Raw genomic sequence first — 144179 nt, 5'->3', positions numbered from 1 at the left:
CACAACCACCCACCCACCTGCAGCCCGTTTTTCACATCCACCCACCTACCCACCGACTTGCAGCCCGTTTTTCACAAAACCTGCAGCCCGTTTTTCACAACCACCCACCAACCTGCAGCCCGTTTTTCACAAAACCTGCAGCCCGTTTTTCACAGCAGCCCGTTTTTCACACCCACCCGCAGCCTGTTTTTCAGAAGCAGCCCGTTTTTCACAACCACACACCCACCCACCTACCTGCAGCCCGTTTTTCACCCACCCACCTGCAGCCCGTTTTTCACAGCCACCCACCCACCTGCAGCCCGTTTTTCACAAAAGCAGCCCATTTTCACACCCACCCACCTGCAGCCCGTTTTTCACAAAAGCAGCCCGTTTTTCATAACCACCCACCCACCTGCAGCCCATTTTTCACAAAGCAGCCCGTTTTTCACAGCATCTTGTTTTTCACATAGCAGCCCGTTTTTCACACCCACCCACCTGCAGCCCTTTTTTCACACCCACCCACCTGCAGCCCTTTTTTCACACCCACCCACCTGCAGCCCATTTTTCACAACCAAGCAGCCAACCACCTGCAGCCATTTTTCACACCCACCCACCCACCTGCAGCCCATTTTTCACACCCACCCACCTGCAGCCCGTTTTTCACATCCACCCACCTACCCACCGACCTGCAGCCCATTTTTCACAAAACCTGCAGTCCGTTTTTCACAACCACCCACCAACCTGCAGCCCGTTTTTCACAAAACCTGCAGCCCGTTTTTCACAGCAGCCCGTTTTTCACACCCACCCGCAGCCTGTTTTTCAGAAGCAGCCCGTTTTTCACAACCACAAACCCACCCACCCACCTGCAGCCCGTTTTTCACACCCAGCAGCCCGTTTTTCACACCCACCCACCTGCAGCCCGTTTTTCACAAAGCTGCAGCCCGTTTTTACACAGCCCGTTTTTCACAGCCACCCACCCACCTGCAGCCCGTTTTTCACAAAAGCAGCCCGTTTTTCACACCCACCCACCTGCAGCCCTTTTTTCACAAAAGCAGCCCGTTTTTCATAACCACCCACCCACCTGCAGCCCATTTTTCACAAAGCAGCCCGTTTTTCACAGCATCCCGTTTTTCACATAGCAGCCCGTTTTTCACACACACACACACACACACACACACACACACACACACACACACACACACACACACACACACACACACACACACACACACACACACACACACACACACACACACACACACACACACACACACACACACACACACCTTGGTGCTGCCTCTGTCTGGTGGCTCTGTAGCTGCAATACCGGGCAGGCTGCAGCCCCATTGGATGGGAGCAGTGACCGCTCCTCCGCTTCCCCTGCCAGGGAGACCCGGCGCCGGCTTCAGAGGTTTTATTTTTTTTTAAAATTAACTAGCAGCCCTTGTTTCCCGCTGCTGGCGGCCCTGATCGCGGCGCCCCTCTAGCCAAGCCGCGGCGCACCAGGGCGCCGGGGCGCACACTTTGGGAAACACTGTATTATACAGTGATTTTAACAGTAACTACTGCTTATAATAAAATAGGATACCTATGGAAAAAATAAATGGTTAAAAGTTATAAAAGACATCACATATTCAGATAATAATCAAATGCTTTTGTATAGGACTTCACACTAAATTTCTTGTAATATAATCTCTTTACACAGTGCCGAACACACTGACAGCGTTATTTTTTTAAAGACACTGAGAGAAAAATTTCAGAGCTTGTTTATCTTGGGCAATTTGCCAGCCCGGGCGTTTCGCCAAAAAAGACCTTGAGAGTGCAGAGCAGATAACAAAACAGTTTCTCAGTCTTCTAAATATTAATTACTGGATTGAAACTTCAGCTCAAAGTTAAAAATGGAGTTCTCTCCACAGCAATAAAAACGAAAAAATTTATGGCCTCTCAAAAATAAAAATATGGCTTCAAAAATAAAAATGGGACAATGAACTAAACTGAGGTTAGATCAATTTATGAACACACCATATATAATTTAAACAATACGTGCGAGCTTAAAATCTCTTTGCAACATATCCTAATCCTATAGAAATGCAATTGACGTGTTTTTACTGGTTTACACACAATACAGAAACCACAATACAGACACACAAAGAACATAGACACAAACTTCTCTCCTACACAGCGAATCAACTTCTCATAAATAACCTGCTTTTAAACTAATTTTTTTTTTTTTATGCTCCGGAGCTTTTGAGTTAACTTTTCGTATCTTTTGCACATTCCTTTGGAGAAAAAGGGGGGTTTTGGCGCGGTCTGTGCTGCTGTTATTCTGATTCTCTTTCTAGTTGCCATTAGAACAGAAGGAAAAATAATATTTTCTGGTTTAAAAGACCTATTCGTGTGGCCAGTACGAACAAACCTTTTAAATTGTTACCAGTTACAGGGCTACTCCCATTCTTTTCCATTCTCTTCTCTTCTCTCTCTTAAGGCTGCACTGCAATTACTACAAAATGTCCTGCCTTTTCTTTTTTTCCAATTCAAAACACTTTCTGTCCCTTCCAAACACTTTCTGTCCCTTCGAAACAATATACACAGTCTCTAATTGTATCCCAATTTCTGCATATAAACCTTTCATAAAAATAACCCTCAATACCTACTTCCTCAACACCATCATATGCCTTGATTATCTATCGGCAAATTCACTTGCTATTTCTTTCCTATTCACTTTCTTTTTAACTTGTTATTATATTAACTTCTGTCCTGGCAATGGTAAAAATAAATGCAACGGGACCCTCCTGTCCCTCAACAGAATTCTTTTGACCCATATTAATGTAAGGTATGTTTCCCTGTGGGATTCAAAAACACACGAGACGGCGCTCCCTGAGCTTATCAATCCCACAGAAAAATACCCCTCTTTTATTTAAACATCTGCGCAATTTGTTGATAATAGTACAAACAGTGCCATTCTCTGGCCAACAAAATATATTTATATTGTCTCTTTTCGTTCTCTGTATTCATTCTTATTATTTTCGTCTGCAGACACACAATCCTTTGAGAATTTTTGGTTTCCCATTATTCCCCTGTTACAGAAATCAAATTTAATTGACCTGTACAATACTTCTTCGGCTACAGAAATCAAATGTAATTGACCTGTACAATACTTCTTCGCCTACAATAATCAATGTTAATTGACAATGTACAATACTTCGGCTACAGCAATCAACTGTTAATTGACCTGTACAATTTAGCGTTACAATAATCAGCGCAAGCTGATTACGTACAACTCTTTTGGCATGTTATTGTTCTGAATAGTGTAAATATGCAAATAAGGACCTGTCACGAGACTGTTCCCCATTCACATTTTCTCACCATAACTATACCAACTTGAATCACTTCAGCGGGTCCAACCCAGTCCTGATAAACCTTATACTTTTATAACATGGATTCAGATAAGACATTCTAACCAGATATCCATGAAATAACTTGGTATGTTAATGACAAAACAGAGCAAATGTACAATCAGGGACCCGTCCTGCTCAGACAACAAAAATATTTATCACAACCCCGGACGGTCTGAAAACAATCCCTTTAAGCATACAAACACTCACCTTCATCACCAAAACACCAAAACTTTTAACCGGACTCTTACCATAGCCCCTAACAACTCTTACACTTTATAATGAATACAGGAACAGAGAATAATACATTATTGTGAAACTGCTAGGGATTCTTACTCGTCACATCAGATAAGACACCATTCAAAAATCAGCTCCACGCACCACTCAAAAACAATTTAATCAGGCTGTTTGTCTAAAAAATACAGGTAGCCTTACCTTGATTCATATGTGAGCGCTCAGGTTTGAGTGATGGAGGAGTGATTCATCCGGGTGCTCGATTCCGATGATATTGAGTCCCTATTCGGAATGCACCATCTGAGAAAAGCGTAAATAAAAAACACAGTCTGAGGTTATTTTGAAACAGAATAACACGTGAATTTATTCAAGTCAAGTGCACAACGGAGACAGCTTTTGAAAAAAAGCTCTCTAACAATAACACGGTATGCCATATATTTATACCCTAAAACCTAAAGCTCCACCCCTTTATGGGGGGGGCTTGCACGTCACTAAATATTACCTCATTTTGTAATACATAACAATACTAAAGCTGATGTCATTTTGTAATACATAATAATACTGAATAACTGTATCTAAGCTAAAAATCATTATGGGGTTAAATGTGATGTCAGTTCTGCCTCTTGGCACATTGTGTGAGAAACAGTTTATCTTAGACTACTAACGAGGCTTTCTCATAATATCTGGCCTGCTTACACTTTCAATTTGGAACCTGATTGGATGAGGAAAGATCAATAAAGTCAGCTAAGAGCGAAAATATTCCATTCTCTGCTTCACACGTTTGTTCATACAGAAATGAAACACAGAAATGAAACACAGAGACAAGACAAGATGGCGGATTGAAATATTCAAACAAAATGGCTTCATCCTAATGCTGTTATGTCAGACCCCCTAAAGTCTCAACTTCGTCAAAGGGTTTCCTGACCAAAGCAGACATTCAGATGCCAGGCTTGAGGGAGGGGGGCTAGGGAAATAAGCCCCTGATTAGAATAATATCCACCCAGTGGGCAGGTATTACAGTGCCCCTCAGGTGAGGTGGCAAGGAGGGATTGGGTGCAGATAATTGTTCTCCAATGACTTGAACCCAATGCCAGAGTATAGGAGTGGAACTCCATATAAACGAGTGTAAGCTCTATACTCAGTGTCTTCGTGTCTTTTCGTGATGTGTTCATCTGAACCTGTAGTGCTAAATGAAGTGCCAATCCTGTATCCTGATGGCTTCATTGTTCAACACTTAAGTAAGTGCTAATTCTTGTGTGTTATTTGTATATCTTGTGTGTTCACCTTCTTTAAGGAATAAACTATATTTATTATATCAAAGTCATGTTCAATTCAACCCAATTATTTTGGTGTGTATTATAACCTATCACTAGCTACCGTGACACCAATAAAGAGCTGCTGCTAATTGAAAGAGACCTTGCATGGAGACTGGAATCTCTCATCCCTGGGAAGGGATTCTGCAGTAGGGATTCCACCCCGTATCCCTGGGGCCTACTACAGATGGAGGCGCTGCACCATTAGAAGGAGAATGAAGGCATCCACCCCAGAAACCTGTCCTGTTGTCCCCCATGTCATCGCGGGAGACCCAGGCCCTCCTGTTCCCAGCAGGTATGCACCAAACTCAGACATGTAGCCAGACCTTGAGACACCCTAGGGTACCCGATATGAGATTGGATGGGGGTACATGGGCTACGATAGATAGATAGATAGATAGATAGATAGATAGATAGATAGATAGATAGATAGATAGATAGATTTCAGAGTGTTTGTCTGTGTGTCAAGTCAGTCACTGGGTGTTGTATCTGGTAGGCATCTGTGTATATGGCACATGAAATCATACTGGTGATATCACAATGAGCTGCAGACATCCTGAGCCTTTTATATATATATATAGATCAGTGCCACAACCATAAAACCAGACAATAGGAAAGGAAATCTATGTCCCGGAGAACCTTCAATCTAAGTGGTATGTCAGGACACTTACACAGACAGCAGGTGAAGGAGTACTGTAAGTGCAGTAGATGGCAATACTGGACCACGATTATTGGTACGTATGTGTGGGCGGGGGGGCAGTTGTCATGAGTCCAGGCTACTGAAATGCTTCATTCAGAAGTTTAACTTGAAGGTAGGGAGAAAGGTACTTGCCATATACTAAATGTGAGGGACTTTCTCTAGTATGGGGCAGTGAGGGAAAGACTACAGAGCAGTAGGGATGGAATGTGTACAAAGGAGACATGATCAGAACACAGAAGACAAACCAGTACATAGCGAGAAATCAAATTTATGAGATAGGGAGGAGTAGAGGGCCTTGGTAATAATGAGAACTTTCTAGGTGTAGGCATTGGTCAAAAATGCCTGTAGTAGTCAATAAAGAGATAGCTGGCTGGTTCATACACTAAATATCTGATGAAATACGTCACTCATACCGTATAAATGCTTATCAATATAAAAATACAGTGCAAGAGTTTTTGTTCTCTGAAAATAATAAGAAACTCTGCTATATTTCAGATAATTTAAAACGACATTATTTTCTCCTATCTTCGGTACGGTACAATTCAGAATGTACAGTATCTCGTTCTACTTTTTTTTTTTAAATCTAATTTTCCCATTAAACTCTATGGCTGCCTGCATTTTTTTAATTATGTCAAAGGATAAGTATCCACCCATCACAGCAAAATGAAAATGGAGGATTGGGGGTGACGTAGAAGGCAGGCATACTTGGGTAAAGCTCCATTAAGAGTCTCATAAATCGCTCCTTTCATGCTGGTATAGATGCTGTCCTATGCATGGATAAACTCATTTACAGAAATCCTTGCTTTTGGACAAATTGTATAGTATGGCTGAGAGCAACAATGTCGAAATAGGATAAGATTAAAAGAGACACTTCTCATATGGTTGATGGTGCCATGGCAGAAAATACTATAGGGTTTATGTTTAAAGGCAAAAGGAGAGCATTATAACTGTATCATATGAATCACATCTTTATACAATATATGGAGAGATACCTTTGCACAAAAAGGGACACACCTGAGATACCTGGATATATGCTAGTTTGGATATGCAAAGCATAGTCAAATGACTTGGCATATATTCCAGGTATATGAGTATGTAACTTTTTGTGCACAGATATCTCTCCCCATCTTTTATAAAGATGTGTTGGGGGAGGTGTATATATATACACACACTAATAAAAAAGACTCTTTAGGAAAAGGAGAGAAATTAGTAAAGAAAATCTTTCAAGTTGAATACAGTAATGATTAGGGTTTTTACAAGCTTTAACCCCCTCCATCAGCAGCTACTAAAAAGAAAAATGTGGAAAAAGAGGGTGGTATATGCTTTTTATTAATACTAACAAATAAACCAGGTACAAATTCTTCAACTTTGGAAAAAATAATTTTGTAAACTCTTGGTTACAATGGACAATACAAGTGTGACGGTGCTCGTCTCAAATCAGGAAGCAGACCCACTGGGCTGAGGTAGCGATGCAAATAAACCCACTAGAGCCCAGGGACAGAGTCCTGTAAGAGTATCCGAAGTCGGTAAGCAGGCAGGGGTCAGGGCTGGTGGCAGTGTTGCAAAGGAGACAGGCAGAGGTCAGGCCTGGCAGAGAACAGCGAGGTCGGGGTCACGGTCCGGGGTCAGCAACAGGGGAATCAAAACAGACAGAAGGGTAAAGTGTGACAGCAAAGACCAACGACAGCTGCAAATGTAGCAACTTTGCTAGGCGACTCCCACTAGGAACTGCAGCCTTATATAAGATGATTTCCAGGGTAAACTATGCAGAAAACCCAAACAGTGCATCTAAACCTTCAGCACATGTAAATGTCCATAAGAAATGTATAGCAGTAACTGGGTAAATAAAGCAGCAGTTCCTCTTGCCCAACAATTGTAGGAATATATATGCAGTGAGTTGAAAAAGTCACATTAACTTGATTGAAGTATAACAATCTGAGTAAGTGAGTAAACATGCACTTTGTAACATTACTCACTGTCTTCCTTGTAGGCAGAGTGGCGTGAACTGCACAGCGTGCTCCAATCCAAGCAGCAGCAGCAGCAGCAGCAGCAGCACAGAGAGAACAGGAAACGGAGGGCGGTGCACAGCCGACGAAAACTCCCCAAGGCAAGGTAAGTGCAGTAAAACTACTATTTATTGGCACATAAGGGTTAAAAAAACACTCTAAAGCGTTTTGCGCGGGAGGCGCTTTATCAAAGAGACTATATATTAATATATAGACTATATAGTCTCTTTGATAAAGCGCCTCCCGTGCAAAATGCTGTAGAGTGTTTTTTTAACCCTTATGTGCCAATAAATAGTAGTGTTACTGCACTTACCTTGCCTGGGGGAGTTTTCATCGGCTGTGCACCGCCCTCTGTTTCCTGTTCTCTTGTGCTGCAGCCTTATATAGCAGGCTGCCAGTACCCAAAATGGCCACAATGAGCAGAAAGGGCAGGTGAGTTGGAAAACCCAAACTGGCAGCAAAACCCGGCACTGATCGAGCAGAATCCTTACAAGAGGCCTCCATTTCCAAGATCTAACATAGTTTAGCCTGGCCTGTCTGATTAGGTTTCTGATGTAGAGATTGGTTTACCCCCCCCCCCCCCCCCACACACACACATACACATACACACATACAAAAAGTACTCATGTAGCCCTGAGACTTAAGTGAAGGAGTGCCATGTTCGATAGGGTGAGGCTCCCTGTCCTTCCCCCATTTAGCTGAATTCGATAGGGCTTCTGGGAGGGTAGTGACGCGACTGGGGCCCGACAAGAAGGAAGATTCTAATTTTGGGCTATGGGGTGGGAGCAGGCATTCCGCACCTCTCCCGCAAAGAAATTGCTCTTCCTCCAGCTCCATGTAGAGGCCCGGTCCATGGTAGGTTGGTGCAGAAGCTGCTCAGGGTTTCTGAGTGGAGCTATTGGTTGGAGGCGGAAGCAGAGTGAAGTGGAGTGAAATCTATGCCCTCCCAGTTACCATGTGTCGGGGAGCCAGAGCAGCATGCACTCAGGCATGCTAGGTCCCTGGAGAGGAGAACCTGTAGCGTAGTGGGGTTAAAGGCAGGTTTATTCTCAGCCAGAAGCAGAATAAGATTGGAAAACTCTGAAAATGTTCTACGGTGTTGGTTTTAAGTATACTGTACAACTGTTTGAGTTTACTTCCTGCCCTGCTCACATTTAGGCTGTATCATTAGCTGCAACAATCCAATGTTTAACTATTTATTTACCCTGGGTGAATTTGCATATCCTTTCTTTCTAGGAGTGTGTTACTGGCGGGATGCCAACTGTTCTTATTGAGAAGGTGTTTGGTTTATAGTCACTTTAGAAGATGGGACTTTGATCAACCACAGATCCAGTATTTCCATTCAGATTCAGTTGTGTAATAAATTATGCAACATCATCTTGTGTACAAGTGAAAGGGAAAGATTCAGACACCTTGGCCACAACAGTAGAGAGCAGTTTATGCAGATTGTCCTGATTTCCAGAGGCTTTGAAGTGGGTGATTTTAGGAAAACTATAAAAGAATGAAAATAATTATATTTCATCTTTAAGAATTATTACTTTTGTTTCCAAGTTCGGTTTATCCCTAGAGACCCTGAATTTGGAAACAGAGCCTGCAGTGTCGGCAGGTCATAGCTGCAGGTGGAGCAAGCCTTCGGTAAGACCGGCTGGGGGTAAGAGGAGGGTCCTGGAACTCAGGCCCACTGGCTCCCATCTTCTTAGCAAGTGGCCCCCATGGGGAAGGGAGATGGAGTGTTCCTCTTGGCAGCCCCTTGGGTGGTGAGGTGCTCCTGTTGGGTGGGTTAACCCAGTGGGTGGGGCAATTGGCCTTGTTAGGTGGAAAATTGGGGAGAATGGTCACCCAAGATTGGGCCTCACAGCAAATTATAGTGGTTACTAGATGGGATGTTGATGGGCTGGTATCGTGGGCATTGGGTGAGCTCAGTGGGAGTGGGTCCCTGCCGGGAGCCGAGACTTTCAGCTTTACTAAGGGGTGTCCTGTCAGCTCTGGAGAACCATGAAAGGGGTCCTTCTGCTGTCCATGGAGGTGCTCTCTTGCTAGTACCCATGCATGGTGCTGTTGCGGCCTCTGGCGTGGCAGCAGTGTGGGATGGGGTTCTGCTTTGACTACTTGGGGTCAATTCTTGCGTGGCTGGGGGCGAGGAGTGATTGTTTTACCAGCTGAGGTGAAGAAGATTTGGGGGTGTAGAATATTACATGCATGGTACTTTGTCATACAAGCCCCCTACTCAGGTAACTACAGGGGAACATGGGAATCAGAGATGGATAACTCCAAGGGTTTTTTCAAGGTTATGATAATCTGCAATGTTAGGTTACGGCTGCCTAAATGTGAACCCTTTCTACGAGAGGTGGGGGGGGGAAGTCAGTACCCTAGTAATTTGCCTTCACCGTATTTTGTTCATCTACACTGTGTGAGGATCCTGGGAAGCTCCTTTTTTCGGTTGAGCTGCAGCAAAGACTTGGGGCCAGTATCTTTCGTTTTTATTTTTATTTTCTTTGGTTTGATATTATTCCGTCATTTGAAGGTATCATTATCCTTCTAATTTATTTAGGCAGCGCCCCAGTCCCTCCCTTATCAGTACCCCAGTAGGGGAAGATCTAGTTGGGATCAAGGACAATTTTTTGACAAAACAGGGAAGTCCCATATGACAAGGAGACAAAGGGTAAGTAAGACATTGGGGAACAAATATATTAACTACAACAAGAGGTATTAGCAGATGATAGGACCTAGTAATCCGATCAACCAAAGAGTGGGCCTTCTGGTAAGTTAGAGGCAGGAGAAGTCCAGGAAGAGGATGAACCAGAGACTGCGTGTTAGTTAATTCCCTACAAATGCAAAGTCACAGGATATTCTAGTGATTATTTTGATCATAGCTAAGCTGGGATACCTCTCTTTCAATATAGTAGAAGTGAATGTAATACCTTTGTGGAAGGGAAGATAAAAGGATCAGGCGCTGTCATCATTCCGGCCCATAGTACTCCCCACAGACCTATAGGGGCACACAGAGGAGCTAGGTTCAGACAATGGGCTAGTTAGAACAAGAATAGTCTATGAGGAGAGTTGCCATCTTACTTTGGGTATAAACCCCACCTGGTCTGTTATTTTCTTTGCTTGTTCAAGTTTCTGTCTTGCAGGTCAGCAGTCACGGTTTCCTTTGTTCCTTAGCACTGCATCTTCTCCTGTTCCCTTTCATCTGGCTTCTAGTTTCTGAGTTTTTCAGGTACCGTCTTGTTTTTGTCTAGTATTCCCTTTGCATTTACTGTCCCATATTTCATTTGTCCCCTGCTACTATTGCTCTTGCATTTTACCACAGCAGTTTCTTGAAGTTAACTTTAGTTTGTCTAGTTATTCTTTTTGCACTTTTTGCCCCTCCTGCTTTTTGTCTGTCCCTTAGCTACCATAGTTTTTTGGTGTAGCTCTGCACATTTTACAGACTTTTTGTTTCTTTTCATTTCCATTTTGTTTTCCCAATCTTAGAATTTAATGCAACACAAAATAATACCAGTTTTGATATATTTCTGTCTCCTGTATTTGTGGGTTTCCATGTTACTGCCAAGGGTTCTATACATGCTGTTAGATTGACAAACCCAAGCTATCAGTCACTCTTAGATAGATGGATATGGGGGGGGGGTATTGTATTTTGGAAGGCATTGTATTTTGGAGGATATTTTATTTTGGGGGTGGTATTGTAATTTGTATGTGGATGGAGGGGGGATGAGGGAGAGGGGAGTAATTAAGTGATAGCGGAAGGGGGAAGATGGAGATTTGTCCCCTGCTACTATTGCTCTTGCATTTACCACTGCAGTTTCTTGCAGTTAGATTTAGTTTGTCTAATTATGCCCTTTAAAGTTTTTGCCCCTCCTGTTCTATGTCTGTCCCCTAGCTACATTACCATAGCTATTTGGTGTACTGTAGCTCTGCACATTTTGCAGACTCCCTTTTGTTTTCCCAGCCTACAACATTCTAAGGAATAATCTCCTATATAATGTGCTCACTGATCCGGACCAGGAAGTGAAACCGTTGCTAGTTCCACAACAGCAGAGGAAAATTATGTTTGACTTGGCCCACTGTTACCTTCTTGGGAGACACATTGGTGGGGAAAAAACTTTGATAAGAGTACTGTGATTGCAGTACTAGGTGATCTGGAGCAGTTGGCATGCAGTGACCAAGCTTGAGATAGAGCTTATTTGCTGTTACTTCTTCACCATGCTGTTCTCACAATAAACAAACAAGTAAGGAATCTAAGAGTACAAAATGGGATTTATTTTCATTTAAAATAAATTTTGCTGGAGGCGCATGCGCAGCGGCTAGGTGTATGGATGCCTAATTGAGAGGCTCCGTCCCGGCTGGCACTAATATAGCTAATTAATAACAATAAAAATCTGAAATAAACAGTGAAAAGCAGTGATCTAGCGATCGGAACCCCCAAGGATGCCCAAAAAAGCAGTCACACGAAAAAGAACTTCGTTAGTGACAGATTATTTTCAAAAAGGTGATCCAGCCCCCGCAAGTGGAGGGGAAGACAGAGGGCCGATGGCGGGCTCAGATTCTGAGAGTGACAGATCTGCGAGCAGACCGGCAAGTAGAGCGGGGACGGGGACCAAGACTGGGTCACGAGGACAGACATGAAGGCTTTCTGCTCTGAGATGAAAACCTTCTTCCAAAAGGAGCTTTGGAAGCTCAGAAAAGACGTAGACAGTATAGGGGAACGGACAAACACACTGGAAAATAAAATGGACGTACACTCTAACTCCTTACAAAAGAATGACAAATCTATGGCCCAAATGCACAAAATGATATCTGACCTGCAAGACCGACAAGAGGACTCTGAAAACAGGGACAGGCGTAATAACATCCGCCTTAGAGGGGTCCCTGAGTCAGTGTCAGACCCTGAAGAATTCACATCAAACTGGCTCCAGCACATACTGCCCGACAAAAGTGAAGCAGAACTGCAGTTTGACAGATGCCATAGGGCCCTGCGGTCTAGACCACAACAAGGAGACCCCCCAAGGGATATAATAATTCGGCTCCACTATTTTAAAATAAAGGAGAGTGTGTGTCAAATCGCAAGAACCGCCAAGACCCTGGAATTTGAAGGGGTACGTCTGCAAGTCTATCAAGATCTGGCCCCACAAACCCTAATAAAACGGAGAGCCCTCTCAGCCATCACCAGTACCCTCTGGGACAATGGGATCCGTTACCGTTGGCTTTTCCCTTTTGGGCTAATGGTGATAAAGAATGGAGTGGCTTTCACCTTAAAGCACCTGGAGGGGGGCGCAGAGTTTTTAAAAAAACTGGGCTTACCGACTTCATCCATGAGTCCTGAACACCGGGCCACGTGGAAGCTCCTGCACCGGAGGCTGACTGGCAGCGTGTGGAGCCTGCAGGAAGTAAGCGCAAGGATTGAAAGTTTCCCCGTAGTTATCAGTTCCCAAGCCAGGAATTAAAGGAGCCTTCCCCGGCTCACAGCACTGCTGATGGAGTTATTTAGAGATCTGTTTCCCTCTGGTGGCGGGAAGAGCATGGTGCGGCCATTTTGCTGCTATGTGGGGAAGATAGACGAGACAGCGACCTCCTGGTGACGGGAAATGAAACAGCGGCCATCTTACACAGTCTATGGAAATCTGCGATGAGCGAGACCCCTGGAGGCGGAAGGCGGCATAGCGGTAAAGAAGATCCTGGGAGACAGAATGGCGACTGGATCCCTCTGGTGTCGTGAGAGAGGAGAGGAGCAGGGAGCCGAGAGAGGTGACGTCATCTGGAGACGGAAGCAGAGCGGGGCAGGATGCCAGAGGCCGGAAGGGGACGGAGACGGATCAAACATGGACGACGAGCTGCAAGACCAACAGCAGCATACTATAAGTTGCCATCACCAGCGGGAGGGGACAGGGAGAGATGACTTAGAGGAGATAGGAAGCGACCCGGGGGAGGGATAAGCCTCTAGAGGGAGGGAGATAGATGACAAAGAGGAAGAGAGGAGGAAGAGAGTAAGGGAGGACAGGGGACCGAGGAGGGGATGATCCGGTGAGGTGGGGGAACAAGGAGAATAGAGGAGAGAGAAGGAGGAAGAGGGTAAGAGCGGAATAAAGGCTAGGGGGGGGGAGAGAAGGGGGGGAGTAAGATGAGATCAGGTTCGGATGAGGAGAGGGGGAATCTGGGGTGGAGAGAAAGAGGGTGAGAAGAAAGAAGGCCCCAAGCAGAAGCATAAAACGAGTAAGTAGGGGGTACCATAAGTTAGGTTAGGAGAACAAAGGAGGGGTTAACCTAGCCCAGAGGCCAGGAGGGCTAATAGAACAAGCCAGATGAGAGGATTAGATAGGAGGTTTACCCCCATCCTGGTGTAGTACATTATCATTAACATGTCTCTCCAATCCCTACAGCCGAGACCTACCAGAATGTCGAGAAGGGAGCGGGGGGCTGTACGGATATGAGGGGTGGCCGTCATGAGGGCTCCCACCACGACTCACAGCTGCTCCGCGACCAGTGAACAAAAGCACAGCGGGTCCAGCATAAGCGGAACCTCCAAAACAGCACAAAAGAGTCCGGTAGCATGTGGTGGGAGGGAAGGGAGGGAGGGGGGTGGGAAGGTTATGGCTGCAAGATCTCAGAAAGAGGACTGGAATGAGGGCCAGAGTCTACATACAAATTAGATTACTGGTTAACGTTAAGTGAGGTATCACTGACTTTGAGGAAACGTCCCCCCCCATGAGTTGGTCTAATGCAGCGAGGGAGGAGGGGTCACACAAAATGAACTCCGCCGCAATACAGAATCTTTCACTCCATAATTCGGGGACAGACACACAGCTGGCTGGGGACAATAACAAAAGTTTACTCAGTTACACTGTTACTAGATTCAGTCTTATACCTATATTGTTTTGAATAGGTACACTTGTTACCTAAAAGTTAAAATATGTTTTGATGATTGTAATAAAATGTGCCGGGATCGGGACCACCTGGGCCGACTGCCTGTGACTCGAACTGTGCAGGAATGGGCTTTACCATCATGCACAGACAAGTCCCTCGGGCACCCAGCCACAGACGATGGTTGGGGATAGGGAAGCCCCTTTTGGGCACTCCAGGGCGTGAGATTAGCTCGAGGGCCAAGGGACCGTTGCTGACCAGAATCAGCATCGGCCACTCAGTTGTTTTGTCCCTGCCTTTCCTTTCCTTCCTTTCCCCTCCACCCCCTCCCTATGAGGTGCGGGCTCAGAACCTAGCAGACGTATGGGAGCCACTAGGCTCGGGGGCCCGGGAGGCCTACACAAGAATTAGCACTTGCAGCGGTAAACACCACCCTGATGCACAATGTCTCTGATCATGATCTCACATAATACCAAAGGTTTAAACAGTCCAGGCAAACGCCGCATAGCGATAGCAGATTACAAACGCAAGCAGGCGGATATAGTATTTCTTCAGGAGACGCACTTCAGCAGCAAAAGTGCCCCTAAATATTGGGATAAGAGCTTTAAACGGTTCTATCTTTCCTCAGCAAGGACGGAAAAAAAAAGAGGAGTGGCGATCCTGCTGCATAACAATATCCCCTTTATAGAGGAGAAAGTTAAGAGGGACAAAGATGGTAGGTTTTTAATTATAGTGGGCACAATCCAAGCTCAGCCTATAACATTAGCTACGATTTATGCTCCGTGCGAGCAGGACCCCTCCTTCATTTGGATGTTCTTCGATACTTTGAGATCCGTTGCCAAAGGAGATATAATCGTGGCGGGAGATCTCAATGTGGCGATCAACCCGGGAATGGACAGGTCGGGACACTACAAGTCTAACAAGATAAAATATATGGAGGCTTTACAGAAGGGAATCAGAGAGAGTCATCTTGTAGACATTTGGAGGGAGATGCACCCACTAGAAAGAGACTACACTTTCTTCTCTCATCCCCATACCTCCTATAGCAGAATCGATTACTTCCTTGTCTCCGGCAGACTGGTCCCGCAGATCCCCCATTCAGGGATCCATGATATTTCATGGTCGGATCATGCACCCATAGAGCTACGCTGCACTCAAAAATTCCTAGACAGGCCAGGAGCAAATTGGAAACTGAATGAGGCTTTATTGAAAGTTTCACGGACAGATCAGATAATTAGCGAGGAAATAGATCAATTCTTCCACACTAACACAGGTAGTGTGCAGTCTCATTTAGTTCTGTGGGAAGCACACAAAGCAACCCTGAGAGGGACCCTTATTAAACTAGCAGCTAAACGAAAAAAAGAGAGAAATGCGAAAATCACATCCCTACAAATAAAGTTAAGAGACCTGCTTCTTAAGAATAAGTGTGATCAAGGTCCGGCCATACTTAAAGAAATACAAGATACTAGAATCGAGCTCAACTTAGTACTGACCTCCCAGGCAGACACCACATTGAGTTGGTCCAAGAGGCTATTCTATGATAAGTCAAACAAACCAGATACCTTACTGGCTAACAAATAGAGGAAACGACAGCCAAATTTTAGTATTCGGGAGCTTCGGCTAAAATCGGGGGCCAAAACAGCTAACCCAAAACTTATAGTGGAGGAATTCAGGAGCTTTTATGAGGATCTTTATAATGGAGAAAAAGTGGCACATAATGGTAAGACCAAAAGAGTCATGAGGGACTTCCTGAAGGGCTCACACCTACCAAGACTGACTGGTTCGGAGAGGGAAGATTTAGGGGCAGATTTCACTATAGAGGAACTTACCCAGGTTATTCAGAACCTCAAACCCTCGAAAGCACCAGGACCCGACGGGTTCTCTAATCTTTATTATAAAAAGTAAATTGAGATTCTGGGGCCCCATCTCCTTAGAATGTTCAATGCAGTGCTCGAGGGAGCGGAGTTCCCGGAACAGATGCTCCAAGCGTCTATCTCAGTAATATATAAGCCTGCGAAAGACCCATTAGATTGTTCGAGCTACAGGCCCATTTCGCTTATTAACACTGATATCAAAATCTACGCTAAATTGCTGGCCAATAGATTAAGTCATATCCTGCCCAGACTCATACATCCAGATCAAGTCGGGTTCATAAAGGGTCACCAAGCTTCAGATAACACCCGACGGATCATTGATCTGATAGATATAGCCAATACACGTAAGATCCCAGTTATGATGTTGAGTCTGGATGCCGAAAAAGCTTTCGACAGGATTGACTGGCCATACCTGAGGGCCACGCTTGGAGAGTTTGGGCTGGGGGCTCGGGTGATCAATGCCATCCTGTCACTATACCAAGGGCCGACAGCAAAAGTAGTCCACCAGGGATTCCCGGCGGAACTTTTCAAAATTAGAAGCGGCACGAGACAGGGGTGCCCATTATCCCCCCAACTTTTCGCAATGTGCATAGAACCCCTAGCAGCTCAAATAAGAAATAATCCCGACATTCGAGGAGTTGAAGTAGGATCTCAGACGCACAAGATAGCGCTTTTCGCGGATGACGTCTTGTTAACAATCTCTCAGCCGCTTACATCCCTGCCGAACCTATTCAACTTGTTAGGGAAATTCCACGACATATCAGGCTTTAAGATCAACCAATCTAAGTCTGAAGCCCTGAAACTAAGCCTCCCGAATGAGATTAAAAAATTGATACAGATCAATTTCAATTTTAATTGGCCAAAACAAGGGGTGAAGTACCTGGGGGTAGTCATCCCCAAAGAGTACAAAAATTTATATCAAGCAAATTTCCCCAGACTGATCCGAGATCTAAAGGAAGAGCTCAGAAAATGGGCATCCTTTAAGATCTCCTGCATCGGACGGATTCATAGCGTCAAGATAAATCTCCTCCCACGCATTCTGTATCTGTTCCAGACGCTACCGGTGCCACTGAGACTGACGGACATACTCTCACTTCAGTCTGCTATCTCTAAATTCATATGGGAGGGGAAAAAGCCAAGAGTAAAGGGCATGATTCTTAAAAAACCAACATTGGAGGGGGGCCTGGCGGTACCTTGTTTGTTATCTTATTACAAAGCGGCACAATTAAGCCAAATTTCCCAATGGCACACAGACCCGGATTCGAAACGATGGGTAGCATTGGAAAGTGAAGCTTGCTCTCTAATAGAGTTGAAAAGCATGATCTGGTTACCCAAAACAGCCTTGAAGCTGATGAAACAGCCGCTGGCATCTGTGACTAACTCACTAGCTATTTGGGAGTCCAATAAATTTAGGTGCACTCTGACAAAGAAGGGCTCTCTGATGACCCCGCTATGGGGCAACCCAGACTTTGCTCCGGGCCTGTACAGAAAGGAATTTACAATTTGGAAGCAATTAGGTATATATAGGCTTCGAGATTTAGAGGGGAGGAAAGATATTAAGCCCTTTGCGCAAATTCGAGAGGAATCAGACATCCCCCCCTCAGAGATATTTAGATTCCTCCAATTCCGAGCATTCTACATAAATGTTTCCCCTCGCCCCCCACTAACCAGATTTGAAAAGCTCTGTCTAGTTGAGACGGATACCAGGGGACTCACATCGCTGTTGTACAAGGAGGTGATCGGTTCAGGGGCTAAGACTGATTGCAAACTGAGGTACATGGACCAGTGGGAGAAAGATTTAGGTGAAGAACTAAAGGTAGAGGACTGGGCTAAAATAATTATGGTTTCAGCTAAGAGCTCTTCTTGCACGACATTAAGGGAAAACGCATATAAAGTCCTAATGCGCTGGTATCACACTCCCATGAAATTATCTAAATTTGTTCCAGGGTACTCTCCCCTGTGCCCTAGACAGTGCGGAGTAACGGCTGATCTGTTACACATGCTGTGGTCCTGCCCGAGGATCAGACCGCTTTGGTGAAAAATTAGATATTGGCTAGAGAGGATCTTTGTCCTTAAAATTCCCCTGGATCCATTGCGGTTCCTATTAAATAGGCCGACTCTGGGGTGGACTAAAGAAAGTAATAAACTGGTTGCCTATTTCGCAACTGCAACTCGGTGCGAGATTGCAGCACTGTGGAAACTCCCCGACATTCCTTCAATTGCCAAGATTCGGAACAGAATTTGGTTTGTGTGCCAGATGGAGAAATTGACAAGTTTGGTCAATGACTCTGGCAAAATTTATCTAAAAACCTGGACGCCTTGGTTGGCCCAGACGGACATCCCGGGAGTGGAAAGAGATACCATCTTGCTGTGATAGTAGTAGGTGCGTTTTCCCTTGATAAAGGCGTTAAACTGGGGGCAAGAGAGACTAACGAGTACAGGAATACTCTTGACGAGACTAGTGAGGGATACCCTAGACCCCTGACCAGGCAAGAACGCCCAGAGAGGATCAGGAACCTGGATCTCTCAAGTTAGCTGATTCCCAGATACTTTTAGACCATCGGGTAACGAGCTCCGCACCTCACCCCAACTCCCCCCCCCCGCCCTTCCCTCCCCGCATTTCCCTACGTTTCCCTATTCCACAATGCATGATTTGGATATATGTTAAAATACAACAAAAAGACTTTGTAATAAGCATAAAGTTATATCAGTTGTATATGTATTCTGTAATTGAAAAACTCAATAAAACTAAAGTTATAAAATAAATTTTGCTATGTTTTTTTTTACCTTTTTGGAACAAAATTGACTTGTGTTGGCCCCAACCCCTTAGGGGTGAACAAAAAAAATGCTCTAAAAGCAAAATTAGAAAAAAATCTAATACTGCAGTAGCAAAACTTTAGATTGCGAAAGTTGACACAAGTGAAGCTGAAGCAGAAGACACGTCCGGGAGCGTCAAACACCAATGTGAACGTACAGATGAAAGCAGGGGAGTTGCTGATCATGGGCGATTCCCGCTCCCATAATGGGGAGGCCCAAGCCAGTGCCTCATCTTTGAGAAGAGAAATGATGTAGGCCACCCGGGCTTGGTGCGTGGTGAACATGGACAGTTGTAATTCAAATTGGATAGAGCATTGATTAAGGAATCCCCTGCATTCCATAGGGTCCCCCCCTCCCCCCATACCATAGAGAAGTCAGGATCCGTGATTCCCTGAGTGCAGGAGATAACGGAAGCAGTATTGGAACCACATCTGCAGCCTTCAAGTCCAGATGATGGGTGCCGGAGAGGGTAACTAAGTCCTGTACCGCTTCACACATCTGTGTCAGTTGTTGATTGTGTAGGGTGAGGCGTTGCTCAAGATCCCCTAAGTATTGACCTTTGCAGGGTAACGGTTCGTCCTACCTCAGCAGGGTCTATGTTTGGGCCGAGCAAAATGTAACGATGCTCGTCTCAATCAGGAAACGGACCTGTAGGACTGAGGTAGGAATATGAAAGAACAGACCTGAGCTGAGAGACAGAGTCCTGATAGAGTAGTGAGTCGTAAGCTGGAGGTCTGGGCTGGCAGCAGAGTTACATAGTTGGTGAATGCAGAGGTCGAGGCGGTCAAAAGAAAGGTGTGGTCGAGGTACGTAGCCAGGTCTGGTAACGATGAAGACAAAAGGTAAGTGTGTTGCATGTACTCAGCATGAACAGAAACATTGCTCGGCAACTTCCTGCTTCCAGGGCTGTCCTTTTAAAGGAAGCTGCCAGGAACAAAAATGGAGGATCCTGCCACAGAGGGCGAGCTAGAGCAAAATCCCGGTCCGGACTCAAAAAACCCGGGACGGATCTTGCAAAACCACATACTTTGATATAACAAAGTTAACTAAATCGCTCCAATTTTTTTCATTTTGATATTACTTATTTAAGAAACCATTTATATTATGTGGGAATGGTCAGGTGGCATTCATATCACTATAATTACATGTGCTGCTTCCATAAATGATTACTGTATTTAGTTTTGCTATACACACACATTAAAACACAGCCACTGATTATAATGATGCATGTTCCTCAAACAATTAAGTGACACTAATAAACACATATATGAATAATGCTTACACTAAGAACTGTTTTCTTTTGGTAATGATATACTGTACATTTTTCAATATAATTATTAATGTTTTAGCATCACAGAATAGCATCGATGCCTTGACAGTTATTGAAAATAAAACTGGAAAATGATTTGTTAAATGGTAAATGTAAAATGGTAAATATATACAGCTTCTCCCAGAGGAAACTTAAAGAACAATTAACATTTGTTTTGTGCTATTAACTTTTCTACTGCAACTTTATATGTTGATTTTATTTGATATGTTTATTTTTTTCTGCATGTCTCTTTTGGTATTTCTTATTATACTGTCAACAAATGAATACAAATGAATACAAAAACCATCTGTCTTATTTTACAAGGTTACATAATGTACAGTGTACAGTATCACTAAACCAATATTAAAAATAATCAGAAATAACATCTGTCCACTATGTATTTATGGTTAATTTATTCAAAGAATAAAGACGCTCCAGAATACATAGCACTAGCCAACGTCAGCAATAAACACATCAGCAAAAAACGGTGCCCTTGCAAATATTTTTCCTAAGAGGATAGTTTTCAATGTGGGAATATTTATTTTACATAAATTATTAAATTCATTATGTTGAAGATTTGTATTGCTTCTCCTTTTCCTCTATGAGTTAGGGAACTACATAATTGTTGAGTTGTTTATCTTAACAAACACACAAAACCCGAGCAAACTCTTTTTGGGAACCCCTGAGCCCCCACAATATATATATGTACATAAGTGTCAAAAAGGAGAGCTATTGAGCGTGGCATATTTATACAACAAACGACAGAGAAGCCCAATGCTACATCCAATATGACAAAAATACAATGCTTTGGCCAATGGGTTAAACTAAATGACCCTTTTTCAAGAGAATATATAAATATTTTACTGTGTATTTTTGTCATATTGGATGTAGCATTGGGCTTCTCTGTCGTGAGTTGTTTATCTTGCATGTATAAGAAGTAACTCAACAGGAACGGAGCAGGAAATTATGGCTAATGTTTCAATGATAACAAAGGGATAGCAATCATAGTAAATACCTTATCCAGTGGTTCCCAAATCCCGGACCTCAAGTGCCTCGAACAGTCCAGGTTTTAAGGACCTGTTCTAACTGCAGGCTAAAGGCCTATATTTCAATTGATGTGTTCAATGGGATGTAGTATCTGTGTATGACAGATTGGGTTGAACAGTATTAGGAGATACCCATTATAAGAATACAAAGTGATTACATTAATATTTTTCAATATCATGTTCAAATACTACACAAAATTCTGAAGCCCCTTGCTTGCTTCTAAATCCGGTGCTCAACAGACTCAAAAGAACCTCACAAGTCTCTTAGTGAGTTGAAGAATCAGTCCCACTTTGTAAATAACGTTGTTTGGCTCTCACATGAGAGTCACATTACTCCCGGCTTTGTAGAATGTGCAGATGGAAGTCTGGTCGTGTCCAATTCAATCTGATAAGTCCACTAATCAGTGTACTCCGCGTGTCTCTGCAAGATGCTCTCGTCGACTGGCCTGTCACAGCACAATGGTGTCGATTCCTGGCAGAATAAGGTATGATTCCCACGCTGTACTGTACCCTCTTGGACTCCGTGGACGCCACGACTGAGCTCCACATGTGATCGGCAAGGTAAACCTCCCGGTTGTATCCTGTAGTCAACCTGGCTTCACCGTACTGGATAATAATGAATGGAACTCCTGATATTCTTCTGTGTAGCGTGCCCCCAGTTGTAGTCAGCATATTGGATAATAATTTTTTGATTAAGCATATCCCACACCTTTTTTCTTGTGAGACGCTGTGCACCGGTTTCCTTTCCCCATGGGGATGTTACATCCAATATGTTCAAATACTACCCCACGGGATTTATATGTCATATACTATAAAATTATGGAATAATGCACACATTGCTCGTGTAGCACAAGCAGATCTGTTATTCCCTGCTTGCAGTATTGCAACTCAGTCTCAAAATGAACATTGCCACAAGCATTGTGTTCATGATAAGAAACAACTCTCACAGTAGCTGGATAAACTACGACGATAGGTACAGTATTGCTAGAAAGAGGGCAAAGTTAGATATATATTTACTTGTTTGAAATTTCCCACTGGTGGAAGCCAGTGAGAAAAAGGGCCAATAACCTTCCCTTCCTCTTGTCACTCCTTCCTCTGTAATTTCATTGAGAAGTGAGGGGGAAAGAGAGCAAGTTGTGGATGAAGGTTCTCCCAAATCACATGTTGCCAGCAGCTGCTGCTTGCATTGTGCCTGTAGGAGGGCAAGAGAAGATATATTCCCTATCAGTGAAGCCAGCATAGTAACCCCTAGGGCACACACGAGACACACAAGAAAAGTTACTGGGCCATGTGCCCTTTCTGGCCCCAGTTTTGTGCCACTAGTATAAAATGACAGACACCTACTATAAACATTGGAAGCAAACTTTATGTAGCACTGTAACCCTCCCCCACCCCCCTCTGGGAGATCTTACTGCTCCTACCGTTGTTGTGGTGCTTGCATACCTGCGAGGGTCCAGGAGATGCTGTGTGGTCCGCGATGGCATGGGGAACAGGACATGCTTTCATTGGCTTCTCATAGTTTGCTCTTGGTGTCAGCGCTGCCAGCTCCAGTGGCTCTAGGGTAGCCAGGGACAGTCTCCCACTGGTGCACATTACAGACATACTCCTACCTGATAGAGTGAGAACTCAGGCAGGAGTATATATAGAAAAGGGATACTTTATTCCAGTCACTGGCAGATGGTACTGGCAAATTTCCCACTGGTGGAAGCCAGTGAGAAAAAGGGCCAATAACCTTCCCTTCCTCTTGTCACTCCTTCCTCTGTAATTTCATTGAGAAGTGAGGGGGAAAGAGAGCAAGTTGTGGATGAAGGTTCTCCCAAATCACATGTTGCCAGCAGCTGCTGCTTGCATTGTGCCTGTAGGAGGGCAAGAGAAGATATATTCCCTATAAGTGAAGCCAGCATAGTAACCCCTAGGGCACACACGAGACACACAAGAAAAGTTACTGGGCCATGTGCCCTTTCTGGCCCCAGTTTTGTGCCACTAGTATAAAATGACAGACACCTACTATAAACATTGGAAGCAAACTTTATGTAGCACTGTAACCCTCCCCCACCCCCCTCTGGGAGATCTTACTGCTCCTACCGTTGTTGTGGTGCTTGCATACCTGCGAGGGTCCAGGAGATGCTGTGTGGTCCGCGATGGCATGGGGAACAGGACATGCTTTCATTGGCTTCTCATAGTTTGCTCTTGGTGTCAGCGCTGCCAGCTCCAGTGGCTCTAGGGTAGCCAGGGACAGTCTCCCACTGGTGCACATTACAGACATACTCCTACCTGATAGAGTGAGAACTCAGGCAGGAGTATATATAGAAAAGGGATACTTTATTCCAGTCACTGGCAGATGGTACTCATACACAGTGATGCAGATGCTGATCAGAGGTTTCCAGGCCTCTGGATGGTGCAGACCTCAGGTAGTATTGAGGCCTTTGTGGCAGTAGATGTTCCCCAGCCCCCTAGGGGCTGGATGGACACGGTCATCCCTGATGGGAGAGACTCACAGCCCTTCTTCTAGTCTCCAACGCCAGACTGGACTGCCCAACTAATTTTAGCACTTCCCTTTGATATCAAGAAGGGGAGGACATAGTGTCTGCACCACCATTGGCTATATACACTATGGCGGTGAAGGGGTTAACCAGGCCAATAATAAAGGGCTTATCCCCGGCTGGTTACCCCTAAACCTTGTTGGGGGTGAAGGGGTTAATGGTTGGTCACCACAATGCCATGTTTCCCCTATACATCAACTGTAATGTTCTGTTTTGCAGCTCAGAAACTAGCTGCAGTCCTATGAATGTATGTTGAATGTGCAAACTGTATTTGCGACACAAAGGGGAGCTCCTAGCGCTGTGCCAAGCGTTAACTGGATAAGTGTGTCTGTGGTGAGTGGCTACCTTGAAGCTCTGTATCACTTCCTAAACTGCAAAACCCTCCGGGGAAGTCTTAATCACAAACTCAAGTGGATAAGTGGGTTGCGGTCTAGTTGAAGTGGCGGAATGCAACAATGTATCCTGCGGTCTCGTTAACCAATTAAGGTCAAGTGGTGGAGTGCTTCTGCGGTTACCGATCCCGGCAAGCAGTGATACATTGTATGCCATGACTCAAACCGCAAACCACATCACAAAACCTGTTCAATTAAGTAGCTAACTTTTGTTAGGAAAGAGCTAGCACTCAAATTTTTGGAATACAGATAGTTGAGAATGTAACATTCACATACCTGTTTTTATATCACCCACACGTATAGAAACCATATATAAAAATAAAATGTGTTTCAACTATGTTTTAAAATGTAGAGACAGGAACCCTTGCCTGTCAGCCCGGCAATGAATCTATTAGCATGTCAATATGTTATGGGTGGATGAGCTGAGGAATTTTTCATCTCCGTATTTCAAAGGGCACCCTGTGGTGTTGGTGCCCCAGTGTCTAGAGAAGTCCGAAGTTGAAAAGCCTCAGAGACCATAGGTGTTAGGGCGGCCGGATTATTGCAAAGTACCAAATATCGGTGCAAAGTATGGGCTAGCAACACTTGGTAGCCAAACCCCAGACTTACTGTCGCCAGGTAAGGGGTTGGGCCCAGTATGCTAAGCAGCTTAGGTGCCAAATTAGCGTATGCTCTTAGCAAACCGGGAAGGAACTTTTGCCTTTTTGAAGCTACTGGCAAATCTGGGAAAGGTGGGAAAAGTTGTTCCCACGGTAGGATTGGCTGGGTATGTTAGAGATAGGACCTTTAACCCTATAAAAATGCCTGCAGTCCAGGCCTAGTTAGATTTATCTGAGATTCACCAAGATCCGTTCAAGTTACAGCGTCAGCGGTTCCGGAGTGTGAGGGGTTAACTACATCGTAACCAAGGATCGCGCCCCAGAATTCGTTTGAGCTAAGGATTCCCGAACGAATCCTGTAAGGACTTAATGAAAAGATTTCCTCCGGTGGAGATACAGGGGTGGAAACTTGCGCCCTTAGCCAAGGATTGTCGCATGGCTCAGATCGCGCACCCACTTGCAGGGGTGCCCAGAGACTTTGTTTTCAAGTCATTCATTCTGTGGACATTTTATTTCATTTCCCCATCCCAGTAAGTGTTTATTACATGTAATTGTGAATAATTGTATGTTTGTCTTAAAAGGAAATAAATTACAATGGACCTAATGGACTACACCTGTGTGAATTTTGAGTGACTTTTTTATGATTTATGAACACCATTTTTTACAATGAGTAATAACACTATTAGCTATTAATAGCACTAGTTTAAATATCACTATTATTATAATTAAGTATTCACTTAATCCCTATTGATTTAAGCACGTTAATATTCACATAATGAATTAATAAGTGCTACTGTATTAAGGTTGCGATATCAATTGTTAATATATTATGAATGATATAGTATCAATATATTTACCCATGACACTTAAATTCAATTTATAATATCCACACAAAAAATTGATTTGAACCGAATCATCATTTCTGTACAAACATTAGATATTTGATCATTACTGTCTAGTTTGATTATAAAACACAGAATTGCCACTCTGGTAACATAACAGTATAATAAAAAAATCACCATACATCGTTAAAATGTAGGTGAATTGTAAGTATTCCAAGAGCATCCCATTTTTTTAAAGGGAAATTGTTATTAAGTACTGGGGTAAGTCACAAGTAATGGTCCCGTCTTTTTTGTCTCTTGCTGTAATGTAAAATAAATGCACAATGCAGCGCCCTATTGTAGTAGTGTAGGACCCTATGGTTTTAGGATGCATAATAATGCCATTGTTCTATTAGCTCAGTGCTTAAACAAAAAAGGGAGTGTGGTGAAAGGATCTACAAGGAGGTGTCCACCAAGTATATAATGAAGGAACATTTCTTTAAAAAAAAAAAAAGAGAAAGCAAATTAGAGCAGAGATGGAGAAATAAAATAAAAGCTCGGAGAAGGAGGTTGGGAGGATAAAAGTACAGCAGACCAAAAAAAAAAAAAAAAAAAAACGATCCTAGAGATAGAGACAGAAGAGTAATACAGCGAGTGTGAAATATAGACAGAAGAGAAATATAGGGATGTGGATAATCTAGACAAAACGAGCTTCTCTCCTCCATCCCCAGCCAGTGCTTGTTTCTGTGTGCTGCTTTCTACGGAGCCAGTGCCAGTCTCCTCCTCCTGGATGATGATGGTGACTCGGGTGATGTTGATGAGCAGAGGAAGGAGGTGACTTCGTTCTGATGATGATGGTGTTGGAAGCAGGTTGGCTGCTCAGCTCTGAGCATTGCACACATAGCAGCAGCAGCAGCAGCAGCAGCAGGTCTGTGGCTGGTCTTTGCTTGCAGCGGTAGCAGTGTCTGCAGAACAGGCGAGGCTGAGGGCGACTTGGAGCAGCAGCTCCCTTCCTCAATGTCTCCCCTGCAAGGCTGCTGCTCCTCCCTGGTCCAGCTGCGCCCTCCTCTCATCCCCTGGCCGTCCCTGCTCGGCCTCCTACTGCTCGAGCTCATTGTGCTGCTGCTGCTGCTGCTGCTGGAGGAGGAGGAGCTGCCCCGGAGCCCCGAGACCTGCACCTCTGCCTCCTCCGGCACTATCAAAGCTGAGGGCAAGGGCCGGCTGGGGCAAGAGAATGAAGGCGGAGGGGGGAGACCACTCCATGATCAACCTGTCCGTGCAGCAAGTGCTGAGTCTGTGGGCTCACGGGACGGTGCTGAGGAGCCTCACCGGTGAGTGTGGATGGGAGGGGGCGCTCAGGTACAAGCAAAAAAAAAAAAAACCCTTTCACAGTGACTGCAACCCCGCAGCATCTTTAACATGTATAGAGGGATAAGGGGCTCTGGTATGGTGAAGTGGTGTTAACCTGTGCTAACGGGCAAAGCTGTTAAAGGAAAGTGCTAGGAATTGTTGGAGATCCTGAGCAGAGGTATTGAGGGTGTGGGAATTAAGGGGCACTCACTTCACCCATTATTTTCACCACCTGCATTTATTTTCCCATCCCTACACAAACTGTATTAGCATATAAAAAAAAAGTTAGAACCCTAACAGGTTTGTCAATTCCATACCTCATTGGTTATGAATTATGAAGAAGAGTGTAAAGAAGGCATACATTGATCTGTTCATTTAACCCAAACGGGGGCCACTATTTCAGCATGTTGTATTGAATAGCCTTAAAGCATATTTTTGTTCTTGTTTGTTCTTGAACACCTATATAGAAACCTTGCTATCTTGGTCAGTTAACTCATAACTATGAGACACTATAACTAATAATTATGGGTCTAAGAACAAAGGTGAGTAAGATCTGTGGTTGCAGAGATAGTTGTATTGCAATACAATACTTGTGTCTTCTGTGATTCAGAATGAGTAGGGAACAACTTTAGCTTTATGGTAGCCCAGGTAATTGTTCTTACCCACTAGCATCACTTTTGCCATTTGGCTAATGGCAGGGCCGGCAACATATTTCCCGGGTCCCAGGACTAGAGTTACATCCGATTGCTTAACTCCTTAAGCAAGTATTTAGTTAGTAGTATACATACAAGAATCTCCTTTTAAAAATTGATTTGAGGTTCTATTTGGGGCATAACTTGTGCATGATCTTTGGTACATGTGATGGGGCTTCAAAAGAGAATTGTGGGTTGTCTTGAATACAAAAAGCTGAGAGTTCTCCAAAGCTTTTCACCGTCAAGTTTCATTATCTCCAGTGGGAGAGATTTATAACGTCAATTCTTTTTGCTTGTCTCAATGCCTAAAACGCTATAGGTAAAATAAATAAATGTACCATTAGCCCGTACAAATCTGAAATGATATTATTTTAGTATGGTGTACACTCATCAAATCATTTGCTGCCTATATAACGCTTTAAGATATAAGGATGGTCGAGAAGACATACAGCAGGCACAAATGTGTTTGGCATGTGCATCCCAGTGAGCTAAAATGACATATAGTGAAATTTTACTGTTTCCAGGGCTACTGTACTATGACGCATGCCCTCCTTTTAAAACTCAATGCAATGTGGGCCTTGTATCAAACTCCTGAGCATCACTTCTTGATAGAAGACTTTGATCATCCTTTCTGGCATTAATCCTGTCAAATATAAATGAATCACATTTCTTATATCCGGACACTGGTATGCTAGTTAGTTAAAAGTTGTAAAAATGGCACTCTTAAAAGCAGAAGCTAAAATATCCTGTTATAATAATAGTGGTACAGAAAGGACCTAATTCTTCATTCTGCACCGTATAACGACTCCCCAAATTGGTTACCATTTTAGATCTGCCTATTTGGCAGGGATAACTTGGTTCATATTCTCTGATACATTAATTTTAAGTGAATGATGTTTTAAAACTGGTTTTAGGTGCCCTATTTAATAGGCTGCTTCCTAGGGGTGGAGAAGAGTTCAGTGTTATTAAAATGAATGGAACTAAAATCTACTCCCATACTACAGAGAAGACACAATGAGGGAAGTTGCAGAATTTTCTGCAGGTCTGGTGCAAAAAAAAATAAAAAAAATTATATATATGTAGCCCTGCTTCCTATCACTAGCAAGCGGCTACTATGTGCTGTTTTACCTGCTGGCTCACAGAGCCTAAGTCTCTGCCACGGAGAGCCTGGGGTGCGCGCAATATTTATAACGGGTGCAGCGCCTCCACCTGCGACAGATCCCGCCAAAGGGGGAGTGAGTCTTCACAGGACGTATATGCAAGAATTACACTTACACAGCCAAGTTCTAAAACCAATCTCTTTTACTGGCAGGTCAAACTCACGGTACATTACATGCCATAACATTCCGGTATACGGGTACACATTATATAACACGCCACGGCGGACGTCACCATCTCCTAGCGCCACGGCGGATGCAACACAACTTGCGCCTCGGCGGACGCCAACAATTATCCCCACACCCGCCACCGGGTGATCCCACCCGTGTCCAATCCTACTGCTTAGTCCTCCCGCTCACAGCAGGCCCTATGTGTGTGTATGGGTGAATGCGCAGCCACTATGTCGCGGGTGAATGAAAGATACAGTTGGTGCACTTGATGAAATACCTGCCGAGCACTCCGGTGCTCGGAACGGCCACAATCTTCAAAAAGGGGTCTCTGTGCATCGACACCGCTCGATCTCTCTTTCTCCCTAGGGTCAGGGGCGCTCCCACCCAGACCCTGGCAACTCCAAAGGGGTCTGAGCCCAGACCTCCCTCTCGACAGAATAGTCCAGTTCAAAACCAACAGTACTAAGGGGACAGGAACCTTACTAAGGCAATCCCCAGCTCAGCTTGTCTCTAAGGTGACTCAGGGCTAGCTGGGCCTGGGGCACCTGGCCTGCGCCGGGGTGGTCAACCTCCCCTCACAGTCTCTCCGTCTCCTCTCCTCTCCAATCAGCTCTGACTCCACGTGAGTGCAAACACTGCCTTAATCTCTGGCAACTCCTCCGCCCATAGGCTAGACTCTCTCACCTGACCCTCCCCGCAGGGCTGCTGGGTCAAGGGACTGCTCTTTCTCCCGCCAAATGCACTCTCCTCCTTCGCTGGCTTTTGCAACTACTCTTTGCAAGTGCAACCTCCCATCTTTGGGGTGAATCAGGGGTTACAGCTACATCCTCCCCCCTGTGGATTCCAACGACCCCGCTTGGACAATGAGAACAACACAACCATTTATATAATGAAAAACACTAATACATTGGTTTCTCTATCAACTTGTACATTTCAATGAACATGATAATCACTGATTGGACCCGGCTGCGAGCCCACTGCTGAGACTCATAATGGGGTGCCCCGAACTGATCATAAGCCAACCTCGTGGGAGGTTGGCCAGCTCTTTGGCTTCTGCGAATTGGCTCTTCCGCTACCTCTTTGGGAGAGTAGCAATTCTCATCCGGTATTTCCAACTCGGCCCTTGAGGGGCTAGGTATGTCTGTAAAGTCTCTTTGTGGCACAAAGCACGGGCTCTGGGGATCTAGTGGCGGACTCACTGGAGTCAGTGTCTCTGTCATGGGGCCAAGGGGCTCTTTGCCCGTAGCTCCTCCGGGAGATGCCCCAGCGGCCGGAAGGCCCCTTTGAGACTTTCCTTCCTGTGAATCTTCCAGACTTTCCTGTCCTGATGACAGTTCCCCACTCAGGGGAGATGTAGGCCACTCTATGTCTCCTTCTTCTATTTGGGGAATAGGGAGCAGATGATTTCGATGCCACGTCTTTATCCGACCCTCCGAGTCTTTTATCCGGTAGACTGGAAGGCCAGGCATTTGAGAAACTACTTCGTACACCCCTTCCCGCCAACTTATGTTTTCCCGGTACTCCCAGGTTGCGGAGCAGTACGGCATCGCCCGTTTTAATGTCTCTATGTTTTACTTTGTGATCATAGCGCCTTTTGTTCTCGGCATTCAATTTTTCGGTGGATCTCTCGGCTTGCCCATAGGCCTTCTGTAGATTCTCTTGCAATCGTTGTACATAGCGGAAATGGGTGGAATTTTGCACCCCATCGGTGGAGACCCTTAACTGTATATCCACTGGCAGACGAGCTTCACGGCCAAACATAAGAAAGTAGGGCGAGAACCCGGTAGATTCGTGTCGGGTGCAATTATAAGCATGGACTAGAGTTTCCACATGGCGACTCCACTTAGTCTTCTCTACACCTGTTAGCGTGCCCAGCATGTCCAGCAGAGTGCGATTGAAATGTTCGGTTAAATCATCCCCTTCTGGGTGGTAAGGAGTAGTGTGGGACTTTTTAATGTGCAACAGGTTCAGCAATTCTTTTATTAGTTTACTTTCAAAGTCCCGTCCCTGGTCGGAATGCAGACGTTGAGGTAGCCCATAATGCATGAAATATTTCTCCCAGAGCACCTTAGCCACCGTAATAGCTTTTTGATCTTTGGTCGGAAAGGCCTGGGCGTAGCTGGTATAATGATCAGTGATGACCAGCACGTTCCCTATACCATGGGTGTCGGGTTCGATGCACAAGAAGTCCATGCAGACTAAATCCATAGGTCCCGTACTCTTTAGATGGCCCATGGGGGCAGCTCGGGTAGGTAGAGTCTTGCGTTGAATACACCGCAAACACCTGCAACATTGATGCTCCACGGATTCTCTCATTTTTGGCCAAAATAATCTATCTCTCACTAGTCCGAAAGTCTTGTCTACCCCCAGATGTCCGTGTTCATCATGGAGAGCTTTCAACACTAAGTATTGTAGTCGTTTTGGTAACACCAGTTGACGGCGACCCGGATGGTCATGATACTTCACCACTCGGTATAACAGCCGATCTTGGATTTCAAATTTGTCCGCCTCCCGCATTAGTATACCTCCGACATCCCCCGGAGTCTGTCAAAGCAGGCCCCGTCGCTTTTGTCGAATGGCATCACGGATAGTCCCTGCGACCGGATCCTGTTCTTGGTAACGCACCATGTCCTCCCAAGCAATGATCTGATCGGGGGTAACATGCATCCCACTCGGGTCACGATAGGCTTCAGGTATAGCGGTAGAGGTGCACCCTAGGGAGTCAGCCACCCGTAATTCCGAAAAGGCTACTTGCTCATCTATGATGGCTGCCGTGCCGCAGAGTGCTCTTATTCCGGACCCGGGGATCTCTTCCCACTGCTCTTCGTCGGTGGTAGGGATCAGCCCCGGTCGCCTTGACAGGGCGTCAGCTCCAATGTTCAATGGCCCAGGTTTGTATTTCAAGGTGAAGCTGTAATTGAAGAGAGCGGCCAACCATCGATGTCCGGTCGCATCAAGTTTGGCTTAGGTCATGATGTAGGTGAGAGGATTATTGTCGGTGCGTACTTCGAATGACACCCCGTACAGATAGTCCCGAAGTTTATCCACTATGGCCCACTTAAGGACCAATAACTTGAGCTTGTGCACCGGATAGTTCTGCTCACTGACTGTGAGACTGCGGCTGATATATGCGACGGGTCGCAACCCCTCAGGATATTTTTGATGCAACACGGCTCCTAGACCGCTCCGGCTGGCGTCCACGTGTAGGATGTAGGGTTGGTCGGGATTGGCGTAGGCCAAGACCGGCGCAGCCGTCAGGCTCTGCTTCAGGTCGTGGAAGGCTTGGTCGCACTCGGGGGTCCATTTATCCCCAAAGGGCTGTTTGGCAGAGTGGTTCTTTTGGCCGTTTCAGACGGGTATATGCGGAGAAGGCTGTTGAGGGTTTTGGCCCTACGTGAATACCCTTCCACAAATCGCCGATAGTAGCCGCAGAAACCCAGGAATGAGCGCAGCTCCCCCACATTCTCTGGGCGAGGCCAGTTAATGACAGCTTCTATCTTAGCGGGATCAGTGGCGATTGTGGCGCCGGACACTATGTGCCCTACATACGTTACTGAGGTCCGGCAGAACCGACATTTGTCCAGAGAGAGTTTGAGGCCTTCTTTGGACAACCTATCCAGTACCTTCAAGGGACGATTCTCATGCTCTTACAGGGTTTTCCCGAAAACTATGATGTCATCTAGGTACACCAGGCATTCTCGGGGGTTGAGGTCTCCCAACGTCTTCTCCATTAATCGCTGGAAGGTGGCGGGTGCTCCGCATATGCCTTGGGGCATGCAGGTGAACTGATAAAACCCCAGGGGGCAGACGAAGGCTGTCTTTTCTTGATCCGCTGGGCTCATAGGGACTTGATAGTACCCAGACCGTAGATCCAGTACGCTGAACCACTGGCTCCCGTGTAGGGTATCGAGGATCTCTTCTATACGAGGGAGGTTATACTGATCCGGCACCGTCTGATTGTTCAACGTCCGATAATCTACACTGAGCCTCACAGTTCCATTTTTCTTTCTCACCACCACTATAGGGGAGGCGTAGGGGCTTCGGGATTCATTGACAATCCCGGCGGTTTCCATGTCCTGGATAGCGGTCTTCACATCTTCCCCATACCTGGGAGCGAGTCGGCGAGAACGCTCTCTGAAGGGCTTCTCATCCATCATGCGAATGGTGTGCTGGGCGTTGCGGCTACACCCCACATCCATCTCCCCGGTAGAGAACACGGATCGTCTCTTTTCTAGTGGTACCCGTAACCGGTCCTTCCAGGTTCCAGGCAATTCGGCCGAGCCAAAATCGAAGTCCAGGGCCGTACCTGCTTCTTCCACTCGGGTCGTATTTACTTGCACGGCTTCTTCCACTGAACTAACAGGATAGATTCTTCCTATCTGCTGCCCCACATCGATGACCAGGGAGAAGGGTGATAGATTCTGCACCATCACATCAATCCATCTAGGAATGGCACCCTGCCAATGGCGGAATTCGGGTACGATACCCTCGCCGCACATCCTCTCCGGGGGTACTCTCGAGTGAGTATTGCTGGTCTTTGGTTAGGCACTCCGCATAAGCACACCAAGCGGGAATTCTTTGCGTTTCTCAAGGAAAAAGCTTCGTTCACCCCTTCCGTCCACAAAACAATAGTCCGTAGTCATCTGAAGGAGGGGAAGGCTGGGCTGGGTCGGATTGAACCAATTGCAGCTGTAGACTGGACATGGGGAGCTTTTTAGTTTCGTGTAGATAGGCCCGGATGACCACTTGTACAATATCAGCGTTGGTACCGAGGAAAATAGGGTACTTGGGGGTGTCGCGGGGTTCTGGACACACCAAGGCGTCCTCCTTCATGGGGTGAGATTTTCCCGTGTTGAGCTGTTGTATTTCCAGATCCACTGTCACTAACCCGTCGATGGGGTAGTCGTCGTTGCTTAGCCCGCGTACCTTGATGTGGTCCGCCGGTCGCAGCGGACGCTTCTGAAGATGACGATCATAGAACCCTCTGTATATGATGGTGACTTGGGATCCGGTGTCTAGTAGTGCAGAAGAGTAGATTCCATCCACTTAAACCCAGATCAACGCTACCGGTCCCACTCGACTACCATCTTCTACCGGTTCGGCTCCTCCGGATGGGGTCACGTCTGTGTCTGCATCCGTCGCATACACCCCGCAGACCATAGCCTGGGAGGGGAACTTCTGGGGTGAGGGGCTCTGTGGTCGAGAAGTGCCCAGGCGGCAATCGTAGGATAGATGCCCCCGCTTCATGCACTTGTAGCAGGACATATCTCTGGGGGTAGCCCGGCGATCAGGCGGAGGGGACGACCGTCGCGATAGGCGGTTTCTCGGAGCCAGGCTGATCCGGTGGTTCCTCTTTCTTCTCCGTACTTCCTCTGGACTTAGTGCTACGCTAACTTTCGGCCTCTGAGGGGAGTGAAGCATTAGATGCGTTTCGTGTTCCTTCACCTGTTGCAGTAGTTGGATGAACGAAGGGGGGGGGGGCCCAGGTGAGGTGATCACAAATCATGCTGGCTATTGGGTGAGAAGGACTGGATCCGCGGAGGTACTGCTTCCGGAGATACTCATTCATCTGGGAGGGTAGCACATATTTATAATGCAGCAGCGGTCCGAGAGATATTTACACACAGTGTATATAGGCGGGTAGCTCTTCCTCCTCCTTCTGGTTTACTGCATAGTACTTGGCCCACAAGGTCATCCTCTTTCGCGCTATAGGCTTCGGCCTAAGAACTCTATCATCAAGCGAGAGGTTAGATCGGGGTACTGTTCGTGGTGTATTCCGATCAGAGTAGCCGCCGGGGGCCGCAGGCACTCCATGAGTCTCTGTCTTTTTACTACATTGGTGCACGACCACTCTTCCATCACGCCCTGCGTGTGCTCTTTCCACGTTTCTACCCCATCTTCCCCGGTAGGTACAGGGAGGGTCCCCGAGAAGGCTTTTAGCTTCCGGTAGTTCTGGGCGTGGGTGGCTAAGGTAAGCGCTTCGACTAGCGGCGGCAAACTGGGGGGGCTAGATAACTGGTCTATCTTGTCATTTAGTTTTTTAGCATATCACTACTCACTCCAGCCTCCATGGATGCGCTGGATGCCGGGTCACTGGACATGGAGCGGCAGCTACCGACCTCACTCTCGGCATAGTGAATCAAAGGGAGGGTGGGGTCGTCCTCATCCAATGGACGTACGAGGGGATCTCGGAGGGGGTAAACGAAAGGACTACCGCCGGGCGGGGCATCAGGCAAGACCAGGGACTGCGGAACGGCAGGTTCGAGCGCTAACAGGTTACGCCGACAGTCCACAAGTAAGGTATTCCACTTGGAGTCGTGATCTACCATTACATCTACCAGGCGAGCTTTGGCAAAACCCGGGAGTTGTCGCAAGGCTGTCTGTAAAGTCTCTAAGGATAAGGCCATGGGTACTCGGGCCAGTGCTACTGCGCGACGAGTAGGCGTGCGTACTTGACGGGCCCAGTCTCGTATCTCGTGATGGGTGGGCAAAGCCATGGTGCTCACAATTTAGGTTCGAGGGGTACCCCAGGTCTGAAATCTCAGCAGCGCCTCCAAATGTAGATAGAAACAAATGTAGCCCTGCTTCCTATCACTAGCAAGCGGCAACTATGTGCTGTTTTACCTACTGGCTCACAGGGCCTAAGTCTCTGCCACGGAGAGCCTGGGGTGCGCGCAATATTTATAACGGGTGCAGCGCCTCCACCTGCGACAGATCCCGCCAAAGGGGGAGTGAGTCTTCACAGGACGTATATGCAAGAATTACACTTACACAGCCAAGTTCTAAAATCAATCTCTTTTACTGCCTCGGCGGACGCCAACAATTATCCCCAGACCCACCACCGGGTGATCCCACCCGTGTCCAATCCTACTGCTTAGTCCTCCCGCTCACAGCAGGCCCTATGTGTGTGTATGGGTGACTGCGCAGCCACTATGTCGCGGGTGAATGAAAGATACAGTTGGTGCACTTGATGAAATACCTGCCGAGCACTCCGGTGCTCGGAACGGCCACAATCTTCAAAAAGGGGTCTCTGTGCATCGACACCGCTCGATCTCTCTTTCTCCCTAGGGTCAGGGGCGCTCCCACCCGGACCCTGGCAACTCCAAAGGGGTCTGAGCCCAGACCTCCCTCTCGACAGAATAGTCCAGTTCAAAACCAACAGTACTAAGGGGACAGGAACCTTACTAAGGCGATCCCTAGCTCAGCTTGTCTCTAAGGTGACTCAGGGCTAGCTGGGCCTGGGGCACCTGGCCTGCGCCGGGGTGGTCAACCTCCCCTCACAGTCTCTCCGTCTCCTCTCCTCTCCAATCAGCTCTGACTCCACGTTCGCGCAAACACTGCCTATATCTCTGGCAACTCCTCCGCCCATAGGCTAGACTCTCTCACCTGACCCTCCCCGCAGGGCTGCTGGATCAAGGGACTGCTCTTTCTCCCGCCAAATGCACTCTCCTCCTTCGCGGGCTTTTGCAACTACTCTTTGCAAGCGCAACCTCCCATCTTTCGGGTGAATCAGGGATCACGGCTACATATATACTGTATATGTAAAAATGGTTTTTGAAGCAAAAAGTGGCACTGTGTGCTCATTTGCATGTCATTTCCCAGAATCCCTTGCTGCAGTGGAAGTGCTGTGTGCTGGGTGATACAGTTGTATTTACATTTGTGTATATATATATATATATATATATATATATATATAACAATCCAAGATGCTATTTATATTATCATGTATGTGGCGCTGTTCTGATTTAGAAAGCTGGTGCTTGACTTATACTTTTTGGATGCTACATTGCCTGTGACTCATGTTTTGCACTGTGCAAGGATGTATTGATGCATATTATACATGCATACATTGTTTACACATATTATACACAAATGTTTGCATACCATTTTACAACAGATTATCGCAGACCTCAATAATAAAATGTGAGATCTTAGAATATGGACACCACATACAGTTGTAACAAAAACTGTTTTCTGTGACATGTATAATATCCTGCTCATGTGAAATGTATTCTATATACAAAGGATGTAAAACATTTGGCATTCCGAGGCATTTGAACTGTCTTAATGCCTGATTTTGGTCTCTGCCAGTGTCAGCTTATCACTTGGAAGTGGTTATACTATATGAAGCCATTGTAGGAGTTACTGGATGAGTTACAGTACTTGACACACATAATGAGATCATGATTTATGGTTATTGGTAGTTTATTCCATAGATGTTGTAGGACAAAATGTCTAATATAGCAATAACTCTTCTGCTGCCGGTGGGACCTGCAATACATTGGCAAGCAGCAGAGGAATTCAACTATTTGCTCGTTCATAAACATTTACTAGAGGTGGGCAAATGTGTCAAAATTCGATTCGGAAATTATTCACAGAGGTTTAGACAAAAATCGATTCACGGACGAATATTCAAATTCGAAGATGTAAACAAATTCAAGCAAATGTATGCAATTCGCTGGCGTTCACCCTGAAATATGGGGGAAGAGAGAGACCTATTTTCATAGAGTCCAAAGTGATAGATTAGATAGATAGGATAGATAGACCCCCTTAAACAACACATGGAGCTCTCTCTCGTCGGGATGTGGAACTTCTGGATGAATCGAATGTTACTGTAGATCGGATGTGCAAATAGTGGCTGCCTTTGGTATTGCATACATTGGAATGAGGGTAGCCAAATATCCCTTTTGAATGTTTTTTTTAAACTATGCCACACATCTTTAATAATTCTCTAAGCAATCTTCTGGCTATAGAAATCACCTTACGGCCTATTTACTTTAATGGGTTGTACAGTATTACCCTGCACCCAATGTCATGTAGGGTCTTTTCAACTACACCCGTGATGCTCAACTCCAGTGCTCAAGAACCCCTAACAGATCAAGTTTTAAGGATATCCCAGCTTCAGCACAGTTGGTGCAGTATTCGACTGAGTCACTGATTGAGCCTCCTGTGCTGAAGCTGGTATATCCTTAAACCCTGACCTGTTGGGGTGTCTTGAGGACCGGAGTTGAGAACCTCTGCAGTAGGCTGTAGTTCTCCAAAGGGGCCAGATCAGAAAACATTTCCAAGTAGAAGGGCCACAAGCTTATTGCAATGTAATTTTCGATGCATTTGAAGACTTCAGAATGTTTATATATTTTAACATTTTTCAAGCAATTATAAAATATGTATCATATACATCTACATCAGCTTAATTAACAAATAAGTTTAAGTGTGAAAAACTGCACTTACCTGCCTAAGTCATTAGTATGACATTAGCAGGAGAATAGCGTCCAATGCCCACATCAATACCCTTCCCGGGCCCTGTGTTATGGAATAGCACAACGCCATCATTTTTTTTAGGAAATAATGAATATATATGTACAGTATATACTTAGGGCGCTAGTAAAATCTACCAAATATAAATCTATAAATGTGAAAAGCTTATTTGAGATATATGTGGCTGGTGGGGGAATTGGATTCCAAATGATGAACGATCTATGTTAGAGGTCTAGGTGTGAACTATTACACTGGTGTAAATATTATACCCAGGATATTTCGATTAACAGCACGAAGATATACAGAAAATTAGTTTTTCTATTGTGAAGTTATGCACTAGCACTTTTTTCTACTCTGTTTCTAAGAAGTGGCATTTCAATAATGGATTGTACTAGTCATTACACACTGCTGCTTATGTATTTCATACCTGTCAATTTTTATCCGGAAAATGTATTCATATTTTGTATTTTTTTGTACTAGCAATAGACTTTGTGATATTTTTGTGTGCATATTTAATGCTTCTAAATTGCTGATGCTTTCATCCCCAACTTCTTGGGGATGCCTCTTAATAGTTCTGATTTCCGGAGATGACCGCCGGATTTCAGCACTGTTTATTATACCACCTGGTTTCTGTAGACGATCAGTAGCCTTTTTTATGTTATTTTGAAAAAAGAAAAATTTAAATCAAATGTGTAAATTAAAAATTAGACGTGAAAGTTAAATTTTTTATTGTGAACGGTCGAATCTGGAGTTTAGCGTACGCACTTAACAGCTGGGTTTTCTTAGCAGCTACTTGCCACACTTATTAGAGTGAGGACAAAAACAGGAAAAAAACTAAATAAACTAAAATAAATCATCATGAAGTAAGGGCATTACACAGGAGCTATACTACACAGAGAGATTATATAAGGATATCTGCACTCGTGCTGTCCCATATACTGTAAGTGTCATTAAACAGCTAATTCCCATGCAGCCATCAGCAGGAATATTCCATTACTTCCTATATTGTGAGACAAAAAGCAGAAAGCGCACTGAGAATCAGTTTGAAAATAGTTATTTGTATTGGTTAAAATAGTCCTCTAATGGACAACAGCATTATAAACATTCAGACAAAAAGTAATAACGAAACTTACAATATGTGTAAAAAGGTATTGGCGTCATAGACCAGGAGATACGGATCCGCAGCCGACAGGTGAATATTGCAGTGTGTCCGGACCATGAACACCATCAGCTGGATGAGATCTTTAATCCTCTCTCCATCGGTCTGTAGCTCAGACAATAGAAACACGTATAGGAACCTCAAGTGACATCTACACGATTTGCACTTATGTGCTTTGTCAGGGGGAGCCAGCCTACACAGAGAGCATTACTACATCACAAATCAATTGTCGGAGGGTTGTGCCCCAGCCCCAACATTTTATACCGCGGATTTAAGCGCGGATGCCTGGGGCGATTGGCCACGTTCATGCTGCGTGGGGAACAGCAGAGAACTCAAAATCGGCACCGTGATGTGTTCGAATAACGGCCGCTGCATCAGTAAAATAAATTGTAGTTTATTTGCACCAGAACACACACAGCTTGAAGTACAAAATAACATGAATAAACACTTATTGGGATGAGGCAAAACGAAATAAAATGTCCACGGAACGAACTCCACGAAAATAAAGTCTCTAGGCTCCAATTCCCAGGAGCAGGGTTGGTGCGCAAATAGAGCTATGCGACAGTCCTTGGCTACGCGCGCTGCATGCGACCCCTGTTTCTCCGCCGAAGGGAAACTTTTTGTTCTGTCCTTGCAGGATTCGTTCTTGAATCCTTAGTTCTAACGAACTCTTGAAGCAGGGTACAATCCTTAGTTACAATGGAATATGTTATACCGCACGATGTGTCTCTTTAGGAATTTTCAGGGAATCTACCTCCTGACTTGCTGCACCGACTTTTAAAGACACACAAAGCCTATTCTTACACTGTGCAGCCAATCACTGTTTGGGAATTAACAATCCCACCTATTGGCATGCTCTGCCAGTGCTTCAGGGAGCCGGGCAGAGGCTTCAAGGTATGCTACGGTCATGCGCTAACTTTGCACCTGAGCCGCTTAGCATACTTAACCAAGCCCCCTGCCCTGGCGACCTGAAGTCTACCCCTCCCCTGACATATGGACATTTCCCGGCATGTAACACTTTTAAATGTCGGTACCTTTTTAAGTCCGGACTTTCCTATACACTCTGGAGTCATCTCAGCGTGGTGTCTTAGAAGTCCGCACTTAAGATATGCATGAGATACTCAACGGAATGGCCTGTCATATACTGGACTTGCCTATTTCCAATGTATCCGCTGCCCCGCCTGCCTGAATGTAAATGCCCTTGCTCTTTATAATTTTAATACACAAAAAGAGGGGACTGTCATTTACTACTTTTCACAAAAGTTAATAACATATAAAACATATAAAACAAAGCTACTGTTGGGACCCCAGCAATATCCACACCAATCTTCATCTTTCCCGCATGTCCCTAACTCAAGTTAGCTATCTAATTATGTGTGGTCTGTGGTTTAAACTTTCTTCCTGTCTGCGGTTTGGCAGTGACTCATTTGGAAAGGGGAGTTTATGGATCTACTGACTTGGATACCTTTGGATGAGGAGAATTTAGAAAGAATTGATAGAAAGGCAGAGGTTAAGTCAGATCCGGGTGAATAAAAAAAGCAGTTAGCAAAGACATTCAGAAACTGGTTGCAAGGCTTTGCTATTTTGGCACGCGTTATCAGGACAAAGGCATAGACAAAGGTCCCAGATCATACATAATTGATAAATGTATTATTTCTTTATTTATTTATAAAATATTTTACCAGGAAGTAATACATTGAGAGTTACCTCTCATTTTCAAGTATGTCCTGGGCACAGAGGAAAACAAATAATACATGGTTACAAGTACAGTTACATAAATGAACAGGGAATACATTATATACAAGACATTGCATGCACAGTTAAAGAAAATATATATTATGAGCGTATGAAACAGTTACAGACCAGGTTAAAATGTGAGACAGCCTTAGATTTGAAAGAACTTAAACTGGTGGTGGATGTGAGAGTCTCTGGTAGGTTGTTCCAGTTTTGGGGTGCACGGAAGGAGAAGGAGGAACGTCCGGATACTTTGTTGAGCCTTGGGACCATGAATAGTCTTTTGGAGTCTGATCTCAGGTAATGAGTGCTGCAAGTGGTAGGGGTGAGGAGCTTGTTCAGGTAGCTGGGTAGCTTGCCCATGAAGAATTTAAAGGCAAGACAGGAAAGGTGAACTTTGCACCTAGACTCTAGTGTTGACCAATCCAGTTCTTTGAGCATTTCGCAGTGATGTGTGTTGTAGTTGCATTGGAGAACAAAATGACAAATTGAATTGTAGAGGGTGTCAAGTTTGCTAAGGTGGGTTTGAGGAGCAGAGCCATATACTATGTCTCCATGGTCAATAATTGGCATTAGCATCTGCTGTGCGATACGCTTTCTGACCAGGAGACTTAGGGAGGCTTTGTTCCTGTAAAGTGCCCCTAGTTTGGCATACACTGGCGTCACATTTAATTCTTACCTTTCCCGCACGGCTGGATGCGTGCAGGCCGCGTGGTGACGGTGGCATGTCGGCGCGTCACTGTGACGTCACTGTGACGTCCCGGCTTCCCTGGCTTCCCCGACACCCCTGAAGTTGAAGTGAGGTAAGCGGGGGTGCGGGGAAGCAGAGGGGCAAAGGCAGGAGCAGCTAGGGGGTCGGGAAGGGGAACAAAAATGCGCGCGAAGTGGAGGGGGTGCACGGAGGGGATGCGGCTGGCGCGCTGTTTAGTCACGGCGCCAGCCGGAGTAAATCCCTGGCCAATTAGTGGCAAATGTAAGAATAAAGGCTGCTGCAGCAGTAGGTCTTGGCTGTCAGGGTATCAATGTGCATCCCGAATGTTAAGTGGGAGTCAAACCATAAGCCCAGGTATTTAAAACTAGTGACAGGTGTTAGGGTGGTGTTAGCGTTGGTTCTAATCAGGAGCTCAGTCACTGGAAGCTTTACAAATTTAGTCTTGGTCCCAAATACCATTGTTACAGTCTTGTCAGTGTTTAAAAACAGTTTGTTTTGGGAAATCCAGTTTTCGAGTCTCAAAAATTCAGACTGAAGTATGTGTTGAAGGTCAGAGAGGCTATGGCTGTGTGCATATAGGATTGTGTCATCTGCATACATGTGTATTGAGGCTTCCTTACAAGCTGTGGGAAGATCATTAATGAACACTGAGAAGAGCAGGGGCCCCAGAACAGAGCCTTGCGGGACACCACAGGTGATATCCAGGGGGTTGGAGTTAGAGCCTGAGATGGACACATGTTGGGATCTTCCTGATAGGTAGGACTGAAACCAGTTTAAAGCATGTTTCCCTATTCCAGAGCTCTGGAGTTTGTTAAGCAGGATAGCATGATCAACTGTGTCAAAAGCCTTTGCAAAATCTAGGAATACTGCACCAGTGAGTTGTCCCCGTTTCATTCCACACTGGATTTCATTGCAAGCTTTTAGCAGGGTAGTTACGGTGGAGTGTTTGGGACGAAACCCAGATTGGAATTGGCTAGGGAAATTTGTCTTGGTATAGAAATCGCTTAATTGGGAGTGGACACATTTTTCCATGACTTTGGATAGAATTGGGAGAAGTGAGATTGGCCTGTAGTTTGAGACAGTGTTTTTGTCCCTACTTTTGAAGATTGGGACAACTCTGGCAGTTTTCCAGGTCTTAGGGATATGGCCTGCAGACAGAATAGAGTTGACTATGGACGCAATTGGTTTGGCAATGGCTGGGGCACCAAGTCGGGTTCACATTGGCTGCTTAGTTTTAGTTTGAGGAGCGCTTGTATAATCTCCTCTTCAGATACTGGGCCAAATTGAAAATTGTGGGCAGTGTTGGGAGGGGGTGGGACTGTAGGGGTACTCGCAGGATGAGATTCAGGTTTGTGGTTTGGGCTGCGTTTCGCTAATAAGTTAGTGGCACACCCCACAAAGTAATCATTGAATGCATTTGCAATGTCAGTGGGGTTTGTCAGAGTAATATCCCCCTTAGTGATATTACTTGGTTGTTGATGGTTAGGAGGCTGGAATATATTGTTGATAAACTTCCAGAAGTTCGCTGGGTTTGATGTATTCTGGTGGAGATTGTCAGAGTAATATTGTGCTTTTGCATGCCTTGTTTGCCTTGTGCACATGTTCCGCATGCATCTGTAGTGATTGAGATCCTTGGTAGTGCCAGTTACTTTGTAGCTTTTCCACAAGGCATCCCTGAACTGGTAGAGTGCTATAAGGTCAGGTGTAACCCATGGAAGGTGGGCCCCCCGTACCCTTATTTTGCGTAGTGGAGCATGGGTATCGCAGAGTTTTAAGAACTCGGATTGGAAATAGTCGAGCGCAGAATCAGGGTCGGGAATTCAAGTGATTCTGTGCCATGGGCAGTTGGTAAGGTCATCCAGAAACTGTTGTGGGTTAAAGTTTTTAAATGTTCTAGTGAGGAGAACTTTAGGGCTTGAATGGGGCGGTTTAATTTTTCTTACACAGTACCCTACTGCATGGTCACTGAAAATATCAGGAAGGATGCCAGAGGATTGGATTCTGCTGGGGTTTGAGGAGAGAATCCAGTCTAGCAAGGAATGGTTATGCGATTTCATGTTTATCCGTGTGGGTTGGGAAATGAGTTGCAATAGGTTAAGTGACTTGAGTTGTATCTGGATTTTGTGGGTTTTAGGGTCAAGCCAATTGAAGTTGAAATCCCCAAGAACTAGCAGCTCACTCTTCTCATTTAGAGAGGAAATGGAGCCAAGAAATTGGGTGATATCAGTCAGGGATTGTAGAGGGGCCTTAGGGGGGCGGTAGATGCCAGCAAGCAAGATGGGCTTAGAAAAGGGGAGGCAGATTTTGCCAACTAGAATTTCAAAAGAGGGTGGGCTTGGTGGGCAATTTAACAGTGTAAATTGTAATGTGTCTGCAATATAAATAGGCCTGATTGCGCAAATACCAGCTGACTGCTGGATCAACATGTCTGACATAAAATATACAACATAATTAACATGAAATATAACATGCATTAAGTATAAAAGGGTCAGAATAAATGGATGCACAGACATAAACACGACATTATGATAAATGACATAACAATAAATGAATAAACAATAAACAATAAATAATAAGTGCAATAAATAAATAACAATAAATAAATGAATAAACAAATATAACAATATAAATATAAACAAATATAACAATATAAATATAAACAATAAATTAATTAATAAACAATAAACAATAAATGGATAAGTGCATTTAAAAACCATAATAAGCAACAATAATAAAATAAATAAAATGAAATAAATAAAATAAATAAAAATGAAATAAATAAAATGAAATAAATCATAATGTCTAATTAATGGATGTTATATTTCATGTTAATTATGTTGTATATTTTATGTCAGTCATGTTGATCCAGCAGTCAGCTGGTATTTGCGCAATCAGGCCTATTTATCAATTACATGTATGATCTGGGACCTAATAGGGTATAAATAACCTTCAAGCTAGCCTTGATGCATATCCCCGACGAAGAGACCAGCTATTTTGAGTCTAGAAATGCGTTGGATTATGGCACAGCAGGGACACCGTAGCGGATGCATAGTGTGTGACGTCATCGGGAGCAGCGGAGTAGTTGCGATTCGAAGGAGCCGGCGCCTCGCGGCTGACAAGGTGATGGAGAACACCATCCACAGACGGAGCCAAGTTCAATCTGCGTGTGAGATTGTCCACATTGAGGCTTGAGACCTAGCCACTTGATGTGAGTAGGTTTCCAATTTTAATCCACGGCGGAGGAGAGTGTGACATCAGTCATTTGTTATTGTTGTGAACACAGTGTGTGTGTTCACATGTGCATTTTACTCTTTTTTAATATTATTAAATCCTTTGCCTTGCATACCATGCCAATCAATTGTATGCTGGGATAATGCACTATAGTAGTGTATATGTTTTTCTTGTCTCCCTTTCCTGAGGTATGTCATTCCTAAGATTCAAGATTATTCCATCTTAGCCCCATCGTGCTTATATTCCTCAGCGCCAGAGAGGTCTGTTATGTTTTACTGATACCACTGAACCTAAAGAACTTACAACATTCGCAAGTTTCATCATGCTAGCATACCTGTCAACTCCTTGTATGCTGCTAACCTCTGATCCACGAGCAGAAGTATCTAACTTGCTCATTAACATTTGTATTACACCCACCAATTCACCATTATTATCACTGTTACTACAGTACTCTGTTGATTCTGTACCCCACCTGACACCCTCCAGACCGTTGTTACATAATACTCACCAACATTCATCTCAACCCTCGTTCGGTCAGGTTTTCTTGCTGTCATAAGTGGATGTCTATATCCTGTCTGCTCTTCTTCTCTCCTGTCAGCCTGCTCACTTGCTCCTCTGGACCGATGCTGTCTTTCTATCCCTGCTTATTATTTATTTATTTATAAAATATTTTACCAGGAAGTAATACATTGAGAGTTACCTCTCGTTTTCAAGTATGTCCTGGGCACAGAGTTAAGACAAATAATACATGTTTACAAATACAGTTACATAATGAACAGGGTATACATTATATACAAGACATTGCATGCACAGTTAAAGATAATTTGTATTATGGGCGTATGATGCTGATGACATCGCCAATCCGCCGCTCCGTTCCTGCTCACTCGGCATGTGTTGTCATCCTTCTCTGCTTCCCACGTTGTCTCCGATCCCTGAAGCTGCCGTCGTCCTGCTGCCTCCTCCATCTCTCGGGCTCACCTCCGCCGCGTGGGCTGGCCCGTTCAAGACCTGCTAACCTGATCTGTTACCTCTGCGTCACGCTGTCGCCATCCTGGATACAGTTGGTGGTGACTTACCTCAATGCCGGTCTGCAATAGAGGCCGAGGTACGTCTCTGCAGTGCTGGTTCTGCTTCAGGGCTGTAACTCCGTTGCGCTGGTGGACGCGATCTCCAAGGCCGCTTTGCACCTGCTGATGGTTCTTCTTCAGCTGATGCCATGGTTGGTACTGGCTCCGACCTAACTGCTTCACCTACCCTCCCCTCTAACACTTCCCTTACCCAATCTCCTGCATCCTCGGATACGTTTTTCTTTTTGTAGCTAAAATGGCTTCTAATCCCATATTATTAACTCCACTGGGCCCATGTTGTTTCCCATCATCCTGCCTAGAACCCGTGGCTGAAATTCCCTCTCCACTCATGATAGGGGCTATGATGGTATATATATGGAGAAGGAGCGGCTCAGTGAGTAAAGATACTGACTGTAGATAATGATACAGAGTTTGAATCAGGGGATTCAAATCCCATTGTTGGCTTCTTGTGACCTTGGCCAAGTCACTTTATCTCCCTTTGTCTCAAACACCAAAATCATAGATTGTAAGCTCATCTGGGCAGGGGCAGTGTCTGTAAAAATTCCTATGTGCTGCCTACTGCGCTCTATACTGTAATTGTGAAGCGCTTTGAGTTCCATTGAGAGAAAAGCACTATATGAAATAAAGTTATAATTATGTATAAAATATGGTAATTCTTATCCTATTTTTTTTAAACTAGTGTCCCGAAATCATAAATACTATAACATAAAGTGGGAGGCCTAGCTGGAAAACAAACTTACTTCTCCTGGTGTTAACCTAAAATGGTTGACACTGCTCTGTCAGTTAAACCAACTGTCATTTTAGCTCTACTCACTTATCCCAACTGTCAATGGCAACAGCTTTAATAGGTTATGGCTCATCAGCACTCAGGATCCGCATTCGCTATTGGTACATAGGGCTCTGCTTTTTAGCATGAAACAACTGCAGTTTTGTAGCTGCAAGAAGCAATGAAAAACCCCTTTCCTTATACTGTACATATCAGCTTTTTAAATCATCCATGCTCCAAAGAGTAAAGTATTTAGCTTTATCATTCGGTGTTTACTAATGTGCTCCATAGGCTGGTATCCTGTCTAAAACCTTTCTAAGGGATCACAAACCTACTGCCTATTCCTGATACTGTTTCAGTTTTTGTAGTATAGGTGGGAATTCATCAATCGTGAAGATGAGTCACTTTTGTGGAATTATACATATTGTGTTCTGAATTCTTGTTCTAACGCTGTAAACATACTGACAGCTAATTATTGCATCTACACTACATTTTCTGCCTAAAATGTCCCCACTGGAGCTGTTTACCATCATTTACACTGTCCTCTCATCTACTCCCCCCACACCCTCTTCCTCCCCCCTCCATTTCCCCTACTGCCTGTCATTTCCCTCTGCCACTTAACCCATTGAAAGAGAAAATATGCTCTTCAATTAAATGTTTTTTTTTCCCCCCATAACTGCTTACCTTCCAGAGATGTGGTACTGGGTTTTCCTATGGGCCCTCTTCTCCTCTCTCTTTGTCCATGGAGCAGCAGGAGTTCTGATGTTTGTCATGCTACAGAGGCACAAGCAGGGAAGACTGATATCTGTGGTCTTGGTCAGCATTGGATTTCTGGCTTCTGTAACTGGGGCAATGATAACTAGTAAGTGTTATTTGCACATATAATTTGTTATAAGCATGATAATGCCTTGAATATATTTTTAAACATGTTCCCCACAAAAAAAAATGTTCTTGTGCATAACAATACTCTTGCTTGCTTAATGTGCATTTGCGACACTTGGTTTTGATTTGTACGGTCAAGTCTACAATAGCTGAGGCAGTTAGTGATAAAAAGTCAGAGGTATATAGAGAAATTTAAACATTTCTAAAAAAAAAACTGATTCATAGCAGACAGTATGGGAACTAATAACTAATAACATCATAATGATCGCTAAAGGAAGTTGGTGAAATAATAGGATTCTTCATTACATTTGATCACACTTGAATAAGTTACCAAACCAGCATCTCTGTATAATTCTATACAGATGTGTCCAGTCCTACTGTTCTTGCTGCCATGGACAAACGTGATTAAATCCGCAGCCTGTCTGAGGCGCCCGAAAACAGTAAACTTTGTGGACTGGTCGCGGCCTGGGAGGATTAAAGCGGGACCGCAACTGCATTAATTCGCCCAGGCCTGACAGTTTGGAAGAGCTGCGCAGAGAGAGCAGAGAAGCAGTCTCTCTTGAGTCTCCCCGAGCAGCTCCCAGAGGCAGTCATCAGTCAGTTCCGGTCTGTCCAACCGCTTGATGACGTAGATGCCCGAATGTGGGTTTGTACGTCACGAGGGGGAACACTAGACGGACCATATTCGTTCATATTAAAATCAGTTAAATGTTCTGTCCAACCCCCTTAAAAACGTAAATACCCGAATATGGTCCTATAGTATTCCCCTTCGTGGCGAGAAACCCATATTCTGGCATATACTGTAGATTTTCAAGGGGCAGGACAGACCGGATTGATACAAAAAAAACACATTTACAGTAAAATATTATTATTAATTACTTATCCCCCCTTCATTCACAACAAATACCACAAAGATAGTGATCATGTGATCGCTTATAGACCCTATTGATTGCACTCACATGTATGGGTAGAAAAATAGGACTATATGAGTCCTGGGACCTCAGTATCTCTATATATATAAGGTCAATGCATAAGTAATCATAGACATCTCAGCCTGAGGGGTAAATATTGTTTAAAATGCCAAACGGCATATATGTGTATATACTGGAACCTTATCGGAAGATAACATTTGAACAGTCTGCGCCTTGTCCTGTATTTCTGTTCTATTCCGATAAGGTTCCAGTATATACACATACAAATACATCTCGGTGAAAGCTGCTGTTTCGGGATAAAAGATACCTTTATGTACATGTGTACTTTGGCAAATTTGTAAGTACAAATTTCTCTGGATTCTACTATGAACTCACTGAATATCCAGCTTTCGAAAGGCATATTTGCACTATTTTGCTGCGGATGTACTGTAACCACACAAATATAGATTAAAATGAATATTTGTTACTTCCTTCTACATCAGGTATGTACCCTTGCTATTCAGCTTAATCGCAACAGTGTAACACATCCTGAGATTCCAATGTCACTTAAAACGCCCCTGAAGAAGCATGCGTAAGCCATGCGATACGTAAGTCGGGCTGCTGTGACATCACAATGGTGGCGTCCGTGACGGAGATGGCTTGATTTTCCATCCAGCGATGAAAGAGGGTTGTATAGCGATGGACTTGTGTTCTAACCAGAAATATGTAATTGTTACTTCATTCACAACTATGTATCCAAATATGTGGTTTTAAGCGACATTGGAATCACAGGATGTTTTACACTGTTTTGATTAAGCTGCCACAGAGTTAATCCTCACGAGCAGTTTACTGTTTTCGGGGCAATGAGCGCACGCGGCTGCACTGCAGTCTGGCGGCCACGCATGAATGCGGCACCAAGAACAGTACGTTTGGACACATCTGTTTGTTAGTCTAACTCTTTAATCATGTTACAAAATAGAAATATAACCTATTTCTGTTATGAGTTTTATTCTTCAACTTAATGAAGGCTGAAAATCAAGCAAATGATTAGCCACTTAGCTTGTGGAGGGGCATTCAACATTGTACTGTATTACAGCAATGCCTCTTAATTGGATGAGATGTATGTTGGAATAAGTAGTCTCTGTAGTCTCTACTCTTTTCAACCTACAGAACCTTTAGTTTACGTTAAAAAGTTGTAAGCAATGGAATGGCAGGTTGAAAAGTCCTATCTCTGCTCTACAGCCAACAGGGGGCATTCTGGGCTTCTTCCCTTGATAGTCATGCCAGTAACAGGAAGGATTGGTACAGTCAATGGCCTGAGTCTTTTATCTAAGAACCTAGATAAATCCGGGGCTCACGTTCCCACATCCGAGAAGCTCAAAAACAACACTTTTCACTCCACTGAGCTCACTGTCGTCAAGTAAGTAATAGTGGTGCTTTAAGTTATCTTTCAGTTAAGAATGTAGAGTATGTTGTTTATGCTTTGGTGAACCATATGTTCTTAGCAGCTTTCCATTTATCTGTTATGTGATTAAATAGAAGACTTCTGTTTCTATCATTCTAAAATCGTTGTTTTCCCACAGCAACATATTCACTAAAATAGTGTAATAAACATATTCAGGAAATTCCCTGTATAATGTACATGATAGGAAAGTCTGGTTTCACAGTTTTGTTTTCTCAGTTTACAGGCAGTTTTCAACTAGTTATCATCTTAATCTTCAGTTGGGTGACTCACATACTACAGTATGTACAAATGCTAGCTAGAAAACATCTCAGCACCTGTGATGGGAGGGGGTAACCAGGCTCTATTATAAAGGTCAAGCACGTTTGGTTACCCCTGCTCCGTGTATCAGGGTCCCAGAGAGTTAGCTCTTGGACGCAGTAACATTGTATGATCACATTGTATTTTGTATAATAAAACTATTTTTTGTATTTTTCCTTTTCCGGGCATGTCATCAAGCAGGGATTGCTAATATATGAGTTTCAAGGGAGGGTTTGTGGAGGAACCGTTGACAGAATGTACCTAGGAGGTCGGGGTCCAGAGTTACCGGGTCCCCAATAAATGTACCCGGGAATCATGCCTGATTCTCTGATAGATGTAGGCACATTGTCCCAGCAACTCTCCCCCTTTAAAACGTAAGCGCGACTCACAACTAGGGTACCCTCCTTCAGCACAGCCCAGAAAGGAGAATATTCACAGGGATAAATAGGTATTCCTGTAACTGAAGGAATCCCTAGGTTAAGGGGGGTACCCAAGCTAGTGCCAAAGTGACCCACAACCAGTACAGGGTTTGTGGGTGTCCAACCGTTTATAAGGAACTCTGAGAGTCCAAACTGAGTCCAAGGGAAAGAGTGTGGGGAATAAGGCAGACAGAAATAAAACAACAAAATGTTTTCCTTTTCTGTTCCCTGTACCCAGAGACTCGGAGTGTATTAAAATATAGTTTTAATATGTTTAAGCATTTGGAACCGATGTCCAAACAGGCAGCCTGTGCAAACCCATAGGCGCCGGTATGTCTGCTGGACATCGGAATTCAAAGCAGCCAGAGGATGCCCAGAGGTATGAACAGCATTTGGTCAGTGGGGAAAGGCGAGTACTAGGTCTGGAAATCAATTGCAGTCCTCCGGAATGCCACTTGTTCTGCCAGACCTAGGGGCGCCTGCCTAGCAAGTGGCATTGGGATAGCTGGGGGGAGATGTGGCAGGCTTGTGCATGTCCCTTAGCTATTTCAAATTTCCCACTGACACGGCTTTTCTACCCAGCTTGGCTCTGGTTGGCTGCTTAAGAAAGTTCCCACGCGCTGATTGGCTGTCCACTTCTATTTTATGAATGAAGCAGAGAATACTATAAGAAGCCATGAGCCAATCAGATTGTGTGTTCCCCTTGAGTCAGAGCCGAAAGAGCGCGGGCGGGCTTTTCAAAGATGATTTGTTTGTAACAGCAAAGCAACCGGCTTCGATTTCAAGCCTGAAAAGCCTGCCTTCCAGAGACTAAATCCAGCATTTTGGGACCAAGTTCTCAGAAATGAACGTAGCGTTCGCGGCTGGGATTTTATGCCGATTTGAGTTCGAAGAGATTTGGGCTGACTCATGGTCAGGAGGACCAAGTTCTCAGAAACGATCATAGCGGACACGGCTGGGATTTTATGCCGATTTGAGTTGCAGGAGATTTGGTCTGACTTATGGTCAGGAGGACCAAGTTCTCAGAAGAGAACGTAGCGGTGGTGTATGGAATTTTATGCCGATTTGTTTTCCAGGAGATTTTGGGCTAAGTCCCGGTCAGGGTAAAACCCTACCATAGAGTTCCCTGCACCTAGGCAAGTCTTGTTTTCAACCCCAGTCCCAAAGCAAGTGTGTCTTTTCATCTGTATTTTGTGCCTCATTGTGTGTAAGCAAATTTATGCTGTATAAATTACAATGTATTTCTCTACCTTGTTTTGCTCAATGAATGATACCGATAAAAAGGTGTAATTAACCCGGTCTCCCGTGACAGCCCCCACTGCAATTACAAAAATAAGATGAGCTAAGCAACATGCATGGGAATTTTTATTTTATTTTGCAATTTTTGCAATTCAAACATAAAAATATTGGCTTTCCAACAATAAGCTGTACCACACCTCATTACTCAATGGTGAGTTGGCTCCTATTCTTTGTTCATGGTTATGAGTACTTCAGTATTAGGTGACACCTTTTTTATTTGGACTAACAATAGATATTATATGACAAGCTTTCATGGTTATGTAAATGTCCTAGACTCGTCATAGAAATTAGAGCCATTGACACCTCACAATGTAAGCATAATTGATCTTATTATTGCTTTTATAGTTTACACTTCATGATAATGTTTGAGACATTTAGATTCTTTATCAAATAACTTATAATTCTTTATAAAGGTATGTACTGTACATTGATGCTGAATTCACTGTTTTGTTGCAGATCAGATTTTGTCACTGTAAGAGTTTTTTTTATTTTTAACAAATATTGTGTCACATCATTTTTAAGGAGAAAAAAAAGTAATCAAAGCAAATCTTCAGCACTGTCTTTTATAAATAATTGTCTAATTTTCACCACATTTACAGATGTGTTCAAATATTTCAGAAATCCCTAATTGCTGGAGATTCAATCCACTAATTTACTGTTTATTCCATGTAAAGTATATTTTGATTAGCACTACATGAACACATAATATGATACTCTGATAAATATCGTTTTATGTTCCTGTAAATCTTAAAGTATATTATTGTATAAGTAAGTCTAATTCTTCTATAAACAAACTATGTATGAAAATAATACATTTGTATTTGCTGTTACATTGATACATCAAACTCCGTTAAAGTGGAGTTAATATTGCACCCGGTAAAATAAGATTACGGATGTTATTACTACAATTTTAAGATTGGATTCATCAACATTGTGGTAATAATTTACCTGTGCAATATTTGGTCCAAAGTTGTGAAGCAGGAATTAACACGGCCATTCATAATGCGTTCATTACAGCTTTGCGATCACAGTAATACAATTTCTATCATAGGCTTTTGTAATAACTAATTATGACAGAAGCTTATGATCGAAATAACATTAACCCATTTCATGCCTGTGCTTACCAAGGTATACCACAGGCACCAAACAAAGGGGTTACTACTTTAACACTAAAACACTGCCTAACCCAGTTGGCCTCTGTGTTAGCTAGTAAAGCATTGCCATGTAATACTTTACTAATTGCTAAGGTAACCAAGGGGTTAACCCCTCCTACCACTCCCCTGTGAGACCTAACAACTCTCCCTGGGGCAATTACCCCATCACCTACCCGCTTATTCCAACCTCCCCCTCCCCCCCAAAAAAAATCTCCGCCACAACACCTTTCAAGACTAAGCTCTGTAAAGTGGCCTTAAGAGCGGAAAGTGCTTTGCGAACGTGATATTCCGCTCAGCGCGATTCACAGAGCAGCGCTAACAGGCACTTTCCGTTCTTAAACTAACTTTTTTCCTGAAATTGTTTTGTTTTTTTTGTAACTTAAATTTTATTAGTTTATAATATTATACAGTACAATACATTACAAAATACATTATGTCATGGTGGTTCTCATTGTATCCGGAAGTATAACGCTACTAATATCAGTGGAATAGAACTTCAACCTGTGGTCAGACTGGTGGGCCTAAAGGGGTATCAAGACACGGCTCGCATTCCGGAGTCCATATTACGGTATCAGACCCCCCTTCTAATCAGGGGGGATCAGGTGCACAAGCTCAGTCACCGAATCATTAACCGCCCGGCTGACTAACCGGCTGACACACGACTCACAGAGACGACGTATACATAGACAGGTAGACAACTACATGGGTAGACAAACAAACGTGAAGACCGACAAACGATCAACCATACGGACGGACAAACCGGTAGACAAACATTGATCCAAGAGGAAGACGGGGGGGGGGAGAGGGGGATGGAAGTAGGGGGGTAGGGATGGGTGTTAGTGATCGTGAGTGTGTCTCAGGGTTTTTACGCTGCCTCTCTAGGTATGTGACCTGGCTGAAATATGGTCATCCGATGCCGAGCATGGGTGTAGCACACCTCTCCCAAGGAGAACGGACCTGGAAACTATCATAGCCAGATTTATACCCTTTCTATCCCCGGGATGTCTGTCTGTGCCAACCAAGGCGTCCAGACTTTTAGATAATTGTCGCCAGTGTCGTTAACCAGACTCGTTAACTTTTCCATCTGGCAGATAAACCAAATACGATTCCGAATTTTTGGGATGGTTGGTATGTCTGAGCTTTTCCATAGTGCTGCGATCTCACACCGCGTTGCGAGTGCAAAGTGAGCAATAAGTTTACTGTGAGCTTTAGAGAGACCCGCTAGTGGTCTGTTCAAGAGAAACAGCCACGGATCTGGGGGAATAGTGAGATCAATCAGTCTCTGTATCCAAAGTCTAATTGTCTCCCAGAATGAGGAGATCCGCGGGCAAGTCCACAGCATATGTAGCAGGTCTGCTGATCCTCCACACTGGCGTGGGCACAGCGGGGAGAATCCCGGCACGAACCTTAATAATTTTAGTGGGGTAAGGTACCATCGCATCAGGACCTTATATGCGTTCTCCTTGAGGGGGGTACATATGGAGCACTTTGCTGTGGCTAGAAAAATAGCACTCCAGTCCTCGTCGTTCCAGACATTCTCCGATGTCTGTTTCCCATCGCGATCTAAATGAGGGTATCTCATGGGCTTGTTCGATAGAACTGATCACTTCGCTGTATAGCTGCGAGGTAAGTCTCTTTGTGTCGGTCTCTGCCAGACAGAGCTTTTCGAAGGATGTCAATTGTGGTACAGGGCAAATTTATTGTAGAACGCCCTGATCTTGAGGTATCTAAAGAATTCAGAGTGGGGGATCTCTTTTTCTAATCTGACGTGATCAAACGTCTTAACTTTTCTGTCATGGCCTTCCAGATCTTTAATCCGATTATAACCTTTCTTTTTCCAAATTGATATATTACCGACCGATAGGCCCGGCACGAACTCGGAATTGTTCCACAGGGGTCCTGAAATTTTTCTAAGTCCCACCAAACCCGAATGCTCAGCTAAATAAACAGATTTCTGCCCTTCTGCGGGATTCTCTAAGCTACGCTAAGAGACCGTTCTTTAAAAACCCGCCGAACAAAACACGCCAGGCCAAAGCAGGCGGAAAAGAATCAGGACTTAGAAAATTTTCTTTGTTTACATTTTTGCAGACACACCATCCATACAATAGGCCGGCGGGTGTCCCCGGCTGACCCCACGGGGGTCCCCCAGGGAGGCCGGGGGTCCCACAGGTGTCCCCGCCTGACCCCGCAGGGGCCCGGGGGTCCCCGGCTCACCAATCGGGGGTCCCCGCGGGAGTCTGGGGGTCCCTGCGGGTGTCCTGGGGTCCCCACGGGCCTGTGGTACCAATGTTTTGCCTCCAAAAAAATAAACAATATTTCTAACTAAATACACCCCCCTCCCCCCGCCCCCTAACACATACAATACAGTAATGGGCAAAATTACTATTATCTACATATGAATAATAATGCATTTGCCCATTTCAAAAACATATAAATTACAATAAATACAGTAAATACATATTACACTTACCTTTTCTATGCACCCACGATGAAGGCCGTCTTCATCCTCATCTTCATCCTGCCCATATCCCTCCGTTGCTGCAAAACACACAAAACAATCAAAATAGCCAATGTAATGTCCCCTAACCCCTTAATCACCTTAGCAGTCATTAACCGCCATAGTCATTAAGAGGTTAACCCTCCCTCACCCACCACTCGAGAGGCCTATACACCCTCCCCCACTACCCACCCCGTAAGGCCTAACCACCCACTAACCACAAGGAGGCCTACCCAGCCTGGCTTGGGGACATTACTCACTTCCCCCACCCCCGTTAAACACAATAAATAGCACTATATTTAATAAACACTACATAACCCACCCCCTGTGCCCCCCATAAATACCTTATTTATCATTTTACATACAGGGTTAATACCCCAGGCCCACGGGAGTCCCCGGTGGCCCTGACGGGTGTCCATAGACCTCACAGTAGCCCAGCACAAGGTTTCAAACAGGATCTGGAGGCCTACGGGTGGTCACCGCCAGGCGCCGTGGTCCACCAGGTGGTCACCGTGGGCCACAATGGGGTCTCCATGGGTAAGCCCGCGGGTGTCTGGGGGGCCCCGGGTAAGACCCACATGTGCCTGAGGGGCCTCGGGTGGTTCCCACGTGGGTCTGGTGGCCCACAGTTGGTCCCTACGGGTCCGTGGTGCCCCCACAGATGGGGCCACCGGTTCTTTCCTGCAGGTGTCCCCCATGGACATGCAGCCTGGTACCCATGAGCATCCGAGGAGACCTCAGGTGGTCTCCAGAGGTCCCCGCAGACCTGAGGAACCAACCCTGTATGTAAGAAAAATAAACCTGTCCTATCCATTTAAATACATAAATACCCCCCCCCCCCCACACACACACACACACATACACACACACACACACACACACACACACATACAGTACAGTAATGTGCAAAATAACTATTATCCAGATATGGATAATAGATTATTTACCCATTATGAAACACATAAAACATGCATAAATAAAAACATGAAATCTTAATCTGAAAATCTAAACCAGCAGCACTTTTAAAAATAAATGATTTCTCCTCTCCCAACAAACCAGCAGCTAGACAAATGTATATCAAATGTCACACAATTGCATTTAATGCCCCTGAATTGATCTATGTCCCTATGGATATACATACATTCAGGGACACTGAATGGGTGTATTGTATATGATTTTTTTTATGGAAATGCATTGTTTTTTATGCTCTTTTATTGCCCCTTTATGTTATGTCTATATATATGTGTAGCCCTGTGTAGTTTTGAGGTTACATGTCTTTCTCCTCCTGTGCAATAATCCCTGTTAAGGGCAGGTTTGCCAGGAGTAATCATGGGGTTTGCCCTCACCCTCCTGTGTTGTGTAATATCTAGTGAAGGAAGTGACATCAGGCTCTCTGTCCACTAACAGTGACATAGGGGTGGTGCCTACTGAATCTATTTAATATGCAGCACATCCTGTATTTAGTTAGTGTGCCTCACCACCTGAGTGAGGTGAGTCTGTCCAGCAACCTGTCAGGGCTCTGGCAGTGTTTGTGGCCCTCCCTCAAGGTAGTGGTGTGGAAGACTATTCCTCTTACTCCATCAGGGAGTAAGGGAAGAGCTAGACCTGCTTTCAGTGACCTTGCCTGGGAGTGTACGGTCAGGGACTTCCTTTGGGTTGGCAACCTGCGATGAGCGGCTAGAAGACCGGCCACTATGATGGGCGGCTGTCCATGTATGGTGTTAATAAAGGATGCCAAAGAAAGAGATAGCTTCTTTCCTGATTGTGGAGTCATTTGGGAAGAAGGTGCACATAGATACAGGCCTCGTTATGGGGTGCCGGTATCCCCTGCAGAATGTAAATGTCCCGGTCACGTGACGCGGAAGCTTGAAAGTGCAGGGGATACCGGCACCCCATAACAGGGCCAGTATCTCCTGAAGTAGGGGGTTCCCGGACCTGAAACCAATGCGGTTCAGCTCCGGAGACCCCCTGCTCATGTACACTATTATTAAAATGATTTTATTAAGTGTATGATCGCTTGTAACAGCCTTGCATGGAGATGCCAAATCTCCATGCAAATGTTACATGCGGCTTTTTTTTCTATCAGCTATCGTACATGAAGTTTCAGTGCGCTAGCCAGGGGGAAAAAAAACACGCACGGTATGGCTGTTTTGAGCCCGTCCGATAGAAAATGGGCTGAAGGGCTTTGTGAATTGCGCCTCCGGCTTCACTTTTTATCGGACGGGTTCATTTTTTTCAGCCGGACGGATAATCACGGAGCTTAGTGCATAGGCCCCTAAGACTGAATAGCCCTATTAGCCAAATGTTGCTAATATATACAAATACAGCACCACATTAAAAATACTTTAAAAATAAATGTTAACTCTAAAATCATTGATTGTTACTGTGGTTACATAGGCCCTCTCAATGAGGACTGGATAGCCATATTGGCATTCAATGGTCAGCTGTATTAATAAAAAAAATTATTAACAATATTAAAATACACAACTTACATTTCTTGGCTACCTTTGTGGCTAGTAAAGCATTGCATAACAATATTATATGGGATCGACAAAGACTTAAAATTTTAGAAAGGCGGATTTCAATAAAATAAGGAATAATCTACAAGGAATAAATTGAACCTGACATTTTTGCAGGAAAAAATGTGGAAGATAAATGGGCAGTCTTTAAAACCTTTGTTAGATAACCTTTGTTATATTAGTGTATACACTTGGGTAAGAAATATAAAAGAGACATGTCTAAACCATTGTGGCTAAATAAACAGGTGGGGGAAGAAATGGAAAGGAAAAGACAGGCATTTACATTCTTAAAGGAGGCATCATAGAAATACTGTATAAGGAATGTAACAAAAGTTGCAAAAGGGCAATCAATTAGCAAAAATTGAAAATTATAAAAGGATTGCAATAGAAAGTAAGATCAACCCTAAAAAGTTCCTTAAGTACCTTAACAACACAAAGATTAGAAAAGAGAATTTGGGACCCTTTCGGTGTGAGATGGGCAGCCAAATTAATGGAGATAAGGAAAAAGCAGAGGTATTAAATACATTCTTTGCTGTCCTGTTGTTCTGTCGTGTGTGTACAATAATGAGGTACACAGTTGTATTAACTATCTCTATTTTATTTCGTTCAGTGTATAGACAGACGATCTCTGCTCCAGCACATACTATTCTTTCCTTTCTCTGTCCTTTTTCCTTCCTATAGTCCCCTCCTTCTCCCTCCCTCCTTGCTGGAGGAGGGGTCATGAGTGATGCCCCTTGCCTGTCGTGTCAGGTTGCGCAGGGGATACCCTTTGCCTTGTAGGTCACTTCATCTCCCCGGGACCTTAGAGAGGTCCTTTTTTGTTCAGTCCGAATGATCTAGTGTTTTCCTTGTGGTCCGCTGAGAATGTCGCAGCGGTGGGTCACTATCTAGTGTGAAAGGACTTTTCCTCATGGAGGGATCGTCCTCCTCTTCATTAACAGATCATTGTATTTCTTCCTGATATTTATGCTGAGGTGCTATTTGTGCTGATGTGTTGTTTCTTTTAAAGTGTGAGGAATTTCTCGTCGTTGTCTTTCCTTCCCCTTGTGTTGTGATGATGGTTCCCTTTTTGTAAATGACTTGATATGGTTTGTGGTCAAATAGGGCTGTTATCTTGTGTGTCTGTGGTTGTTTGATCAATAAGTTATCACCCTCCCAGAGGTCCGAATGAGTCACTCTCCTTCTGACGTTCACATATTTATTCACCCTTTCTTTATATGTAGTGTCTCTTTGTTCAGTTCTCTGAGGATCTGGTGCTGTTTCTCTTTGAAGTTGTGGGAGTCTTGTTCTGATCACTCTGCCAAATAATGAGTTGTCATGGGCATTTGTAAGGCGCTGCGGTGTGGTGTGTTTCTGTAGTCTCTGAGGAAGTTACACAGTGCTTGTGGTAGTGACTGGTTCCCTAGTTGAGCTGTTTAAACTGTCTTTCTGAGGGTGTCCATGAATCTCTCCACCATTCCATTGCCCTTTGGCCACAACAGAGTTATTTTTCTGTGTCTATACCCCATATAGCCAGCAAATTTGGCAAACTCTGTCCCATTGAATGGGGGGCCGTCACCTGATTTCACTGTATGTGGTATTCGGTATGCCGTAAATATTTTGTTCAGGGCTCGTGTGACTGCCGTCGCCGCTGTCGAGTATATGATATCTATTTATGGGTATCTTGAGTATTCATCCATCACCACCATAATGTATTTGCTGGAGGTAAGTGGACCAAAGGAGTCAACCACTACTTCTTGCCAGATATTCTCTGGTAGCAGTGACATGAGTAGTGGTTCAGGTCGTGGGATAGTGTTTGTGCTCTGACACATGTGGCATCACCAGAGTGTGTCCTCGATCATTTTTTTCAGCGACGGGAACTAGACTTTTTTGTCTGATGTTTTTCATGGTGGCCGTCATGCCTCTGTGACTTTCTTCTGCGGTGTCAGTGATTGTCCATTGTAGTGCCTGCGAGATGACTATTGTGGTTCCTCTGATGACAATTCCGTCGATGGAGATGGATAACTCGGTGTATTTGCTTGGATGCCAGTTTTTGTGTGTTTATCCATCTCTTTGTTGTGTCTCCACCTCTGTCTTAGTTGGATCACCTTTTGTATCATTTTATCATATAGATGCAGCTGTTAAAGTATCTGAGCTAGAGGTACTAGTTATGGGGTCTGGTGTTTATGAGGAAATTGATGTATTCATCAGCTATGGATTGAGGTGAACTTGAACTGGTTAGTTGGTGTTGTGATATGGAGTCTGCCGTATTATGTTCCTTTGCTGGTCTGTGAATAAACTTGAAGTCATAGTCTTGCAGCGTTAACACCAATCGCTCTATTCTTGGCGGCATTTTTGCTCTTGGATTTTTATATATGGTGAGTACAGTAGTGCCTGGTGATCTCTGATCATTCTGAATAGCTTCCCATACAATAACAAAGCCATACAATAACAGATGATGTGTTTACATGCCCATACTACTGCCAGGCTCTCCTTTTCCAGTTGTAAGTATGCCCTCTCTGTGTCCGTGAGACTGTGACTGGCATACTGTATGATATGATTTTTCATGATGTGTCCCTTCCAGGTCGATGTTGTGCTAAAATTGCACCCAATCCTACAAGACTGTCATCTAATACTAGCTCCGTGCACAGTGCTGGATGAAAGTAGGCCATGACCTCAGCTCTTGTTATACTAAGTTTTATGTTGTTAAGTGCCTTTTGGAATGCCTGAGACCAGATGTATGTCTTACCTTGTCTGGTGAGTTCTCACAGCAAGGTGCTTACAGTGGCATAGTCCTCTATGTACAGTATTTGGCATAATACTGTAGCTCGCAATGCCAAGGAACGATCACAGTGTATTGATGTCCTTAGGTGGTGGAGGGGAGGAGATTCCTGTGAATTTGGTTGGGTCAGGGTGTATGCCCCCAGCCAAGAAGATGTGTCCATAGAATTGTAGTTGTGTTTTGTGGAATTCACACTTTTGTGGATTTAAAGTTAAGTTTGCATTTTTTAGTGCTTCAAATACCTGTTCGTCTCTTATTTTCCCAAAAACGATTATATCGTTACTGTAATTGAAACAGTGTGGGATGTGGCAAATCACCTTCCGAATAACCTCTTTGAATATTTCTGTGGCTGAGCAGATGCCAAAGCTTAGTCTCTTCAATCAGCACTTATGTTGTTTCAGTGCTTGTGCTTTACCAATGCCCATATTCTATTGCAGATTAGTATATTTTTGTCATCAGTAAGCCCATGTTGGCTATACTAGCTACCAATTGCATTACCAGATGCACTCTTTAATTAGATAATTGTATACTGCTGCTTGAAGGGCATTATAAAGCCCCCTGTAGGTGTCCATCTTTATGCCTGACGATGCACCAGTGTGTGTGAAACGCGTAAGAAAAAAAACAAGCGGAAGATTGGCTGTGGACATTGGGCTCCTGGTTATTTGCCAATTCATGTGCGTGCTGCACACTTGGCCATCCATTTTGCCTTTCTCCTCCCCCATGGGGATTGTGGTGTGTTGCAGAGCTGCAGGAACGTGGTGTTTGTTTACCTCCAGTGTACACCATACGGGTATAGCGGTGATGCGGGAACCCGGAAGTGGAGGAGGACATTGCTGTTACTAGTTGATCTCCGTGCGCGGGACCTACACCCGCAAGCCGTACATCCTATACACTCACCTGCACCACCTACGTTGGCTATCCGGAGCCCTACTGTCAGTTACTTACTGGACTGTGGATTTTATTCATGTAAGTCACTATTTACATTGTTTCTGTATTGTTTAATAAATACCTTTTACCTTGGTGTGTGTTGCAGGGTACATGCAACCACACACGCGGGTTCTCTTGATAAGGCTTATTGATGAGCCTTAAAACATACAGCACACAAAAACAAAATAGCTTCTCATCAGCAGACAAAAAAAAATAGCTTCTTCTTCAGCAGACAAAACAAAATAGCTTCTTTTTAGTAGACAAAACAAAATAGCTTCTCTTTAGCAGACAAAACAAAATAGCTTCTCTTCAGCTTAGAAAACAAGGCAGCTTCTCTTTTGCATGCAGGACATAGACAGTTCATTACATATGTACTTTGCAACACAGACCTTATAGCAGTTATCTCTTCAGGATTTTCAGTCCTGTCTCTGACCAGCTTGCTTACATGTGTGTGTAGCCTGGGGTTTTAAACACCTTGATTATGCAGCTGGGGTCAGACTAATTAAGCAGCCCTTCACCACTGAAAGTTAACCTCGTCACTGCTGCACTGCCAACTTAGACATATGTTTGCCAGGTATATGGCTGGTGACGTTCATTCACCCTGTCACAGTGTGCTTCAGTGTTCTTTTTTTCTTCATGCTTGGTCCACTGATATAGTCACTCTGGGGTGGACACTAGTGGAGGAGGGTGTACCCCCACTGAACAGGAGCTGCAAGAGGGAGAAGAAGATCTATTCCCAAGATTAATTGAGGAAGCATGAGCGCAGATTGAAAACCATTTGTCTTGTTTCTGAATAGACCTAGGTGGGTGGTGAAAGTGGTTATGAATCTGGACTCTGGTTGTAGTTCCAGCTGGTGGTATCCTTTGTTGAGATCTAGCTTGAAAAAATAGTGGCTCCATTCAGCAGATGTATTATGTCATGTATGGTTGGTGAGGGGTGTCTTTCTCTTTAAGTAGCCATGTTCGGCAAATGCATGTTGACACAGATGCAAATTTGACCTACTTGCTGTCTCTTGGGCACTGGTACAATTGGTGATACCCATGGAGTTGGTCCTGTTATGCTTCTATGATGTCTTAACAATATAGGCTGAGATTTTCTTTTGCTACCTGTAGTTGTAGGTGAAATGGTCATCTCGTGTGACGCTGAGCTACTGGGATGACCGTGTCATCAATGTGTAGAGTTATTTGTGTATCCCACAACTTTCCCAATCATTGGAATAGACTTGGAAATTTGTCCTGGATTATGTTTGGCTGTTGTGTTTTATCTAATATGTGACCGCTATAAGTCCCAAACTTTGTGCTGTGCGTAAAATGAGGAGACATCCACTGGAGGCATGGTCATCTATGACGTATATGTCAACGGTTGTTTGTTTGCTCTTGTGTTTTATGGCCATTGTAAATTTAATAATAACTTTATTTCATATAGCGCTTTTCTCCCAATGACACCCAAACTGCTTCACAATTACAATATAGTGCACAGTACACAGCACGTACTAATTTTACAGACACAGTGCCTGCCCAGATGAGCTTAAATCTATGTTTTTGATGCCTGAGGCACAGGGAGATACAGTGACTTGCCCAATGTCACAAACAGCTGACATAGGGAATTGAACAAGGTTTCCTTGATTCAAACTCCTTGTCATTTTTAAGCCACCGCAATACAACCCGTAATTCCACAGACCTCCAGCTCGTATGTCTTCTCACTGCATGGATGTCAGCATCATGACGTCACTGTATCCCAACGCACGTTTCTTGTGAGCTTGTCACGCTTCATTAGGGGAAGGAGCTGGAGGGCCGTGGAATTACTAGTTGTATGGCGGTGGCTTTTTAGCCTTTTTTACCTTATAGTATTTGCCTATTACGTGTCTCCACTATACCTAGAGACCTTTACACCCGTTTTAAATACAGCATATACGTTGTAAAAGGTAGACATGGTTCATCACGCTATGGCAGGCAGACATAAAAGCAGAGACATTTACTGACCTATCACTAGCTTAAGTTACTGCTGGGGCACGTTCATAGTACTGCAGAGTTGAGAATAGCTGCTTTGCTTGGCGACGTTATTTTCTTGACGGCATCGCATAGATACTCAGTTGCAGCATTGTTCTCTGCCTCTAAACCACATATTACAAACATTGTATCTTATGTGGTATACAAATTAGAGAAGTACTTATAAATAACGCTACTCATAACTGTGTTAGTATCACGACGAGATAGTATCAATATAGAGCAACAAAGTGTCTAAGTTAATGATTACACTGGCTATATGGATATACAGTGTTTGGTCTGTTGATAAACCTCAATAGTGATTGTATATGCCATACTTACCACTTTTTGCAACGTATTTGAGATATAGATATTGCTATAGCTGCTGAAAATGGTAAGATCTAGGAAACTTGCTATAGATATTCATCTATTAGCTGTTATCCTTCACACACACCATAGTATTGTATCTATACTGTACATACAGCAATACTTCACTCACTATTATTTACTGGCTGGTTGATCATATTTAGATACCCTTCCAGGATGGAGAGACATCTCAGTACTATACATAGAGTGTGTTATTGATTATTGGAAGGTTTTACTCCTCCACACATCCAGTATATATTAAGTTGTCTTACTCTCACTGAGGGGATTTTATTCACATTGTAAATATACTGTTCAATTATTTGTTCATATTACATAGCTGTTAATAACATTTTATTATTTTTCTTACTATTAGTGGGGTCTCCCGGTGACAACCATAGCTCGTATAGTCTTTGAGCTATTATTTGAGCTATTATTGTTTTATATATTACTTCAGAGGCAGAGTGCAATTTGAGAGGGATTCTTTCTTGTGACCCCTAGAGGGATTCACAAAATATTTTGTTTAAAAAATATATGCACCTGGATTGAAAACAGGTTGAATGATAGACAATAGACAGTCGTCATAAATGGAACATTTTCAGATTGAGCTAAAGTTGTTAGTGGTGTCATTTCTCTCCAGAAGGACTTGGATAGACTGGAAACTTGGGCAGGTAAATGGCAGTTTTGGTTTAATAGGTTTAATACAGATAAATGGAAGGTTATGCATTTGAGAAACAAGAATATACAGGCTGCTAACAAATGAAAGGTGGTAGATACTGTAGGTCAATCCTTGATGGAGAATGATTTAGGAGTGCTTGTAAACAGCAGACTTAGCAGTAGTGCCCAATGTCAAGCAGTAGCTGCAAAGGCAAATACGATCTTATCTTGCATTAAACGGGGAATGGATGGAAGGGAAGTAAGCATAATCATGCCCCTCTAGAAAGCATTAGTATGAGCACACCTTGAATATGGAGTACAGTTTTTGGCGCCACTCCATAAAACTCCATAAAAAAAGACATAGCACTGGAAAAAGTGCAGAGAAGAGCCACCAAATTAATAAAGGGGATGGAAAATCTGACTTATGAGAAGAGGCTAGCTAAGTTAGATTTATTTACATTAGAAAAGAGGTGTCTAAGAGGGGATATGATGACTATATACAAATGTATTCAGGGTCAATACAAGGTGCTTTCAAAAGAACTATTCATCCCAAGGGCATTACTGTACAAACGACACAGGGACATCCCTTAAGATTGTAGGTAAGGAGATTTCACCAACAACAAATAAAAGGGTTCTTTACAGTAAGGGCAGAAACAATAAATATCTTCAAGAAAGGTTGGACATCTTTTTAGAAAGGAAATGTATACAAGGATATACCAAATAAGGAAACATGAGAAGGATATTGATTCAGGGAGTTATCTGAGTGCCAGTATTTTTCCCCTTATGAGATATCATCGGATGATGTGTCACTGGGATTTTTTGTTTGCCTTCCTCTGGATCAAAATACTGTAAATACAAAAATAGGATAACTATCCGTCTTTTTTCAACCTCATCTACTATGTACAGTAACTATGTAACCTATGGTTGGCCCAGTCTTAAGATACACCATATAGTTATTGATTTGGCATATAGCATACAGTATAATGTAGGCTCAGCATGTTAGATGAAGAAAACTTCAGATTTCTAAGCTGTTTCAAATTTGAGACTCTTAATTGCACATATCCATAATTTTTAACTGTATCTTTTTTTACGCCAACTACGTGTCAAGTTATTCATGCAGGAAGTGATATTACGAGGAAAAGTGGTGTTAATCGTGGACATAAATGAGCCTGTAGCTGACCACTTTCTTACATCTGATCCCATACTCCCAACCTTAATGTTTTTCTAATGCTTTTTTGTATTGAATTATTTATTTTGCTGAATTAACAGAATCTTCTCATGTATAAAGCTGGCTCCTAACCATGAAATACAATATGTTTTATAGTCTTTCAATCCAGTCTGGTAATAGATCAAGTATCAGTGCTTTCCATCTTTTGTCCCACCTAAAAGTACTCTTATTTTTGTATGTCCTATTCATTCTTATGCAACCTAAATTACAGATGCATGAAATACGGTATGAAACAAAACATATCTTCACAAATTGCTATTACTTTCCATTATTCATCTCGGCCTCGTAGTTCATTGTGAAATTGTTTACAATTTTGTAGAGTTTGGAGAAATACATATGTTACATTATATTTTTGAGAACTGTCAAAATAGCCAACTTTAACTGTTAATCAACTACTTTGCAACTCAGTGCTGACTGATTTCAGCCTTGCTACGTTACAACATATTTTTCTCAGTTATGAGTCATGAGCCTGAATTAAAGCAGCAATACAGGTTTAATTTCTTTCTTATTCCAGGATTGAAGCAGGGGGTCTGTGGAGCTGATCAGTGTTCATTTTGGCTCAAGGGACTCTCTGCTTCTAGAGATATTTACCTCTGTAGTGGTGCCGGCCAATAGGAAGCCGCAACGGATGAAGTCACGGCTTCCTATTGGTCACATGACGCGGGACATTTAAACTCTGCCATTATATTAGCAATTTCTTTTCTTCTAGGGGGGGAGGAGCGCTGGTGTGTTCAGTGATATATGAAAATATAAGATAAAAGCAAATATAGTGCAGATGGTTGATACTGATGATATATCAATCTGCTAGCTCTAAGTGGTTGCACTCACAAAACGTCTTGAAGTAATAGATATGTCAGAGATTCTTCTCTCTCTGACTGGAGCCCTTGTGATGGATGGATGCAATGAATCTCAGGATATCCCTCAGTAAGTGTGGTAGGTCGACATGGAAAGAAAAAATGCCACAATAGTGCATACTATTTTACCAATTGTTTTGCAGATGAAAAATAACAAGAGTAGTTACACTCACATTTTCAATAAAACAAACAGGCGTTGGAGAGAACCGCCGATAATGGAGAAGGACCCCATCGGTGCAGGCTTCTGCGCGTCTAACTCGTGTCTCACCCTCTGGTTTCCGCATGTGTCACTTCCGGGCAACGTCACAGGTGAGGGCGGAAGAGCGTCCTGCCTTGGAAATCAGCTCCGATTGCCAGTCCTTCAGCACTCCGGTTCTCCAGCAACGCTAACTGAACGCGTTTCGCTGATGCTTCATCAGAGTTATTTACCTCTGTAGCGGTGCCAGCCAATAGGAAGCCGCAACGGATGAATTCACGGCTTCCTATTGGTCACATGATGCAGGACATTTAAACTCTGCCATTATGTTAGGCTCCATAGATACCGGCACCGCCATGGATGTAAGTATTTCTGGAAGCAGGGGGTCTCCGGAGCTGTAATTAATAGTTCAGCTCCAGAGACCCCCAGCTTCAATCCTGTAATTAAAAAAAAAAAATACAAAAAATGAAACCGGTACTGATGCTTTAACCCTGAATGCTGTATATTCCACTTTTTAATTCTGAAACAAACTTTAAAATGTTACACAAAGTGTGATGTAACTTCCACTTTTATTGCAATAAATGTGCCACTGAAAAGTTAGTGCAGATTTAACATGTGATGAAATGGATAATATATTTCCTAAAGCTTGCTTTAACTCTTTCCAGGTGCAGCTGTGGCAGGAATTTACAGGGTGGCAGGAAAGAACATGGCCCCTCTGGAAGCGTTGGTGTTTGGAGTCGGACAGACATTACTGACAGTGATTATCTCCTTTTCACGGGTCCTTGCCACACTATGACATTTTTCCAAGAACGACTGAATGTTTCCACTCAGAGAAAAAATGTCCTGATGGCTATTACAGTGGTGGCCGGACCAGAATTCATGTAGGAGAGATACATGCACACTTCAAATAACTCCTGTAATGCTGTTGGGCCTGCTTCCCACTGCATAGTACGGCAATGTTTTGAAGGCCCCTGTAGCACTCAACAGGTTAAAAGGGGATCTAATCCCTTGGAGACAAAATGGCTTCTGATTGCCAATCTGTTGCACTAATGAACTGCATAGCACCTTACGTGCCTCAGTCAAGGGCAAGGTGGGATCAATTGTAATCATGCTGCAGGAATGAGCGCCTTGCAGAACTGTCATTGTGGCCCTGCAGTGACATAGTCTGCATGGCTACAGGGCAAGCGGTGTTCAACACTCCTGTTGGAGACCCAGCCGCAGCAGATTGTAATGACCAATGCATTAACAAGTGAAAATGTACTTACTTGGAGGTATAAATGGTATTGTCTGATTAACCCTTTAAAAACTCACAAGAGTTCAAAGAGGAGAGGATTGAAAGCCACTGGTCTGGAACCTGACAAACAACAGGGACAGTATTAACGTGCCAAATATTTCTGTTTATTCCTCTTATGGTTATATTTTCTAATGTATTTAGGTCAGCCCTAAGTGTTTTGGGCTGGATTGTTGTAGTCGATTGGTTAAACTTCAGTTTGTTGGCTGCGCAGTACATGGTTCTGCTAAGGATGATGAATAATACACAGTGAGTCAATAAAGCATAACATTTATAAATCCTGTGGGTAACGATTTGACTTTTAAGTTAAGTTATTATGAGGGGGAAAGCCCTTTTGAACTTGCCTAGTATTATTACATGTACAGTAGTGGTCCAGGTATCAAGCATCATAGGCAAGCAACTTCCCATTCATTTCATACTAGCAACGTTCATTCCATGACCTAAATGAAAGAAGATGTTTAATGTTACATGGCACAATATTATGAAAACATGTATGACAGTTTGCATCTCCGATTACTAGAGATGAGCCTGTTTTGTTACATTTCTATACAATTAAAAAACAATACCGGTACCTATAGTTTCGTTTGCACAGTTCAATTGTGTTTAGTTTTGTAGAATAAAATTTGCAGAAGAATGTCTGGTTCTGCTTGTCTCTGATTGGCCAGGTGATAACTCCACAATGAGGCTATTGTTCTAGCATAAAGTATGTTATTGCTTTCAGTGGGATATTTTGTTTTAAAACAGTTATTTACACCAGAATAGTGCCACGTTTGCCTTGATACATGTATCACAATTCTGCTTGGCTAAATATGGTGCAGATTTCACCCTCCGGTTTTGCATCTAGAAGTCTCTGGTGCATGATCCCAATAGTATAGACCCTATTGCAACACCAGTGTGGCTGGTATTGTACAGCACCAGTTTGACAATATTTCACACCAGAAACTAGCCATCATTTTCCATATGGCTTAATGTGAAAAGAAAGGCTGGTTGAAATGTGACATCTTTCTCTCCTGTTGCGTTAGAGAATGTTAAGAGAATTACAATTGTGAAGCCATCCGCAATAATATCCGTTCACCCTGTTACAGACTCACACCGAGAAAGGAAGCCCTTTTACCGGTGAGCAATGGGCATATGATCATAATGATCTATGACTTTACAAATTGTAGTGGGGCATATTCTACTAGCATTTTCTTTTTTAAATCCTTTATATGCATGTTGACATATTGATGAAACAGCATTGTCGTTCTCTGTGCTATTTCCGTCCCCTAGATAACTTGATGACTCTGCTTATAAGTACTCATTATCCGGCTCCTCTCCTATTTCTACATTTTGTGAAAGGTGAAATCTGTGCTTTTCGCAAGCACAGATGCTTTGGGGGTTATTTATCAAGTTATCTTGTTCTACCTCTCCCCTCCATTGCAGCCTAAAGATGCAATTCCTATAAAAATGGTTTGGAAATCACATCTCTTCAAAATATTTATTACACCGTTTGGAATAACAATGAATATCATACAATACCCAAGTTAGCAATAGACACCAAAACAACTGATTCCTAAAAGTGAAAATAGAAAAAAGAAGATTTTTAATACAATAATTCACTTCCCCCCAAAATGTTCCCGAGATTTCTACCTTTTTATGTTTCAGTGTTTCTGGTCCTTTTAGGTTATCTAATACGGCTGCTCTCCAAGCCTCACTTCTATTGTCCAATTGAAAACTACATTGTCAGCAGAGCATAACATTGCAGCTTCCTATTGGGCAATCCCGGCAGTCCTCTTTGATTTGATTTTCCTTTTATCAGCACATAAAAAGGTAAATATCTCGAGAATTGGGTGTCCCCACAGGCGGGGAAAATTGAATGAGCAGAAGCTAATGTTATTTTACCAGATCATCTGATACAGCACGTGTGTAATAATAAATCTCCTTGGTTTTTTTTGTTACCAGGATGGGAACCAGGAGTCCCTGCAACTAGAGCACACAATGTTCAGGCCTGGAGACCCCATGGCTCCTGAGATACTTAACAAGGAAGCTGCAACTTGATCCTGGTAAAAAAAAGGGGGGGGATGCAAAGGGGAACTGCTGCTTTAATATTCTGAATATAAAACATTTTGAATAGAATCATTAAGGAGACCAATATCCTTGGCGTAGTATATGGCAGGAAATTGATGCTACAGCCTGGTGTCACAGTGCTGCTCGCAGTAATGGTAGTCAGGATCAGACTAACTGTTCCACATGGTTTCCAATCTTTCATGAAAGTGCATAAGATTGATGGTCTACTATATTATAATAATTTATGTATAGGGCATCACTATATTCCGCAGCACATGAATGAGACGCAATAATGGTGCTATTATTACTAGGATTCTCACCGCTGCTTGTGTTTTATCTCCTGCTTTCAAGATCAGGCTGAAGCAATCCAGATTTACACAGCTGATAAGAAAGGTAAATACCTCCCATACATAAGGAGCTTACAATCTATTGTAACCCTGCTTCTCCCCTTCCCCCAGACTCTACGGTGGTGTCTAGGGTGCATGAGGGCAGATTACATGCGGTGTGTTACATACCTGTGAGGAACCGGAGGGCCTGAGCTTCCCGCGATGTTATTGGAGAGCCAGGACCGGGCTTCTGGGGTGGTAGCCTCCATGATCTCTTAGTGGTGCAGCGCCTCCATCTTCTATACTCCCAGGAATATGGACAGGACCTGTATAGAAGAACCCCTTGGGTCCCAGGGTAATAGCTTCCAATTCACACACAGTCTTTGGTAACAAAGGATAGTCTCTTTTATTGGCAGATCAGCAACTCCTCACGGTAGTGGCTTCCAGTAGCCGCAACAACCACAGCCAAGCGGTACTTATTACTCTGCTCTCCTCCCACACAGATAATTCCTCCTCTCCTTCCCTCCAAGTCTTTTCGCCGACAGGATGGTCTGGGCTAGGGCTTCAATACCCCGTGGCCCACCCCCGAGGTTATCCTCGCAGTGGGTCTTGGATTCTCCCCATCACCCCTGGCAGTGGGGTGAGGGCATTGGTCCACCAAGTCTATGATTCTATCAGCTCTACTAAAGGAAGCTGAATCTCTTGCTCACGCCTGCAGCAGAGTCCAGGCCTGCATCTACCACTCAGGACAGGGCTATGAAGGGGGAAAACCCATGATGATTACTGGTGCCTGATCTTAACAGGACTTACCACAGTAGAAGGAAGATAGGTATAGCCTGTGCTGTTTACAGGGGGCTACACTCTCCCTATGGTGGAATCCAATGGTCCCCACTTGGACCAATTTTTAGCAGACCCATCCTGCGGCGAACCACCTGGGAAACAGCACACATAACATTGTCATAATACATGGCATAATGAGGTAGTTCAATACAAGTATACCCGGGTACTCCCAACATGGAGAACCCTACAGATAGTGCTTTGGATCAGGCTTTCTTACCCGCCTTCCATTATGATCCGTGACGGTCACAGCGAACGATTGGACCGGCCCATGCTCAGGCCTGTATGTAACACCGTGCATGTAGATACACCTACCGATGCTCCCTATGCGTACTAGCTCACTAATCTTATCCTCATTGTGATACCCTCCCTGACCAAACTTGGTCCGAAGGTATTCCTGGACTGCCTCCCTGAGCCATCTGTCTCGGTTCTCTTCAATTTCTCTCATGATGGGCTCAGGCACATAGGGATACTCATACCCGTGTGACTGCCGGTATCTTGCGACTATGGACCGGTCAGCTCGACTTAGTTTGGTGAGTTTGCAGTGCCCTGCCCTGCTCGGCAGTACCCAAAATACAGGCTCCTCGGCAGCTACCTCATCGTACAATATACTGGCTCTTCGAGGTACAATCAGTTTCTGTTCTATCTCCCTAAACCGGTGATCTAACTCATCCTCCACCTCCTGCAGAGTGAAAGAACCATCCGCCCACCAATGATCTACTACATCGTTCTTAATTAATAAGAACCGTGTACGGTCCATCCCCTCGTGGTATCCGGTGAACAAAGGCTCCCACCATTTGTCGCGGTGTTCGTACTCTGCGGAATGACTAGTGCATTCTACATCAGACGTACCCGCATCAGTAGACCGCGAGCAATCTCTCCTTCCCTTGGCATTATAATACGTAGTGGGGTTCATTTTGTGCACCACCTTGCTGATAGACCCAGCCTCTACTGGAGTGTGAGACCCACGGGCCCTCCCTCTAGCTGTAGGAGAAAACGGCACAGGGTTAGGTACAGGTATAACACTGGAATACGGTATCTCCCCATCAGACCCTTCATCACTCAACTCCCAGTCCCGCAAGTCCTTGGAGTATTTGGGGTATTTACATAACTTATCCCTGGTAGGTCCCAGTGGCACCACTCATGACTGGGCAGGGGCAGTGGCCAGGGCAGTGGAGCTATGGGCCGGGGCTGGGGGAACGTCCAAGGCATTGTCCAGCAAGCGTGTGACACCACGCCACAGGAACCTGTGCTTAGAGGCACTCCCCGCCATACTTCTGGCTTCTCGGGAGGGGCCTCAACTCTGTAGGGCAGCCAGGGCAATGGCTGAGTCTATGCTTTGAGAGGAGAACACTCCTCCAGGCCTTCGCTTTCCGGAGGAACCAGAACCGACGTCGTCAGGATCGCCTGCAGAATCTCCACCCACTCCGTGGTCACGCACCGGAAGTGCGTCGAGGACCTGCAGGGGCGGTGGCGGAGCATCCGGTACACGGTCGAGCAAGTAGGCCTCAAGCCTCTCTCGTTCGCCGGGATTGCGGTCTGCGCCTGGTGGGAGTAAGGGGGTGGTGGAGTCTCCTTACCGCTCCGCTGTTTTTTGATGACATCGGGCTCCTCTAGGATCGTCTCGGTCTCCGAATCCGCCGCACTGGGAGTCACCACTGCGGTGGGACTCTTACGGGCCTCCGGCCGCACCAGCGCTCGTCGTCGGATGGTTTCCGACTTGTCTGCTCTCTCTTGATGCCTTTGGGGTGGTTCGCCGGTAGGCGCATCGCCACCGATGTCACGCCAATCTCTTCCTCCAAAGAAATCATGATCGGTTCCTCCGCTGGGGAGTCACCTGGTTCTTCGGCGATACAACCAGTGGGTATAGGTACAAAGTGTTCTCGCTCTGGTACCTCCACTGCGGTCGCGCTCTTCTCTGTTGCCAGCTCGCTCAGTTCAATAGCGAACTGAGCCTTTGTTCCTCCCGATTTGGTATAACGGGAACCCAGGGCAGTCTTTTCTTTACCTTCCGCCACCTCCGTCAATGTTCCCAGAGAGGCACCCCGCGGGGTTCCAAACAAAGGCCACGGCTTGTTCGGCCAAAGGTAAAAACGCGCCACATTGAGGGCATCGGGTCCTGGTGTTTGGTACCGCGCCCGGTATCCCGCAGTGGATGCACAAACACCGAATGTATTCATGCTCAGCTACCTCCACTACCAGTAGGCCTCCTGGTAATTGGTAGATGGAAGTACTCATCTCGGACATGGTTCGCTCAGGGTGGGAACAGCTCAGTGTTCCAGCTCCTTGCTCCTCGAATGCCAGACAAAAGTGAAGCTCTTCGCTCAGGCTTCCGGTCCCTCCCTTCGCTGGTGAGGACTCTCCTGATTGGCTCTCCTTGTGCCCCCTCCCTCTGGGGGAATCCAGAGGTGGGATCTTTTCTTCTTCAATGTGACGTGGCCTGGTTCTCTGACCATTCACGGCACAGGTAGGTGGGCTTTCGGCTTTCGCGCCGCTCCGCTCCCCTTGCAAAGAATCCGGGTTTGGCGCCAAATTATTACACATGTCCCGCCACATTCTCCTAATAGTCTCTGTGCACAACGCACATGCTTGCTCCAAGCTTGGCGGGAACCGCCATTTTAGATCACAGTTCTTGCTCCGCGGAGCACATATAGAGATGGACGCCATCTTGGATGAGTCCTCAAAACGCCCATGTGCCCTATCCTCAGTGTCTAACGGGTATCTCGTACCTAAACACTGACTGACTGCCAACTGTACCCAGGCTCATCGGAACTCCTCTCTTCCATGCACTGTACTCAATGTCTACTATGCAAGTGTTCTGTGGTGCGGGTGTGTGGGTGATAGCTATGGTACATCTTTTCTAGGTACGGGCGTCTCCTGCTTTTGGCCACTCATAGCGCGGGCCCTGGGCCATGGTCCCTGAACTGGTTAACAGGCTGACCCCCCCAGTTGCCTCACCCTACCTGCCTCAAGGGACTCGGTCAGCTCTAACTATTCACCCTTCCTACGCCACCTCCTATGGTCGCCCATCCTTCTCCAACACTTGCACGGAGAGTGCATCTCACTCTGCCCGTTCCACATTGCTATAAGCCGGTCCTGTTCTGACATATCTCTCAGCAGCGCCTCCAAATGTAACCCTGCTTCCCCCCTTCCCCCAGACTCTACGGTGGTGTCTAGGGTGCATGAGGGCAGATTACATGCGGTGTGGTGCATACCTGTGAGGAACAGGAGGGCCTGAGCTTCCCGCGATGTTATTGGGGAGCCAGGACCGGGCTTCTGGGGTGGTAGCCTCCATGATCTCTTAGTGGTGCAGCGCCTCCATCTTCTATACTCCCAGGAATATGGGACAGGACCTGTATAGAAGAACCCCTTGGGTCCCAGGGTAATAGCTTCCAATTCACACACAGTCTTTGGTAACAAAGGATAGTCTCTTTTATTGGCAGATCAGCAACTCCTCACGGTAGTGGCTTCCAGTAGCCACAACAACCACAGCCAAGCGGTACTTATTACTCCGCTCTCCTCCCACACAGATAATTCCTCCTCACCTTCCCTCCAAGTCTTTCCGCCGACAGGATGGTCTGGGCTAGGGCTTCAATACCTCGTGACCCACCCCCGAGGTTATTCTCGCGGTGGGTCTTGGATTCTCCCCATCACCCCTGGCAGTGGGGTGAGGGCATTGGTCCACCAAGTCTATGATTCTATCAGCTCTACTAAAGGAAGCTGAATCTCTCCACTTCTCTCTCTCTGCTCCTGCACTATGCACAGGGGAGACCGTGGTCTCCTCCCACTCCTCGGACCGATCCGCAGGATTCTTTGACTCACGGCATACTAACTGAACTGCATGCTCTCGGCATAACTAACCGGCAACTCCAGACTCTCGGTATAACTAACCGGCAGTTCCAGACTCTCGGTATAACTAACTCTACTCACAGGAGTTGGCTGCTAAATATAGAGCTAGCCCCGCCTCTCGTGATGTCAGCAGAACTTCCCCTCTTGCTCACACCTGCAGCAGAGTCCAGGCCTGCATCTACCACTCAGGACAGGGCTTTGAAGGGGGAAAACCCATGATGATTTCTGGTCCCTGATCTTAACAGGACTTACCACAGTAGAAGGAAGATAGGTATAGCCTGTGCTGTTTACAGGGGGCTACACTATGGAAGCATATTATACCCCATATTTGATTTTAAGATACACTTGTAGGCAATACACATGGAGAGGTTTCATAATTGTTTATTAAATAAGATAACTTTGGCCTTTCTCTTACCCACCACAGTATATGTAGGGCAGCATTTGTGAAGTCACACACAGTATAAATAAAAGCAGAATGCCGTAGGAGGGACAAGTGATGGATACAGCAGCAAGAGAGAGCAATGCTACGATATTTATAGCAGGGAGCCAGGTTTCAGCACTTGGCTTAGTAGGGAGATCAGAAAGCCTGGATTGAAATAGCTGCTCCCCCTCATAACAAATACAAGCTTTAGCCTTCAAATGTATTGTTGGTATAGTCTTATTGAAGCTTTTCAAGTTATTTATACATTTACTTATTTATTTAACAATAGCCCTATAGGGGGTAGATACTCAGAAGTCCGTTAAATGCCTAACAATATGTTAACTTCAGTTAAAGCAGCAGTTCAAGCAATATCCTCCTACATGTGTTTTTTTTTATTTAATAAATCCATTCTGTACTATGAGAAAATACTTGTAGCATTTAAAAAAAAAAGAATGTTTTAAAGACATTTTTAATGTTTCTAATGTTTGAAGCATTTCCAAAGTGACAGCCCCTTCCTCTTCTGATAGGCTCTGGCTCTTGAGCCCCGTCCTCTCCCTAGCAGTGCACCAATTGTATCTTGCATCTGCCCAGTCAATCATATTCTAGGAACTACATTGCCCAAAATGCTGTGCAAGAACTGATTAAATAACCCTGAGCAAGCGATCTATTACTGTCGATTACAGGAAAACGGATTGATCTGCAGCTTAGCTAATCACTTGTCTGTATGCAGATTGTATTGATGCACATATTGAATGGGGAAAAAATATATATTTTTTTTAAACGGTAGCTTGAACTGCAGCTTTAACACAGGGATTTCACGTTACGTTAGTTAGATCATAGCTACACTTTGCGTTACTCACATCCAGACCCTAGAATAGGTCTTTTGCAGGATCTGGATAAGACCACACTTAGGTTTGATTATTATTATTAATTTACCTAACATATTGTTATCTACAGGGATTTTTCCTCTCCTGTCTTCTCTATTTTTACTTGAATTAAACACCTATTCAAGTTCTGCATGGTAGTCATGCCATCTGTGGGTAAGACAAGCGTAACGCCATGTTATTTGAAGCTAACGTAGGGCAGTGCTAACTTCACATGGCGTTAAGTGTATACTAATGAGATCACGAACGACTGTTGTTTTTGCGTATATTTAGCTTTGGGGATATCCATTAAACCCAGGGAAACTAATGGTAACATTACGTTAGTAGCCCAGAATTAACGAAGCTTTGAGTATCTACCCCTAGGAGTGATTTAATTTCCCCCTAAAGTTTTACTTCCAGGATTACTACATAACAATAGTACAATGTTGTCTTTACATAAGCTTTTGAGACTGCGGATGTATCTTCCTCAGATACTTTTTCTGGGACCAATACAGCTGCTAGCACTTTCCATGTCAATAATTGGGGCTCCATGAGTATGTATCGTGCAGGTACCGACTGAAGCAGCTTGGTTTGCAGTATACAGTAACTTACATTGTAAAGTAAAAGTTGAATGGGGGGGGTGGGAGGGGTGAGTTCCACTGAGTGAAATCACTTATTTTCCAGCTCGGTTCCCAAGATACTTACTGCTAAAGGTACCAGTGTCTCTCCCCTTCAAGGGGAACAAAATTGCCATTCAAATTTCTCGAGACCTGACATACTGTTAACTTCACTGGTAAGTATCTTAGAGCTGAAAGTAATGGAGATTCGCCTCTGGGTACACTGGGGGGAAAGTCAAAATTGCAGGATTCCTGCTTTAGGCAGCATTATACTGTGTGCGATGGCGCGCACACACCAAATACAAATGGCAGGATCCCTTAGAGGCCGCCCCTATTGCGCATGTGCACATGCGCGCGACAGAGCGTGATGGTGCGATTGCGTTTTGAAAAGACAAAAAAATGTGTCTTTTCAAGTGATGGCCGCGTCACGTGAACGGTTCAGCCAATCACGGCAAGCCAGCTTCGGGAAATCATAGCCACGCCTCCGCCAAACCTCCCCATCACCTGAAACAGTGCCATGTGCGCGCACGCGCTCAAGCACACACTGTAATTCCAGCCTTTAAGTTAGTGGCTTTATTAGTCACCACCATAGAAAGACAAGCATGTCTAGTAGCAGTTTATTTGTTTGCCTTATTGTTATCAGTAGATATTAACAAATATACTCTCTAAATTGGAAAAATTGTATCACCAGCCAAAAAGAGCATGATTTGTAGAATAATTTGAAGCAAAATCAGAGCTCATCACTTTTTGGAATATTTGTACAGTAATTAAGAACCAAAAAAGATTTTGCACTATTTTCATTTTGTCAAAGTACTGTAATATTGATCTTTTTTCCATTTGATTTTGTTTTACTATGTATGCTATCTAATGATTTATATTATGTTAGAAGTCAAATGCTGTCCTGCAGCGTTCTGCTATAAAATGTAACATCTTAAGCACTTATGGAACGAAGGGGCAGATTCATCAAGCTCCGATGCAGGGTCTAGCACCTGATCCGGCGTTGACCGCCATTTATTTGAACAGCGGTTAACACCGGATCAGAGATTGACAAATCCTGCCATAAGGGACATGTTTATTAAACACTGCTAAGCACCTTATGGCCAAATTACTTGTATGAGGTATAAGGGCTGGGAGCCATCAAAGCACAATGCCGGATTTAGCACCCGATCTGGCGGTAACTGTAATTGACTTAAATGTTGCCGTTAGATTGGGTGCGATACCCCTTTGAAGACTCCAGGTAAGGGGCCTTACATAAGATCCAGAAATGCACAGCTGATCAGATCACCAAAGGCATGCTAGTGGTAATAATTTAGAGGGGTTACCACTGGCTGCGTCATGGAGATGCCAAAAGTCAAATACAAACAATTCTCTCACAGTGATCATCCAGAGTTTATTCTGTGCAACGTGTGCGCTCTGGATCATCCTTGCCTTACATCTCAGCGCCACTTAGTGGATTTGGCAGGTCCAGGTCTGGATCCACTAAAGGTTTGCGTTAAAATCTAGCTGCATTAAAATCTGTCATTATTAAAGAATGGAGGAATGGGATTGTAGCAATATTATTTGGAATTACCACCTTATTCGTTACAAATTATTCCTCAATGAGTTGCTATGTGCAGCTCATTTGCATTCATGAAAAATACATTGACTGTAATAAAGAATATATAAAATAGCGATTCAATTTTTTTTCTATTTTCTTCCTTTGGTTTATGTATTTTGTATTTGTTGCAAAACCCTATGGCAGAAAATTATTTAACCCTGTTGATGCCTGAGCCTACCTATGCATCAAAAAGGAATGTCTCCAAGCACCAAAGGGGTTGACATACAACATAAACACCCTACTAATAAAACACAAATATATATATATAAAAAAATTTAAATAAGCAAGTTATCCAGTACAATACTAATTTACTAATTATTAAGATTTTAGGACATACTGTAGTATATGTAATATACAGTACTAATGATATATTGACCCTTGGTAGCCCAAGTGACCAGCTAGTCATGGTCAACCCATGACTAGCTGGCCACTTGGGCTTCCAAAGACATATGCACATACAGTATGGATGTTGCGCATTTTGTGTTTTATTAGTAGGGTGTTTATATATATAAAAAAAAATTAAATAAGCAAGTTATCCAGTACAATACTAATTCACTAATTATTAAGATTTTAGGACATACTGTAGTATATGTAATATACAGTACTAATGATATATTGACCCTTGGTAGCCCAAGTGACCAGCTAGTCATGGTATATATATATATATATATATATATATATATATACATATTTACATTGTAAGGTCTTTGGAGCAGGAACTCCTCTTCCACAATGTTACGTTTATGTCCGATGCACTTACAGTGTTCCCATGATGTGTTATTTGTAGTTATTTGTTATTTATATGATTGTCAAGTGTATTACTACTGTGAAGCGCTATGTACATTAATGGCGCTATATATAGACATATATACAGTATGTCTTTGTGTATATGTGAAGCATTGGGGAAAGATGGGAAAGAGTCACTAGGTCTGATATGCGAGCATTAAGGAGATAGTCGGAGCAGAAGACAAAGTAATTCATATATTCTTTAAAATTATTACGTGTACATAAAATGTTGTGCTTAAAATAGGTTATTCCTTTTTCTCAACTTTCCAGTGATGCCAGATGCATGTTTAGCTCCTCTTTCTTGTTTTCAGTGATGTACTGTAACTGAAAAAAATCAAATTCATGGCTCAATCAACAATTCATGGTTTTAATCAACAATTCTGTGGATGTTACTTGTCTTTAATGGTACACGTGCAAGTCAATCAGCAAAATCCTAGACGGAAGTCCAAGTGTTCTGACATCAGCTGGATGAGAGAGTTTCTCTTTCTCGGTTTTGCTCTAATGTGGGCTATGTATCAATTCAATTGTGGAGAAATAAAACTATTCTTATACAGTACATTTCACCATTTTTTTTAAAGCACAGTGGCATCACATGTAATTAACAGTTTATTACATCTTGCTCAGATTGTAAGAAGCTAGTAGATTACACCACCTTAAATTTGGTGTTTTTTTTAATGCAGATTGGAGGGAGAGAAAGATGCACAGTTTGACACATCTCATTGTAATCTGTGTATCATGTAGCTCCTCCTTGACTCCTCTTTTTGACTCTCCCCGAATCGCAAGCTGAGGCAAATGTGGCAAAAATTGTAGCAAAGGTTTTAATACATTAGATTTTTCGACCCATTTTCAGTTTGCCTTTTGGTTCAACAGTGAGGTTCCTCACTAGACCCGGGTGTACACCCCCCAGACCACCCAATTGATGCACCTCACCGTGCTCTGAGCTAATAGTTTCCTTATGTGCAACATTACACTCTATCCCCAGAGGTATTGCACTATGTATGTGTTTATTCTCTTTTATTATATGATCATCTCTGCGATGTAAGGAATACATCTCCCACGGGTAAGCAGACCGAGATCTGAAAGAATACCAGCAGAAGTTTGGTTTGATCATTTCTTTATTGTTTTAATGGCATCTGAACAATTCTATAGTGTCATATAAAGTCATTTTGTCGAGACTATCACGATTTCTGATTCCTCATGAAAATCAGTTGACTTTGTTGGCAGCTCATGGACATGCATTGCGATTTTTATTAGTCTATTGTCATTGTTATTGTGGTTTTCATTGTGGACCTTTAGCACACAGCACAGAGTTCACTGCACTATATCTATATTGTGTTACTAGCGCTTGGCACTCGTTTTAAGTTCACAGTTGTTGCTCAAAAATTGTCTTGATATTTCACCTCATAAATGTTTCTGGTAACAGTATATAAATCATACAACAAAACTATGTGTATTATTAATAATGGTTTTAATAGAAAGCAAGGATTTCTTACCAGCTTGTTTGAACTGTAAGGATAATTTGAATGGCTCTTTTTAAACCTGTATACATAACTGTTATAATGCATATGAATTGCACACATTTTTTTTTAAGTGTGTTTCTTGTGTTATTTTCTCATCTGCCAGTCTGCAAAGGCATTGTGACATACTTTACAAATCTGTTTATTTTGCTACATGTTTCTTTTTTTGATCGCGAGTAATAATGGGCAGAAAGCTTGGAAGTCAGGGGTGGTCTGAATGAGCATAGAAATGTGGGCGTAATGGTCTTGTACATGTTGAGTGTGGTACGTATGTGGTGCACGGACTGTTTAGGGTGGGTTGTTGAATCTGTATGAGGACATGAATATTGAATATGTTGGTTTCTTCTTTATCTATTGCGTAAACTATGAATGTGTTTTGTTTTTATTACACAATATCTTTAATTGTGGTAATAACCTGGAAAGAATAATTGTTGGGATGAATCTATGTAACGTAAATATGTTTGTGTTTTTATTAAAGATTGTATTTCCTTTTTTTAATATCAAACCTAATGGAACTGTTTTAAGAAGCTTTAAGTAACAAACCTTTGGATAATATTGGCATTTTCCAACAGTGATTCAGGATGCAATGTTTTCTTGAAAAATAGCAAAACTTTCACCTCTGATTTCATATAGGGTTGCGAATGCATTAGTATTAAAATGTGAAAGTAGTATTCATTAATTTTCTTCATTGAGATGTTATCTGTGATTTATATTGCATGCAATGTACAAAACTAATTAGTATACAAAAATAAATGGATCAACAGCTAATTTCAAGTACTATCTAACAAGTTGTAAATATTGTATATTATTAATTTTTAATTTTATAAAAGCAACTTTTTTATTTCCCTTTTGATGTAGAAACCCCAATCTGTACATACGACAACAATAAAACTACCTTTTGCAGTGAAGCTTCTGCATCTCAAGTTTCCTTATCCTATCAGATGATACCTGTCAGTTGCCTTTTATCATAAATATCCTTTTTTTCAGTGTCGGGGTTCAAAGAGCAGTAGGCAGGGGGATAGTTTATGTTTGGATTAATTAAAATTGACATTGTCAGACTATAGCTTCCACTGCAGTGATTTAGCTCAAATGATATTTCTAATGCAATTGTAAACACGTTTTTTTTTTTTTAATGAATGAAGAAAAGGTGTATCTTGTTTTATATACTTGAGATCCGAAATTTTGTACTGCTCCAGGAACATTGATGACAACCAACTCATACTGCATATGCATAATACACCATGTACCTGGGTGTACCTGGGTTTTTTGGCGATTGCCACTGGTTTGTCTTAGAATAACCGTGGTCACTACAGTATGAACAATTAAATACAGGCATTCCCCGCTTTAAAGACACTCACTTTAAGTACACTCGCGAGTAAGGACATATCGCCCAATAGGCAAACGGCAGCTCACGCATGCGCCTGTCAGCAAGTCCTGAACAGCAATACCGGCTCCCTACCTGTACCGAAGCTGTGCACAAGCGGGGAGACTATAGGACCTGTTACAAATGTGTTATTTACATCAGTTATGCACGTATTTGACGATTGTAGTACAGTACATGCATCGATAAGTGGGAAAAAGGCAGTACTTCACTTTAAGTACATTTTTCCTTTACATACATGCTCCGGTTCCATTGCGTACGTTAATGCGGGTGGTATGCCTGTATGTGTTCTTGTGTTTCTAAATAGATTTTAAACTCCTCTAATTATTTGTCAACAGTGTTTTGAAATTTGTATATGATTCACTTTCTTTCTACAATTTGCCTTATTTCAGTTTTAATAGGCTTCACTTTGTTTCAAAGTTCTGCATATGTCAGTATTTATTCTGTTTTTTTTTATATTCTTTGACTTTGTTTTTTAGCAGAAAGTGGTTGTACTGATGGTAGCTTATTCTTTGATCAATATTATATTACTAATAGACTGGCAAACATTGTCCAGGTCAGTTTAGTGGAGTTAAAGGCAATGGACAAATGTGAAGAGCAGACATTTTGCCTGTCGTCCTTTTTTTACAAACATTTGTTACAAAGAGATATTATTATCTATAACATTTTAGATGCATATCAATTTCACGCAAAACACAGAAATGGGTGGACAGGGAGAAAAGACAAAAAAAAACAAGAATAGTGTAATATGTCTAAAATAGATCAATATAATTATTAGCAAGTTGGTATAGCACTCACAAACATCAGCTTCAAATAAGCATATAAGTCGCATCAGTCGGTCCGTGAGTTTCTCTCTCAGGTTTTAGATTTGCGCCCTCCCTTCACCAAGGATCCATTCTGCGTGTCAGCTCAGCAGACCCAGGTTCTGACTCACCGAGGGAATTTCAGATGCTCAAGCATATGCGTGTCACGTCACAGACCTCCTCCATGAGTTTCCCTGCTCTCCCCTCGGCACTGACCTCCTATGCGTTTCACCAATACAGATGCAGCGGCCGTTATTCGAACATTTCACAGCTGTTTTCGTGTACACTGCTGCATTCATGCCTGTGTTTATCGCGGTTGATTTGTTTGAATTTCATGGATTCTGTTTCTTTGGGTGCAATTCTTCACGTATCTGTGGCAGAAATGAATGAATTGTAAGTACAGTACTGTGCTACTGTGTCAATTTCAGGTGTTTAAAAACCAGAACACTAAAATGCCATTTTATGCACTCGCGTTTTAAGGCGGTACGGTTGGAAGAAACCACGTGCCATGACATGGGTATTCCGAGGTATACCACGTGTGAAATGTTTGAATAACGGCTGCTGCACCTGTAGCATTGGCTTCCTCAGAGACAGCCCTTCCATCTCTCCTAACACTTTAAATGGTTATTGGCGAAATGCGTAGGAGTGTGGTGCCAACGAGGAGAGAGCAGGAGAACACGTATAGGAAGTATGTGACATTCCAAAGTTTGAGTATCTGAAAAGCTGTCTGTGAGGTGAAACCCGGAAGGGACTGCTGAGATGATACGCAGCATGGATCCATGCCACGGTGCAGGGAGAATGCAAATCTACAAGCTGAGAGATACTCACGGACTGACTGACGGAGAGTCCCTGTTCCCCCACAAGAGAACCACGACCTATATGTTTATTTGAAGCTGATGTTTGTGAGTGCTATACCAACTTGCTGCTAATTATATTGATCTATTTTAGACATATTACACTATAGTTTTTCTCCTCTTCCCCCCGTTTATGTGGTTTGTTTTTGTATGTCTGTTATGTGGTTTGTTTTTGTATGTCTGTTTGTTGGGTAATCACACAGGTTTGCGCACATCTATATTTTGGATCTTAAATTCAAAGCCTGCAGACCAAATCAGCCCTCAAAGGGCCCTTTGACTGTCTGCTTCTGCTAATTGCATTGCAGTTGCTCAGAGTACAAACCCTACGTGCAATTTTACACACTGAAATGGGGGGGAGGGAGGGAGCAAGGATAGTTGATGAAAATATAGAGCCTCCCATTATCCATTGACAACCCTGCCTTCACGTGGCGTCCCTCATTTCTAACAACATTACACTCTATCCCCAGAGGTATTGCACTATGTATGTGTTTATTCTCTTTTTTTATATGATCATCTCTGCGATATAAGGAATAAATCTCCCACGGGTAAGCAGACCGAGATCTGAAAGAATACCAGCAAAAGTTTGGTTTGATCATTTCTTTATTGTTTTAATGGCATCTGAACAATTCTATAGTGTCATATAAAGTCATTTTGTCGAGACTATCACGATTTCTGATTCCTCATGAAAATCAATTGACTTTGTTTGCAGCTCATGGACATGCATTGCGATTTTTTTAAATCTATTGTCATTGTTATTGTGGTTTTCATTGTGCACCTTTAGCACACAGCACAGAGTTCACTGCACTATATCTATATTGTGTTACTAGCGCTTGGCACTCGTTTTAAGTTCACAGTTGTTGCTCAAACATTGTCTTGATATTTCACCTCATAAATGTTTCTGGTATAAGTATATAAATCATACAACAAAACCATGTGTATTATTAGTAATGGCTCTGTCGACCCTTGGGCCTAGCGTCCCCTTGGATATATTCAGCTAAACAACTTCCATGGATCTTTTTAAAGTTAAGTTTTCCGTGAAAGTCGCCTATACCCATCAAGGGGTGAAGAGGCCGAAGAGGCGGAAAGGAAGAAAAACACTGAAATGTACTTGTAAGCTAAGGTAATATAAATATTTTAGGTACAGATGTATAATAATTGTTAAATGTATCTAAAAATTACACTACATTACTCTTATTGCCCCCTGGCTAGTTCAAGATCACTGTACTATAATGTCCCATCTCATCTTTCGTTCAGCTCTTCCAAGCATTTATTCCCTCTATATTCTCTTCTCTCATTTTGTCAGCCCTGTCAGGTCTCTCTCTGTTTTAAATGTTTACCTATATGTATTGTGATGCCCACACCATGTTGCAGTTTCTTTTATCCCAATTTAAGCCCGGAAACGCTGTATTTTCTACACAAGGGTTTATTTACATAATATGTCATGTGCTGTTGTTCATCTGAGGTTGTATTTACCTAATTTTTAGACCTGCTAAGGAACAGATGATTGTTATTATGTCCTGATATGTAAAACCATAGAGTTCAAAGAGGGTGTACTTTCTTTTTCACACAACTGTTTGTATGTATATCTTTATTTATATAGGGCAATTAATGTACATAGCACTTCACAGCAGTAATACATGTGACAATCATATAAATAACAAATAATACAAATAATACATGATGGATAAAAGTGCTTACAGTAAGACATAAAAGTGACACATAGAAAAAGGAGTCAATGCCCCGAAGAGCTTACAATCTAATTGGGAGATTAGTAGGAAGAACGTACAGAGACAGTAGGAAGGTGTTCTGATAAGTGTGTCTGCAACCTGGGACTCTGAACTCCGTGTCTCCTCCGGTGCGTGTGACGTCACTGCTCAGTGGATGGTGCAGCTACGGATCCCTCACTAGACCAAAACACCACTCAACGTGTTTCGCCCAGCTCTTGCAAGCTGTCAATGGCTTCGTCAGGATTGACGAAGCCATTGACAGCTTGCAAGAGCTGGGCGAAACGCGTTGAGTGGTGTTTTGGTCTAGTGAGGGATCCGTAGCTGCACCATCCACTGCACCATCGACTGAGCAGTGACGTCACACGCACCGGAGGAGACACGGAGTTCAGAGTCCCAGGTTGCAGACGGAGGAAATCCAGAGCCAGAGAGGAGGCGGTGAGAACGGCGGAGTACCCCCTAGATTCACTCTTAATGTGAAAAATGCGATTTTAAATTTGGCACATTGTAAGTGCACATTTTATATGCCTATATATCTTTTATAAAGTCTATTACAAGACAGATCGCGCTATGTAGTTCTGTTTCTTCCTCTACATGTAATTCTGCCACTCTGATGAGACGAGCCTGGAAGCAGTTAAACAGTTTACAGCATCCACCTGGGGTGGCAGCCCAATCTGCCAACTGCATATATACCACTAACATCTTGTGAGTAGATAAACCAGTAGAGCCAAGATATTGACACCTAGTTGGATTTTAGTCTCAACGTCTGCACTTAAATTTGCACTGTTTTTTGTTTCTTTATTTCCCCATATTTTGCTCCTCCTGGATTGTCTGAATTATATCATTCTACTTGGAACCCGGAAAACAGGTTCTACCAGAGGGTTTGAGCAGGGACTTATTTTTTGAGCACATATTATATTGTAAATTGCACTATTAACTTGTACACAACCACTTTTTTATTTTAAGTTGTTATCGCCTTATATTCACTATTATTCACAAAGCTCTGAGTATTATAGCAATATTCGGGGGCGGGCCTAAGCAACCTTTGAGCATGTTAATACAAAGGGTGGATATGGGTTGGAACACCGCCTGATGTGTGTGTGAGCCAATCGGTATCCAGCTTTGAGTTGTAATGATTCAAAGTTAGAGACACTCACTGAGGATATTCAAATTGAGGCATGTTTCCTAAATTTAGTGTGTCAGTTAGAGAGATCAGGAGTCTGAGAGAAGATCTTGAGGAGAGAGGACAAAGAGAACCCTTCTCCCCCTCTTGCCCGACCTGGGTAAGGAAAGGGGGGGAAGTTAAGCTGCCATGAGCTGAAGGGCAGAGAGCAAATCAGGCCGATGATGTTCTGCTGTATGCTGTGTATGCTGCTCTGAATAAAGATCCACAGAAAAGAAGCTTCTGTGTTTGTCCCTGTTCCTGGTGTCTGGAGAATGGAGTGTCAGTGGGGGTCTCTCCTCTGGAGACCCCAGGGGATCCCTACTGGCTGGAGGCGCTGTGCACCCTGAGAGAACAATGTAACCTGTACCACACCACACCTCCTGTCCCTGTCCTGGTTCTCCCCATAACACCGCGGAGCACTCAGCCCTCCTGTTTACCAGCAGGTCACAGTACCAAGACCACTCAGAGTAACCAGGAGTGTACCCCACAATCTCATGTCGGGTGGGGTTCCATAGAAGGGTTACATTTATAAAGGAAGGCAGGGGTGGTAACTGCTTCCTCTGTCAATACATTACTGCTCTTTATTTACCCCTCCTTGCTGCCATTCAATTTCAATGGCATTGATCTGTCTATGTTTGAGTCAGGCATGATATTACTCCTTTTTTGTCCGAAGTTCCAGCAAGCCACTGCAGGGTGATACATTGCTGGATTCTCAAACAGCACAATGTGTTGATAACAGAAAAGGAATAAATATTATATTTATGTAACCATGTCATCTCTGGTCCCCCGAGTTCCCTGTATTCCCCTCCTCTCAACCCGATGGTGTTGCGGAGGGATGTGGGGGCGTCAGGCAGGCGCCGGTCGGTGCATGGAGAGAGGCGGCTGGCGAGCCGGTCGGCGGAGCTCCACCGAGGGCGCCACCATTTTGTAAATGCGCAGAGAGAGGTTCGCGCATGCGCAGTGCAGATATGGGTGGCGGTGGCCATCTTGGCACACCATGCGCATGCGCAGAGCATCACACAGCGGTGGCCATTACAGCAAGTACTCCGCAGGGGAACTACATTTCCCAGCTGCCCCAGGGGTTACACACCACATGCAGCCAGGGAAACCGATAGGGTTGCAGGGATAAAGGCGCATCCAGGAGATACATTTGGCGCGCAGAGGAGACCACGCCAGTCAGAGCTTGGACAAGGAAGGGGTAGGTTGTGTGTGCAGTTGTCTGTGACACCTGCACTAGGCCAGATAACCCCTGTTAGGCCCCAGCTAGGCCCCGACTCCCTTCAGCTTTTGGTTGCTGCAGGGACAGGCCCATAGATAGGGACACTGCCTCTATGAGGGGTTACGGCCCTGCAAGGCCTGGGTGTTCTGTAGTGTTGTTCTTTGTGTCTTGCAAACCTGTTATATTATACTGGTGTGTTTTTATTATATTGTCCTGCATGAGGTTATCCCACTCAGTTAGGATCCCGCGATGGGTACACCCTGAGCTCCCAGTAGCTGAGGCTACGAACTCCTGGGAGCCCCAGGTAAAGCAGCACATACACACAAGCCTCTATATCTCCCAGGGGGCGGGGGTGAAGTGCGCTACAGTTATATTATATTATTATTGTTCTTCTAATATTTGCACGGGTGTATGCAAACCTTTTACAAAACATTTTGGTGCTATAGAAGTGTGTCATCGGCTGTTAAGTCTCACAAATGAGAACTTTGAGTATTTCCTAGTGATGATCATGTGTCTGGTAAGAACTACAAACAAAAGTCCTTAAATGACCTTATAGCCAACATGCAGACTCCTTAGTAACATTAGCATAGGTTAACATCACAGTAGTTCAGGATAACGCCACATTATCTTCAAATAGCACTAAAATAGGGCTGAGAGAAAGAGAGAGCCCTTTTCAGGTTCTTGCTGGGAGTAGCAGCAGTTAGGTGTGAGTTGACTTTAAAAAAAACACAGCATTATTAGCCAGCGTTAACCTTAACTGAGTTTAGTGAATGTGAGATAAATATCATCTAGACTGTAATGAGTTTATATGCCTGTCACTTAGAATAACGTCTATTACAATTAACGCCAAGCTTCTTACGGAGCAAATGCTGGTTAAAGTCACATTATTTGCTTTAATGTATACTGAGTTATGTTTAAAAGACGTTAACTTAAATTAACATCACGCACACCAGGCTAACAGAACCTACTGAATTTAGTCCTTTGTATTTCTTACCACAGTTTTATTTTGCTTTGCTGATAAGTGCAGTATCACACTACTATATACTACAGTTAAAAATAAAAAACATATCAATGAACAACCATAAGACTTAAGCTGAACTGCAATGTTCACATCACCGTGAGATGTAGTGTGGGGGTTGTTGTGGCAAAGATATCTTTTTTTATTTAAATGCTTTTGAGTGTCTCTACGTGTAATTCTAATGCCTATGTAACAGGATGGAAATCCCCTAACTCCCTCATGACTTATTGCAGGGACTTTTTGACATATTGCAGAACATGATACATTGTCCACTAGATGGCAAAGCATCCCTTGAAATTGATGTTTATGTGTAAAATCAGGCATACAATTTTAGATGTCAAACACACTCCCAAAGGAGCGCTACCCAATTGGAAAAATAAATGTAGTGACATATAATACAGAATGCTTCTTCTTCAGAAGAAACACAGCTAATTAAACTGTAGGTGAGATAAACTCACATTTTATAGAAGGGTGTTATGCTTTATGATAGGTGTCTCTTCTCAATGGAACAGCTACAAGAATATAGTAGGTGATCTTATAATATTTTTTTAATATATGTAAAAAACAGATTTTTCCAATATCCACGCATAAAATTCAGATAAGCCCAAAGCACATTTTGCCACCACCACCACGTGCTCTCTCGTTTGTGACGTCACATCCGGTTGGGAGCCTCACATTTCTTCCGGTTTCGTTGTCGTTTGGACTGTATTTAATAGAGAAGCCCAAATGTCTGGCTTGGACAGCAGGTATTCACCCAATGCATTTCACCAGGGTTATGGCTTCCTAAGCTACAGACATTAAAAACAAATGGCTTAAATGCCGAAAAATCTCACATCATTTTTGATTGATGTATCAACATGACTTGCACTGTTTATTAGCAAATATATTTATATGTTTCATATACATTGTAATATATTTCTAATAAAGTATTTATTCTGAAAAAAAGAGGGGAGGGGGTGGGGGGGAAGAAGCGCCAGCTCCATAGCATAATACTGTATGTAAATGGTTAATTTATTAAGAATAAGAGTAGTCGCCAGGAATTGCACTCACGTCAATTGTTAAAAAAAACATTAATTGGAGACAATCTGAATACTGTTTAGAGCAGCTTGAGGATGAATCAGCTTATCAGATACATGTACTGTATGGGATGCTGTGGTGATGGGTGCCATTAGGACCACGCTGCTGATGTGGGGTAATATATATAACACCAACCCACAGCCACGTGAGCGCGTCTGGAGTGTAGAGTAGTCAAGGTAGCCAGGTCAGGGGAGTAGAGATGAGAATAGTCATGATACAGTACTTGCCGGGGTCAGTAGTGGAGGGTACGGATAATTGTGGGTGCTTTAGCCGAGGTCAGGATTGGAGAGGTGTGGATCGTCTAGAGTAAGGCAAGGTCAGGGATGGAGAGATGCAGATGGTCAAACGAAGTCGCTTAAGGAGAGGAGAAGAGCGGAGTCCGAAGGCAAGCAGGGTCAGGTAACAAGGCAAGGCAGACAAGGCTGGAACAGAACAGACTGTGGACTCTGCTGAGTATTTACAGGAAGCTGCGACAAATCACATCAGGAGGTGTGTCACTGAGCAGGTTCTGATAGGAAGCTCCGCTGCAGGAGGCAGGTGTGCGGAGTCTTCCTGATGATATTATTAATGTGATACAGGTGCGTTCTGCACCACGCTAATGTCGTCATCACATTAGAGTTAGCATTTAGGTCTGCGCGGGCTGCGCGCACGCTCCTATGATGATAACAGGCTCCAGGGTGAGGTTTGGGAGCGATGCTGGTATCTGGATGTATGGAGGGTAAGTTTTGCATGTGCCAACCGCACGGCACCTCATGGATCCTTACAGTTACAGTCCCCCCCCCCCCTTCAGGAGTGACCTCCGGGTGACTCGCAGCAGGTTTAGGGGGTACTTCTCAAGGGGGTGTCACATTGTGCTTAGCCTCTTTCTGCACTAGAAGATTCAAGATGGGTCCCAAATATTATCCTCCACCCACAGCAGCTATTAGGCCTGCTGCTGATAGGCTGGTCCAACAGTTAAAGGCATCAGTAGCTGTGCAGACCGCCCAATTGGATCAGGAGTGTATGCTTTTGGGGTTGCTGCAAGAGATGGAGGAGCATTGTGCCGACTCTCTGCAGGACTTGTCCAAACCCACAGAGGATACAGATTTGCCAGGACCAGGTGAAGGACCTTCCAGGGCACTAGCAGTGCCATTGAGGAGACATGTGCCCAACTTGTATCAGTCCAGTTGGGTGTGGCGCAAGGCCAGGAACTCTGTTAGGCCTGCCAAAACCTCTTAAGTGTTTGAGTGTGCAGGGATCCTGCAGGCCCTGTAGCTTGCTGAGGGAAAAGACTGCTGGGAAGCACCTGGTGCAGGGGCACAATGAGGTCGGAGAAATTCTGGCTGATCACATGAGCTGGCCAGTCTTGGGAGAGGGGAGATCACCGGAGTTCAAGTCTGGGAGTTTGTGGGATGGTGGAAAATCTGAATTAAAGCAAGCAGGGTAGTGGTAGGCAAACTGCCAGGAAATCTTGGTCAGCTAATGCAGAAAAGAAGTTGGGTGTTTGACAGCAGGCATTGACAACCTGGCTTTTCTCTGGTCAGTCAAGTGATTATAGGGGTCCTCTTTTGAAGTCTGTAGGTGGGATGAAGTTAGTGGTTGAGTTGGGCAGGGCTGGAGTCAGTTACTTTTGTAGTGTATGCTTGTCAGTGGTTGAGACTTTTGGGAATTGGTTGAAAGCGTTTGAAGTTCTGGCTAGTGTGGTAGGGAAAAAGCCACAGCAGAATTGCTCGGCTTTTTTACATTTCAGACTACAACTGGGTCAACGTACATGGTGTATGGGAGGGACAGCATGGCAAAGGTACATTAAGGGGTTGAGACTGAAGATGGTGGTGGGACTTCAAAGATATGTACTTATGACTACAGTATCTCTTTTTACCACTTGGTGTCCCTCCCCTGTCACTCCCCTTTCAAAGCCTGGTTCACAGAACAGATGACAAAATCGACTGGGTTTAAACATGGGGTGTGCTGTCTTGTCAATGAGTCGAAATGCAGGTAAGGGAGGCCTACCAATTCCGACATGTGTCTTTCTTGAGTGGGAAGGAGACTAATGTATGTAACACCTCCTCATCCAGCTGCTTAGGAGTGTACATCGGAATAGATTGTATATAGTTGGCACTCAGTATTTCATACCTGTAAGGGTGCTGGATCTGTGCAGGGCTGGGCTGAATGCAATTACATGAACAATGGGCGCCAATACCTTTGATATAAAACACATTATCTTTATTCACATACTTCGGATTACACAGTTAACGTTGGACACAAATGAGAATAAAATGATGTTACGTTAGACTTCTTCCTTGGTAGCTCTCACTACTACTCTAAGGAAGCATATTATTCTTAAGCGTCATCCTCTTAGCAGCTGTCACTACCACACAGGGGAGGTGCAGTATAAAGCTACTGGTTGGTTGTTTCTCTGCCTTGTGTTTAGAGTATCTTTGTCGTACCGGGATCTGTGGTAGGTAGCTGTGGGCTCATCCTCCCACCCCCATGTATTTTAAGTCCATTTGACTAACCATATTAGTGCTCTGGGATCTTTGCGCTAAAGACCCTCTGTGGAGTAACATGCTTTTTGCTCTCACTTGGCTGAGACCCAAAGTTGGCCTCTGCTAAGGGAGCTCCCTTAGATACAGGGGCCCATTCCCTAACTAAAAACAATAAAGTTGACAGGACATCCTTACTACATATAGCTATACAATTAAACACGATTTAGACTAACAATGAGGCTCCTCCACTTTCTGTTACCTCCTGGAACCTGATTCTAGAAATGTATGCACCTCTATGTATACCCTCCTGTGATGTCACTAGACACCTTGCAGAACGTGGGCGAGGCTATAATTTGCAAAGTCATCCTATACCAGGTGACCTGTAATGGGAGTTACTATACCGGTTAACCCTGTAGGGGTCTAAACCCTTTAAGTGCCACAAGTAGTCCCACTGAAAAAAAGGGAAGGGGACTACAAAGACGTAGGTCATCAATATTTTTTAAGAAGGGTAATCAGTGGAACGTAGCTCTCCTGTAAAAGAGATTGTTAGGAAAGGCGAGGACACTGGTGAGGGATGCCAAAATGGAGGGGTGGCTAAGCACTACCTTGATCAGGCAGAGCTGTTGCAAAGTGGGTTCTTGTATGGCGGCTACTGGATTATGTACAAAGTGGAGAGGGGTCAGCAGCATTTCAAAATTTGAGATCAGTGGAAAATGTCCATGTTGTTCGGGCAAAGTTGGGTAAGCAGGTGACATGATAGGTCCTTTTTTCTTTCCCTTCTCTCTTTTACCTAATATGAGGGTGTCACCTTCGGTAGTAGTACCCTAAAACCGGCCGGATTAATTGTGCCTGAAGGGTGCATCTGTTAATGAACCAAATTAAAAAATGACCAGCGCAAAGAAGTTCTTGTTTTATTAAAGTGAATAAAGTTGTGATGTGCAAACACTGTTCATTTTAGCATTACTCTGTTATCTTTGTATGTAACAATGCTAGTATAATGCTATCATTAATTTCAGTTTCATGTTTATATTTTTAATGGTCTATTCAGTCAGAATAAAAATCTATTTCTAATTTTTGGGGCCTCTTAAACTTGTCATAGCTTCGGGCCTCAGATTGACAAAGTCCGCGTTGGGTCTCTGTGTAGAATTTAGCACCATTTACACATAGTTACATAGTAGATGAGGTTGAAAAAAGAAGTATGTCCATCAAGTTCAACCTATCCTAAATTTAGACAACAGTACTTTATCCTATATCTATACATACTTATTAATCCAGAGGAAGGCAACAAAAAAAAAACCAGTGTCATATCATCCAATGATATCTCATAAGGGGAAAAACAAATTCCTTCCCGACTCCAATATTTGGCAATCAGACGATTCCCTGGGTCAATAGTCTTCCCATGTTTACTTATTTGGTATATCCCTGTATACCGTTCTTTTCTAAAAAGAAGTCCAGCCTTTTAATGAACAAATCTATTGTATCTGCCATCACAGTCTCCATGGGTAATGAATTCCACATTTTAACTGCCCTTGCTGTAAAGAAACCTTTCCTTTGTTGCTGGTGAAATCTCCTTTCCTCCAACCTAAAGGGATGCCCCTGAGTCCTTTGTACTGCCCTTGGGATGAATAGTTCTTTTGAAAGCTTCTTGTACTGCCCCGAATATATTTGTTTATAGTTATCATATCCCCTCTTAGATGCCTCTTTTCTTTTTTTTTTATAACTTTCATTTTATTAGGTGAGGCAATACAGACATGTTAACACAAACCATTGGCTTACAATGCGTCACCTTGTTTCCATACTTCTCCTCCAATCAACATACAGAACATAATATGACATACCGGACGAACAGAGGAACCAGGGATAGGGGAGGGGGGGGAGGAAGGGAGTGGGGGTGTGATGAGCGACATTGGCGGTTTGTGAGCTATGCTAATTTAGGCTTTCCTATTTAGGGCCGGGATCGCAGCTCTTTACGTAGCTATATGCCTACTTGCCTTTGTTAGTGCGTGATAACCTGTAGTGAATTCTCCCTTTTGACGTCGCTTACCCCCGTACCTAATGTCTAGGATCCATTTCGCCACCGGAGAACGCCTTTGCTAAAAATCATTGCAAAATGTTGGTAAGATCAACCCCCGGGATGTCTGTCTGTGTCAGCCAAGGTGACCAAACTTTTAGAAAATTTGTGCCGGTGTCGTTGACCAGACTTGTCAACTGTTCCATCCGGCAGACGAACCAAATTCGATTTCTGATTTTGGGTATAATTGGAATTTGTGGTTGCTTCCACAGTGCTGCGATCTCGCATCTGGTGGCCGTGGCAAAATGCGCCACTAGTCTGTGTGTTGCGTTCGAGAACCCCTTAACCCGCCGGCCTAACAGGAACAGCCACGGGTCCAAGGGGACCTCAATCTCCAGTAGACGCTGTAAGATGCCTCTTTTCTAATGTAAATAAATCTAATTTAGCTAGCCTCTCCTCATAAGTTAGATTGTCCATCCCCTTGATTAATTTGGTGGCTCTTCTCTGCACTCTCTCAAGTGCCATAATGTATTTTCTAAGGAGTGGTGCCCAAAATTGTACTCCATATTCAAGGTGAGGTCTTACTAATTCTTTGTAAAGGGACATAATTATGTTTACTTCCCTTCCATTCATTGCCCATTTAATGCAAGTTAAGATCTTGTTTGCCTTGCAGCTACTGCATGACTTTGGGCACTATTGCTAAGCCTGCCGTCTACAAGAACTCCTAAATCCTTCTCCATCAAGGATTCTCCCAATTTATCCCCATTTAATTTGTAAGTCGCCTGTTTATTTTTGCTTCCCAAATGCATAACCTTACATTTATCTGTATTAAACACCATCTGCCATTTACCTTCTCAAGATTCCAGTCTCTCCAAGTCCTTCTGGAGAGAAATTGCATCCTGCTCTGATTCTACTACCTTACACAATTTAGTATCATCAGCAAAGATGGAGACTTTGCTGATGGTGCCAACCTCAAGGTCATTAATAAACAAGTTAAAAAGCAGGGGTCCTAGTACAGATTCCTGAGGTACTCCATACACAACCATAGCCCAACCTGAAAAAGTTCTATTTATGACAACTCTCTTTTGTCTGTCCTTCAACAAGAGAGAGAGAGAGAGAGAGAGAGAGAGAGAGAGAGAGAGAGAGAGAGAGAGAGAGAGAGAGAGAGAGAGAGAGAGAGAGAGAGAGAGAGAGAGAGAGAGAGAGAGAGAGAGAGAGAGATCTTTTGAATAAAATGGTCTTTTAGTTTAACTCTTTGGCCAAAGTGTTGTAAGCCCACTAATATAAATTCTTAATAACCTGTACATTACCAGGAAGAATGATCTGTCAAAATTAGTTGCATAGTTCTAAGTCTGATTGAAGCTCTTATTAACCTGTACCATACCAGGAAAAGCACTCTGTATTAGATTTGTCGCAATCAAACTGCATGCAAGTTCCCATGAGTGTGGAAGGTGAAATGGAGTGAGCTTTAACCATTTAAAAGTGGGAGGGGTGAGATTCAAACCTGGGAAGGAGGAGCCACCCTCCAAATTAGCTGGGAACAGCTGAACAGAATTGCAAAACATACAGAACCCCTGTAAGCTCATATTGAACCCCCATCCTTCAACCAGTTTCAATCCAGGTGCATATATTTTTACTAAATCCAATTTGCTTTATTTTGTACACCAACCTCTTGTGTGGAACCGTATCAAATGCCTTTGTAAAATCTAAGTAGACAACATCAACTGCATTACCCTGGGTTAAATTCCTAGTTACCTCCTCAAAGAAACAAATAAGGTTAGTTTGGCATGATCTATCCTTCATAAATCCATGTTGACTATTACAAATAATTTTGTTTTCCATTAGGTATTCCTGAATATTATCCTGTATTAAACCTTCAAGTAGTTTCCCCATTATTGAAGTCAGGCTTACAGGTCTGTTATTCCCCAGTTGTGATCTGGCTCCCTTTATAAATATAGGCACCACATCTGCTTTACGCCTGTTTTGTGGTACTGAGTCTGTGGAAATGGAGTCCTTGAATATTACATGTAATGGTTTATTATGGCTATTACGGAACTTAACTCCTTTGTTCAAGCTGCCTATGAACTTCTTCCTCAGTTAACCAATTGTTCATTAATATGGAGGTTGTGGCTTCCTCCTGCGGCACTACAATTGAAATAGATTCTTCCCTGGTAAACAAGAGGCAAATATTTTTTTTAATACCTCTGCTTGTTCCTTATCTCCACTAATCTACCTGCCCATCTCACATTGAAAGGGACCTATATTTTCTTTTCTCATTTATTTGTTATTAAGGTACGTAAATAACTTTTTACTGATGCAGCAGCCGTTATTCGAACACTTCACAAATTGGAAGTCGATATTATCCCCTTATTCTTCCCAGTTTTGGCGCGTTTTTTTTTTTTTAAATGACCGCGGCGCATTAGATGCCCAAAGCAGGGACCCCTGCTGTGTGAATGCTACTGGCGTCTGCCTTGTTGTAATAGACGTGCAGTAAGAGAGTCTGAATCAGTCACTGTAACTGTGCGCCTCTCACAGGCAATCGTGGGGGTTTTATTAAAATTTTAAAATTACAGTTTTGTAGCAGGGGGTCTCCGGAGCTGAACCGTGTTGTTTTCAGGTCCAGGGACCCCCTACTTCCCGAGTTACAGGCCCCGTTATGGGGTGCCGGTACACCCGCCATGTTAAAATCCTGTGGGATCGAATCTAAACAATGATACCGGCACCCCATAACAGGGCCTTTATCTCGGGAAAGGGGGGTCCCCAAGGCTGAAATCAACTTTGTTTAGCTCGGAAGACCCCCTGCTCCCCCACACTAGTATCAAACACCCCCCTCAAACTAAAAAATCATTACCTTAGCGGGTAGCTGCAGCTGCTACGGTAATGAAGCTGCTTACATTTTATGTATATTTACAGTGTACGTGAGCAGGGGGTCTCCTGAGCTGAACAAAGTTGATTTCAGGTCTGGGGACCCCCTACTTTCCGAGTCACAGGCCCAGTTATGGGGTGCCGGTATCCCAGCCATGTTAAAATTGTGGGTCACGTGACCGCGGGACTAGAGGGATACGGTCACTCCATAACGGGGACTGTATCTCAGGAAGTAGGGGTCCCCGAGGCTGAAATAAACTTTGTTCATCTCAGGAGACCCCCTGCTCACGCACACAATAAATACAAATTTAAAATGTAAGCAGCTTCATTACCTTAGTTGCCATGCAATATGTATTACCCACTAATACACAACCCACCCCCCCATAAAACCCTGATTTATTATTTCACACACAGGATTAATACCCCAGGCCAACCGTAGTCCCTGGTTGTCCTGAGGTCACCGTGGGCCACAATGGGGTCCACGGGTCAACCCCACAGGTGTCTGAGGCCCTCGGGTGGTTCCCACAGGCGGCTGGAGCCGAGCAGGTGGTCCCTGTGGGTCCGCGGGGCCCCCACAGCTGTGGGGCCCCCAGTTCTTCCCCGCAGTTGTCCCTCTGTGGGTCCACAGTACCTGTGGACGTCCGAGGGTTCTCGGGTGGTCTCCATACCAGTAGGTCCAAGCAGACCTAAGGTACCAACCCTGTGTGTAAAAAAACTAAAACATGGCCTACACAGTACAGTACATTTAAATAAATCAACCCCCCAACCCCCACACACACCACCAAACACACATACAGTATATTTTTGGGCCAAATAACTATTATCCAGATATGGATAAAGATTATTTGGCCCATTATTAAACACATTAACTAGCATAATAAAATAAATACAGTTCTACTTACAGTACTTCTGCAATATGAATCCCCTCCACCAGCAAAGACCATCTGTCCTCCGTTGCCAAAAATACATAGCAAATACATTCTGACACATAACATCTCCAAATAAAAACAGCATAATGCAAATAAAAATAAATCTCATCTCCCAAGAACACAGCACCTACAGTAGGCAAATCCATATCTAACAAATGGCTATCCAAAAATTTAATTTTATAATGTGTACAGTACATGATGCAAATAATCTGTGCACCATGTACTGTACACTACAGTATGCCAAGCAATGCTCTAAATAAAATAAAATACTATCAATCAATCCATTCACAAATCAATTACAATACAATCCAAATCAATTACACAATTCACTATTCAAATCCTAAAAACTAAACAAGTAAACAGAAATAAATTACCATCAATCAACTAATCCAATCACAAATCAATTACAATACAATCCAAATCAATTGCACAATTGACTATTCAATCCTAGAAACAAAACAAGTAAACAGAAATAAATTACCATCAATCAACAAAATCAAACCAACAAAAGCTACTATTAAAAAGCAAACCCCCCCCCCCCTGGAATAAACTATTGCAAACACATTTGCACACAAACCTGCAAAATACAGTTAAAAATGCACAAAAAAAAGCAAGCAAACATGAGCAATACAAGCTTTTATTAGCTCTGTATTATGTATATCCATAGGGACATACATAAATACAGGGGCAATAAATAGATATAAAAAAAAAATCAATCACATTAAAAAAAATCAAAACCTGTACAAGTTAAATAAAATACATTTCTCTTGTTTACTTACCATTAGATGACCCACTCACCGACTCGGAACAGCATGCTCTCGAACCAATCCACGCACAGGAAACAGGAACCCATAAAAAAACTATAAAATAAAAAAACATGTATTTGTCTTCTTTCTTCTACAGTACTTGTACTCCATTGCATCAGTCTTGGGTTTCTTTTTTACCTTCTCTGGGTCTTCTGGGCCTTTTATTTTCCATTTCCTCCCCTACCTGTTTATTTAGCCACATCAATTTTGACTTATTTCTTTTATACTTATTACCCAAGGGTATACACTGATGATTGTGCTTTTCTAACAATGTTTTAAATACTGCCCATTTATTTTCTACATTTTCCCAGCAAAAACATCATCCCAACTTGTAGATTAGTCCTCAGTTTATTAAAATCTGCCTTTCTAAAGTTGAAGGTCTTTGTTGAACTCAAGTAATCTGTTTTTTTTGATAATTTATTTCAAATAAGACCATGTTATGATCACTGTTACCCAAATGTTCCAGAACTTGAATATTTGCTATTATTTCTACATTGTTTGATATTACCAAATCCAGTATTGCCCCTCTCCTGGTTAGTTCCTCAATAATTTAGGTCATATAATTGTCTTTAAAACGCCCCCAAAAACCTGTTTCCTTTTGTTGTAATGCTAATCTCATTGCCCCAGTCTATGTCTGGATTATTAAAATCACCTATTATGCAAACATGACCTAGTTTTGATGCCTTCTCCATTTGCAAAAGTATTTTAGCTTCCTCAATCTCACAATTGTTTGGTGGTTTATAGCATATCCCTACAAACATTTTCTTTATACTTTTACCTCCACTGCTAATTTCTATCCACAAGGTCTCTACATTTTCATCATTCCCTTCATAAACATCTTCCCTTAAATAGGTTTTAGATCCGGTTTAACATATATGCATACTCCACCACATCTTCTTTTTGCTCGATCCTTCTGAAAAAGGGAATAACCCTCTTAATTAACTGCCTAGTCATAAGTTTAATTCCACCATATTTCAGTAATGCCTATGATATCATACTGCTCCCTTGCAGCTATTAATTCAAGCTCCCTGTAACAGGGGACTTCTCCCTGTTCAGTAATGTGCCTTTAATCTAGCAGTGTGATAGTTAATTACTAAATACCACCTGCCTGATTAGATTGTTTACAAAAACCTGTCTGTTCAGACAGGAAGTGAATCTCCTTAGCTCTGACTGAGAGCTGACCTTTGGAGAGACAGAGCAGAGGTTCTTGAGTCCCAGGAGAGACTGACCAAAAGAAACCCAGATCTCTGGAGCTGACCAGTCTTGAGCTCTGCCCAGCAGAGCTGATTTTAAGACACAGGGAAAACTACTACACCTGAAGCTGAACCAGGAAGTGAGAAGATTTTCCCTCCAAGAAACAGATAAGACTTTTATTCTTAAGAGACTGCTTATATCTGCTTATTTCATGCTATATGTTTTGGGCTGCGAGAAATGCTTGACTAAGGGAGATGTGAATTATTGCATAGTGTTTCACTAGAAATACTCCCAAGTGAATAGAAGCTTTGTTCCCCCCCCTGTGTTTGGATGGATTTCCTGATAAAAGGAAAAGGCACAATAAAGCCTTATTATAATTTCACATTATAAACGTCTCCAAATTGTGTACCTCTGTGAACGTCCGTCTACATATGGTGTCAGAAGTGGGATAAGAGGTGTCTTTGTAGTTAAAAAGGTCCGGAGATTTTTATGTGAATTTTTTTTTAATGCTTTTTGCCTACAAACAGTCTGAGAAAAAAAAAACCTCATGCAGCAGAGATCGGAATTAAAGGGATACACACCACTGAAACCACACTGCACTGAAACTTACAAAAACCCAGAAGAGACTGCTGAAGTAGCTAAACCTTAATTTGCCTATCCCAAAGTGTAATATGGTCATGGAAATAGGGGTTTTGCCTTTCAGCCATAGTCAGGGTTCAAGAAGTGAGTCAGCCCTTGAAAAGGGATAGGTGTTTGTTGTTTTCAAAAGTTTCGCTGAAGCAGTGAATACAGATGGTGACCCACGATGGTGAGACACGAGCTGAAGCAGTGAATACAGATGGTGACCCACTGATTTTGCAAATAAAGGTTGCCACACCGCATAGGACTACCAGCTGTGAATGGAGTATATGCAGAAAAGTGTGAAAATTGATACAAGACTGTGCTGAAGCAGGGGAATTTTTAGCAAACAAATGCTGAGTGTAAAATTGCTTATAGGGGAAAAAGTGATTTCTGAACTGTGTAAAAGGTTTTTCAAAACCAATTGTTGAATGTTGAGTCACCCTGCCGGGAATGAAAGAAATAGTCCACTGCAAAGAAGGTTTTTTTTCTGCAAGTAAAAAAGTCTGCCTATATATATCTTGGGAGCAAAAACAGACACCCAAAGTGTGAAGTGTGAATGCCATAATACCCAAAGATGAGACTGAAAATTACTGAACTCAGGCAGAAAACCAAATTCTGTTGCTGAAGCGGGGAGATTGCACCCTGCAAGAAAATGGTGTAAAGCAAATAGATTTTTTTTTACCTAGCAACTGCACAACTTGTATACCTGATGAGAGAAAATGCATGCACAGTACTGCTGATATTGTAAAATTTACCCAAGAAAGAAAGGTCTACAGAGATGCCTGTGGGAGCTACGACCTCTACGGGCAGGATATGCCCATCTGTGGGACTACCACAATTGGGGGTTCAGGCAAGTACAGTGGCAACAGCTGCAATGGCGCCTCCTGAGGTCAGGAAGAAGGTTACACCTGATAGTCTAAAAATGGAGGACAAGATGCAGCATTCCTGTAATGAACCCTACCCCACGGAAGAGTGGCCCTTCCAGTCCAATAAAGAGGAAGACATCTCTTACGGGGAACCTGAACCGAGTCACACCCACAAAACACCCCAAGAATGGTGGGGGTGCCTGAACTCGAACGAACAGAAAAGACCGCTCCCTTTGATGACGAATATGATCAACAGGAGACAGAGCGGGAGCAGCAGATCACCCAATATTTCTGTCAGCTAAAGCAACTGCAAGAAAAGCCTGGCGTATATAATGAAGCTGCTAAAATTTTAAATGAAGGTGGAGACCCCAATATCCCTGAAGGGACGGTGTCATCCAAATCAAAAAGGCGGAAAAAGAAAAAGAAAAGCAGTTCTTCACTTACCGTGGAAGGAACAGACACGTCCGCAGATCCTGTGGAGGAAAAGGGGGACCGAGTTGCCCTGCAGCCTAGAGAAAATGGAGAATTCATCCCAAGGTTAACCGAATATCCAGAGGGCCCAAGGCAGAAGTCGTGTACCCCCAAAGAAGTGTCTGTCCGGTGCAAACAGTGAGGAACCCTCAACCAGTCATCCCAGGGAAGCGGAGCCGGAATCAGTGAGTGACGATCCCTTGACCAGCCCTGAAGACACCCTGAAAATTGCCAGGCATGACTGTGATCTGCTCTGTGAAGAATTAGGAAGAGAGAGAAAAAATAATGCTGAGCTACAGAAAAATAACGTGAGGCTACAAAAAGATGTGCTCACAATTTACTCTTTAGCCAGGACAGAATTGGACGATCTCAAAACTGAGCTAGATACTGCAAAGGCTACTATTTCCGCCATGGATGAAAAGCAGAGCCAATCTGATAAAATGGTGGCTACGCTAAAGCGGAAGTATGAGGAGGCACTGAAGCAGATGACAGTCTTCCAGCAAGAGGTTCACACTCTTCGTATAGAGCTGAATGCCTCACAACCGGAGGTCAACAGTGTCCGGACATACGTAGACGTATCTCAGAAAGAGGTTCAGACACTCCGCAGAGCACTTGATGCCTCACATCATGAGACTAAAAGGTGCCGCACAGACCTGGAAGTTTCCAGAAAGGAACTACACAGTCTCACTGAGGAGCTGGACATTGCTAAAGAAACTATTGGTAATCTTGAAACAGATCTCAAAGTCTCTCAGAAGGAGCTTCAGACCCTCAACCCAAAGAAGGAAGTCTCACGCTAGGAGATTGTCATTTTCAAAGCAGATTTGCGTAAATGGAAGGAGGACTGCAAAGAGGCCCTGAAGAATACAGAGACTGAAAAAGGAGAAAATTCAAGATTAAAAGGAGAAAACTTAAAACTGAAAGAAGAAAATTTTCAGTTAACAGAAGAAGTCAAGGAAAAATTTGACGCAGAGCACCGACTGCAGAACCAACTGCAAGGTCTGCGTACACTCCTCCAGTATGCTGAGGAGAAGCAGCAAACGCTACAGGAAGAAAAACTGCAGGCTGCTAAAGAGGTACAAGCGCTGCAGGAACGTCTGAATACCCAGTACGTCCCCACAGAGCAGTATGAGGAGCTAAAGGCCACGCTGCATGTCTTCAGAGCATCGTTGGAAGCGGAGCTTCAATACCAGGTGACTCTGTATGAGAGGGAGCGTGAGAAGGCTCAGAAACTGAAGCAGAGAGACTGTTCCATTCCCTTGAGTCAGTACACCAAGGAGAAAACAGACGCAGCAGCAACCTTGACGACAAAAATTACAGAGCTCCAGAATATGAAGGAGACTCTGATACAGATTCCTCCAATACGGAAAAGGGTATTGGCTCTGCCCAAGCACCAGTATCTCACAGTAACTAATGCCCATAAGGACAAGGGTACAGTGAGAGTTGGGGACTCCACGCAACTTCAAAACAAAAGTACGAAGTTTGAGCCACCAAAGAAAGCACTAGCCAAACCTACAGCTGCCCAACAGGCAACAAACAGAGGTAGGAGTGCAGAATCAAAGACAGAAGAATCCTTAGCTGAAGAAGCTGAACTGGTGACTCCGTGGTGTGGAGAAGCTGCAGAAAGACCACTTCAAGAGCAGAAAACTCTAAGGGCTAGTCCTAACCGCTCTACAACTGTTGCCATACACTTTGTCTACAAAAAGAGGAGTGCCCGATGCAACAGAAATCTCAAGACCGCGCACGCGATAAAAAGACTTTATGTGGAAAAAGTCCTCCTCGAGCGACTGAGGAGTGCTGATCTCAAGCATCTTCGGGAGGAGACAAAAATAAACTGGAGAAAGGGCTCCAATCCCAGCAGGACAGAGGGTTCTCTTCCTCCATCCACTCTCATTCAAGTCACAGAGATATCTAGAACAAGAGTGGAAGGATGGGCTTTGGCCGTGGTAAGCCCGAGCTTCCCACAAACAGGTGAGGTATGTAACAGGGGACTTATCCCTGTTCAGTAATGTGCCTTTAATCTAGCAGTGTTGTAGTTAATTACTAAATACCACCTGCCTGATTAGATTGTTTACAAAAACCTGTCTGTTCAGACAGGAAGTGACTCTCCTTAGCTCTGACTGAGAGCTGACCTTTGGAGAGACAGAGCAGAGGTTCTTGAGTCCCAGGAAAGACTGACCAAAAGAAACCCAGATCTCTGGAGCTGACCAGTCTTGAGCTCTGCCCAGCAGAGCTGATTTCAAGACACAGGGAAACTACTACACCTGAAGCTGAACCAGGAAGTGAGAAGATTTTCCCTCCAAGAAACAGATAAGACTTTTATTCTTAAGAGTCTGCTTATATCTGCTTATTTCATGCTATATGTTTTGGGCTGTGAGAAATGCTTGACTAAGGGAGATGTGAATTATTGCATAGTGTTTCACAAGAAATACTCCCAAGTGAATAGAAGCTTTGTCCCCCCCCCCCTGTGTTTGGATGGATTTCCTGATGAAAAGGAAAAGGCACAATAAAGCCTTATTATAATTTCACATTATAAACGTCTTCAAATTGTGTACCTCTGTGAACGTCCGTCTACACTCCCCCATTTTATCTGTCAGGCTTCTTGCATTAGCAAGCATGCATTTAAGTTTTTTTTCATTCTGTACTACAGTATAATCTTATCTGCTCCTTCCTTTCTGTGCCAACTTGATTTAGTCTAGAAGTTTTCTAGTATTATCTGTATTTACTATGGGTGTCTCACTGCTTGTCAAACTCACACTTGCCCCCCTTCTACTTCCATAACCCCATGTTTCCTCATCTATTCTATTTAGTTCGTTATCTGTTTCATTCCCCTCCCCTCCATCATAGTTTAAAATCTCCTCCAACTTTTTTAACCTTCTTCCACCTAGCACAGAACATCCCTCTTCATTGAGGTGCAATCCATCCCCAGAATGAAGATGGCACCACTCAGAAAAGGAGTCCCAGTGCGCTAAAAACACCAAACCCTCCCTCCTACACCACTTCCCTAGCCATGCTTTAACCTCCCTAATCTCCGACTTTCTCTCTGCGGTAGCGCATGGCACTGGTAGTATTTCAGAAAATACTACCTTGAGGACCTTGCCTTAAGCTTTTGACCTAGATCCCTGAATTTTTTAGGATCCTCCATCTTTCTCTAACTTTGTCATTGGTGCCAACAGTTACCAAGACCACCGGGTCAATCCCAGCCCCTCCCAACAATCTGTCTATCCGATCCACAATGGGCCAAACACGAGCACCCGTGACGCAACAAACTGTTCATGCGGTCATGGCAACAGATTGCCCTATCTACCTTCCTAATAATAATGAAGTCCCCTACCACCACAATCTTTCTTGGTATCTGAGCATCCCGAGTCCTCTCTGTGCTGGGGGACCTATTCCCCTGGCTGCTAGAATGATGTCACTTCCAGGTGAGTTAATGCGAAGTTGCCTGCCTCTCCTCTTTGATCATCTGTCCTATGCGTTTCACTACATAATTAGTAGGTGACTTTGCACAGACGTACTGCACCGACACACTTTATTCGAGCAAATACCCAGTATGTACCTGGCAGATACCTGGAATGCGCCGCTCCTCACCTCTGACAAGCCCCGTTGCATTTGCCTTCCCAGCCTGGGTTCATGCCTGGCTGATGGGCGGCTGATCTGTTAAATAAAAATGATTAGGATTTAATAGGCTGCAATGCTTCGCGTGTCTACCAGATGGCATAAATTCATGAATTGTAATGCAGTATATATATATGTACTGTGCAGTATTGCAGCCAACGGGAATAAAATGCTTCAATCCTTGCCGGAAAATAACTCAATGCACTCGGGCAGAAAACAGTCACAAACCTCAATACACCCGGGTATACCCGAATTCGTGGGACTAGCCGAGCTCGAATAAAGTGTGTCGCCAGTGTATTGTACCCGGAAGTTCAGGACATCATCCAGGTAGTCAAGGGGGGCACAACCCGAGACAGAGGATGTCAGAGGCACTTTTTCACCGACTAGAAGCAAGACACTCGAGAACAGCTGATGCCTCTGACTCATATGTGATTCTATGCACACTGTCCTGTATGTTTCTGAGTGTTCCTGATCACCTCGTTTAAATATCATAGTAAAAAAAAAGGTTATACTGTGTTTGTTTTCTCTCTATTTCTATTCCGAGGCATATTAAAGACCTGTCCTGGGCATTACAATACCATTTTATTATGTAAGGCTTACATTTGCAATCTCAAATATGGGTGCACTGGCAATCAGTTATATTCTAAATATACGTTGGATTAGATATGGTGCAGTATATCTTGTATTCTTTTGTATCCTGAAAGAAGCTACGCACCTGAGTCTTCTGTATCCGTTAATACAATATTGACAGGGCGCTGCTTTACTTATTCATTGTTTGACAGGGCAATAGATAAGATTAGTGAATGTAGCTCAGACTCTTTGTTAGCCAAGACCGATATAGAGTCAGTTTTTCATTTGCTACCATGCACCTATGTTGTTTTCAATTGTTGTTATGATGGTTTGTTATTCAGGGGGTGAGTTTTTTGTTGATGTATATATTCCCATGGGTTATTCAATGTCCTGTTTTTATATTGAAATTTTTAGTAGAGTACTTTCCTAGAATGGATGGTGAGAAAAGTGGTAGTTGTGCATTTTGTGTACATTTATTATGTAGGTGATTTTCTGTTTGTAGGTCCTGAAGAGACAGCAGTTTGTGGTGCCATATTGGAAGGTTTATTTCGCAGAGGAAAAGTGAGTTTCCTTCAGAGGTTTTACATGTCTTAGACATTGAGATTGACACGATCCAGAGGATTTTTGTTTGCCATAGGGGAAACTGATGGGGTTGAAAAGGAAGATAAATGAGTCTATACAGCAGAGGAAGCTGACACTTGATTTGCTTGATTACTTTGCATTGTCTTTACCTGTCAGGAAATGCCCATGGCCCATGTACTTTGCTGGTGACTGGCAGGACCATTGTTGGGGACAAAAAGCCTCATCATTTTCTCTGGTAGTCCAAAGACATGAGGGATGACCTGGTGGTTTTGGATTCCCTTCTGGAAAACTATTACTGTCAGTAGTTGTGGCAGATAGGGGAAGTCTTCAATCAGGACATTATGTTTTTTTTATGGAAGCGGCAAGGGCTCTGGGCTTTGGGGCAATATTTGTGAATAGGTGGGTGGAGGGTGCATCCCTCAGATATCTCACTTGATATTTTGAATTTGGTCTTAGTGAGGACTGAAAAAAAAATGTGAGATGTTAACATGGCTTTGGCCATGACAGAGCAGACACCTACGTCCAGGAATTTAGATTTTTTGATTTTAATGATGATAATTTGAGGAGGCATTCGGGGTGTGTCCTCCTAAATGGTTACGATTTAGAATTGATGGAGCTCCCTGTGCCAGGTGCAGGGGTTAACAAAAATGGTTATGGTCACTGATCAATCTATAGGGTCTGTAATCTGACGAGATCCAGGGTGATATTCTTGTTATTGTTTTGGTTAATAAATGCCATTTCTACCCATAACTCGGGGTTGGTGTATTTTATTGGATTTTGGTTTATGTGCAAAGAAAGGGGTGGTGTCAAGTGTCCAAGGTCATGTCTCTTTTGGATGTAGCTGATTCTTAAACACCTCTTAACTTGTTTCATTATTCATATTTACCTGCCTAAAGTGTCCCTCTGCATTTCCTTGTAAGTCATCAATTACTCTAACTGTAGACAAAGCTACAAAAGAATCACATCCTACGGCATGGAGCCCATATTATGCTCTTCGTATCCGAAGAGTTAGTAAACACAACAATGTTTTAGAGAGGAAACAAATATTGTCTACACATACTGTATTAGCCCAGTGCATTGGTTAACTGGAGAATAAAATTAACGAGAATGCTTTAACTCAACATAACTATGACTTGTACATAAACAAAGATACTACTATCCAATAATGATCTAAGTGTGAACTTTGCTTTGCAAAACATATGTATAACTAGTCATTTTACAAACATGCATTTCACATACTCTGGGCGGCTATTGTGGAGCTTTATCTAGATTTCACATTTTGTGATATTTTTAAAGCAACGTTTCAGCTTCATAAAATTGGACCATTTGCAATATGTTGCTGTCCCCTTTGGCAGTAAAGGGTTTAAAAAAAAATAAAAGAATGAATGAAAAAAAGGACTGTGCCATCAGAATCAACACGAAAAACACAATGCTGTTTATTTATGTAGCTCTTTTTCTGACGCCTCACAAAGGGACTACTGGTCACTGTATACAACCTGCGGCTCCAGGAGATCTGAGCCTCCGCTAGCTGGGAGCCTGGGGTAACACTTATACACTTACTTAGCGCAGCGCCTCCACTTACCCAGGATCCCCGTGATGTAAGATTCCCCTGGGCAAGAAACATACAACACCTTATGATTGTAACTGGTTTTACTATAATAATGCACGATAGCAATAACACAACATATACACATATACTCTAATGGTATAACCTTAGTGGTTCACCCACCATCCCCTTACCGCGTGCCCCACACACCGTGTCCATGTATAGTACTATTGGTATAGGCTCAGTTCTTTAGCCACTCGCTCAGTGTCCCTAAAGAGTTACGCCTAAGACGGGATCAGCGCCTGTTGACCGGTGTTGGTGCACTTGATGTATAATACCTTCCGGTCACGGCGGTGACCGGCAACAACTTCACAAAGGGTCAGATGCCTCAACACGTAGCCGCCAGATATCACGGTGTCCAGCTGCCTGGTCCCAGATGACTGCAACCGCCTCAACTCTGTGCTTTGTCCCTAACTGGTACTCAGTAAGGGTGATGCTCGCTACCACTAAAGGCCATCCCTGCAGCACAGCAACCTATGGTGACCAGGGAATACTCCTAGGGCCTGCGGGGTAGAACTGTCCTATGCAGGCGGGTCCCTGACCCCCTGCAACCACACTCCCTCTCCCTTCACCTCCCGGATCCCCTCTCACTAACTTCTCCCTAATACCTGCAGCAACCCACTGCACTAACTGTACCTGCAGCTACACTGCACTCACACACTGTGCCTTCTTGTCAGTGCTCACAGCACTGACAGCCGTGACACTGACAAGCTTGCACACTCACCCACACCTAAGGGCAGGGTCCCTAACCTAGGGCCGTCTCCCTCAGTACCTACCCACTACCCTGGTGGGGATTGGGGCCTGCCTGGGGCCTGGGGCTAACCTTACCTGGTGTAGGAGCCACTTGCTCCCTACACCCTTCCTGCTCCCAGCTCCAACTGACGTTACCCAAAGCCCGCGAAATGTATCTAGCCCAGCTCTAGGGAATCCTGGCCTCTCATTAGCCACTTGCAGACACCTGCGGTCTCCCTCCCTATGCCTTATGGGACTTGTAGTCCCGTGGAGGCTTCTGTACCATTGGGGCCGTGTGCGCGCTTGCCCTGCGCATGCACGAGTCCGTACTGGCTCCTGTGAGCCTTCTGCACATGCACGATCACTGCGCATGCGCGAGCACTTGTAATGGCGGCCCCCGCTAGCCGGGTGCGCCACGGGGACTCGGAGCGCTCCCTGCTCCGGCCCCCACCTTCGTGCCGTGCCGGCGGGTCCGTCGCTGCCTCCAGCGACACCCGCGATCGCTCATCACTTGCGGAGGGGGGGTCTCTGGGGGCGAAATAAGACCGGGGCTACATTCTCCCCCTCACAGAATCCCAACGACCTCACTTGGGTAGCAAACATGCAACAGAGTGTTATATAATGAAAAATGCATTGCATAAATCATACCGCACACAACTTGCATTTTCCCATTGGTACCCAACATCATCACGTGGATACCCGAGGCCAGATGAGTCTCATAGTGGAGTGCCCCTTTCTGATTGCGTGAGGGTATCCCCCTCTGATTCCTATGAGGCTTTTGGAGCCCAAAAACAGGTGTTACAGTCTCTACTGTCAAAACATCGCCTCCCCCTCGTAGAAAAAATAGTAAGGGTTTTTTGGTATTGACCCTTGCCTGATCATCTGCTCTCGTCTCGGGGGAGACAGGGAGGTTCAGTCTCTTGCCTCGGTCCACCACATGGCGAATGAAGCGCTCCATCGTGCGCATGGAAGAGGCAACAACTACCAGAGTGGTCACAGCACAGTCTTTGTCCGCTCCAGCAATCCCTTTAACGGTGACATCCTCTGTGGACAGCACAATGTCTACATGCAGGCCCGTGTCTTGAGAAGGAAAAACTAGGAGATTCCTTGCGCAGCAGTAAGCGTCGCTCCTGGCCACTGTACCGGATACCTTAATGAGGTCAATTCTGCCCCCTGGTCAGCAGAAATATTCTAGGGGAGACACCTCCACCAGGACGCGATGACGAGGTGAGCCCATCGCCCGGGTGACCCTACCTTTGGAGCCACCCGGCTCCACGATCACCAGGGAGCTCACACCCGACACCCCTGGGGCAGTGAACTCACCCCTGTCATCATTGGCAGGTACTGATCCCAAGCCTGGGACCGCTGGTACCATCGTAGAAGACCGGACTGGCCACAGTAGGGCACACGGACCCACAGCAGGCTTTGTATCCGCCGAGATTGTTGGCTCAGTGACTTGGCACGAGTGGTCCGCCGGCAGGCGCATCACCATGAGTGTTTGGTTGCTGGAATCACCAAAAGAGGATGGGGGTATAGACACCTTACCCTGTGATTCCGGAATCTGCGGTTCTGGGCTCTGTGGTTCCTGCTCGGGCACCGGGTCTGGAACCAACATCTGGGGTTCAAACATCTGTGACTCTGCCTTCGGCGGCTCTGGCTCGGGACCTGAGTCTAGAATGTCCATTTGGGCGCACGGGCCCTCCGCAACCTCCATAGTTGAGGTAGGTGGACTAGCAACGGCATGACCACTGGGGTAGAAACATCAGGTGCCTCTTTCTCCACAGGTTCCGCCATCAGAGGTTCCTGCTCTAGCACTAGGATGTCCCCTTTGAGAGGGTCTGGAACATTGGTTTGGACACACCGGTCCCCTGAGGCCACTGGAATTAGGACAGACTGATTCCCAGCCTAACTCACTTTAGTAGAGAGGTCAGGCTCCTCCTCGTCTTCCTCTGGCGGTTCTGTAGGCTGCGGCAGTCTGGGTTTCAGGAACTGCGCCTCACAGTCAGAACACATGGGCCCTCGGGTCAATTCACCGACGGGGCAATCACATCCGCTAAGGCAGCAGTGCAGGCATCCTTCCCCATCTACCACTGTTGTCGTGAGTGCTAGGGGTAACGTAGATGACGCATCAATCCAGTCACCATTCACATCCCAATCTGCTATTATACATGGGCACACTACCAGTGGCAAGCCTGCCTTTGGAGCCCGAATGACTCTATACAGCTGGGGGTGAAAGTCAGAGCAGGTGGTACCCCCCTTCTGTGTGTGGAGGCCAATCACCTCTGTCTCCTGTGGAACTGACTCTGGAAGCACGTTTAGAGTACACGTGCCCTCCAAAACTTCCGAGAGGTAGGTAGCTTGATTACCTGCATTGACTGATCCAGCCTTGAAGTCGACCGCTTCTTCCTTGGTGGGTTCCAGAGTCTCCAGCAACACTGGCTCCGGAAACTGTACTCCGCAGCAGGTACACCCGGGTACCCAAATCATTTCACCGTCTGGGAAGTCACAAGTAACACAAGTGTTTTGCATACACCTTATCCCTTCTATGAACACCTCCTTGTAGTCTAGTAGCAGCAGGTTGGGGTCATAGATCATACAAGCAGGCAGGTTCAATACATTTTGTAAACACGGACACAAAAGAATGGGTAGCTTCAGTCTCTGATAGCCAGGCTCCAAACACTTGAGGGTGTGATTCACTGCATCTTATGGTTCTATTGGTTCTATTTTGAAGAACAGAATCTGCCGACTACAGTTCCTCATACACTCTCCACTTGTCATGCAGGGGATGGGCACATTCTATGAAGGAATGGTCCTGGCTCGGCTCTGCCCCACTCAAGTTGTGGGGGCGGGGCTCTGATTTTCCCGCCAGTCCTGGACAGATTTTTGCAACATTTTCCCACGCGGGCGAGCAGTCAGCACATGAGCTCTCCCGCCTTGAGAGCACCCACATGGTGAAACAAAAATAGAGTACAATTCAGAAACAAAATCTTACAGGGCACCCCAGGTCTGAAATCTCAGCAGCGCCTCCATATGTAGCCCTTTCTCTAACGCCTCCCAAAGGGACTACTGGTCACTGGAACCTGCGGCTCCAGGAGATCTGAGCCTCTGCTAGCTGGGAGCCTGGGGTAACACTTATACACTTACTTAGCGCAGTGCCTCTACTTACCCAGGATCCCCGTGATGTAAGATTCCCCATGGCAAGAAACATACAACACCTTATGATTGTAACTGGTTTTACTATAATAATGCACGGTAGCAATAACACAACTTATACACTTATACTCTAATGGTATAACCTTAGTGGCTCACCCACTCATCAGGAGTAACGTCTCTGTCCCCTCACCGCGTGCCCCACACACCATGTCCATGTATAGTACTATTGGTATAGGCTCAGTTTTTTAGCCACTCGCTCAGTGTCCCTAAAGAGTTATGCCTAAGGCGGGATCAGCGCCTGTTGACCGGTGTTGGTGCACTTGATGTTATAATACCTTCCGGTTACGGCGGTGACCAGCAACAACTTCACAAAGGGTCAGACGCCTCCAACACGTAGCCGCCAGATATCACGATGTCCAGCCGTCTGGTCCCAGATGACTGCAACCGCCGCAACTCTGTGCTTTGTCCCTAACTGGTACTCAGTAAGGGTGATGCCCGCTACCACTCTAGGCCATCCCTGCAGCACCTATGGTGACTTCAGGGAATACTCCTAGGGCCTTCGGGGTAGAACTGTCCTATGCCGGCGGGTCCCTGACCCCCTGCACCCACACTCCCTCTCCCTTCACCTCCCGGATCCCCTCTCACTAACTTCTCCCTAATACCTGCAGCAACCCACTGCACTAACTGTACCTGCAGCAACCCACTGCACTAACTGTACCTGCAGATACACTGCACTCACACACCTTGCCTTCTTGTCAGCGCTCACAGCACTGACAGCCGTGATACTGACAAGCTTACACACTCAACCACACCTAAGGGCAGGGTCCCTAACCTAGAGCCGTCCCTCAGTACCTACCCACTATCCCTGGTGGGGATTGGGGCCTGCCTGGGGCCTGGGGCTAACCTTACCTGGTGCAGGAGCCACTTGCTCCCTACACCCTTCCTACTCCCAGCTCCAACTGACGTTGCCCAAAGCCCGCGAAATGTATCTATCCCAGCTCTAGGGAACCCTGGCCTCTCATTGGCCACTTACAGACACCTGGGGTCTCCCTCCCTATGCCTCATGGGACTTGTAGTCCCGTGGAGGCTTCTGTACCATTGGGGCCGTGTGCGCGCTTGCCCTGCGCATGCGCGAGTCCGTACTGGCTCCTGTGAGCCTTCTGCGCATGCGCGATCACTGCGCATGCGCGAGCACTTGTAATGGCGGCCCCCGCTAGCCGGGTGCGCCGCGGGGACTCGGAACGCTCCCTGCTCCGGCCCCCACCTTGTGCCGTGCCGGCGGGTCCGTCGCTGCCTCCAGCTGATCGCTCAGCACTTGCGGAGGGGGGTCTCTGGGGACGAAATAAGACCGGGGCTACATTTATATTTCTCCTTAAAACTGCAAGAATATAAATAATAGCTTAATGCAGTGAAAATCCAGAATATCACATTGGAACAAAATGTAAACAAATTCCTTTAGGATAATTATATTAATGAAAATGTTATAAAATTCATACATCTACAATCCAAAATCCCACCTGGTCAATGTAAATAAATAAATGTGTATATATTATGTGACTGTACTGACACAGTTACCACATGTTTACAAATGTTTTGGAATGTACCTTGAATGGTATCAGGCAGAAACAATGAGAGCAAAACATTTAGAAAATCTGAATGGTACATTTAAAGGACAAGACATTTTAAAAATTACCCTCTGAAGTTGTTGAAACTTTTCTGGCATAGAGTAAAGATCTTTATCAAATGCCAGAAGCTTGATGAACAAGTTATTTAATTCAGATAAGGACACAAGCAGCTAAAGTTTTGACAGGAATCTATATTCAATCTCGGGAAGCATGATTAATATAGCCCCAATATTATCTAAATCTGACATAACTGCAAGAGCTTCACTGATAAACTTCATTTAAAAATTCAGCAGCTGCTGGTGATGATTGTCTCACACCTGTCACTTGTCTATTCTAGTTGCCCCACTGTAAATGGCATGTCACAAGTAATAGGCATTGAAGTAAACTGTGGGTAACCTTAAATCAGATGTAAGAAACCAATAATTGATGGAGATTAATGGTAAATAATTATGTATGCACAGCTATCGGGGCCATGCAGAGCATAGTAAGTTTTCCAAGTTCTAATATTTTCTAATGCAATGTCTATGTACTGTATAGGTTTACTTTGCTGCACTGGCTTAACTACCAGAAGAGTTAGCAGGAACATTTTAAGGAGCGCTCGCACACCCTTCCTGCTCCATGCAAGAATTCCAGCAGAGAGTGTATGTTCAGCTATTATACAACCTAAATCAATAACAAATTTCACTTACCTTACACTTATACAAAGTTTATTATTGGGGGTTATGTGTCAGTCGCAATTATTTATTAAGGTTTACTGGTTCCTAAACTAATCAACCAAGTTTATCAAAGAAAAAATATCTATTGGTTTCCACGGAATAAAATTTTCTTCATAAAGTGGTGTTTTTATTGCCTCAGTAGAGACTTTAATAAATGACCCCCAAAATAGTGGAGCAAAATGTGTATGTGTGTGTATATATATATGTATACGTAAAACTAGCAGCGCTATACAAGAACATGCTATTATTATTTTTTTTTTTCCTTCGCTTAATCTTTAATTCAGACTGAAATTTTACTGTAGGATCAGATTCTAATTTTCTATAAGTATTTATATCCCCCAGTATTCTTTCGGCTTCTTTCAAATAATAGCTATTTTCCATTATTGCAGCCCCTCCCCTTTATCTGCTTGTTTTATAACAATAGTTTTGTCTAATGACAGTTCTTCCAAAGCATTAGACTCATCCTTAGATTGATTTTGACATTTTCTATTACCTTTGTTTGTCAGTGCCTCTAAGTCTTTATTTACAGTGTAAGCTGAAACAGTACCTCAAGGTGATTGCCTTTAGCGTAACTAACAATTTGTTTACCTTTTGGTTTAAGTTTAGAATGTTTGTAGTCTACACTTTCCTCAATGTTAGTTGTGGGTTTCACTGCAGGGTTAGTCCAGTTTCTTGTTTCTATATCTTTATTAAGAAAGAATATTTTAATGGCTAGTGTTCTTAAAAATGTGTTCGCATCTATGTAAAGATTGAATTTATTTGGTCCTATAGATGGAGCAAATGTGAGACCTTTAGAGATTACTTTATTCTGTGATTCTGTTAAAATCTTACTCCTTAAATTTAATTTATTCTTACATTTTATTGACAATAAATCCTTTTTGTATTTTCTCTTTCGTCCCCCTCGCTTTCCAATGAAAACATTCTTTTTCTGCCTGGGGCTGTTTCCTTCTCCACTAATGGTAGGAATCTGTTCCTGGTCTCCCAAGAAGTGAAGACCCTGGCTGATCTAAAAAAAAAACGTAATTTTCTTTGGTAGGCCTGGATGACATACCTAAAGTAGTTTTTCTATCTCTTATGTTCATCAATCTTATCTTTTTGATGTCCCTTGTGTTCATAATGTTTTCCTCCTTTCTCCCAATGAGGTCTGGGGTGATTATCCCTTGTTTTTATTTAACAGGTGATCTAAATCCTACGTGCTTTTTTTGTGTATCAGGACCCCAATAGGGTGGACCTGTATAAGGTTCTCTTTTGTCATAAGAGTTACCTTTGTCAGATTTCTCTGAAGTGTCTGAATGAAAACTTCTGTTAAAATTTGTCCTATAGTCATTTTTGTTTGTTTTTATTCCAACTCCTTTGCATAATCATTTTGATGTCTTCTAAATTGATTGCATTGATTTGCATAATCATTTTGATGTCTTCTAAATTTCTTAGATTTTATAGTAATGATATTTTTCTAGTAGATCCAAATTCTTTTGCAAACTTGCATCTCTAGTACTGAAATCAGATATTTTGTCTAGTAGTCCCAACTCTGTTTTAACATCCCCTATTTCTTTATCTAAGTTTTTCAGATGTTTTTAATGTTGGATAATAATTAAACCCATTAAATCAATTGCACATTTATCTAAAATCTGATTCCAATTTGAAATAAAAGCCTCATCCTCGAGATCAAAGGATGTTTTTTTTTTTTGTATATCCGCAAACCCCGGGGGACTCTCTTTACATTCAATATATTTCTCTAGAAACACAAGATCCCACCATTTTCTGGTATCTTTTAACATTAGGTGTTCTCGTTTAATAAAAATGATTTTCTCCTTTCAGTATTGCCAATTTAGTTTGAACTATTTTATATGTTATTATACTTTTATTAACTAATTTTATTAAATATTAATATGTTTTTTGGACTTTGGTATATGTCTTATACTGAGGGTTTGATACATTGTATATATTGCTACACTGTTGAAGCTACAATTGTATCCAATAACCAATCAGACACTAGTTATTGTGGGGGAATCCTCAAAGCAATCACCTATAATTAATGACGTCACTCCTGATGAAACCGGGTTCCGGTGAAACGCGTTGAGTAACTACTACCACCGCTGTGCAGGACGCTGACGGCCGTGCTTGCTAAGCTGCTGCTAGTCCAGTGATCACCTGGGAACTCCAACCAGGAAGTGCAGGAGCCAGCCACAGAGAAGAGGCAGGAGTCGCGAGTGAGCAGTGGAGAGGAGTGGTGTGCACACCATACACCCCAGCTGCTGCTAACCTGTATCATTTACCAAATGCCTGTTTAAAACTAGCATCATATAAGTGCAATATTTTACCTTTCCTAGATACAATTATTTTTTATCAGTCTATGCTATGTTGCTTCCATTTCTCTAATAAGGTACCATACTGTACACCAGAAGGTTAAATATACAACATTGCCACAGTTTATGGATGTCACGTGACCCGCTGCGTCATTTGACGCCATGTTACCGTGGCGACCGTGACATCACATGACCCCGCGGCGTCATTTGATGGCGCGTTGCCATGGTAACAGATCCTGGAGCCGGCTGAACCTCGGTAAGTAGAGGTTGCAGAGACCTCACGCAGTCCCCTGGCATTTAATTTAAATGCCTGTGGGGAGAGCGCGGGACCTCTGCAACTGCCCGTGCCCCCCCCAAAAAAATGACGCACCACCTGTTTGCGCACCGCTGCATTATACCAACATCATGTATTTATATTTGATTTATATATGTTCAACTGATACACAGGCACATTCTAGCGAAGGTACAAGAACCACATTAGCAGCAGCTCACACTCAACCAGTGAAGAGGTGTCAGATTGTAACTCTACACTGCCAAATCCTTCCTTTCACCAGCTGACAGGTCATGACCAGGTTAAATCAATTGACCTAATCTTGACAATTAGAAAATAACAGGTGAAAACTACAATTCCCTTCCCATTATAAACCTAAAAGAAAGGCTTATTTTAACTCTTTAGTCCCCATCAAATAACACTGCCCCAAAGTCCATTTTCTCTTGCACATGGGCTGTAATTACAAGTCAGGGCGTATTTAAGATAAAATGTAGGAGCCATCTAAAAAGAACTAATGATAACCCATCTCCTGCCTTTAAGCATGGGATTACTTAAATGGTAGACTAATCCTATTGGATTATTGTGGAACATTCTCAGGAATGGAGAAGCAATGATTTATTGCTCATAACTGACCTCACATGCTGTATAAAATGAAAAACAAAACTGTGTAAATCTATGGTGTTTAACTTTGTTCCTGAAAACATCATTGTTATGGAAGCAAATAAACAAAACATTGCACCAAAATGTACAGTTACATGATAAACAGAGAGAAATCTAGAGCAATATGTGACCCTTCATGCCAAGAAATGCCAGCCAGGTCATACTTGAAGGATTACAACTAAAATACCAAGTATGTAATACTGTACATGGTGGGTGCGGCACATAACGTGGGATGTTTGTTAGTGACACTGACTGGTACATTCAGCTCATGCTCGGGGAAGTTTTTGGCTAATCGGGAAAAGGAACAGAAAATGAGACAGCACTGCACTGGAATTGTGTGAATAATAGTGCTGGCTTATTGAAGGATCCTTCAGTATACCCGTACTATTATTCACATAAGTCTGATGGAGTGTCGTCTAATTTTCTGTTCCTGCATGTGATCCTTATTTAATGAAAGTGCACCCGTGGCAGTACTTGAAGAAATTGTGAGTGTGCCTATGCCCTATTTGTTTAATCAGGGAAAGGGTCAGTTTGCTGGAAGGCACCTGGCTGGATGGAACACAGTTGTGGCCTGCTGGCTTTGTAGTATGGTTGGCACTTTTGCAGGGTGGTGGGGGGAAGTAAACCTGCTTAACTGCATGAATGCCCTATTGATGTATAACATCTGTGGTAAAAGAAACCACCCTGGAGGCCCCTCTCTTTCTGTTCATGTCACACAGGTGATGTAGCGATCACATGATGGGGAGTTGCTGGAGGGGGTGTGGCACCACTTATCTTTCTCCACTCAAGGGGTTAAATTGTGTTCTAATCCTGTTTAATAAAGCTGGTGCAGCCCAGGGTATGATTTACTGTACATTTGGGGAAGGTTTTGATTCCACTTTCATTGGGTTGGGAACCTGAGGGTGTATTGAAGGTTCAGAGATCAAGCTGCATCAGATTTAATAAAGAAAATGGTCCCAGCGGATACAATGGGAGTTTTTGCAGATACATTTGGTGTACTTTTTCGCATCTGTCATACCCCAGCTCTAAAACCAGGAGACTTTGATAAGCAGTTATGCATACCTGGGTTTAATACAAATAAAAATGTATTTATTCATCTAAAAGTTCATTTAGATCCTGAAGGGAACACAACTCCCTAAAGGAAAAATCTACATTAAGTAACATGAGGAACATCACCGAGCTTTCCGGATCTGGGGACAAAAGGAGATTAGTACAATCACTAACTTTAGGATGGTCTCCTTTAGCATTAAAGGATTTTCTAAAAGTACATTTTCTAATAATTTTTTGCAAGTTAACAACTGTATCAAAAAGTGGAAAATCTTTGGCAAGAGCGAACTACAAAAAATATTTTTCTGCTTGTAGGGGAGCCTCCTGTTTAGACCTTTTTCTACTTTTTCTGGTCCTTGACCGTTTTTTGATGGAGGATTATATTGTATGTGGAATATTGTTGATGCTGGGTTTGACGGAATCTATCTTCCTGTTCCCTTTGTCATGTATTCAATGGCCGACGTCAGTGCACAATGCAATATGCATTTTATTCATATATAAATTCAATTTTATTTACATTACATTAGCCTTTCTCTGTGCCTTTTCTTGTCTTGCTTTCTGTGGAAAACCCCTCAGATTAGGAACTTCCCCCAACTTGACCGTGGCGGTGAAAGTAGCTGCGAAGTCTTATTGAAATATCACTGACACCAGAATAAGAACTACGCACTGGGAACTTCTTTTCCAAATAGCCACAGGTACACCACTACGGGAATAGTTCTCTTATCCAGGAAATAGAGATACAGTACTGTATGAGTGTGCATGCATGAAGGGGCAATGGTTGAAGTCACATGAGAAATATACTGTAACTGTGAAAATGTCTGTGTTCAGTATTTTAGACACCTCTATCTTCAAAAGTGTTAAAATAGACACCTTTACTTAACATTAAATAAAAAGGTTCAGTGTTTAAATAATAAGTAATTATATTTGGTACCATTATAGGTATAACATGGTGAATCGGCCTGAACTGAAGCAGTTTGATTAATGTACAGTACAATGATCCATTTAGACAATAGCCTCGCTTTTTGTAGATTAAATTCTATACATTCTACCCCTTCAGTATTTTGAACAACTTGCAGTACCTATTAACAGCCTGATGAACTGCACCTGTAGTCTAGCAAAATGTAGCACTTAAGCATTCTTACAATATCATTAATTAGCAGCAGACTGTTGATGTGTTTATATTTAAGGTCATTATTCTCTTAAAGTGCAGTCTTAACAAACTAACATTGTTCATGTTCCTTATACGTTTTCCTTACAAATAAATTTCCCACAAATATATTTTTATTTTCATATTTAAAGAAGGATGTGGTTGAAAAAAAAAAAAAAAAAAAAAGAGTGAGGGGAAAAGAAGGAGATGGAATTTGGGTAAAGTAGACAAAAAGACTTTGCCCGGGTCTGGTTGGTGCTAGGATCCTATGCTCCCACCGCTATGCATAAATAATCAGTACAATAGTAAAGCAAAAATGAATCACCACTCATGGGCCCAGAAACATTGCATTTTGTGAGTATGTGTGCCAAACTGTGTTGTCCTCTGGGACTCTTCAGTTATTGTATACATTTTACTTCATACCCTGTGAGGGCCACACATTAAAGTCTCAGAAACCCAAGTGATCTAGAACGGCGCTAAGCAACAACAGTGTGAAAATATTACATATAAAGTGAATAAATTAGATGGGTGTAAGGTGAAATTGAAAAATTCTCAACCTTCAATGGGAATTGTACGGGTTCCCTTATAGCAACAGTGAACATCCAGGGTAGGAAGGGAGCGATAAATCAAGAACACCCCAAAATAGAATAAACAAATGATGGTGCAATAAAATCACAATATGTATGATGAAGCAAAGAAACTTGGCTTATATGGATTGCCTACTTACGAAAAGTAGGTGAAAAATCAGCATTAGCGAGGAACAAGGTGTGTAGGAACTCGGGGGGGCTCTCACTCAAGAAGATGCTCATGAGAAAACACAGCAGAAAGAGACCATAGTGCAGACCAGCAAAAGGTTTTATCACAATAAAAGGCTAAAGAAATGTACTCACAATGTGTACAGGTAAAATAGGCACATAATATAGTGTTAGAGCAGTATATCTCACGCCAGGAAAAGTGGTGACCAGGCCGTCTCCCTTCGATACTCCCGCATTCAGACAGCATTGAACGGCGTCTGACGTCACATCCGTTACGGGCTTGACAGCTTCCGGTTAGACGGGAGAGGAAACAGATACACGGCACAGCGGTCTCCTCACTTCTGGAATCTCTCAGGTGTCTCAGGTGTGCTCCTTTGCTTCATCATACATATTGTGAATTTATTGCACCATCATTTGTTTATTCTATTTTGGGGTGTTCCTGATTTATCACTCCCTTCCTACCCTGGAGGGCCACACATTAAAACAGCAAATTCTATACTGCTATGCAAAATTTGCTTTGTCTACATAGTGTTTTATTTATTACTAGCTTTTGTACCCGGGGAATGTAATATTGAATACATGTGTCCCCCCCCTTCCCCACCAGTCTCCACCCACTAGCTGGCACATCTCCTCCCTCCCCCCCCCCCGCTGGCACGTCTCCCCCCTACCTCCCCCCCCCGCGCTGGCACGTCTCCCCCCTACCTCCCCCCCCCGCTCGAACATCTCCCCCCCCCGCTGGCACAGCTCCCCCGCACATCTGACATGACCAGTGATTCCCAACCTTTTTTGTTTGGAGGAACCCTTTAAGTATTTCGTAAAATTTCGGGGAACCCCTATCTGGATGACATGTTCGACAGGGGTAAATCACAAAATAGACGTGTAAAGCAGTAGGGGTAATAAATAATTTACTGATACTTTTGAATAAACAATGTGTTTATTTTGTAATGATTTTGGTTTAAACATCACCCCGCCTGCAGCTCCAATAACCCCCCCTGCATTTCCCATAACCCCCCCTGCATCTCCCATCACCTCCCCCCCCCTGTATCTCACATCACCCCCACAGACAGATCGATCTAAATCCCTCTCCTCTCCCTCCTTCTCTTTCCTCTCCCTCTCTCCTCTCCCTCCTTCTCTTTCCTCTCCCTTTCTCCTCTCCCTCCTTCTCTTTCCTCTCCCTCTTTCCTCTCCCTCCTTCTCTTTCCTCTCCCTCTTTCCTCTCCCTCCTTCTCTTTCCTCTCCCTCTTTCTCTCCTTTGACAGAGACACACACACAGCTCCCCAGGCAAGGAAACGCCCCCTCCCTTAGTAGCCATGCCCCCCACCCCCTTCTCTCGCTCTAACATTACTGCTGTCCAGCAGAGTGAAACTTAGAATGTCCATAATTTGGGATGTGAGTGACATTGGAAGGACAAAATAGTTGCGTTGACCTACAAATCCGCTGCAGAATGTACAGTGAAAGTTTTGTGGTGCTACGTGGTGCCGTTTGTGAGATTTCGATGCTTCTGACATACAAATAAACGTAAAACAGGAATCCAACTTAGAATTATAGTATAGATTCCTGATTTTTGGCTATTTCATCAAATAAATTAGGTGGGCATGTTAGTGGGTTTGTAATGGAGGGCAAGATGTCGCCAGCATACAACACAATCTTGTTCTCCTGTGAGCTTCTGACTAATCCTGAGATGTTTGTACTGTTTCCAATTTTATTCGCCAAAGGTTCAAACGTTAGCGCAAACAAAAGTGCAGACAATGGACATCCTTGCCTGGTACCATTATTTACATTCTATAATATATATATATATATATATATATATATATATATATATATGCTGTCACAGCCTACTTTTCAGCTGCTCACCTTTAGTCCCCTTCCCCTGGCTTCCTTTAAAAGCAATGTAGAACCCAGTGACTTGGAACGGCGCTAAAACAACAATTATAATGTGAAAAAAATATATTAAAAAAAATTATAAGGTGTAGCTAAAATATTCTCAACCTTCACAGGGAATATGTACTGATTCCCTTACAAGTGATTAGGTTCCAGGGTAGGAAGGGAGCGATGGCATCAGGAACGCCCAAAACGAAAAAAATAGGATAATAATAGTGCAGCAAGTTAACCAAAAAATATATTCAGCAATGAGAAACTTGGCTCTAATAGATTGCCTACTTACAACAAGTAAGGTAAAAAAACAGCAAGTGGTAAGAGATTGTTCGTGGGGACTCCAACTCGCAGTGACAGGTAGATGTAACAGCAGCAAACACTGGTAATGGACTAGGTGATGTGTTCGTGGAGATTTCAACTCGCAGTCAAATACGTGCAGTCAAATTCATGCAAAAACAGGGAGAAACCATAGTGTTGACCAGAAAAAACACCAAACTTTATGATTAAAAGCACATACACTGGCGACACACTTTATTCGAGCTCGGCTAGTCCCACGTATTCGGGTATACCCGGGTGTATTGAGGTTTGTGACTGTTTTCTGCCCGAGTGCATTGAGGTATTTTCCAGGCAGGGATTGAAGCATTTTATTCCCGCTGGCTGCAATACTGCACAGTATATATATATATATATACTGCATTACAATTCATGAATTTATGCCATCTGGTAGACACGCGAAGCATTGCAGCCTATTAAATCCTAATCATTATCATTTAACAGATCAGCCGCCCGTCAGCCAGGCATGAACCCAGGCTGGGAAGGCAAACGCAATGGGGCTTGTCAGAGGTGAGGAGCGGCGCATTCCAGGTATCTGCCAGGTACATACTGGGTATTTGCTCGAATAAAGTGTGTCGGTGCAGTAAGACATGTACTCACAATGTAGCATGAGATCAGGATTACGTAATGTTTTACTTGAGTCAGTAGGTCAGCACTCGAGATGTTACAACTGCAGTCCCTTCAGTATCCCTCCACGAGGGTGCCCCCTCGTCCGGTCGCTGGTGGAGAGCATCTGACGTCACGTCCGGGCCTTGGACTGACGACTTCCGGCTGGAGCGGATGGAGGAAGGGACGGTAGGGTCGCAGTGTCGACGCTGTGCCTTCAGGGATGGAGCAGCAATCCAGACTATGATTCAGCTGTGCTGCTACTCGGCTCTACGCGTTTCGCTGTATGAAACAGCTTCCTCAGGAGCAGTAATCACGTCCCCAATTGGTTCATAGTATATATGGTGCACACAATTAAATAATTAATTAAAAACAATGAACTAATTAATTACACACAGGTTCTCCCCATAAAGTAGTACATAATCTCTGTGGTCAAAACACGGCAAATTAAAATGTATAAATAGTACTTAAGACAAATTAAATAACACTTAAAAAGTATGAATGTAATGATATATTAAAAGTATGAATGTAATGATATATTAAAAAGACATAACGTTTAATCAATACATAAAATTACTCATTTCATGAGAGAGGGAGAGAGAGGAAAAAGGAAACATCGATTAGTAAAAAATCTAATAGTAATATCAAAAACATATAATACAATATAGCATAGACTGGCATATAATTCTAAACACTTATAAATATAAATATATAATAATGTGTGTATGTAAATATGTATAATAGATTTATAGGGAAAGGGGGTAGCATACTAGTGCATTAAAGGATGGAGTAATAAGTATTCGAGGAAAGGGGACGTGATTACTGCTCCTGAGGAAGCTGTTTCATACAGCGAAACGCGTAGAGCCGAGTAGCAGCACAGCTGAATCACAGTCTGAAGGCTCCATCCCTGAAGGCACAGCGTCGACACTGCGACCCTACCGTCCCTTCCTCCATCCGCTCCAGCCGGAAGTCGTCAGTCCAAGGCCCGGACATCACGTCAGACGCTCTCCACAGCGACCGGATGAGGGGGCACCCCCGTGGAGGGATACTGAAGGGACTGCAGTGTAACATCTCGAGTGCTGACCTACTGCCTCAAGTAAAACATTACGTGATCCTGATCTCATGCTATATTGTGAGTACATGTCTTATGTGCTTTTAATCATAAAGTTTGGTGTTTTTTCTGGTCAACACTATGGTTTCTCCCTGTTTTTGCATGAATTTGACTGCACGTATTTGACTGCGAGTTGAAATCTCCACGAACACATCACCTAGTCCATTACCAGTGTTTGCTGCTGTTACTTCTACCTGTCACTGCGAGTTCGAGTCCCCACGAACCATCTCTTACCACTTGCTGTTTTTTACCTTACTTGTTGTAAGTAGGCAATCTATTAGAGCCAAGTTTCTCATTGCTGAATATATTTTTTGGTTAACTTGCTGCACTATTATTATCCTATTTTTTTTCGTTTTGGGTGTTCCTGATGCCATCGCTCCCTTCCTACCCTGGATCCTTCCTTTAAAAGCAGACCACTTCCTTGTTGCCATTGCCAGTTCATTATTTCTTCTGCACAAAATGCAGCACACCATAGAGACTAGTAGCTGAATTTGATTTAGGTCTGAGCAGTAGAGCTCAAAAGCAGGCTGACAGTGGTGTTATCCAACAGCTGGTTTAGCTCATACTGCTAGAACTGCTACTTAGAATAGCAAAGATGTGAGTTCTGATCCTGTTCTCTTCCTCAAGAAGGGCCTTATATCAACTCAATATAGTTATTATGGAAATGATTTTAGGAAGTGTGGGGTGTGAGTCATTTAAATATACATTGCATATATTCCATGTATCCAAGGTGTGCTTCTTTTTGAGCACAGGTGTCTCTATCTATGATATTTGGGGGCAGGTTTGAGGGGATATATATAAAACCTGAGACTAATAAAATAGGTTCTGTCTCTCTTAAATCTTTTCAGAAATTCTTCAATATCTCCTTTAGTGGAGCATAGGGACCTGTTGTCTGGGTCAGTTTTAGAGTTTGACTGACGGGAGACTCGGTCACCATCTTCATAATCCCTCTGCTCCCTCAGATTGCCAGAAGTAGTGCTACCTCCTGCACTACCTCCTGCGATGGGAAGAAGTGCGGTACCTCCTGCGATGTAGTCTTTTTTTGCTTTGGCTTCATCTTAAAGGATGTCGGGGCTCTGCTGCAGATTTTTTTTCCCACTTTAGGGATTTTTCAGCATCTGGTGCAGATGTTCCTGCCCAGAATCACTGGAGCATCCTGATCAGATGTCCATCTTGTGCTCACGCCATCGTGAATTTTCTAATAAATTAATTGAAAGTAATCCCAGTGTTTTACTAACCAATTTAACAAACAAATCACTGACTTCTAACCATAGCATTTTTTTTAATTAAAATATATTTATAAATATGGTATCTTGTTTTTGTAATGTGCCATTAAGGCTTGTAATACATTTTGAATACCCAGCATGCCTCACCAGCATAAAAGGATGTCAATGTACTTTTTTCTGTAACAATGTCCATACAAATCTTTAGGGTCCACCTGAAGAGCTTTGGCAAAAAAATCTTCCTGTCAATCTAATCAATGTATTTATTCATTTCTTAAAATGTTTTACCAGGAAGTATTACATTCAGAGTTGCCTCTCTTTTTCAAGGCATAGAGGTATGATGACAAATACATAGTTACATTAAGTGAACAGGTTTATACATTATATACTGTACAAGACATTGCATGCACAGTTAAAAATAATATGTTATAGGCGTATGTAGCAGTTACAGACCAGATTAAAATTTGAGACAGCTTTAGTTTTGAAAGAACTTAGACTGGTGGCGGATGTGAGAGTCTCTGGTAGATTGTTCCAGTTGTGGGGTGCACGTTAAGAGAAGAAGGAGCGGCCGTATACTTTGTTGAACCATGGGACCATGAACAGCTTTTTGGAGTCAGATCTCAGATGATAAGTGCTGTGTGCGTTAGGGGTGAGGAGGTTGTTCAGATAGGCGGGTATCTTGCCCAGAAAGTATTTGAAGGTATTTGAAGGTAAGACAGGAAAGATGAACTTTGCGACTAGACTCAAGTGTTGAACAATCTAGTTCTTTGAGCATTTCACAGTGATGTGTGTTGTAGTTGCATTGGAGGACATAGCAGCATATTGAATTGTAGAAGGTGTCAACTTTGCTAAGGTGAGTTTGGGGTGGTGTATCATATACTATGCCCCCATAGTCTTTAATTGGCATTAGCATCTGCTGTGCGATACGCTTTCTGACCAGCAGACGTAGGATTTGTTCTTATAAAGTACACCTATTGTAGTTTGGCAAAGGTTTTGGATGTCAGGCAACCCAAATGTTAAATGGGAGTCAAACCATATGCCCAAATATTTAAAACTAGTAACAAGGGCTAGGATGGCATTCGATTTGGTTCTGATCTGAAACAAGGACCCTTGTTACAGACTTTTTAGTGTTTGAAAACAGTTTGTTTTGGGAAATCCAATTTTTAAGTCTCAAAAGGTCAGATTGAAGTACATATCCAAGGTTGGAGAGTCTAGGGCTGTCTGCATATAAGTTTGTGTCATCCGCATACATGTGTTTTGAAGCTCCCTTACAAGCTGTGGAAGATCATTGATGAACTATGAGAAGATTGAGGGCCCCAGAACAGAGCGCAGGTGATATTCAAGGGGTTGGAGTCAGAGCCCGAGATACACATGCTGGGATCTACCTGATAGGTAGGAATGAAACCAGTTTAAAACATGTTTCCCTATCCCAGAACACTGAAGTTTGTCTAGCAAGATAGTATGATCAACAGCCTTTGAGACTGTTGATCATACTTGTAAATCTTGTAATATTGCACCAGTGAGTTGTCCCAGTTCCATTCCACACTAGATCTCATTGCAAACTTTTGGAGGTTTGTTACCATGGAGTGTTTAGGGTGAAAGCCAGATTGGAATTGGCTAGGGAAATTTGTCTTGGTATAGTTATCGCTTAATTGGGAGTGAACACATTTTTCCATGACTTTGGAAAGTATTGGGAGAAGAGAGATTGGCCTGTTGTTTGAGACAGTGTTTTTGTCCCCACTTTTGAAGATTTGGACAAGTCTGGCAGTTTTCCAGGTCTTAGGGATTTGGCCTGCAGACAAAATAGAGTTGATTAGGGAAGCAAGCGGTATGGCAATGGCTGGGGCACCAAGTCATAGGAACTTAGATTGCAGTAGGTACTGTAGTTGAAGTCTAATGCATGGGGTAGTAAATCTTCAGCTTTTAGAATTGCTTTTCCCCTGTCTATAAGGCTTCCAAAATAAAGCCTATCTTTAGCTGATTAGTCCAGCAGGGAGCTGGTTAACTTCAGTAGGAGTTCATTGACCAGCCTCCACCTGGCTCATCAAGCAGGATTAGAAGCCTGCTGCACAGACTGCATGTGATCTTTAGCACAGGGAGAGTCTGTGCTGCCACAGAGATTCTAGGGGAAGAGAGACTCTCTGTTCCAAGGAAAACCGATCCCTTGAAGCTGCCAGAAGGACCCTCCACAGACTCCACCACAGACTCCACCACGCTCAGAACCCAAACCCACGACACCATATACCGTTTATGTCTTGCCTTTTGTTATATACATGAGGTCACAACCCCCTGTAGCACTTCTTTTGACACAAATATATACAGTATGGTGTTCTGGGTTTGGGCTCTGAGCTTACAGTGACTGTGTGTTTTTGTAAATGTCAATTGGTAACAATTGTTTGGCGGTTTAGGACCTCTCCTCCATGGTTTTAAGCCTGCCCCGCCCACTTTTAAATAGCAGGTCTTGTCATGCACCTGTGAGTAACCAGTCTATTAAGACTTCTTCTTCCATCAGAGAGGTAAAGACAACATTTGCATATAGTGTTAGGACATGCAAAAGACAGAATACCTTGGCGGGGTCTGCAAACTTATAATGCTTTGGCCAAATAATTGAACTAAATGACCCTCATTTATGAAAAGAAAAACAGATATATATTTAACTATATAATTGGACATATTGAATGTAGCACTGGGGCTTCTTGTCTTTTGTCCTCTTCTGATAACTTCTGAAAGAGGACCAGAGTTTAGGGAATTTGGTGATCAATTAATCATTTAGTGATTTTGACCTAATACATAGAAGTCTATGGGGCAGATTAATCGAGCTCAGATGTGGGGTATTGCAAGTCCCATGGCAGGGTCTGTAATACCTTCACTTGAGAAAGACCACGCAGTAGGTTGAAACGTTGTGTTTAATGATTGAATAAATAATTTTTTGGGCAAATCCCATAGTGCCCTGGAACATCTATTTTTCATTAGTTCTTGGGATTTTCCCCCTGGACCAGGAGCACCGTTAACTGCACATATATTTTTGTTCTTTAAGGTGTGCAGCATTACATTTTTTAGGCCTTGCCCCCGCTGCCTACTACACGCACGAGAGCCCTCCCCGCAATGGTGCCGGGCCTGCTGCGAGGGGGGGCCGCAGCGCTCGCGCGAGAGCTACTCCTGCTTTCAATAGAATTGAGAGCAGGACTCGCGTCGAGCGGCTAGGCACGCCACCCGGCGGTTCAGCCAATGAGGGCGAACCTGCAGGGTGACATCATGGCCGCGCCCCCATCGCTCCTCCGCCACACCCCCCCCCCCGGTCTCTCCTCCTGCAGTGAGCTGCAGACCGGGGAATCGGCTGAACGCGCCGCCAAAAGCGCGGGCGCGCGTTACAGCGGAGAGACCGGGGCCTCAGCCTTATGCAGGGTCTGTGATACGCCTCATCGCAGCTTCCTGACTTCAGGCCTATATATCAAGATAAAAGTGGAGCAATTATTGGCGAACAGCTGCACCAGGTGTATCAAACAAAACTTCCTATAGCTTTTAATGGGATTTTTTCATAACATCTGGTGTAGTTTTTTTTGCCCCAGAATTGCAACACTTTTACTTTAATACACAAACCCCATATCACTTGTTATGTGCATGCTGCACAACTAAAACAAATCCAACACTTTTGAGCATTAAAAAAACCTGCTAGCGCTCAATTATGAATTGTACAAGAGGTTAGTTAAGTGTAATCTGGTTAATGATCAAAATCAACAGGTTAAAATGTCAGGGTATAGTGATAATGGAACAAAGCAAGAACATGGGGAAACTGTTCTAACAGCTTCCTCAGCCTCTGTTATTTCTATTTATCTTGATAAAATGTTTGTGAAACTAAGCCTTGATCAATCATTTAGTTTATTGTAATGAGTATTTAAACTAATAAAAAAACCCCTGTTAAATGAAGATATGATATGTTCATTCCCATGAGGTATTATCCTTTTATTACACTAGATGGCAATATCTGGCCTAGAAAATATACAAATGCAAATAAAATGTTATTATTTTGTTATAAAAGAGGCTTTTGTAACTGAAAATTGATTTAGTCCATTATCAGAATAACCCTTTTTTTTCATTAAGTTTAGAAATGGATAAAAGAAACAATATTTTCAATCTATAATATAATAAGGTGTGTTGCACTACATAACTGCAGAGATAACTACATACTGTACAGTATGATTACATATTCATTTAGCATGCAATCAAGGATACATAATTTTTTTACATACAGTAATAGAAATCAACTGGAGATTTTCATAGTGAAGTATACAACTTCACTATCGTGTTTAGTTCTTGAAGTCCTACCTCCAAAATGACATAGATAGAATAGAGCAGGAATGACCAACCCGAGTGGACCATGACCATGGGTCATGAAGTTACATGACCCCGTGGCGTCTTTTGATGTCGGAGTCGAGCATGGGGGTGGGGGGAGGGTGAACAGTGGAGGAGAGCAGGCATGGGGAATAGTTTGTGAACCCCTGCCCTAAATAAAGGATTATCATATTCCGATATGGTAAGAGTTGTTTATGTTTGAAACATTCTAACGATGTTAATGTAACACTTGTCTGGGAAGTCTCATCTATTTATCATTTAATACTTTGTTGCTTTCTATTGCTATTCTCATATGCCAGTGAATAACTATTAACTTGATTCTTTTGTAGGCAGTATCTCATTATAGCCATTTTATTATTTATCTTTTCTTTTGCTATCTGTTGCTTGTATTTGCTTACTTTATTACTCCATCACTTTGGTTTTATCTACCTTTTGGCCACCTACTGTAGCAACTGTCCTTCCTGGAAACGGCTCGCATCCGGCCTCCTTTATATGTTCGTACAGGATAAGACTAGAGACCTACCGTACGAGAAAGGTCCCTCTGGTAACTGAAACGTCGAGAATCTAGTCAACTACATTACGTCGATGTAATGAAGTCTTTATTTTCCTTATGTGCTGTCTTGTGTTAACATTCTCTGAAAGAGATATGTTTGCTTGTTTAATTTTTTTTATAGATATAAGTGAAACGTGTTGCCCAAAGGTTAGAAGCTAGCTCTTCTATGATGTTAGCATATTCAGCCACAAATTGCTGTTTTTTTTTCATTAGCTGGAAGTTGACCATTTCTAGTTCTATGCTTTGCATCTTTACAATTTTGTACCAGAATCTTTCCCTTATAGATTCCACTTGGATTTTTTTTTCTATGATAGAAGGCTTTTTTGGACAAGTCACCTTATCTCCAGTGCTTTGGGCACACAGTATAGATTGTAATAGGGTAACTGAGACTGTAAATTGCTGTTTATACAATCAGTGCTTTACAAGTATTATTTCAATAGGCATAAGCTACGGTGATAGATTAGAAGTTCATTTATTTTGCATTATAGCTAGTGTTAGCTACAACATATATAACTGTACGTTGTATTCAGCCAAATAATCTTACTGCTGCTAATGACATTTGGCATCATTTACTGCAAGAAGCCATAATTCCATCAGTACAGCAAAATAGCTTCCCAGGTCCTGACCCTGCTAGGTAGTTACTGTGTATATTGGAGTGTGTACTGCATGCCTTACACACTTTGGCAGCATTTTCTTGTTATCTACATGCGCACAAAATATAATTTATACCATTATGTTTGAACTAAAGATTAAAATCAGATGGAATGTGTAAAATAACAGAAGACAGAAATTGGATCTTAATCAGCAGCAAGTTGTTAAGAGTGCAGTCCAGCAGCACGTCAATCAGGATATGGTTTGTTAGGCAAATAAACAAATGCTTGGAGGACACATCCTTTGGGTTTGTTTGCTGAGTGATGTTGTATGACTATGAAAGGAAAAAAAACAACACTGGGTCTGTGATTTCAGTGGAGAAATGTTTCAGGTCAGCTCCAGCAGTGAGCAATTAGTTGTTCCAAACTAATTACCACCCAAAAGCATGGCCTTGTCTCTGACTTCCTGAAAACTGGAGTGGATAAGAAACCTCATCCAATAAACATAGAAACAGTAAGAAGCACATACCCAAGAAACAACATTTGCTACAGCCAAAAAACCGAGAATATATGTGTTAATAATAATAATGGCATGTTCTTGTATAGCGCTGCTAGTTTTACATAGTGCTTTACATAGACATTTTGCAGACACAGGTCCCTGCCCCCTGGAGCTTACAATCTATGTTTTTGGTGCCTGAGGCACAGGGAGATAAAGTGACTTGTCCTTGCTTACTATTTTGCTTAAATAACTACTAAGTACTAGGTCTCACTACTAAGACACATTGTGGTTTGATCACCTCAGATCTTGTGCTTTTTAGACTTACGTTTTTTTTTATTATTCACTTAATTCAGGCTCTTAATAAATGTCTAACTTTTATAACTCAGTTAGGGTAATACATCATGGATACCTTGTGTAACCCTGTTTCCCCCACCCAATCTCATCTTGGGCCTATCTAGGGAAATAGCACTCTGGTTACATCAGTGTGGTTGGTGCATACCTGCTGGTAACGGGGGGCCCTAAGTCTTCCGCCTGATGGTAGAGGGGAATAACAGGACAGGCTTCTGGGGTTTTGCCCGAATTCTACTCACAGGTGCAGCGCCTCCATCTTGTGCAGCCCCCAGCTGTATGGGGTGAAGTCTCTGCAAAATAACTTGTCCCTTCCACCCAATATACTTCAGTCTCAGGCCAGGAAGGTATAGGTAAAACACAACAGGATCTTTATTTGGTCTTCCTTATTCAGCAGCAGTTTTCAGAAGGTCTTCCCCCTCAGGATGTCCCTGAACCTACTCCCAGCCAAGGGCACCGAGTGCGGTTCTAGCTCTTTCCCTATCCCCTTGTGGGATAGGAGGTATTGGTCTACCCATACTCCCCGAAGGGAGGGCCTCAAGCCTACCAGAGCCCTTGCAGCTTGTTACGGGTAACCTGTCTCTATCAAAGGTAGAGACCAACTGACTAAATCAGGAAGTTACAGAGCATTAAGTAAGTTCCAGTAGGCACCACCCCTGTGTCTCTAATTGGACACAAGGCCTGATGACACTACCTTCACTGACTCACTGCACTGCATGAAGTGGGGAAAACCCATGATTGCTCCTGGCAAAGCTACCCTAACTAGGTTTTACTGCCAGAAGGAGGGCAGACCTACAGCCCAAACCACACAGGGCTACACTTGTATTACGTTAATGTATTCTCTATCTCGCAGCTTTTTGGAGGTCCTTTTTCATTCTTTTTTATTGTATATGTATTAGAAGTTACTTTTTCCATGGGGGTGTGGCCATGTGCCGAAAGGAGTGGATGTGTGGCAGCTGAGATCCAAGCCCAAATCCCTGCAACTACACAAATTTACCCCAATAACGGGGGAATAAAAACTAGGTGAAGAGGCCCAGTAATGGAGGTCTGCATAAACCGCAATAATATCGGCAATGACCGTGGAACGATTGCCTGCATAACTTCTTATGAGGAACCTGGTGCTGGTGAATTGTTTCCAAGATGGTGCACGCATCTGCATGCATCAGCAAACACACCTTATCAGAGCAAAAAGGACCAACCCCAAGGGAGAGAGGTACTACCCAACCGACGGTGAGGACCTGTTGACATTGGGACTCGCTTCTGGCACCGGGGAGTGGTGGATTGGGTGCCGTAGGTGAGGACGGAGGAAGTGAGATCTGAGGGAGAGATCGCAGGATGTGGGGCCTACCCCCAAGACTGTTAGCAACCACAGGTCAGCGTGAGAGCAGAGAAGGACAGCCTGCTCTCCATTGTCAGAAAAAATGTGGTAGCAGGTAAATACCACATCTAAATCAAGCCTAGAGGTTACTTACTGCCTAGCTAGCAAAAGGGCCCTGGTCCTGGTGACCTGCTATAACCACAGCCAACAAAAGCAACAACAAGACTTACCATAACCTGGGCCTTTCACTCTCCTTTAGGTGGACCTGGGGAGGAGGGGAGGTCCCAAATACCCATCTATGCCATTGCTGACACCTGCTCTGCATTGACCAAGATTGCCGCTTAAGGGAATGTAAGGCACCTAATGCGCCAAATGATAGCGGTAGATGCCACAATAATGTTAGCGAACACCCCTCGCAAGTAGCACTACAACGGGAAAAAAGTCACACTAACCATCTAGACACATCCACCACCCATGCACCTGAAGACAAAAAACTCCCCCCAAAAATGAGATTGCTTATTACTTTCAAAGAAGCCTACGAGACCTCCCTCACCCCAAGATGATGGTTCTCCACACAAACCGGAATCAGACCCTGAAGTGAGACCCCCATGACCCTGAAAGATATGAGAGGTCTTTTTGTTCTCTTTTTTTTTCTCTCTCTCTATATGAGAGAGCTATTGCAGGACCTGAAACAGTGTTTCAAAAACGGTTTACAGAAAGCGATTGGGGACATTAGAGCTAATCTAGCAGGGATTAAAGACAGAACAGCTGAACTGGAGAACAGAGCAGAAGAGGCCACAGATTTTCTGATAGAAACCTCCTGAACGATGGGCTTGAAGAATCAGATGATCGATCCCGATGCAACAACATTAAAACGTGCCGAAAACTGTCTAACAGGACCAGATAAGAGTTTACATTCAGGGCGTCTTTCTGTCACAGCTCCCTGACATCCCTCCAGACCAGCTTGGGCTCAATACAGTAGAGCGCATAGAGCTTTAAGATCCCTGAAACATGACGGTGGAAAACCTCAGGACATCATAACAAAGGTTTACTTTTTCGAAGTTAAGGAGCACATAATGAATGCTGCAAGTAAACTAGCAGAAATAGACATGGCTCCAGTGACGCTAATGTGAAGAAAAGAACTCAGTCATTTTACTGCAATTTTGAGGTCCAACGCAGTTAAGTATAGATGAGGCTTTCCATTCCGACTTATGGACACATAAAACGGCGGGGGGTCCCTTATGCATTTCCTAGAAGAGGGTCCGCAATTCCTTCGGTGACTGAATTTGTTGGCCCTGGCTCTCCCAGCTGAGGAATAGAGGCCCCAGGATCCGAAGCCTCCACGGGTGAACTGGTAGAGAAACAAAGATACTACAAACCCAGCAACAAAGATAAAAAACAGGGAATAAACAACTTCCCCCATGGCCGTAACTCTTGAAAGAATTCCATGGGAATTAAAAGTGAATGGAGCCAAAAGCTTTTTGGCTAGGTGACCCCAGAAAGTCAGACTCCACCTTTGATGACTTTTCCAACTAGACAGTCTGATAAAACCCATGCAGGAGCCAAATACCTACCTTATGGAAGCAAGAGACACGCTAAACGCAAGTCCATGTCCAAGTTTAAAAACCCAGTTATTTTTGTTACAATTGATGAAAATGTTATATTCTCAAATGTGATATTTTGTGATCTAGATGGTTAAGTTAGCATTGTATTAGGAGAGGGAGCAACCTTTGCACTACATAACCATATAACCTCAACTGAAACCAGCAATTTATAACTATGGTCTTGTCACGGTTAGCCAAAAAGACCACACACAGAGGTGCAAACTTCCCTGGTTTGACCCCCTATTTATTTCAAGTAGTATTCTTATTTCTACCGGTCACAGTAAAAAGGTAGAAAAAATGTCCAATACAATTCTGGGCAGATTCCCCAACAACCTCTGGTCTATGTACGAGAACCTCGTGGTGATCCCCCCTTATAAGATTTATCTTGTCTTCCCACTATCAGGCCTAAAGCACATTTTCAGGTTATCAAATCTGCGAACCATCATCACTTTAAAAAAACGTATACACAAGTTGTTGACTACTAAATGTTGATTTCTCACGACCTAGCATGTTTGTCCATTAACGTCAATGGGTTGAATTCTCCAGGCAAGAGACAGTTGACAGAGATTACGTCAATGAAGGGTGATATAGTTATGCTCCAAGAAACGCACCTCAACAAACAAGATAGCTTTAGACTTCAAAATAGGAAAGTATCTCATATTTTAAACTCCCCAGCAAAAGGGAAAAAGAGGCGAAGCCATATTGATTAACTCAAAACTACCTTTCAGACTAGACAAGCAGATCTCGGTTAAAGATGGGAGACTGCTTATAGGGGTAGGTAAACTGGGAGAAACTGAAATAACTCTAGCTTCGTTATATGCCCCAAATGAGAACCAGTCACAATTTTTCAAGAATACCTTCCTCAAAAGTATGGTCCATAAACGAGGCCACCTTATTATTTGGGGGGACTTCAACACTGTAACCTGGCAAAGGACAGGTCAAACTCCTCGTGCAACAATAACTCATTACTATGCAAAAATTCCAAGATGCTGTATAAGACACTACAAGACAACCACCCGGTAGATACCTGGAGAGCTATAAACCCCATCTCGAAAAACTGTACACACTTCTCTGCATCACATAACCTACATGTGAGGCTGGATATGATAGTCGTTAGCACAGGGCTAATGGCCTCTAGTTGACAACTTTAACCCATAAGAAATGTAACATATAACCTAAGTATAGTTAAACCCTATTAAAGGGTAACTATGTCAACTCAACCTCAATAACATAACATATTAAGAATATGAGGACTAAGGAACTAGATCATAGTATATTATGTCAAAGAAAGTCAGCAAGAAAAGAAAGGAAGAAAAGAGGGAGAGAGGGGGGGAAAGGGGAGGGGGAGGGAAAAGGGGAGAGGGAAAGAGAGGGAAGGGGGGGAGGGGGGAGGAGAGGGAAGGGAAAGGGGAAGGGGCGAACGGGAAGGCAGGAAGGAAAGAAAAGTGAGAAACAGAAAAAGTGATATAATGCATGAATACAGCAAATAGATTGCAATAAAAATATAAAATGATACATATGATATTATAGATATTATAAGAAACAACACAGATCCCATTCTACATTAAGTCCATTCAGTGCAAAGATCCAATGAGCTTCTCGCTGATGCAAGATTTTAATCCGATCTCCTCTGCGTGGAGGTAATGGAATATGCTCAAGGGCTATACATTGAAGAGAACCCACTGAACCCAGTGGACAGGTGTTGAAGTGTATTGATACAGGATGCAGCATATCTTGATTACGTATAAGCCTCAAGTGCTCTAAGATACGAATCTTGAGGACTCTACTAGTTAGGCCAACATATTGTTTGCTGCACTTACATATCAACAAATAAACAACAAAATCTGTCCGACAGGAAATGAGTGATTTGATCTTAATTCTGCGTGTCTCATCACGGTTAGAGAAATGTGTGGATTTACTCATATTTGGACATATCTTACAACGACCACATTTGTATGAACCTAGTAGTTTAGGAAACAGAGATAACATATTCTTCGTTGGCTTATTGGGCTGTAACATACTCGTTGATAGGGAATTTCCTAATGTGGCTGCTTTACGGAAAACAACGCGAGGGCCAGTGCAAACCATTTTATGTATCAACGGGTCCAAAGATAATCTACCCCAGTGTTTCCAAATTAGGGATTTGATCGCACTGGCTTGCTCACTGTAGCCAGTATTAAAGTAGGGCGCATCGGTAATTTCGGTAGGACAAATTTGTCTGGATTGGCTCTTATCATATTGATTAAGGCATCTCTCTCTGTATTTAGAGCTAGATCAAAGGCTTGATCGAGATCTATTTTAGCATATCCCCTTGACAGAAATCTACCCCTTATCTCATCCGCCCTGTGAACAAAGTCCGCCAAAGAGGAACAGTTCCGGCGTAAACGTAGGAACTGTCCCCTTGGATACCTTTGATCAGAGGGCGGGAATGACAACTTTTTGCATGGAGTAATGAGTTTCTGGCATTTTCTTTTCTAAAGATATCAGATTGTATCTTATTCTCAATATCTATAAAGAGATTGAGATCTAGGAATTGTATTTGATGCATATCAAAAGTATGTGTAAATCTAAGATTAAGTTTGTTATCTGCCAAATACTCAAAGAACTTCATCAGATCATCTTCCCCACCACTCCAGAACATAAGCAGGTCATCTATATAGCGTTTGTAAAACGCTATATGATGCCTGAAGGGGTTGGAATCTCCAAACACGTGGTATGTCTCCCACCAACCCATGAAGAGGTTGGCGTAGGAGGGGGCAAAGGAAGTCCCCATAGTGGTTTGGAGATAAAACTGCTGATCAAAAAAGAAAGTAATTGTGTGTGAGTGAAAATCTAATGCTGTCTAATAAAAAAGCAATGTGTGCAGGAGAAAGAGAAGAGTGAGAGTTGAGAAAGAATTCAACTGCTGTGAGACCATGATCATGATGAATGATATTATAAAGGGAAGCTACATCTAAGGTAACCCAGAGGTAGGATGTGTGCCAAGTGAAAGGTGCTAAAAGTGATAAAACGTGCTTGGTGTCAATAATATGTGAAGGTAATAGGTGTACTAGGGGTTGTAAAAAGTGATCTATATACTGAGAAAGGTGTTCACCCAGGGAACCAATGCTGGAAATAATGGGTCTACCTGGGGGTGCCGTGAGTGTATTGGGAATTTTGGGAAGGTGATGAAAAATGGGTGTGCTAGTATCTGGAGTGATGAGGAAGTCTCGTTCAGAGGGTGTGAGAATATGTAAGATCTCACCTTCATCCATTAGTTCTGCAAATTCTCTGTGAAATTGAGGTGTCAGATCTCCGCCAAGGGCTTCATAGGCCTCAGGATCTCCAAGTTGCCTCCGAGCCTCCAGCACATACAGTAGTAGTCTCTATCGAGCAAAACTGTGGTGCCCCCCTTGTCGGCTTTTCTAATAAGGATAAGATCATTATCAGCAAGTGATCTAATAGCTGCCCTCTGATCTATAGTCAAATTGTCTCGTGGGATCCATAAGATCTGGATCCCTTCTCTCCTATGCCCTTAGCAAGAAGTGAAAGATCTCATTCCACTGCTTTTAGAAATATATCAATATACTGCCCTTTCATATGGAAAATATACTGCCCCTTTCCCCCCCTTCCCTCTCCCCTTTTCCCTCCTTTTCCCCTTCCCCCTCCCCCTTCCCCCTCCCCTTTCCCCCTCCCCCTTCTCCCCCCCTCTCTCCCTCTTTTCTTCCTTTCTTTTCTTGCTGACTTTCTTTGACGTAATATACTATTATCTAGTTCCTTAGTCCTCATATTCTTAATATGTTATGTTATTGAGGTTGAGTTGACATAGTTACCCTTTAATAGTATTTAACTATACTTAGGTTCTATGTTACATTTTTTATGGGTTAAAGTTGTCAACACTCTTGCTATTGTTGTAACCAGGTTTTTTATATACCCCATGTTGCAGGGTACATGCAACTACACACGTGGGTTTCTTGACAAGGCTTATTTATTTAGCCTTAAAAGATATAGAGCACACAAAAACAAAAATAGCTTTTCATCAGCAAACAAAATAATAAAATGGCTTTTCATCAGCAAACAAAAGAAAATGGCTTTTTCTTCAGCAGACCAAACAAAACAGTTTCTCTTTAGCAGACAGTCTATAAATAAGGCAGCTACCCCTTTTCTAGGCAGGGGACAGACAGTTCACAATTCATCTACATTGCTAACAGACCTTGTATCAGTAATCTCTTCAGCAGCTTACTCCTCTCTCCTCAACAGCCAGCCTCATGTGTCTACAGCCTGGGGTTTTAACACACCTTGATTAGGCAGCTGGGATCCACCTAATTGTCCTGAGGTTCCCAGCTGAAGTTAACCTAGTCACTGCTGCACTGCAGACTAGACATAGGTTTTCCAGGCATATAGCTGGTGGCTTTTATTTACCCTGTCACATTCCTCCCCTGTTAGTGTGTGGCTGGGGCAACGCATGGTTGAAGCCCGACCATCCACACCTTCTCTAGAAAAGAAGTCAGCATTTGTTTTCCAGGCATATAACTGGTGGCTTTTATTTACCCTGTCACACCCCAGTTATCACAGTACCTTGCAATAGCTTTAGTATTAGGGATGTTGTTCATTATTTAAGGATCTGTGGATCCTATATGTAAACAACAAGCTTGTATTAAAAACTGATTACTATTAGTGCTAGTGTTTCAAAAGGCATTGATATGAAGGGGTTAATAATGAATCCGTTTTTCGCGGGCTTTTTAATTTAAATGTTTAGGCTCAAAGCACATCTCTCCACTCCAAGACGAAGCGCTGTTCCATAGCGTGAAACGCGTTGAGGGGGAGATCGTGGTGTAGCCTTGTGTGTCATGTGCCAATAAAGTTTTGTGAAACTATCCGCAAGTAGCTTGGATCTTTGTCATGCCAGTGGCGCCGTATATTCTCTCTTGCCATTCGTCTCTCTTGTATACATACCTGTGAATGCGCTAAGTTTTGACCAGCATTATACTTTCTGTATTACCTGAAGTGTGAAGACTTGTTTACCCACCCCTCCCCACCCAATTGTGTTTTCTGTGGCCCCACCCTCCCTGTTTTATAGTATACATGAACCTCAATAAAAAAAATAAGTCACTTTGTACAGCTCGTTATACATCTCTCAGAGGTATTTTACCCACTTAGGAGTATTTAGGAGCACATCTCATCTAGGATTGACTTTTCTCTCTCTTCATATTCTAATAGAGATGAAATAAAATGCGTTTTCTGACACATACAAGTAAAAACAAGGTGAAGCAGAGCAAATAGAGCAGATGCAGAGAGAAAGTAACACAAACAAAGCAAGCAAAGTGATCAGGGCACTATCACACGAAAACGCCCTTCAAAGTCAATGGCAGTATCCATTCGATAGTGCCATGATCTGCATTCTCACAGCTGTAATAAATAACCCTCGTAGCACAGGAACAAGTAATGAGACGGTACACTAGTACAGTATAAGCATAAAAAGAAAATGTTTTTCTTTTTAACATCAGTATCACATATTTTATAAAATTATTAAAAAGAAAAAAACCTTAATATCATTGGCTTTCTTAAACAACATTTGTTTCCCCTCGGAAATGGAGAAGTTTTTTTTCTTTCGGCAGAACTGAAATGCTATACTGAATAGTGTAAATCAAGTGTTCTCAATTTTTCCACAATTGGCCCATTCCAAGATTATGGTATCAAGGGTCTATGGGACATAAATTGTATATCCCCTCTATGAGATAATAATGAAGGAACGACGTTTTGCTTTTGGTCTCATAAAGTTTCTTCTTTAATGTATCAAAAAAGCAGCAATACAGAAAAATCAGCAGACACAGGGAAAGGAAATGTCAGCAGACACACACCGTTATTTGTGCACAATAGAGCAACGTTTCAAGGCCCCCTGGCACCTTCGTCAGGCCAAAAGTAGAACGTAAGTCCTTCAATATTATTTTTGAGTGCTGATCCTGTTTGGTTTTTGTATAGTTGTATGCATCTTGTGGTGTGGATGCAGGATCATAGCACCTCTAGCGGAATTGTGTTAGACAGGGTGAGTGCTAGTTCATTCTATTTTTTGAATGGTCCCCTCTATAAGGCCATGACATATAAAATATATAATAGAACTTGCTGAGTCAGTCTCCTGACCCTAGCCAAGACTTCAGGAACCTTCTGGTCATTCTGAGATACTTAGCCAGTCTGTATCCCGAGGGCCCCGTTCTTGCCAGTCCAAACCTGTGCGGGTCGTCCGGTTAGAGCACAAGCAGTAGAAGAAGTTTAAACCATTGAAGCATGGTGGAGATAAGACAGATACATTCACGTCCACCTCGACTAAAGAAAGTTTTAATATTCCGTGTTTTATCAATTGTAGTAAATTGTGAAGAAAATAATGGCTTTTATAGCATGTGGGTTGGCAAATATGACCCCACAATTACAGTTTCAGAATAGCTTATGAAGCAGGACAAAGGGGTGTAAAGATATGTAAAGATACTTTGGAAAATTAACACTAGCCTCAGGCACCAAATATTATATTGTAAACTTTGCATTGTGCACATAGAAACAGACAAACGCAAAGGGCCACTTGAAGGAGTGATACAGTACAGTATGTGAAACTGAAAAAACGTGCATTTAAAAATAATGCTTAGATAATCAGTAACATTGGTGCAATAAATCTAAATAAGAAATTGATACAACTCTTTGATAGAAGGTCACTCTGATAACACAAGTTGTTTCCCAACATCTATTCAGCATGTAGCAGCAACTCCAGAGCAAAAAAAATCAGGGTACTGTACAGTATATATAAACACAAAATAAAAAGACAATATCGTGCAATATGTAAAAAATATGTATTAAAGATGGGTGGAAGAAGGGAAAATCCCACTCACGTGTAACAAGGTTAAGTCAAGCAGTTTCAAATCATTCAAAAAGCAGACAGCTGCAGCAGAAATCCTTCTTTAAGATGGATGTGGCAGGTACTGTAGGTCTCCCAGATGGATATAAGAGAGAAAAGCAGGCATAGAATAACAATGTTTTATAAAGATTAAAATACAGTAGTTGAATTGCCCTCACTTGCTCCCCAGCTAGAAATAGATGATACAATTCGCAAACATTGGCACGTTTGGTAGCAGGATTCAGTACTAAAATAATTTTTATCTGAGAGACGGAAAATGATTTACACTAAAGCACAGAATTTACTCCCAGTGTCTTGTCAATACGAAGAGTAGAGGCTGGTTGAAAACAAAGCCTATAGGATTTTATAGATGCACAAAATGCATAGCTTGCTGCTTAATATATAACAAAACAGATAAATTCACGTCCACCTCGACTAAAGAAAGTTTTAATATTCCGTGTTTTATCAATTTTAAAAGTGAATTTGTAATCTATTTTATTACTTGTCCTATGTGGGATGCACCATCCCTCCTTTACGTGGCAGGATCTTTGAACATATTTGTAATAGTACCCTAGGTTTCGGAACATATAGGGACCTATTCTAGTAGCTTCGATTACTTTACTGCCATCTCAAACGGTGTGGCATGACCCTACCAAACGGTGTGGCATGACCCTACCAAACGGTGTGGCATGACCCAATCGAATGGTTTGTGTTATCACGGTATTCAGAAAGAATCTGAAACCATTTCCACAAGTCTCAAACATGAGGTAGGGAATTGCCAATACCGTACGGGACAGCAGCGATGGTATCTCAGCCTCTCTCAAAGTTATCCCCCGTGCGATCTGGCTGTAGTCTAAAGAGCTGCATAGCGAGTT

The 144179-nt window shown here is 43.3% G+C and overlaps 1 protein-coding gene and 1 long non-coding RNA gene across 3 annotated transcripts in view; one reads left to right on the top strand and one right to left on the bottom strand.

Moving 5' to 3' along the window:
• LOC142487038 (uncharacterized) overlaps positions 1-13009 on the bottom strand; it is a 45151-nt gene extending 32142 nt beyond the window's left edge. The window contains exons 1-2 of the long non-coding RNA XR_012799117.1: positions 12932-13009; positions 3810-3908 (exon numbers count right to left, since the gene is read on the bottom strand). This is a non-coding gene — a long non-coding RNA (uncharacterized LOC142487038). The remainder of the gene's footprint in view (positions 1-3809; positions 3909-12931) is intronic.
• A 13679-nt stretch (positions 13010-26688) lies between these two features.
• Positions 26689-77886, top strand: TMEM170B (transmembrane protein 170B). Of its 2 annotated transcripts, XM_075585706.1 has the most exons (4): positions 26689-27220; positions 47899-48069; positions 50243-50420; positions 68288-77886. In XM_075585706.1, exons 1-4 carry the CDS (start codon positions 27124-27126, stop codon positions 68505-68507), a joined length of 666 nt encoding a protein of 221 aa, XP_075441821.1. In that variant the 5' UTR covers positions 26689-27123; the 3' UTR covers positions 68508-77886. The 2 variants fall into 2 exon arrangements, with proteins under 2 accessions (XP_075441821.1, XP_075441822.1); XM_075585707.1 differs by lacking the exon at positions 50243-50420 and having other exon boundaries at positions 26720-27220.
• Positions 77887-144179: the final 66293 nt, after the last annotated feature.

This window comes from Ascaphus truei, chromosome 2, assembly GCF_040206685.1.
Source record: "Ascaphus truei isolate aAscTru1 chromosome 2, aAscTru1.hap1, whole genome shotgun sequence".
Classification (NCBI taxonomy): Eukaryota; Metazoa; Chordata; class Amphibia; order Anura; family Ascaphidae; genus Ascaphus; species Ascaphus truei.
Note: the sequence above shows the minus strand (reverse complement) of the source record. Positions and strands in the feature narration are given on the sequence as shown.

Coding starts and splice junctions, on each gene's coding strand:
- TMEM170B (XM_075585706.1), top strand. CDS start 27,124: ATGAAGGCGGAGGGGGGAGACCACTCCATGATCAACCTGTCCGTGCAG. Junction 27,221..47,898: donor GGTGCTGAGGAGCCTCACCG/GTGAGTGTGGAT, acceptor CTTACCTTCCAG/AGATGTGGTACTGGGTTTTC. Junction 50,421..68,287: donor ACTGAGCTCACTGTCGTCAA/GTAAGTAATAGT, acceptor AACTCTTTCCAG/GTGCAGCTGTGGCAGGAATT.